Here is a 121,896-nt window from a genome sequence, read left to right on the forward strand (position 1 = left end):
TTACAGCAGATTTCCAGTGTTTTTTTGTGCGGATTTCACCTGCGAATTCCTATTGAGGAACAGGTGTAAAACGCTGCGGAATCCGCACAAAGAATTGACATGCTGTGGAAAATACAACGCAGCGTTTCTGCACGGAATTTTCCGCACCATGGGCACAGCGGATTTGGTTTTCCAAAGGTGTACACGGTACTGTAAACCTGATGGAAAACTGCTACGAATTCGCAGCGGCCAATCCGCTGCGGATCCGCGGCCAATCCGCTGCGGATCCGCGGCCAATCCGCTGCGGATCCGTGGCCAATCCGCTGCGGATCCGCGGCCAATCCGCTGCGGATCCGCAGCCAAATCCGCACATGCCATAACCCTAACCCTACCCCTAACCCTACCCGTAACCCTAACCCTAGTTCTAACCCTAACCCTAGTGGAAAAAAAAAATATATATATTTTCTTTATTTTATTATTATCCCTATCTATGGGGGTGATAAAGGGGGGGGTTTATTTATTATTTTTTTTATTTTGATCGCTGTGGTAGAACCTACCACAGCGATCAAAATGTACTTGAATGGAATCTGCCGGCGGGCGTACTGAGCATGCGCCCGCCATTTTGGAAGATGGCGGCGCCCAGCGAGGAGACGGCCGGACACCGGGAGGATCGGTAAGTATGAAGGGGTGGTGGGGGGGTGGATTGGAGAACAGGGGGGGTGATCGGACCACAGGGGGGAGCGGACAGCAGGACGGGGGAGCGGGCAGGAGCACGGGGCAGCGCAGCACAGGACGGAGGGGACTGGACCCCATAACGGAGGACTGGGGGGGCGATCGGTGGGGGGGGGGGGCTCACATCAGTATTTCCAGCCATGGCCGATGACATGGCTGGATTGTAATATTTCACCTGTTTTTTAGGTGAAATATTACAAATCGCTCTGATTGGCAGTTTCACTTTCAACAGCCAATCAGAGCGATCGTAGCCACGGGGGGGTGTAGCCACCCCCCCTGGGCTGAAGCACCACTCCCCCTGTCTCTGCAGATCGGGTGAGATTGGAGTTAACCCTTTCACCCGATCTGCAGGAGCGCGATCATTCCATGACGCATACGCTGCGTCATAGGTCGCATTGGCACCGACTTTCATGACGCAGCGTATGCGTCAAAGGTCGTGAAGGGGTTAATTACTGTGATATGGGATTGAAATATCTATATATATAATCGTCTAAGGTCCACTTCTGTCTGTTTGTCAGCAGACAGGAACAGTCCAGCCGTGAATTGGCCCCTCCCTACTCCCCTCCAGTCAGTGCCCCCTCCATACTCCCCTCCAGTCAGCGCCCATAGTGTTTTAGCAGTCCGTTAAACGGACTGCATTACACCGCGGAATAACACGGTGTAACGCAGTCCGTTAATGTTGCCATTAACCCTGTGTGACCAACTTTTTACTATTGATGCTGCATATGCAGCATCAATAGTAAAAACATATAATGTTAAAAATAATAATAACAGAAAAAAAATCATTATATTCTCACCTTCCAACACCTTTCCGGCTCCTCGCAATGCTCAGGTCCCAAGAATGCATTGCGGCAATGACCCCAGATGACGTAGCGGTCTTGTGAGACCGCTATATCATTGCGGGTTATTGCCGCAAGGTATTACTGGGAACAGAGCGTCGCGAGGAGCATCGCTAAAGGCTTGGGCTGGATCCAGAAGCTGCCGGAAGGTGAGTATATAACTATTTTTTATTTTAATTCTTTTTTTTAACAGGGATATGGTGCCCACATTGGTATATACTACGTGGGCTGTGTTATATACTATGTGGGCTGCGTTATATACTGCGTGGGCTGTGTTATATACTGCGTGGGCTGTGTTATATACTGCGTGGGCTGTGTTATATACTACATGGGCGGTGCTATATACTACATGGGCTGTGTTATATACTACGTGGCTGTGTAATATATTACGTGGCTGTGCAATATACTACGTCGGCTTTGTTATATACTACGTGGGCTGTGCTATATACTGCGTGGCCTGTGCTATATACTACGTGGGCTGTGTTATATACTGCATGGGCTGTGTTATATACTGCATGGGCTGTGTTATATACTACGTCACTGTGCTATATACTATGTGGGCTGTGCTATATACTATGTGGCTGTGCAATATACTACATGGGCTGTGTTATATACTGTGTGGCTTGTGCTATATACTACGTAGGCTGTGTTATATACTGCTTGTGCTGTGTTATATACTACGTGGGCTGTGCTATATACTACGTGGCTGTGCTATATACTACATGGCTGTGCGATATACTACGTAGCTGGGCAATATACTACGTGGGCTGTGTTATATACTGCGTAGCTGTGCTATATACTACGTGGCTGTGCTATATACTACGTGGGCTGTGTTATATACTGCATGGGCTGTGTGTCATGATCTCTGCAGGCAGAGATCATAGCAAGCCTATAGAGGGACAAGCTCTCGGAAGATGGAACTATACTGACCATGAACTAAGCCTGCCGCGCAACTAGAAATAGCCAGGTAGCATTTCCTATTTATCGCTAGATGCCCAGCTCTGGCCTAAGACCTAAATAGCTAGCAGAGGGAAATATAAGACCTGGCTCACCTCTAGAGAAATATTCCAAAGAAGACAGTAGCCCCCCACATATAATGACGGTGAGTTCAGATGAAACAACAAACGCAGCAGGAAAATAGTCTTAGCAAATTTGAGGTCCGCTTACTAGATAGCAGAAGACAGATAGTATACTTTCATGGTCAGCAGAAAAACACTAACAAAACACCATCCAGAGATTACCTTAAACTCTGGCATTAACTCATAACGCCAGAGTAGCAATCCCTGATCAACGAGAGCTTTCCAGACACAGTAACAAAACTTCAGCTGTGAACTGGAACAAATAGGCAAAACAAAACATGGACAAAAGTCCAACTTATCTAGTAGTAGTCTAGAAGCAGGAACAAGCACTGAGAGGCATCAGATAACATTGTTGACCGGCAAGAAACCACCAGAGAAATGAGCTTAAATAGCGACACCCACTACTGATGGAACCAGGTGAAACAGGAAAGAGGATGACAAGTCCAATTCCACAAGCGGCCACCGGGGGAGCCCAGAATCCAAATTCACAACAGTACCCCCCCCTCAAGGAGGGGGCACCGAACCCTCACCAGATCCACCAGGGCGACCAGGATGAGCCCTATGGAAGGCACGAACAAGATCAGAAGCATGAACATCAGATGCATTGACCCAAGAATTATCCTCCTGGCCGTAACCCTTCCAGTTGACCAGATACTGGAGTCTCCGTCTGGAAACACGAGAGTCCAAAATTTTCTCCACAACGTACTCCAACTCACCCTCAACCAACACCGGAGCAGGAGGCTCAACTGAAGGTACCACAGGTACCTCATACCTGCGCAATAACGACCGATGAAAAACGTTATGAATGGAAAAGGACGCAGGGAGGTCCAAACGGAAAGAAACAGGATTAAGAATCTCCAATATTCTATAAGGGCCGATGAACCGAGGTTTAAACTTAGGAGAAGAGACCCTCATAGGGACAAAACGAGAAGACAACCACACCAAATCTCCAACACAAAGCCGAGAACCAACACGACGATGACGGTTGGCAAAACGCTGAGTCTTCTCCTGGGACAACTTCAAATTGTCCATAACCTGCCCCCAGATGTGATGCAATCTCTCCACCACCGCATCCACTCCAGGACAATCCGAGGATTCCACCTGACCGGAGGAAAATCGAGGGTGAAACCCCGAATTACAGAAAAACGGGGACACCAAGGTGGAAGAGCTGGCCCGATTATTGAGGGCGAACTCTGCCAATGGCAAAAAAGCAACCCAATCATCCTGGTCAGCAGAGACAAAACACCTCAGATATGTCTCCAGGGTCTGATTAGTCCGCTCGGTCTGGCCATTAGTCTGAGGGTGAAAAGCAGATGAAAAAGACAAATCTATGCCCATCCTAGCACAGAATGCCCGCCAAAATCTAGACACAAATTGGGTACCTCTGTCAGAAACAATATTCTCAGGAATACCGTGCAATCGGACAACATTCTGAAAAAACAGAGGAACCAACTCAGAAGAAGAAGGCAACTTGGGCAGAGGAACCAAATGGACCATTTTAGAGAAACGGTCACAGACCACCCAGATGACAGACATCTTCTGGGAAACAGGCAGATCTGAAATAAAATCCATCGAGATGTGTGTCCAAGGCCTCTTAGGAATAGGCAAGGGCAACAGCAGTCCGCTAGCCCGAGAACTACAAGACTTGGCCCGAGCACAAACGTCACATGACTGCACAAAGACTCGCACATCTAGTGACAGGGAAGGCCACCAGAAGGATCTTGCCACCAAATCCCTGGTACCAAAAATTCCGGGATGACCTGCCAATGCAGAAGAATGTACCTCAGAGATGACTCTGCTGGTCCAATCATCCGGAACAAACAGTCTATCAGGCGGACAACGATCCGGTCTATCCGCCTGAAACTCTTGCAAGGACCGCCGCAGATCAGGAGAAACGGCCGACAAAATTACTCCCTCCCTAAGGATACCTGTGGGTTCAGAATTACCAGGAGAGTCCGGTCAAACTGTCATGATCTCTGCAGGCAGAGATCATAGCAAGCCTATAGAGGGACAAGCTCTCGGAAGATGGAACTATACTGACCATGAACTAAGCCTGCCGCGCAACTAGAAATAGCCAGGTAGCATTTCCTATTTATCGCTAGATGCCCAGCTCTGGCCTAAGACCTAAATAGCTAGCAGAGGGAAATATAAGACCTGGCTCACCTCTAGAGAAATATTCCAAAGAAGACAGTAGCCCCCCACATATAATGACGGTGAGTTCAGATGAAACAACAAACGCAGCAGGAAAATAGTCTTAGCAAATTTGAGGTCCGCTTACTAGATAGCAGAAGACAGATAGTATACTTTCATGGTCAGCAGAAAAACACTAACAAAACACCATCCAGAGATTACCTTAAACTCTGGCATTAACTCATAACGCCAGAGTAGCAATCCCTGATCAACGAGAGCTTTCCAGACACAGTAACAAAACTTCAGCTGTGAACTGGAACAAATAGGCAAAACAAAACATGGACAAAAGTCCAACTTATCTAGTAGTAGTCTAGAAGCAGGAACAAGCACTGAGAGGCATCAGATAACATTGTTGACCGGCAAGAAACCACCAGAGAAATGAGCTTAAATAGCGACACCCACTACTGATGGAACCAGGTGAAACAGGAAAGAGGATGACAAGTCCAATTCCACAAGCGGCCACCGGGGGAGCCCAGAATCCAAATTCACAACAGTTGTGCTATATACTACGTGAGCTGTGTTATATGCTACATGGGCTGTGAGACTCTTTCGCCCGGGGTCCTCAAAAACCTGGAGCCGGCCCTGACTGCACTGATTGGTTGCGCCCGGCCGGCCACGAACAATCAGCGACAGATGCAGTCCGGCTGCGTATTGGTGCGGGATTTGAACCACGCTTCGCTAATTGGTCGCGCCCGGCCGGCCGAATCCTGTGTATTCATTGCATTATTCTGAAATCTTCATAAATAAACCACATACATATTCTAGAATACCCGATGCGTTAGAATCCGGCCACCATCTAGTAAAGAAATAAATAAGGAGATACATTTAGCACAAAAGCCTTTTTTAAACCGTATGTCACATTCTGATGATGTCTTCCCTTGTAAGCTGTGCAGAAAATCTCTGACTTAACTGTAACCACAACATGAATGACACATGTAAAACCAGAAACACAGGAATCCTCTGCAGTGAGAGAAACTACATCACATTCTCTGAAGCTGCGACATTATAATTTCTGAGAAGTCTCTAGGATAAACTTCCTGGTCAGTATCACATAGGTCAGCACAGGTATATCCACCGACTGTATTAATATAGTACTAGACCTCTGGGATCATCTCAGAACCTGGTACCGGCCCTGAGAGTATATTGTGAGTATACACTCACCGGCCACTTTATTAGGTACACCATGCTAGTAACGGGTTGGACCCCCTTTTGCCTTCAGAACTGCCTCAATTCTTCGTGGCATAGATTCAACAAGGTGCTGGAAGCATTCCTCAGAGATTTTGGTCCATATTGACATGATGGCATCACACAGTTGCCGCAGATTTGTCGGCTGCACATCCCAAAGATGCTCCATACAAGGCAGGATGGATCCATGCTTTCATGTTGTTTACGCCAAATTCTGACCCTACCATCCGAATGTCGCAGCAGAAATCGAGACTCATCAGACCAAGCAACGTTTTTCCAATCTTCTACTGTCCAATTTTGATGAGCTTGTACAAATTGTAGCCTCAGTTTCCTGTTCTTAGCTGAAAGGAGTGGTACCCGGTGTGGTCTTCTGCTGCTGTAGCCCATCTGCCTCAAAGTTCGACGCACTGTGCGTTCAGAGATGCTCTTAGGCCTACCTTGGTTGTAACGGGTGGCGATTTGAGTCACTGTTGCCTTTCTATCAGCTCGAACCAGTCTGCCCATTCTCCTCTGACCTCTGGCATCAACAAGGCATTTCCGCCCACAGAACTGCCGCTCACTGGATTTTTTTTCTTTTTCGGACCATTCTCTGTAAACCCTAGAGATGGTTGTGCGTGAAAATCCCAGTAGATCAGCAGTTTCTGAAATACTCAGACCAGCCCTTCTGGCACCAACAACCATGCCACGTTCAAAGGCACTCAAATCACCTTTCTTCCCCATACTGATGCTCGGTTTGAACTGCAGGAGATTGTCTTGACCATGTCTACATGCCTAAATGCACTGAGTTGCCGCCATGTGATTGGCTGATTAGAAATTAAGTGTTAACAAGAAGTTGGACAGGTGTACCTAATAAAGTGGCCAGTGAGTGTACAATGAAGCACAAGAATATGAGACATCTATCTATATAATCGTCTAAGGGGTACTCCGTCTGTCTGTAACGGAAATCCTGCGTCACTGATTGGTTGTGGCCGGCAGGCCGCAACTAATCAGCGACAGGCTTAGTCCGGCCGTGAATTGGCCCCTTCCTACTCTCCTCCAGTCAGTGCCCCCTCCCTTCTCCCCTCCAGTCAGTGCCAGTGTGTCGCCCCATCCCGGACCAACTTTTTACTATTGATGCTGCCTATGCAGCATCAATAATAAAAAGATATAAAGTTAAAAATAATTTAAAAAAAATAAAAAATTGTGCTATTCTCACCTTCCGCCATCCACTGAGGCGCGCGATGCTGCCGCCAGCTTCCGTTCCCTGAGATGCATTGCGAAATTACCTAGGTGACTTAGCGGTCTCGCGAGACCGCTAAGTCATCTTGGTAATTTCGCAATGCATCACTGGGAACGGATGCTGGCGGCAGCATCGGGACAGCTTTGCTGGACGCCGGAGGGTGAGTATTAAACTATTCTTTATTTAAATTTTTTTTTTAACAGGGATATGGTGCCCACATTTCTATATACTACGTGGGCTGTGTTATATACTGCGTGGGCTGTGCTATATATTACGTGGGCTGTGTTATATGCTATGTGGCTGCTATATACTACGTGGCTGCAATATACTACGTGGCTGTCTGTGTTACGTGGGCTGTGTTATATACTGCGTGGGCTGCGCTATATACTATGTGGCTGCTATATACTATGTGGCTGCTACTGTATATACTGCGTGGGCTGTGCTATATATTACATGGGCTGTGCTATATTTTACGTGGGCTGTGTTATATACTATGTGGCTGCTATATACTACGTGGCTGTCTGTGTTACGTGGCCTGTGTTATATACTACGTGGCCTGTGTTATATACTGCGTGGGCTGTGCTATATATTACATGGGCTGTGCTATATATTACATGGGCTGTGTTATATACTACGTGGCTGCTATATACTATGTGGCTGTGTTACGTGGGCTGTGTTATATACTGCGTGGGCTGCGCTATATGCTATGTGGCTGCTATATACTATGTGGCTGCTATATACTATGTGGCTGCTATATACTACGTGGCTGTGCTATATACTATGTGGCTGTGCTAAGTGCGATGTACATACATGCATACATATTCTAGAATACCTGATGCGTTAGAATCGGGCCACCATCTAGTAATATATAAGGTCCAAAATCCTGTGCTGGACAACTTCTTCATACATTTTGATAGTGGTCAGGGCTTTTGTTTTTTGCTGATACAGGGGCCCTATATCATTGCCGGATGAAACTCTGTGGAGGCCCATAGGCAGTCGTAATATTCGGGTTCCTCTAGCAAATTTTATGGTGGAGGTGGGTGGAGACTCAGAAGCAGGAGAAAGGAGGGTCACTAAGGAATTGTCAGTCAGTCAAGGTGGGCAGAGACTGAGCAGCAACAAGGAGAAGGGACACTGAGGAACTGTCAATCAGGCAAGGTGGGAAGAGACTGCAGCAGCAGGGAGGAGGGATACTGAGGAACTGTCAATCAGGCAAGGTGGGAAGAGACTGCAGCAGCAGGGAAGAGGGACAGTGAGAAACTGTCAATGAGGCAAGGTGGGAAGAGACTGCAGCAGCAGGCAGGAGGGACAGTGAGGAACTGTCAATCAGGCAAGGTGGGCAGAGACTCAGCAGCAGGGAGGAGGGACACTTAGGAACTGTCAATCAGGCAAGTAAAGCAGAGACTCAGACACAGTAGGGAAGAGGGTTGCTGAGGAATTGTCAATCTGGAAAGGTGAGCAGAGACTCCACAGCAGCAGGGAGGAGGGACATTGAGGAACTGTTCATGAAGATACCGTAGGTAGTCGGAGATTGAGTTTAACTTGTCACAAAGTACTGAGCAGCCATTCTGATCTGGATAATCAAAGTAAGCATTTATTTTCTAGGAGATTTATTTAATATTATATGCCGTTTGTGCAGTGAAATCAGATAACAGATCTTCTTTAGCCCATGTGCACACGTTAAGTATTTTTCGCTATAAAAACGTGATAAAAACGCGAAAAAAACGCTTACATAAGCCTCCCATTATTTTAAGTGTATTCCGCATTTTTTGTGCAAATGTAGCCTTTTTTTCCGCGAAAAAATCGCATCGCGGAAAAAAAAGCAACATGTTCATTAAAATGCGGAATTGCAGGGGATTCCGCACACCTAGGGGTCCATTGATCTGCTTACTTCCCGCACGGGGCTGTGCCCACGATGCGGGAAGTAAGCAGATTATGTGCGGTTGGTACCCAGGGTGGAGGAGAGGAGACTCTCCTCCACGCACTGGGCACCATATAAGTGGTCAAAAAATAAGAATTAAAATAAAAAATAGTCCTATACTCACCCTCGATGTCTTCCCACCTCCACTGCATGCTGTCGCTTCGGTTCCTGTAGCTGATGTGCGGTGAAGGACCTTGCCGATGACGTCACTGTCCTGTGATTGGTCGTGAGCGGTCATGTGACCGCTCACGTGACCGTGACGTCACGGAAGGTCCTGCGCGCACAGACCAGCTATAGGAAGAGGAACGGACGCCGCTGAGATGTCTGGGTGAGTATAAGCATTTTTTTTATTTTTTTTATTATTTTTAAACATTCTATCTTTTACTATAGATGCTGCATAAGCTGCATCTATAGTAAAAAGTTGGTCACACTTGTCAAACGCTATGTTTGACAAGTGTGACCAACCTGTCAGTCAGTTTTCCAAGCGATGCTACAGATCGCTTGGAAAACTTTAGCATTCTGCAAGCTAATTACGCTTGCAGAATGCTAAAAAAAACGTGAAAAAAACGGAAAAAAAACGCAAAAAAAAAAATGCGGATTTCTTGCAGAAAATTTCCGGTTTTCTTCAGGAAATTTCTGCAAGAAATCCGCAACGTGTGCACATACCCTTAAGGACAGTCACTTCTGTATAGCTGGAGTGAGAGGAAAACCCTCCAATTAGCAGCTTCTTTTTAACAGGTTTATCTCAATAAAATCATATCTCCTGCTGGATTCAGCCCCACTGGCAGGTTCGCCTGTTTGTGGCTTCTTCCAGGACATGTCCAGGGTGTACAAACTCATTAGTTTATATGCTCTATACATGTGGTGTGCAGGTATATGGGGAAGGCTCAGGAATGAGAAACCTGGCACCTGCCTCTAACTGCAGCGATCACAGCAACAAAATAAATTATTGCAGTGCATTCTACAAATGATCAAGCAATCACAGGTTCACGTCCCCTATAATAAAATAAAGCATATACTTTGTAGCTCATCTATATGCTGAGGTTCTAAGACTACCGAGATTTACACTATAAATTGCAATGCAATGATATTATAGTATATAGTATATGCAATCAGAAGGGTCCCCTCAGTAAAAATCTGAAAAATGTAAAAGTTTAAATCATCCCTTTTTCCCCCATTGAAAATTAAGAAACAAAATATATAAAACACACATGTTTGATCTATCAAAATATAAAATTAATTAACCCGATCTGTAAACACCAGAACGAGAAAAAAAATCAAAACACCAGGAATGCGGGTTTTTTTTGTCTCTAATCCTCCCAACAATAAAACAAGATCAAAATGTCGTATATAACCAAAAACCGTATCAATAAAACCGTCAGCTCGTCACGGAAAAAACAAGCTCTCACCCAGCTCAGTCGATGGAAAAACAAAAATGTTACAGGTCTCGGAGAACGGCGACACAAACCCAATAATGTTATTTTACAGATTTCTGGATTTAAATAAAAAAAAAATCTATACAATATTGATATCACGGTAATCGTACTGACCCGGAGAATCATGGTCCAGAGTAACTTTTACCATAGACTGTATGCCGTATAAAAAAAAAAAAAAATGGCAGAATTGACTTTTTTCATAATTTCACTGCACTTGGATTTTTTTGTTTCCCCCCATTTATCAGTACAGTGAATGAATGGCGTCATTCAAAACTACAACTACAAAAAAATAGCCGTCATATAGCGATGTAGATGGAAAAATAAATAAGTTACGGCTCTTGGAAGAAGGACAAGAAAAAAGAAAAGGCAAAAACGAAAATTGTGTCATCCAATGTGTTATGTGCTTTAGGTAAGATGTAGAACACGGGCGTCATTGGTGTTGGATTACAGAGATATTCAGGCAGGTTTTGTCAATACCTCCTTGCATTTACGGTAGCAATCACACCGGACACTGGTGATATGATTCTCCAGGTCAGTACGATTACAGCGATACGAGACTTGTATCTCTTTATTTATTTTTTTTAATGTTTATTTTTAATGGGAAGAAGAGAAGTTTAAAAATTTTTACATTTTTTAATATTTTTATTTTTTTGTTCCTTTTTTTTAAATTGTAATTTTTAGTCCCTTTTTCACTTGTGATCGTCTGATCGCTTATACTATGTCTGGCAATATCATAGTAATAATTAAAAATCAGTCTCCTATAATGCATGGCCACAGGCTGACATGTCAGCTCCTCGGCACCCCGCGGTCACGTTGCTACACTCCCGGATTTTGGCTTTTCTCCCGCCTTGTGTCAGTGAATATTAATCCCACACTCACTACTGCGCATTGCTAGTTCGGGATTGCGTTGCTTCTCGTGGTTTGTTTTTACCTTTGTGCTTTCTTCACTTACTGACTATTCCGTCCGTATTTTGGGTGTTTTTACACTCTCTGCTTTTTCCAACCCAAATTCTATTTTTTAAAACATTTTTATGTTTTTTTTTCTTCAAAAGCAGAAAATGTACAGAACACACACAGTACCTGTATATCTTCACATAAGAAAAATAAATATACAAAACCGACACGTTTGCTTTTCTATAAGCTCTTCTTTTTTACTAGCCGTGTCCAGTGGTTGTAATTGTCTTTACGGCTATTTTTTTAGGTATGCTATGTTTAGGCAAAACGAAACATGCAATTATCGCGTGACACTTTTTTTTTTACATATCTTTATTTAACCCTTTTAAGACCCGGCCTAAAAAAATAATTCATAACTGTCCAATTTATTATTTTATTTTTTTTTAACTTTTCCCTCTTTTTATTTCATCAAACATAATCTGGGATTTTTTCCTTTTAAACTGATGTTCTTGGCTTTGCACTGCAGAAACGGTATTATGTTTATTATTTTATATATGTTGTTTTTTTTGAGACATCAATATGGCGAAAAAATTGTTTTGTTTTGTTGTTTTTTTTGCAGTTAACTGTTCTAATAAATACCCTGTCAAACTAATTCAAACTAATGAAAACCCAAAAGTCATTAAATAAATTAACTTTTTGATGATATTCTAAGTTTGTGAGAAGCACCTGTATATATATATATATATATATATATATATATATATATATATATATATATATATCATTTCTAGTCATATATAAAAATATATATAGATAAATATATGTAATTATACATATATACCGGTACTATATATATATGTGTGTGTGTGTGTGTGCGTAAAAAAATGCCATCATGTGAATTCAAATTTATTTATTTCATATGATTTTGGGGACATTTTTTGGGGGGTATTACTGTATTTTGGAAATGTTTATTACATTTCTTTAAAACATAACATTTTTTTTTTTTTTTTAATTGTGCATTTTTTTCATCCATCGGAGCCAAGTTATAGGGGAAAACAGCCCACTACACAAGACACTGGCAGAACTGATCTGGTAGTGCTAGGACCCAGCAGATCTGATATGAGGACCAAAGACCTGGCGATCACGTGATCGAAGGATCCAATAGAATCATGGAGCTTATAAATTGTTTTAATAGCTGCAGAAGACATTTAGAGCTTCTCGTTTGCGACTTATCTCGAATATTTCACATGGTTATACAGGAATAAAAGAAAATATGACATTTATAGAGATATAATCGCGGAGTCAAGGTTGGGGATTTGCCGAATTCCGGGCTCCACCCATTGCTGTTATTCCCTTTGTGTTGGATGAAGAGGATGAAGCAGGGTGCGTCTGGAGGCATCGCTACTGACAGCAGAAGCCACCATGGCCTCGGGGCAGATTTTACAGTCCCGTCCTTCACCCTGTTTACACGTTACACAGAGAGATGAAATATGGAGATATCGCTCTATAAATATCACTCGAAAGGGTAGAAGTCAACCTCGTTCAAGCTGGGTCTTGGGGGCCATGTAGACATCAAAGAAAAGGGATCCTGGGGCAAAAAGCAGCTCGGATCTTGATGCAGAGGCCATGGGCGCCAGGGTTAGTTTGGTGGAGGAGGAGGCTTTAGACATTGAGGGTCCTGGCACATTTATCCCATTGCTCATGCTGTCGGGGACCAGAAAAGGAAGTAATATTGTTCCAAAATGTGAGGTGCTCGGACATTTGCTTGCACAGAATGTCAATCTGGCATTGCCCATTTATCTAAAAGCACCACAGCACTCCACTGGTCATGTATGGTACTGCAACTCCGCGGCATTCACTTTATTAACACTGAACTGTAATACCAGGCACAACCTGTAAACAGGGGTGGCGCTGTTTCTTCGAGAAAGTCATTTTATGGACATATTGGCTTACGGCTGGCAATAATAAATTGCAATAACTGAAGAGAAGATTGTATTTAGGGTCGATGTTCCATTAAAGAGGACGTCACTTTCCATAAACATGTAATTTTTTTTTACCTGGTGTAATTGCTGCTATTCTCCCGAATCCGGCATTGTTTTTCTTTTGTTTCTGCACCTCTCCGTTACCGAGATATGGCCGCTTCTTCACTGTGCCTAAATCCAGTCTCGCTAACTAAGTGGGGGTGGTCCTTAACTCTTTTCTGTGGGTGTTTTCTTGAGAACCACGCCCATTTGGATAAAAAGACTAGATTTATGTAGAGCGAAGAAGGGGCTGTATCTCTGGAACAGAGAGGCGCAGAAACGAAAGAAAAACAACGCCGGATTCAGGAGAACAGTGGCTTTTATATGAAGGGGACAAAAATACATATTTATGGCAGGGGAGAGTCCCCCTTTAAGGACTACCACCCACTTTCTAGAAATATGTAGCAGACTAGCAATAATCACTCCTTGCACTCATTTAGTGTCTTTTGGATAAAATTTTGAGGACTGAGGAGCAGAATTAACCTCCAAACGCCATTGTCCTGTATGAGGGACGGTTCTGTGCGCTGGATTGTCCTGTCCTGTCCCACAATGGAACAAAGAATTCCGAGTATATAATGCCAGGGCGGATCAGAGTGTTTACCTCCCTATTCAGCACAGGGTACAATGCCAGTGAAAAGAAGCTGGGCACATAGCGGGAGGTGGCACCGAATCTGTGATAATAATGACTGTGCATTCTGTGGATGATCCATTGTGTCCCCATTGTCACAGTCCATTCAGCGCCACCATGCCCATAACACAGAGGACTCAGTGCCAGCACCTGGGATCTCGCCATTGTAAACCTCCTGCAAGGAAGTCAATTGCATCTACTTTAATTGTTTAATTTTCAGGGTATTTTCCCATTTTGGTAAAAATTATTATTTGTCCTACGGAGCCCCCCATGTACCAAACTCATCTTTGTGGAATTTCCATACCACATATTCAGCACTGCTACATCTCCACCACTACACCAGGGCTTGTCTGACAATTTTTCTGAATTTTTAGATTTTTCCAATTTTTACTACATACTGCAATACAGAAGTATCAAGTGATCAATCACAGGTTCAAGCTAAAAAAAAAAAAAAAAAAAATAAAACAAAAAAAGTTTTGTTTAAAAAAAAGTTTTTAGCATTTTTCAAAGTTTCTAACAGGAAGCTAAAGAATAAGCTGAAAATAAAAAGTTTAAAAAAATATGAAAAAAAAAACACCCTTTAACCTTGTTAAAAATTAAGAATACAAAAATAAACTTATTTAGTATCGACAATTTTGTAACATTTCAATCTATCAAAAAATCCTGAAAAAATAAAAAAGTTTTAAAAACATAAAAACTTCAAAAAATTGGTAATCACCCTCTTTTCCCTAGTTAAAAAATAAGTATATGTTGTACTGCCAATTTTGTAAAATTCGGATCTATCAAAATATAAAATTATTTATCTCATAAGATAAATGCCATAAAGAAAAGTAAAATCAAAAAGCCAAAATTGACTTTTTTTTATTGTCGAAGCTCCAGCACCCAAAAATGCAATATAAAGAGAACAAAATGTCGTACGCACCCCAAAATGGTATTAATAAAAACTACAGCTCACAAAAATAAAACTTAAATGGTCTTTGAAAATGGCAAAACAAACCCAAATTATTAATTATTTTTTTTGCAAAATTCAAAAAAAAAAAAAAATCACCATTAAAATGCAACAAAAAAAACTAATCAAGCTTGGTACCGTCGTAATCGCACTCTCCCAGAGAATTATATTGTCAGGTCATTTTTTTCCAATTAAGTAATAATTAACCACCCCCCCCCCCAAATGAAGGATTCTTTTTTTTTTTTCACTGTTTCACTCCATCAGGATTTTTTCCCATTTTTTAGTAAATTGTACAATATTACAATAAGGTTGAGATTGTATCAGCGAATAGCACCATCCAGTGGTCAAAACCGGAACTGCATCAAGTATTCAAAAACGAGAGATCCCAATTCTCCAGATTGGGCATCAATACCATATCAGAGGGGATCCGGCACGCGGCGCCCCCACTCATCAGATACTTACAACTCCGGCTAATAACACGCTGGGTGTCGAATCCACATCTATCGGACATTGATAGACTACTCTAAGGATAGAATTCATTCTTTAATTCATAAAGGGGGCTTCAAAGATAGGTAAAAAATGTCTTCATGGAGAGGAGCAGCGAGTACCCGTCCTGCCAGCGGCTCCATGGGGCCCCATCTGCCTTCAGTAGAGCTTTATAGGACATCAGTAAGTTTACAATATGCTGCAATATTGAAGCCTAGCAGTATACAAGCGGTCAAACGAAGAAAAAAAATAAAAAATTAAATTAAAAAATATTTAAAAAAAAATAAAAAAAATATAAAAGTTTGAATCACTCCCCCCCTCCCCAAAAAAATGGCACCAATAGAAACCTAGAAACCACATCTCAGCACGCAAAAAACAAGCCCATCTATGAGAAAAGCGATTGGCAGGTCTGGTTCGGCAGAGGCTTTATCTATCGTCTGTGGAGAAATCAAATGTATGTTAGATAAAGAGCAGACAGCAATGTTGTGTGTGACCTGCAGATTTTGGGTCATTTTGTAAATGATGTGCTGATTGCTCTCAGCCAATCAGGTGCCCTCTCTGTGCTGCGCCTCCTCCCCTCTCACAGCGTGCAGTCTCACACACACAGAAAGAGAAGCTGCAGCTGCATCTCCCCCCTCTCCCTTCTCCCAGTTTTTTTTGTTTTTTTTTACAGTAAAGGGATATTCAGGGGAATGAGGAGGTTTCTGAATATTTACTGAGAACCCCCGACTGCTGGAAGGCAAAGAAGTAATAAGAGTCCAGGCAGTTTCTCTACAGTTTATTTATTCACATATAGTAACGGATTGTAACCATGTGCAGCTTCAATTCATGAGACAGAATCACATCATTTCATAGTAAAAATAGAACTTTACAATTTTTTTTTCCTCTTTTTATGTTATATATTTGTGAAATTTTCAAGGAAAACTCCAATCATCGTCCTCAGACCTGGAAAACAACTGAAAAGTGATGCCCCAAACCCCTTTAACGGTGTCGTCCACCTGTGGGAACATAATTAATTTTTTTTTTTTTTAATTTAACGTATTTGGGGCCAAAAAAATCATTTTTTTTTTTGCAGTTGGATTTAATTACAAATTTGGCTTTTTGAATTCCAGCACATTCATCTTTAATGTGGTCATAAGAGGAGCTCAGAAAAAAAGAGATTAAAAAAAAGAGCGCTCACTGATGGATTCTCAATTCACTCATTCTGCAGCCGGGAATAGACAATACAACACAAGGACTATAGGAGGGAAACTGTGCACAATGTTTAATGATACCCAATTAAAAAAATTGATTTTTGGCCAAAAATGCATACATTTAAGTAAAGAAAAAATGTCTCCCAACATGAACAACCCTTTTAATTTACATAGGACTTACTAAAATGAGAGATATAGAAACTGGTATGGGAGAAAGCGTATAATGGACACTAATGCTACAATGTAGAAGTCACAGGATAGCCTTGTATATGGGGAGCATCATGGGCAGCGGGGGGACACCGGCAAACACGGCTTTATTGGGTCTACTGTTTCCTGAAAACTTAATTTTGGAAGAAATATAATTGACGTACAAATTAGAGGAATCACTGAGCCGCACGTGTTCTATCTTCTCAACCCAGTTTCCATATCACTCCCCATACTCTAAAGCTGCCGCCAACAAGGACTCCAGCTCTCCTGTGTGTTATTACTGCAGTAACTAGATGAATGGTGGCAATAAAGGTTATTATCATCAATCACTGGAGCATTCATTCCTGGACGTCACATTAATCCCTAAGGCAAAATATTGCCCCTTCCCCAACACCTCCTTTTAAAAAAATGTAATACCAGCTATGACCACTAGGGGCAATAGAGTAAATAAGAAATTAACTAAATACATAAATAAAAAAAGCAACATTAGGTATGGATTACCATAAAAAAAAAATTATATATATATATATATATATATATATATATATATATATATATATATATATATATATATATATTATGTTAAGTCGTACCTAATATTGGTCTTTATATTTATTATTATTATTTATTTATTTATATTTATTCATTCCCGTATTTAATCTATTGCTCCTAGTTGTCATAGCTGGCATTGCATTTTTTTATTTTATTTTTCAATCATAATTTTTTCATTACCACTGCTCATCTAATTACTATATTATATTTATAATAGATTTTTAATGGTAATTCATAACAAATATTGGTCTCACATATATATATATATATATATATATATATATATATATATATATATATATATATATATATATATATAAACACACACCATCTATGATCACTAGGGCCCATGAATCAAATAAGAAAATAAAGAAAGACCAACAATATTCATTAATCGAATTGAATGCAATACCGACCATGGCCACTAGGGGCACTAGAGCGGTTATTAAAATAAATAATAGCTAAATAGCTAAAGAGACCAATACTGGATATAAAATAAAATATATATGTATATATATTCAGCAGTGACTACTAGTATTCCTGTATTAAATGCAAAAATAGATGCAATGCCAGCTATGACCACTAGGGACCATGGACTAAATAAAAAGAAAAAAAAAAGCAATAAAATTAATTTAACATTTTAAAAAATATTAAAAGAATTGCAAGTCTAGAACTGCCGACTAGTAGTTATGATTTAAATACAAAAGTAGATGCAGTTCCAGCTATGCCCACTAGTTGTCTCCCATACTATAAAATGTACATATTTCTCTAATATATATTTATATTTAATCTGCATCAATATTAATAAAGCACAATCCCTATACAAACCATGTCAAGTTTGCACTTGCCTAGCACAGACTTTTTGGTTATAACTGCGATGCCAGCAGTGACCACCAGGCTTGTTTAGAGATCTCACAGCAGCACAGAGTATTTCAGGAGAAGAGTATGCTCATCCTGTACGGGGTTAGTGACCTGTCCACTCATGCAATAATATGAATGAGGGTTGTATATAGTGATAGAGGTCACAAACGAAAGCATTAGATCCTAGAAGAAAGCAATTGTAACAAGGTGCAATCCCAGCAATGACCACCAGGCTACAGTACAATATTTTATGTCTATTATTATAGATCACATATTCACCGGTTCCCGATATTCCGCTTATAATGAACTAGGCAAATGTCAGCTTATCAATTTAGCAACTTGTCTAATTAGAAGATATCGTTGTACTGGCGGTTTATGAAGCTGTAATACCAACGATGACCACTAGGCAGGGCAGAGATCTTTCCCTTCCTGATCGTTTCGCCTCTAGTTGGAGAACACTTGGTAGCCAACGTCTTGAGTTTTCATCTTAAAGTTGTAGTTTCCGGATCTTCTTTCATGCCAGCAAATCAAGATAGAAACCACCATTGCAACCAAGAGCAGTACCCCGATGACAATAAGGGCGATGTACCCAGGTCCCAGCATGCCGCTAGGTGGTGAGTCTTGATCATCTGCTTGAAAACCAATCAGAAATAAAGATAAAGTGAATTTTCATATAAAACTGGGACTTATCTAGGAACTATACATTTTTTTTATTTGGGCACTACTATGGCACTAATATATAAGCACTGTGTGGCAGTAATTTGTAAGCACCATATATTGTAGCATTTATGGGCATGTCATAATACTGTTGTCTAGAAGTATACAGCAGTATTATGTGGGCATGTAATGACACTGTTGTCTATAAGTACAAGGCAGTATCATGTGGGCATGTTATAAGGATGGCTCTAAAAGGATACAGCAGAAATATGAGAGAAATGAGCCAGAAGTGAACAGAAGGTACGCCTAACCACTGTTAATAAATGTACTAAATTTCTTTCTCATTCCACCACACTTACTCTCATCATGCTGACATACGTTCTAACAGTTTTGGCTCCATTACTCCTCACTCTTATTCACTATCCCCCTGTCAGTATTTCGGGTTTTCCAAGTCACCTTGTGAATGATCTTGCCCTTTGTTAAGATGGAGTTTGCTGTTTTTGTCTGCCCTATTTCCTGTTCGTTTGTTTAAAACCCGACTCAGGTGTCAGCTTCCTTGCTGGAGTATTCTGCTTCTGTTCCCCTTCAGCTCAGCTGCTTGTTCTACTGTGCTTCTACCCGTGGCTCTGGACATTCTCGGGGTATGTAATCTACTCTCTAAGTTATCTTTAGTCTGTTGACTTTGGAACTTAATCCTTGGTTCACTCCTCCCGGGTAAGAACTCTGTTTCTGAACTGTGTTTTTGAACTATGTTGCTGGACTGTGTTTTGCTACTTAATCCTTCATTTACTCCCTTCGGTGGGAGCTGTTGGAAACAACACCAGTATAATACTTTAATGTGAACTTGTTTATGGACTTACCCGTGTTTATGCTACAACTTAGATCAACTTGTGAACTAATTTCTGGACTTACCCGTGTTCATGCCACACCTGGGATTAACCTGAGGACTTGTTCTGGACTTCCCTGTGTTTACTACATACCTGGATTTGACTCTTTCTGCACCGACAGTGTTTTGGATCTGCACCATGTCATCTGTCACACTCACCTTTTGATCACCTTGTCGAGGACTCTGCCTTAAGAACCCTGCCGATTTGCTGTATATGTTTCAAGGACTTGTTTCATTGCAGGTCACTGCGGGTTATCAGTATATTGTTTTAGGTGTTATTGCTGTTGTACAAATACACTATTTGCACTAAAGAAACCCATCTCTGTCTGTTCATTGCCCCACGCAACCAGAATCCTCGAGTTCCTACAATAGTATTACACCCCCAAACCCCAGCACCCTCTAACCAAGTAATAATCTCTCCTTCCCTCTTGCCTCCACACCTGACCTCCTCTGCTGACCTGCTCCTCAACCTCAGATCTCTCCTAATAAAACACAAAACAAGCCGCCCACTCTCCTTCTCCCACCTGCTCTGTCTCTCTCTGCTTCTCCTCACTGCTGGCGACATATCTCCCAATCCTGGACAAACACAGCTCATACCTCCCATTACTACCCCCTCCTACCACTCCCAACCCAATATAAACACCCGTAATCTTGCCCACCTCAAACCCGTGCCCATGATGCCCACCCCCCTGCACCCTCTATCTGGATCACTATGGAATGCCCGCTCCATCTGCAATATACTCCACATGATTCATGACCTCTTTACCTCTCATAATCTTTCCTTCCTGGGCTTCACTGAAACATGGCTGATACCCTCTGACACAGCCCCTGCTGAGCTATGTTACAGCGGTCTCCACTTCACCCACACTCCTCGCCCCAGCAACAGACATGGTGGAGGAGTGGGCCTTCTCCTTTCTTTAAACTGCACCTTTAACCCAATCCCACCTCTACCCTCTCTTATCCTCCCCTCTTTTGAAGTCCACTCTGTCCGCATCTACTCTCCCTCCAACCTCCATGTTGCCGTCATATACCAACCTCCGGGCCCGGCCACTGCCTTTATTGACCAATTCTCCACCTGGCTTCTTCACTTTCTCTCTGCTGACATTCCCGCCATCATCATGGGTGACTTCAACACCCACCAGTCAGCAGCCTCCAAACTCCTGTCCCTTACTTCATCTTTTGGACTTACTTAGTGGTCCTCCTCAGCCACCCACACAGAAGGACATACACCAGACCTGGTCTTCACCCATCTCTGCTCTCTATCTGACTTCACCACTTCCCCTCTCCCTCTATCTGACCACCATCTACTCCCCTTCTCATCCCTGTCCTCCTCATCTGTCACCCATGTCCGGCAACATGCACACCCTTGCAGAGACCTCGCACACCTTGACACCCACACGCTCTCTGACTCTATCCTATCACTGGCATCCATATCCTCACTTCATGACACAGACACTGCCACTAGTTTCTACAATGCCACTCTGGCTTCAGCCATTGACTCGGTCGCCCCTGTCATGCATAGCAGAGTGCTACGAACCAATAGACAACCCTGGCACAATAACATCACTAAAAAGCTTCGGCAAGTATCCAGAATCGCAGAACGGCGTTGGAAGAAAACGCATTTGCAAGATGATTTCACTGCACTCAAACAAGCAACACTCGCATTAAAATCAGCTCTCACCTCCGCTAAACAGGCATACTTCTTCCTTACATCCCTTGCATCTTCCTTATCCCACAACCCCAAACAGTTGTTCAACACCTTTAACTCCCTCCTCTGCCCCCACACTGCCCCCTCCAACCTCCCTCATCTCTGCTGAGGTCTTTGCCACTTCAAAAATAAGATTGACCAAACAAGGCAAGTCTTTGTTGTCCAACCACCACAACCCCTTTGTACACCAGACCAATGCCCAAACCCCATAACTTCCCTCTCCAACATCACTGAAGGGGAGCTTGCTCATTTTCTCTCCAAATCACACTTCACCACTTGTGCACTTGACTCCATCCCATCCCACCTCCTCCCCAACCTCACCACCGCTCTTATTCCATCCCTAACCCGTCTCTTCAACCTACACTAACTTCTGGTACCTTCCCCTCTGCTTTCAGACATGCCGCAATAACACCTATCCTGAAAAAGCCATCCCTTGACCCAAGCGCTATGTCCAGCTATCGCCCCATATCTTTACTCTCATTTGCTTCCAAACTCCTTGAGCAGCACGTCCACGCTGAACTTTCCTCTCACCTTGCATCTAACTCACTTTTTGACAACCTACAATCTGGCTTCCGTCTGCCCTGACCAAACTTACGAACGACTTACTTACAGCCAAAGCTAACAGACAATTCTCTATACTCCTCCTTCTAGACCTGTCCTCTGCCTTCGACACAGTTGACCACTGCCTCCTACTACAGATCCTCTCTTCCTTTGGGGTCAAAGACCTCGCCCTATCTTGGATCTCCTCGTACCTTACCAGCCACACATTTAGCGTTTCCTACTCCCATACTACCTCTTCATCTCGCCCCCTCTTTGTTGGTGTTCCTCAAGGCTCTGTCTTAGGACTCCTTCTCTTCTCAATCTATACTCTTGGCCTGGGACAACTCAAAGTCCTATGGCTTCCAGAACCATCTATATGCTGATGACACTTAGATCTACCTCTCTGGCCCAGACGTCACCTCTGCTGTCCAGAATCCCAGAGTGTCTATCAGCCATATCCTCCTTCTTCTACTCTCGCTTCCTCAAACTCAATGTGGACAAATCTGAATTAATTATCTTTCCTCCATCTCACATATCTTCCCTACCTGATCTATCTATCACAATAAATGAATTCATACTTTCCCCTGTCCCGGTAATCCGCTGCCTCGGAGTAACTCTTGACTCTGCCCTGTCATTCAAACTGCACATCCAAGCTCTCACCACCTCCTGTCGCCTCCAGCTCAAAAATATTTCCAGAATCCGTCCTTTCCTCAACCCTCACTCTACTAAAATGCTTGTGCATGCCCTAATCATCTCCCGCCTCAACTATTGCAACATCCTCCTCTGTGGCCTCCCTTCTAACACTCTCGCACCTCTCCAGTCCGTCCTTAACTCTGCTGCCCGACTAATTAATCTTTCTCCTCTCTACACTCCTGCTTTCCCTCTTTGCAAATCCCTTCTGTCATGATTCTCAATGGCGAGAGAACATAGCCCAGCATATATGAGAACTAGCTCTTGGAAGATGGAAACTATACTGACCATGAACTAAACCTGCCGCACAACTAGAAGTGGCCGGGTAGCATGCCTACGTTTTTTAACCCTAGATGCCCAGCGCCAGCCGGAGAACTACCTAATCCTAGCAGAGGAAAAGACAGTCCTGGCTCACCTCTAGAGAAATTTTCCCAAAAGGCAGACAGAGGCCCCCACATATATTGGCGGTGATTTTAGATGAAATAACAAACGTAGTATGAAAATAGGTTTAGCAAAATCGAGGTCCGCTTTCTAGATAGCAGGAAGACAGAAAGGACACTTTCATGGTCAGCAGAAAACCCTATCAAAACACCATCCAGAAATTCCTTTAAGACTCTAGCATTAACTCATAACACCAGAGTGGCAATTTCCGATCACAAGAGCTTTCCAGACACAGTAACGAAACAGCAGCTGTGAACAGGAACAAAATGCAAAAACACACAAGGACAAAAGTCCAACTTAGCTGGGAGTTGTCTAGTAGCAGGAACAAGCACAGAAGGCTTCTGATTACATTGTTGACCGGCAAGAAACTGACAGAGGAGCAAGGTTATATAGCGACTCCCACATCCTGATAGGAGCAGGTGAACAGAGGGGATGATGCACACAAGTTCAATTCCACAAGTGGCCACCGGGGGAGCCCAGAATCCAATTTCACAACAGTACCCCCCCTCAAGGAGGGGGCACCGAACCCTCACCAGAACCACCAGGGCGATCAGGATGAGCCCTATGAAAGGCACGGACAAGATCGGAGGCATGAACATCAGAGGCAGTGACCCAAGAATTATCCTCCTGACCGTATCCCTTCCATTTGACCAGATACTGGAGTCTCCGTCTGGAAACACGAGAGTCTAAGATCTTTTCCACAACGTACTCCAACTCACCCTCAACCAACACCGGAGCAGGAGGCTCAACGGAAGGCACAACCGGTATCTCATACCTGCGCAACAATGACCGATGAAAAACATTATGAATCGAAAAGGATGCAGGGAGGTCCAAACGGAAGGACACAGGGTTAAGAATCTCCAATATCTTGTACGGGCCGATGAACCGAGGCTTAAACTTAGGAGAAGAAACCCTCATAGGGACAAAACGAGAAGACAACCACACCAAGTCCCCAACACAAAGCCGAGGACCAACACGACGACGGCGGTTGGCAAAAAGCTGAGTCTTCTCCTGGGACAACTTCAAATTGTCCACCACCTGCCCCCAAATCTGATGCAACCTCTCCACCACAGCATCCACTCCAGGACAATCCGAAGATTCCACTTGACCGGAGGAAAATCGAGGATGAAACCCCAAATTACAGAAAAACGGGGACACCAAGGTGGCAGAGCTGGCCCGATTATTGAGGGCGAACTCCGCCAAAGGCAAAAAAGCAACCCAATCATCCTGATCCGCAGACACAAAACACCTCAAATATGTCTCCAAGGTCTGATTAGTCCGCTCGGTCTGGCCATTAGTCTGAGGATGGAAAGCAGACGAAAAAGACAAATCTATGCCCATCCTAGCACAGAATGCCCGCCAAAATCTAGACACGAATTGGGTCCCTCTGTCAGAAACGATATTCTCAGGAATACCATGCAAACGAACAACATTTTGAAAAAACAGAGGAACCAACTCGGAAGAAGAAGGCAACTTAGGCAAGGGAACCAGATGGACCATCTTAGAGAAACGGTCACACACCACCCAGATGACAGACATCTTCTGAGAAACAGGCAGATCCGAAATAAAATCCATCGAGATGTGCGTCCAAGGCCTCTTCGGGATAGGCAAGGGCAACAACAATCCACTAGCCCGAGAACAACAAGGCTTGGCCCGAGCACAAACGTCACAAGACTGCACAAAGCCTCGCACATCTCGTGACAGGGAAGGCCACCAGAAGGACCTTGCCACCAAATCCCTGGTACCAAAGATTCCAGGATGACCTGCCAACGCAGAAGAATGAACCTCAGAGATGACTCTACTGGTCCAATCATCAGGAACAAACAGTCTACCAGGTGGGCAACGATCAGGTCTATCCGCCTGAAACTCCTGCAAGGCCCGCCGCAGGTCTGGAGAAACGGCAGACAATATCACTCCATCTTTAAGGATACCTGTGGGCTCAGAATTACCAGGGGAGTCAGGCTCAAAACTCCTAGAAAGGGCATCCGCCTTAACATTCTTAGAACCCGGTAGGTACGACACCACAAAATTAAACCGAGAGAAAAACAACGACCAGCGCGCCTGTCTAGGATTCAGGCGCCTGGCAGACTCAAGGTAAATTAAATTTTTGTGGTCAGTCAATACCACCACCTGATGTCTGGCCCCCTCAAGCCAGTGACGCCACTCCTCAAAAGCCCACTTCATGGCCAAAAGCTCCCGATTCCCAATATCATAATTCCGCTCGGCGGGCGAAAATTTACGGGAAAAAAAAGCACAAGGTCTCATCACGGAGCAGTCGGAACTTCTCTGCGACAACACCGCCCCAGCTCCGATTTCAGAAGCGTCGACCTCAACCTGAAAAGGAAGAGCAACATCAGGCTGACGCAACACTGGGGCGGAAGAAAAGCGGCGCTTGAGCTCCCGAAAGGCCTCCACAGCATCAGGGGACCAATCAGCAACATCAGCACCCTTCTTAGTCAAATCAGTCAATGGTTTTACAACATCAGAAAAACCAGCAATAAATCGACGATAAAAGTTAGCAAAGCCCAAAAATTTCTGAAGACTCTTAAGAGAAGAGGGTTGCGTCCAATCACCAATAGCCTGAACCTTGACAGGATCCATCTCGATGGAAGAGGGGGAAAAAATGTATCCCAAGAAAGAAATCTTTTGAACCCCAAAAACACACTTAGAACCCTTCACACACAAGGAATTAGACCGCAAAACCTGAAAAACCCTCCTGACCTGCTGGACATGAGAGTCCCAGTCATCCGAAAAAATCAGAATATCATCCAGATACACAATCATAAATTTATCCAAATAATCGCGGAAAATGTCATGCATAAAGGACTGGAAGACTGAAGGGGCATTTGAAAGACCAAAAGGCATCACCAAATACTCAAAATGGCCCTCGGGCGTATTAAATGCGGTTTTCCACTCATCCCCCTGCTTGATTCGCACCAAATTATACGCCCCATGGAGATCAATCTTAGAGAACCACTTGGCCCCCTTTATACGAGCAAACAAATCAGTAAGCAGTGGTAACGGATATTGATATTTAACCGTGATTTTATTCAAAAGTCGATAATCAATACACGGCCTCAAAGAGCCGTCTTTCTTAGACACAAAGAAAAAACCGGCTCCTAAGGGAGATGACGAAGGACGAATATGTCCCTTTTCCAAGGACTCCTTTATATATTCTCGCATAGCAGCGTGTTCAGGCACAGACAGATTAAATAAACGACCCTTAGGGTATTTACTACCCGGAATCAAGTCTATGGCACAATCGCACTCCCGGTGCGGAGGTAGTGAACCAACCTTGGGTTCTTCAAAAACGTCACGAAAGTCAGACAAGAATTCAGGAATCTCAGAGGGAATAGATGATGAAATGGAAACCAAAGGTACGTCCCCATGAGTTCCTTTACATCCCCAGCTTAACACAGACATAGCTCTCCAGTCGAGGACTGGGTTATGAGATTGCAGCCATGGCAATCCCAGCACCAAAACATCATGTAGATTATACAGCACCAGAAAGCGAATAACCTCCTGGTGATCCGGATTAACACGCATAGTCACTTGTGTCCAGTATTGTGGTTTATTACTAGCCAATGGGGTGGAGTCAATCCCTTTCAGAGGTATCGGAGCCTCCAGTGGCTCCAAATCATACCCACAGCGTTTGGCAAAGGACCAATCCATAAGACTCAAAGCAGCGCCAGAGTCGACATAGGCGTCCGCGGTAATAGATGACAAAGAACAAATCAGGGTCACAGATAGAATAAACTTAGACTGTAAAGTGCTAATTGAAACAGACTTGTCAGGCTTCTTAGTACGCTTAAAGCATGCTGATATAACATGAGTTGAATCACCACAATAGAAGCACAACCCATTTTTTCGTCTAAAATTCTGCCGCTCGCTTCTGGACAGAATTCTATCACATTGCATATTTTCTGGCGTTTTCTCAGTAGACACCGCCAAATGGTGCACAGGTTTGCGCTCCCGCAGACGCCTATCGATCTGAATAGCCATCGTCATGGACTCATTCAGACTCGCAGGCACAGGGAACCCCACCATAACATCCTTAATGGCATCAGAGAGACCTTCTCTGAAAATTGCCGCCAGGGCGCACTCATTCCACTGAGTAAGCACAGACCATTTGCGGAATTTTTGGCAGTATATTTCAGCTTCATCTTGCCCCTGAGACAAGGACATCAAGGCCTTTTCCGCCTGAAGCTCCAAATGAGGTTCCTCATAAAGCAACCCCAAGGCCAGAAAAAACGCATCCACATTGAGCAACGCAGGATCCCCTGGTGCCAATGCAAAAGCCCAGTCTTGAGGGTCGCCCCGGAGCAAGGAAATTACAATCCTGACCTGCTGTGCAGGGTCTCCGGCAGAGCGAGACTTCAGGGACAAAAACAATTTGCAATTATTTTTAAAATTTTGAAAGTGAGATCTATTCCCCGAGAAGAATTCAGGCAAAGGAATTCTAGGCTCAGACATAGGTGCATGAACAACAAAATCTTGCAAATTTTGTACCTTTGTGGCGAGATTATTCAAACCTGTAGCTACACTCTGAAGATCCATTTGAAACAGGTGAACACAGAGCCATTCAAGGATTAGAAGGAGAGAAAGAGAGGAAGGCTGCAGTATAGGCAGACTAGCAAGTGATTCAATTAAGAGCACACTCAGAACTAGAGGAAAAAAAAAAAAAAAAAAAAAAAATTGTAGCAGACTTCTTTTTTCTCTCCTTTCTCAGCCAGTAATTTAACCCTTTTTTGGGCCGGTCAAACTGTCATGATTCTCAATGGCGAGAGAACATAGCCCAGCATATATGAGAACTAGCTCTTGGAAGATGGAAACTATACTGACCATGAACTAAACCTGCCGCACAACTAGAAGTGGCCGGGTAGCATGCCTACGTTTTTTAACCCTAGATGCCCAGCGCCAGCCGGAGAACTACCTAATCCTAGCAGAGGAAAAGACAGTCCTGGCTCACCTCTAGAGAAATTTTCCCAAAAGGCAGACAGGGGCCCCCACATATATTGGCGGTGATTTTAGATGAAATAACAAACGTAGTATGAAAATAGGTTTAGCAAAATCGAGGTCCGCTTTCTAGATAGCAGGAAGACAAAAAGGACACTTTCATGGTCAGCAGAAAACCCTATCAAAACACCATCCAGAAATTCCTTTAAGACTCTAGCATTAACTCATAACACCAGAGTGGCAATTTCCGATCACAAGAGCTTTCCAGACACAGTAACGAAACAGCAGCTGTGAACAGGAACAAAATGCAAAAACACACAAGGACAAAAGTCCAACTTAGCTGGGAGTTGTCTAGTAGCAGGAACAAGCACAGAAGGCTCCTGATTACATTGTTGACCGGCAAGAAACTGACAGAGGAGCAAGGTTATATAGCGACTCCCACATCCTGATAGGAGCAGGTGAACAGAGGGGATGATGCACACAAGTTCAATTCCACAAGTGGCCACCGGGGGAGCCCAGAATCCAATTTCACAACACCCTTCACTGGCTCCCAATTTCCCAGCGAATCCAGTTTAAACTACTAACACTGACCTACAAAGCCATCCATAACCTTTCTCCTCCATACATTTCCGAACTAATCTCCCAATATCTTCGCTCACGTAATCTCCGGTCCTCCCAAGACCTCCTACTCTTCTCCATGCTTATTCGCTCCTCACCCACTCGCCTCCAAGACTTCTCCCAAATATCCCCCATCCTCTGGAATTCAGTGCCCCAGCACATCCGGTTATCCACCACGTTTGGACCCTTCAGAGGGAACCTGAAAACCCACCTCTTCAGGAAAGCCTACAACCTGTAATGACCACATGGCCACCTCAACACCATCGGAGCTACTGCAACCCCCGACCTACTGTCTCCTTCCCCACCATCCTGTAGAATCTAAGCCCGCAAGGGCAGGGTCCTCACCCCTCTTTATCAGTCTGTCATTGTTAGTTTACTGTAAGTGATATTTGTATTTTGATGTAACCCCTTCTCATGTACAGCACCATGGAAATAATGGTGCTATATAAATAATAATAATAATGTTATGATACTGTTGTCTAGAAGTACACGGCAGTATTATGTGGGTATGTTATGATGCTGTATAGAGCAGTGATTTTGTGGGACAGAATAAAGACCAAAGGGAGATCACAGTTTGAAACATTAGACTAATAGATATCTCGGTCCTTACATTGGTCTGACTTTCTCAGGGGTCCCATCCGGGTGACTCCAGTAAAGACATTTTCACCAGTACTCGCCAAACGAAAACCATTACATGTCTATAAAAATAAGAAAGAAACAGTTTTGGCTACAGATCCGTATTTATTGTATTACCAGTTAACTGATAAGATCCCTAGAAATTGGCTTGAGTCAAAAATATATTGACGACATCAAATATAGATACACAAACAAGTTGGGAAAATACTGGAACAAAACAGTCAGCGTATTGATTTTGTGAAATTTCTTGCAGTTAGTAAAACCCGCTGTGGAGTGTAAGGAAGGACACCATAACTTTGGGCAGCACAAAACTTACAGAAGTATACGATAAGCTCCTGAGCTTCCCCTAGTGGTGGCTTCAGGTAGCCAGAATATTAATATTTATCTCTAAGTCTATGCAGGGGATTTTAAGGTCTGTATCTGAAAACCTGAGCTCTGAGGATGGCAAGAAGTTTGATTCAATGCAAAGAATTTATGTTTTAACCTTGTCTCAAACAGCTTAATTTAAAGTAATGCAGATCAGTGGTAACACTGCGTCCGAGCCGAAAGAGAATGAAATAAATATGTTAAGGTCAATCAAGATAAATGTGACAAATTTTTTCAATTTTTTACAACCTAACATTGATGATGCCCAAGGCGTTCAGCATTGACATGGTGCATACTATTTACATACTGGTTTGCAGGTTTTGAGGGGCTCCTCCTTGCACACGTGAAGTCGGCAGTGCAGATAGACAATGGGGTTATCGACGAAAGAAAAGATCTTGGTTTGGAAGGTGGCGTTATTGGAGATGCCATTGGTGTGGATGGTGGTGAAGGTGTTCGTCAAGGCACAGCTGCAATACAGAAAGAGAAGGCATTAAGAAGAAAAGTATATTTTCCTTGTGCGATAATCCAGGTAATAGTGAAGTTCCCAAGTGGCGTGAGATTATAAAGATAGAAGTAAAGAAAGACAAAAGGATAAAATAAAAGACAGAAGAGAAAGAAGGAATAGAAACAAGAATAAAAAAGTATAGAAACAAAACAAAAAAAAGATGAAAAAAGTTAAACAGAGATCATGGCAAAACAAAGAAAAACAGGACAGAAAGGTAAAAGAAGACAAATGAGATAAATAAGAAGAGGCAAATAAGTACAGGATGGAAAATAAAGTAATAGGAGGAGTAAGTGTAGAAGTAAAATAGCAAAGTGGAAATAGGAAAAAAATCAAGGAAAACAGAGGTAGAAGTAAAAGTCAACGAAGCCAAAAAAGTAGTGGAAGAAGTCAAGAAAGGAGATGAAGTCAAGTGCGATCTAAAAGAAGTCAAGGAAAATATAAAAGAAATTCAAGGAAGGCAAATAATAAGTTAGGAAAAAGTCAAGGATGGAAAAGATGAGATGAGAAGTCAAGGTAGACATACATAGACATCAGGAGAAGTCAAAAAGAAATGTAGACGTCAAGAAGGTGCAGAAAAATAAAGAACAAAGTCAAAGAAGACAAAGCAGAGGAAGCCGAAGACATCGGGAAAGAAGTAGAAGATAAAGAAGAAAGATAAACAATAAAGAAGTAAAAGTAATAAATGGAGATAAAAAGAAGACTAAAAAAACAATGAAATAGTAGAAAAACTCAAGACAAAAAATGAACAGAAAAAGAAAGCAAAAGAGAAGATGAAGTAAAAGTCAAACAATGTGAAGAAGTAAAGTAAAAAACAAAGGACAAAAAATAAATCAAACAAGATGTTGAAAAAGTCAAGAAAGATTTAATAAAAGTTCATCACAATAAAGAAGAAAGGAGAACTCAAGAAAGACAAAGAAGCCAGTGACGACAAACAAGCAGAATAAATCAAGATAAACAAAAAAAAATAAAAAGAGATGAAGATATAAGTGAGACAAAAGTGGAAGAGGAAAAAATTGAGAAAGACAAGTACAAGAGATACAAGTAACAATCAAGAAAAGTTGTAACTAAAAGTCAAAGGAGATGAGAAACCTCAAAAGCTTAAGAGAAAAAAGTAAGTGGGAAATGAAAGTCAGTGTTGAGGAAGACAATGAATCCCATCATTTATTTACTTTACAACTAATTTTGGCAAAAGATTTACAAAATAAAAAAGTGAAATTAAATTGTGTCAAATATTGATAAACAATCAGGAACTTTCCTCTTCGTAATATTACGATACAGTTTCCCTTCAAACTCCATTATTCTACCAAATTACCTGTAGCCGCTATGGGAAGGTTTAGAATGATGGAAGACTAATAATAATCAGCAGAATGTCCTCACCTGTCTCTGATGAAGGGGAATGATATGAGGTCATTGGAGTTTTCGGTGGGAGTTGCCCAGCATTCGCTGATGACCACCTTATATTGGCTCTCCTCGGTTTTTATCCGGATATGAACCGTTATGTCATCAGTGGCCGAGAGTGTAAAGTTTTGGGGGATGGGCTGGTCTCCGATAAAAAGCTGGAATTCCGGTATAAACGTTCCGTCGCCTTCAAGTTTTTCTATTATGGTATAAATTCTGAAGAAAAGATACGTGATATATTTTAGGTAAAAGGAGGCGATAATGAGAGGGAATCAGTTATGACGGTTTCTTTTCTTACTTTTCTTATCTTATATCTCCTCCCACCTGATTATTATTTTTTCTTTTTTTATTGACCGTACTGTTCTGAAGATATTGGACTTTTTATTTAGATCTCACTTTTATTGTCTTTATAAGAGGGTGGGACTCAGAGATATTTTCTGGGAGTGTGTCTCTAGCTGCTCTGCATAATTACCCCATGAGTCACACCCACTAAAGACCATAGAAATGAAATGGAGCCAGGGATGGCTTCTCGAGTGTGCCAGCTGTGGTTATACACTGCCAGTGACATGCATGCTGTAGCACAGAGCATAGCCGCATCCTCCCCTGTGCCATTTCCTATGGATCTGTGGCTCTCCTGCCAGGGATGGCTTCTGGAGTGTGCCAGCTGTGGTTATACACTGCCGGTGACATGCATGCTGTAGCACAGAGCATAGCCGCATCCTCCCCTGTGCCATTTCCTATGGTTCTGTGGCTCTCCTGCCAGGGATGGCTTCTGGACTGTGCCAGCTGTGGTTATACACTGCCAGTGACATGCATACTGCGGCACAGAGCATATTCGCATCCTCCCCTGTGCCATTTCCTATGGATCTGTGGCTCTCACACCAGGGATGGCTTCTGGAGTGTGCCAGCTGTGTGGTTATACACTGCCGGTGACATGCATGCTGTAGCATAGAGCATAGCCACATCCTCTCCTGTGCCATTTCCTATGGATCTGTGGCTCTCCTGCCAGGGATGGCTTCTGGAGTGTGCCAGCTGTGTGGTTATACACTGCCAAGGACATGCATGCTGCGGCACAGCCGCATCCTCTCCTGTGCCATTTCCTATGGATCTGTGGCTCTCCTGCCAGAAATGGCTTCTGGACTGTGTCAGCTGTGTGGTTATACACTGCCGGTGACATGCATGCTGTAGCACAGAGCACAGCCGCATCCTCTCCTGTGCCATTTCCTATGGATCTGTGGCTCTCACACCAGGGATGGCTTCTGGAGTGTGCCAGCTGTGTGGTTATACACTGCCGGTGACATGCATGCTGCGGCACAGAGCATAGCCGCATCCTCCCCTGTGCCATTTCCTATGGATCTGTGGCTCTCACACCAGGGATGGCTTCTGGAGTGTGCCAGCTGTGTGGTTATACACTGCCGGTGACATGCATGCTGTAGCATAGAGCATAGCCACATCCTCTCCTGTGCCATTTCCTATGGATCTGTGGCAATCCTGCCAGGGATGGCTTCTGGAGTGTGCCAGCTGTGTGGTTATACACTGCCGGTGACATGCATCCTGTGGCACAGAGCATAGTCGCATCCCCCCTTGTGCTATTTCCTATGGATCTGTGGTTCTCCTGCCAGGGATGGCTTCTGGAGTGTGCCAGCTGTGTGGTTATACACTGCCAGTGACATGCATGCTGCGGCACAGAGCACAGCCGCATCCTCTCCTGTGTCATTTCCTATGGATCTGTGGCTCTCCTGCCAGGGATGGCTTCTGGACTGTGCCAGCTGTGGTTATCCACTGCCAGTGACATGCATGCTGCAGCACAGAGCATAGCCGCATCCTCCCCGTGCCATTTCCTATGGATCTGTGGCTCTCCTGCCAGGGATGGCTTCTGGACTGTGCCAGCTGTGGTTATCCACTGCCAGTGACAAGCATGCTGCAGCACAGAGCATAGCCGCATCCTCCCCTGTGCCATTTCCTATGGATCTGTGGCTCTCACACCAGGGATGGCTTCTGGAGTGTGCCATGTTGTGAACTATACTTTTTGGCTCCCTCTTGTGGTCACTAGCGGTATGGCTCTTGGATTTTCTTTCCCCAGGTTGGTAGTCACCTGGTTCGTTAGACCCTGGGTGTTCCTATTTAAACTTCCTGGATTCTTAGTCCATTGCCTGGCATCAATATAATCAGTCCTTGTCTGGTTGCTCCTGTCTACTGGTCCTGATTTTTGCAAGATAAGCTAAGTCCTGCTTTCTTATTTTTGTTCATTTGCATTGTTCTGTTTTTTGTCCAGCTTGTTCATAATGTGATTCCTGATTTTGCTGGAAGCTCTAAGGGGGCTGATATTCTCCCCCCACACCGTTAGTCGGTGCGGGGGTTCTTGGATATTCAGCGTGGATATTTTTGTAGGGTTTTTCGCTGACCGCATAAGTCCGTTTTCTATATTTCTGCTATTATATAGTGGGCCTCTCTTTGCTGAATCTAGTTCATACTTACGTTTGTCCTTTCTTCTTACCTCACCGTTATTATTTGTTGGGGGCGTGTCTTTACTTTGGGGTACCTTTCTCTTGAGGCAAGTGAGGTCTGATTTTCTCTGAAAGGGTTAGTTAGTTCTCCGGCTGGCGCGAGACGTCTAGAACCAACGTAGGTACGTTCCCCGGCTGCTATTAGTTGTGGGCTAGGATCAGGTATGCGGTCAGCTCAGTTACCACCTCCCTATGAGCTGGTTTTTTATGTTTGCAAACTTTGCTGAAAACCCTGAGATCCTCTACCATTGGGATCATAACAGTGCCAGCTGTGTGGTTATACACTGCCGGTTTCCTATGGATCTGTGGCAATCCTGCCAGGGATGGCTTCTGGAGTGTGCCAGCTGTGTGGTTATACACTGCCAGTGACATGCATGCTGCGGCACAGAGCATAGCCGCATCCTCCCCTGTGCCATTTCCTATGGATCTGTGGCTCTCCTGCTAGGGATGGCTTCTGGACTGTGCCAGCTGTGGTTATCCACTGCCAGTGACATGCATGCTGCAGCACAGAGCATAGCCGCATCCTCCCCGTGCCATTTCCTATGAATCTGTGACTTTTGACCCAGGAATGGTATTTTGGTTCTGCCCGCTGTGTGACTACACGGAGTGCATCAGCTATTATGGAACATGTAGCTTCCAGAGCTACAAGTGATTTGGACATGTAGGACGATGGACAGAAGCCACACCATTGTACAGAGCAAGTTAGAGGTTGTTTGTGGGAAATAGAGGAGCCCATGGTAATAGTGCCGCTTTGGAATGGTTTTCAGCTTTCTGCCTGGGTTTCCCTCTAATAAGACAATCCACAATATGTTACCCTCCTGCAGGATTGTATCCGCTTGACCACAGGATCTCATTGTGGAACACGCAGCGTATTGAGCTGATGACTCTTGGGTTGACATTTTGAAAGGTCGACGAGAGGTCGATGTACAGAGTTGAGTTCACAACTATATGAGTCTGGTTCTGAAAAGAAAGCCGCACTTCAGAGATAAGAATATTTCTCATATACAGCCATATCATACATGAGTATTCATCAGATACAGAGTGCTCCCCCTAGTGGCCGCTGTGAACTGCCAGAATCCAGCTTTCCATTTACTTTTCATTTAGCTTGTTAATAGGGAAAGGAGAATTTAAAGAAAGCCACGGTGATAAATCAAGATAAGAAGATACACGCACGATTAGAGCCTACTCCACACTCGAAACAGGAAACCATGACGTCCCCTGACCCTGCAGCCAAATAGATACAACTAGCACACTCCAATGTGATGACTCCTCTTTGCATCACATTGGAGTGTGCTAGTTGTATCTATTCCACGTATTAAGGTTTGGGAACCTATATCTATGCACCTCCCCTTTTAGGCTGTGCTGAACATTTTCTATATCCTGCAGCCAAATAGTGACAGAAGTGGTCAGTATGTAACTCAGGATCAGTAATGTAATGTATGTACACAGTGACTGCACAAGCAGAATAGTGAGTGCAGCTCTGGGGTATAATACAGGATGTAACTCAGGATCAGTAATGTAATGTATGTACACAGTGACTGCACAAGCAGAATAGTGAGTGCAGCTCTGGGGTATAATACAGGATGTAACTCAGGATCAGTAATGTAATGTATGTACACAGTGACTGCACAAGCAGAATAGTGAGTGCAGCTCTGGGGTATAATACAGGATGTAACTCAGGATCAGTAATGTAATGTATGTACACAGTGACTGCACCAGCAGAATAGTGAGTGCAGCTCTGGAGTATAATACAGGATGTAACTCAGGATCAGTAATGTAATGTATGTACACAGTTACTGCACCAGCAGAATAGTGAGTGCAGCTCTGGAGTATAATGCAGCGCCCCAGAGTCCTGGTCGTTGCAGTACTGTCGCTCCGCCACTAAGGGGAGTGATGGTACGTCTGATGGCACTGAAGGAGTTCACCTGACCAGGTATCACAGACACACATTACACTTCACACTCCGGCCGCCAGGGGGAGCAAAAGGCCCTATCCACTAGGCCACTCCTCACACTTGGGTAAAACTGGGGGTTGGATAGGAAGTTAGGGAGAAAGTAGCTGGGGAGAGCTCAAGAGAGGACCTGTCAGGGGTGGGATCCTGACAGAGGCCTAGAAACGGACAGATCGTTACGGAGCCATGCCTGTGCCTTACAGCGGCAGACTCCTAAGAAAGGACACGAAGCGAAGCATATTGTGGAGAAGTGAGAAACGAGATCACAGCACAAAGGAGATAGAACCAGAAGGAGTCGTGCCTCAAGATCAGTAACATCCTTCTGAGGCGCGTAGCCGGTGGCCGGAACGCCGAGAAAGTAAGAGACTCCACGCATTACTTTAAACTACGGCAGGGCAGTTGATTATAGGTTGGCTGCTAAATCACCTAATGAAGACAACGGAGGCAATTGTGGGAGAGGGGCGTCTCTAGGGTCCCTATAAAATAACTCCAGGCCTACCCCGTCATATGGGTGCGTCCTATCCATATCATCTGGGGGACGGAGAGAAAGAACAGAGACATACACGACAGTTGTGAGGACTATCCCGTGGTGCTCAGCAGGGAAGTACTACAACACACAGGCGCTAGTAGGAAGGACACTGATTTCCACCTGTAAAAGGGAACTCTGGATGTGCCTTCGGACCGGCCGGATTCAGCCAGCCCTGTTAGCAGTGCTCTGGATTGCGGATGCCAAAGCCTTCAGTAAAGAGGTAAAGAGACAGCAACCCTGTGTCCTCGTTATTTACTGCGACCTACACCACCACCGACACCTTTTATTGGGCGCCCCTTAGCAGGACCACGGACCGGGTCGAGCCACCGTGACATCCTCAGAACCGATAGACCCGGTACCGAGTACCCTGCCATCCTGCCTCTGGGGGCCGCTCCAACTTGGCGTCACGAACAGGATCTACTTAAGCCTGAAGAATCAGGTCATGTGTGCCTTGGAACTGTGATTGCATTGTGCTTGGACCGTGATTTATTGCACAGACTGTGTATTGCCATTTGCCGCCAAAATCCGCCATCGCCGCGCACGAGGGAAGGAGCCACAGCTTCGTGGGCGGAGCCGGCAAAAAAGAGCGCGGAACAAGAAGACGCGGTGAAGTGCCGATTCCAGGAGAGGAACCCCGACCCTCAGCAGGTTAGCAGGGGGAAGGAACGGCCATGTCTGATTCGGGAGGAGCAGAGGCGGCGGTTGTAGCCGCAGACCCAGAGGCGCCTCCGGTCCCCGCAGTAGACGCAGCCGCGGGCCTTGTACCACCGCCGGTCGCCGCAGAGCTTGCCGCCCCCATCAGCCAGCCGGATACTGCCGCGGCTACAACAGCCATAATGCCCTTCTCTATGCCGTACCTGCCCGGAGCAGGCTGGCTCCCGCGATACTCTGGAGAGTCACATACATTAACTGACTTTAAAGAGGGGATCTGCAGCCTGCTCGAGTTCTATCCCTTGACGGAGCCTCAGAAAGTCCATATGATAACCGGCCAACTCTTTGGGGCGGCTCTGAGAGAAGTGAAGTCCTTGCCCGCCGCGGATAAGAAAACTGCGCAGCAGATCTTTGCAAAGCTTAAAATCACCTTTGACACCCGTACTGCTACAGAAATTAAACTGACGTTCTATGGGTGTAAGCAGAGACTGCAGGATAGCTTACAGGACTATGCCCTTAATCTCCAGGAGGCACTGCGGGCAATCAAACAGAATGACCCAAACAGCATGCAGGATGAGGATAAACTCCTGAAAGAGCGGTTCATCTAGGGGCTCCTGTGCACCCACCAAAGGGCCCAATTGCACTTCCTGGCCATGCAGAATCCAGACCTGACCTTCGCGCAATTCAAAGATAAAGCCATCTAGGCGCTACAGGAGCGACAGCCCAGCCGTGCTGTACTTCCCAGAGGTCAAGCTCTCACGTACCACCAGGAGGTGGCGCCAGATGCACCAATTGCCGCCGAGGCCGATGCCCAGGTCCTGGAGGACGATTCCCCTGCAGGACTATGCCTCCAGATGCAGGAGCTGACCAAGAGCGTTGCTGCCCTAGCCCGGACCGTACAGTCTTTACAGGAGGCCCCCAAGGAGAAGATCCAGCTGGCTTCCAAACCGGAGGATGTCCCCTGGATGCGACAGAGGAGGATTCCGCCGACCAGAGGCAGGGACGACGATCGCTTTCATCGGGACGGAAGACCTATCTGCCGCCGCTGCCAACAGGTGGGCCACCTTGCAAAGTACTGTCATTTAAACGAGCATCCCCTGGGGCAGAGGGCCAACCCCCAGGAGTAGGACGATCGGGCCCGCAAAACTGGAGAGCCAAATACATTGGCGAGCGACCAGTTCTTCCTATTGTGATCGACGGTATCCCCATGAACGCGTTGCTGGACACCGGTTCTCAGGTGATGACTATGCCTTATGTACTTTATAAACGTTATTGGGAGGACACCGATATTACTCGTGGCCCCGATGATGATTTCACCATAATAGCCAGTAATTGTCAGCCGTTGCCACAAGTGGGGTATAAGGAGGTCACCATCAAAGTGGGGCGGGTAGAATTGAAGGCCCAAGGGATTGTAATTGTTGATATTGGCCGCCGTGAATGTAATCCCATGATGACCATTGGTACTAATGTCATAGAAAATTGTCTTGCAGAAGTTATTGTCCTGTTACAGCAGGTAGCAGAAACAACTGGCTACAGTGAACAACGTGCCCTGCAGAAAGAAATCAGGGCTCAGATGCAGAGACAGCAGGTGGAGCTGACTGGTGGTGAAATTGGTCGTGTCACAGTGAGTGATTCAAACCCCATTGCGATACCCCCCAGGAGTGAAATGTTAATATGGTGTCGGGCAGCCATAGGCCTCAGGGGTAAAGACTACCAGGCCCTGGTAGAACCCGTATACTCAGATAATAGGCCTACCCTCCTGACAGCCAGAGGGGTGGTTGACGTCCGCAAGGGGAGGGTGCCAGTACGTGTTCTTAACTGTGGGGAGGAGGAGGTCCATCTAACCAAATATGTCACACTTGCTAAACTGTTTACTGTTAATAATAGTGTGATACAGGCACCCGGACCCTTGGTCCCGTCCAATCCGGCGGAGAACAACGGTTCCGCAGGGCAACTGAAAGACTGGTGTCGGGAATTGCACGTGGGCACTGACTCTACCCCATCTCACCTGAAACAGGGGGCCTACGGGGAGGATTATGAGTACGAGCGGGTATTTAGCAAGCACCCCCTAGACTTTGGGCAGGTAAAAGGGATTCAACATCATATCCCCACAGGAGATCATCGACCCATAAAAGAGAGATACCGCCCTGTACCCCCAGCTCATTATCAGTGTGTCAAAGACATGTTGCGAGAGATGAAGGAGGCTGGGGTAGTGAGAGACCGTTGTAGCCCCTGGGCAGCTCCATTAGTCCTCGTTAGGGAGAAAGATGGCACAATGAGGATGTGTGTTGATTATAGGCAGCTAAATCGCATTACACATAAGGACGCATACCCACTGCCCAGGATGGAGGAGTCCCTGGCTGCTTTAAAATCTGCTAACTACTTCTCTACCTTGGATCTCACCAGTGGGTACTGGCAGGTACCCGTGGCAGAGGCGGACAAGGAGAAGACGGCCTTCACGACGCCGATGGGATTATGCAAATTCAACTACATGCCCTTCGGATTGTGCAATGCTCCGGGAATGTTCCAGAGGATGATGCAGTGCTGTCTGGGACACAAGAACTTTGAAACCGTGCTGCTGTATCTGGACGATGTCATTGTCTTCTCCAAGACCTATGAAGACCATCTGAAGCACCTGGCCGAGGTGTTTGAAGCCCTGTCCAACTTTGGCTTAAAGGTGAAACCGTCCAAATGCCATCTGCTAAAACCCAAAGTGCAGTACCTGGGCCATGTGGTGAGTGCAGAAGGAGTGGCCCCAGACCCCGACATGGTTACGGTGATCAAGGACTGGCCGAAGCCCAGCAACCTCCATGAAGTCCGGCAGTTCCTCAGGTTGGTAGGCTATTACAGGAGATTAATCAAGGACTTCACCAAGAAGGCCACGCCATTGCAAGACCTGTTGGTGGGCCAATCCAAGAAGACCAAGGGGAAGAATACCCCATTTGATTGGAACGAGGGACTGGAAGCATCATTCACTTGCTTAAAGTCGGCACTGACGGGAGAAGAGGTACTGGCCTACCCTGAATATGACCAACCGTTTGTGCTGTATACGGATTCCAGCAATGTAGGATTGGGAGCCGTGTTGTCCCAGGTCCAGAAAGGCAAGGAGAGGGTAATCGCTTACGCCAGCAGGAAACTTCGCCCCACGGAAAGGAACCCTGACAACTACAGTTCCTTTAAGCTGGAATTCCTCACCATCGTGTGGGCAGTGACGGAGAGGTTCAAGCACTACCTGGCCTCAGCAAAATTCACCATTTTCACGGATAATAATCCACTGACGCACTTGGACACAGCCAAACTCGGGGCCTTGGAACAGCGGTGGATGGCCCGGCTGTCCAACTACGACTTCACCATCAAGTACCGGGCAGGACGCAAGAATGCGAATGCCGATGCCTTGTCCCGGATGCACAATTTGCCAGAAGCGGGGGAGGACCCGGAGGCAATTGAAGAGGTAGAGCTGCCTGCTTTCCATCGCCCCAAAGCCACTCAGTGCTCCCATCACGTGAAGAACAGGCAAAAGAACAAACAGGATGCCAAGCTGAATCCCCTGCCCCACCACGGATGGGCAGAGACGTCGCGGTCCGTCAGGTGAAAGAGCTCCTGACGCAGGCAGGTTTGCATCCCGGCCCGGATGATACACAGGAAACACAACAGCTGTGGAAGGGGAGAGGCAAACTGTTTATTCACACGGTAAGCTGTGCCGGAGAAGCATCGACCCACGCACTCATGAATTGGTATGGCAGATAGTGGTGCCGAGGCGAGATGCACCAATGGTCCTGGGAGCATACCACGATGGGGCCGGACACTTCGGGTGGAGGAAGTTGTAGAGGCTACTCTGAGGGAGGTTCTATTGGATTGGCATGAAGAGAGCCATCGAGAAGTGGTGTCGGGAGTGTGGTCCATGTAGCCTACGCAGGAAGGACCGTGACAGCCAACAGGATCCCTTGCAGCCCATCATCACCAAACGGCCGCTCGAACTGGTCGCGCTGGATCATGTGAAGCTAACACCTAGCCGGTCAGGCTATATCTACGCTCTTACCATCGTGGATCACTACTCCAGATTCCTGGTGGTTGTACCTGTCAAAGATCTAACGGCCAGGACGGCCGCCAAAACCTTCCAGCAGTACTTCTGTAGGCCCCATGGGTACCCGGAGAAGGTACTGACCGATCAGGGACCAGCATTTGAAGCGGAGGTGTTCCAGGAGTTCTGCAATCTGTACGGGTGTAAGAAGATCAGAACCACACCGTACCATCCCCAAACCAACGGGATGTGTGAAAAGATGAACCAAGTGGTGATCGATTTACTGAAGACCTTGCCTGTAGAGGAACGGAACTTGTGGCCAACAAAGTTGCCTGACCTGGTAGACATGTACAACCACATTCCAGTGAATTCCACCAACTGCACTCCAGCGTACCTGATGCGAGGAAGATCTAGCAAGTTACCCGTTGATCTGTACATGAGGGTCCTAACCCCCGAAGATACCTTGCCGGATGCAGATTGGGATACAGAGAGGCAGCAAAGGTACCGCAAAGTACAGGAATGCGTGGAAAGAAGTCTCGCCCAGGCCAGACAGAAACAAGAAAGAGACTACAACCAGCATGCTCCTGCGATTCCCTTGTCACCCGGTGAGCAAGTACTCAAACGGAAGAGGAGGCTACACAAACTTGATGACCAATGGGAAGCGGAACTGTATACCATCCTGCCATCCGATTTCGACAACACGAAGGTCTGTCTCATCAGCAAAGATGGAGGGGAAACCTCAATGGCAATATCCAGAGACCACCTTAAAATATGCCCTGATAAGTTGAGAGAGAGGGAAACAGATCCAGGAACCTCTCCACCTGTAGAAGAGGAGAAGATGATACACACTGTTCTTGGCGATTTTCCCCAGTCTTGGACTCAAATAAATCAGGCCATCGTGGTACCTGTCCTAACGTTTCATCAACCGAACCCACCAGAACTAAATGTGGTGCCAGATCATTCGGGCCTGCAATCTCAGCAGACCCCACCAGAGGATGCCATGCCAACCGTTGAACCGGCAAGTCCTCCCTCTGCTATCGGCGAATCTGCCGTACCCACTATTGGTAGCAGCAGCCCTGAGAGCTCCAGCATGCTAGTGCTACCCAGACTCACTAGAAGCGTAGCTAGAAGACAGTGCACTACACCAGCGGTAGCAAGCATAGCGGGCCCTGTTAGGCTAATAGCAACCCCTGCACTGCGGAGGTCTACACGTAGCACCAAGAATCAAACTCCACTTCGCTACAAAACTTGGAGATATTAACGAAGGTTGCTATTTGGTTGAAAATGTTTGTGTAAATATCTTTGTTACAGGTTTAAAAATGGACAATGGAGTAATGGACAGTGAATTGCTCCAAAACTTTCAGAAGGGACCCCTTTGTTTACCCGGGGTCCCTGCTGTTTCAAAGTTACAACCACCGAACTGAGAGTCATAAACTGTGCATGACCAAACTTTCGCAATGTTCAAGTGTTCTCACCTCCCATAAAGGGAAGCACTGTTAAATTTACTTGTTTACTGCATTTTAAAATTTTGTATGTCTTTTGTTAACATGTATTGTTGTTCTTCTTTTCCCAGTCCGGGAGTACTGGATTTAACCGGGGGGGAGTGCAGCGCCCCAGAGTCCTGGTCATTGCAGTACTGTCGCTCCGCCACTAAGGGGAGTGATGGTATGTCTGATGGCACTAAAGGAGTTCACCTGACCAGGTATCACAGACACACATTACACTTCACACTCCGGCCGCCAAGGGGAGCAAAAGGCCCTATCCACTAGGCCACTCCTCACACTTGGGTAAAACTGGGGGTTGGATAGGAAGTTAGGGAGAAAGTAGCTGGGAAGAGCTTGAGAGAGGATCTGTCAGGGGTGGGATCCTGACAGAGGCCTAGAAAAGGACAGATGGTTACGGAGCCGTGCCTGTGCCTTACAGCGGCAGACTGCTAAGAAAGGACATGAAGCAAAGCATATTGTGGAGAAGTGAGAAACGGGATCACAGCACAAAGGAGATAGAACCAGAAGGAGTTGTGCCTAAAGATCAGCAACATCCTTCTGAGGCACGAAGCCGGCGGCCGGAACGCCGAGAAAGTAAGAGACTCCACGCATTACTTTAAACTACGGCAGGGCAGTTAATTATAGGTTGGCTGTCTCACCTTTACACCTAACAAAGACAACGGAGGCAATTGTGGGAGAGGGGCGCCTCTAGGGTCCCTATAAGATAACTCCAGGCCTACCCCGTCATACGGGTGCGTCCTATCCATATCTGGGGGACGGAGAGAGAGAACAGAAACAGACACAACAGTTGTGAGGACTATCCCATGGTGCTCAGCAGGGAAGTACTACAACACACAGGCGCTGGTAGGAAGGACACTGATTTCCACCTGTAAAAGGGAACTCTGGATGTGACTTCGGACCGGCCGGTCTCAGCCAGCCCTGTTAGCAGTGCTCTGGATTGCGGATGCCGAAGCCTTCAGTAAAAAGGTAAAGAGACTGCAACCCCACCGTGACATCCCCAGAACCGATAGACCCGATACCGAGTACCCCGCCGTCCTGCGTCTGGGGGCCGCTCCAATAATATAGGATGTAACTCAGGATCAGTAATGTAATGTATGTATACAGTGACTGCACCAGCAGAATAGTGAGTGCAGCTCTGGAGTATAATATAGGATGTAACTCAGGATCAGTAATGTAATGTATGTACACAGTGACTGCACCAGCAGAATAGTGAGCGCAGCTCTGGGGTATAATACAGGATGTAACTCAGGATCAGTAATGTAATGTATGTACACAGTGACTGCACCAGCTGAATAGTGAGTGCAGCTCTGGGGTATAATACAGGAGGTAACTCAGGATCAGTAATGTAATGTATGTATACAGTGACTGCACCAGCAGAATAGTGAGTGCAGCTCTGGAGTATAATATAGGATGTAACTCAGGATCAGTAATGTAATGTATGTACACAGTGACTGCACCAGCAGAATAGTGAGTGCAGCTCTGGGGTATAATACAGGATATAACTCAGGATCAGTAATGTATGTACACAGTTACTACACCAGCAGAATAGTGAGTGCAGCTCTGGGATATAATACAGGATGTAACTCAGGATCAGTAATGTAATGTATGTACACAGTGACTGCACCAGCAGAATAGTGAGTGCAGCTCTGGGGTATAATACAGGAGGTAACTCAGGATCAGTAATGTAATGTATGTACACAGTGACTATCTTTTGTGATACATTGCTGCCATTTATGTCATCACTTAGTGGATTAGTTCTTATTCCTACGTGTTGATAACATGGCTGCACTCACGCTCTGTACATCAGTGTTGCAGTTTTTCCATCCGGCTTCTATGTAGATGGCGGTGTCAGTGCTGCAGTTTACGGAACATTCCGGACTCCCGAGAAACAGAGAGTGAGCGGCGATGGACATCATCTTCAGAAAGGCCTTTTCTATAGAGATCCCGATCTTCTCTGTCTTACAGATGACCGTGCTCGCATCTTTCAGCGTGAGGCCGGGGGGCTTCAGAGTGGTGGTCTTTGTGCTCGGGGGTGACGGCGTCATATTGGCGGATCCTAGGATGACGTAACTTTGTAAATTACTGGGAATCAGAGAAGGAGTGAAGCTCATCTCACTGGCTTTGTCCTGCTCTCACAGCTGCAGCTTGTTGCAGTGTTTCAGCCTTATTCAGGATTGTCTACACTGACACACTGCAACAAAACCCTGCTGTGTAAGAAAAAGTAGATATATTTGTTTTCAGCCAATACGTACCGACATTTGCCCCAACTATGGGAAAAGAGCAAGAAATCTCCCGGCTCGTGGTCGGTCCCGTTGACACGGGGGCAGCGGTGATTATTTTTACACTGGCGGTGGGCGGCAGCGCTGATTTCAGCTGGGAGGCTGTGCTGATCCCGGGTGCACTGATTTTTGCAGTGGAGCTTGTAATAGCACTGAAGTTGCCGGCCGCGGTCTTGTGACTTGTAGGGAGCACTGGAGCCGGAGGAGCTGAGTTCACTGCATGCACTGGTGTGCTCTGTACAGACTGCGCCGGACTGGGACCCCCAGAAACATTTGCACTGGGAGTAATGGGAGTTACTGGAGAGGAAAGTTGCTGAAATCCGTAGTTAATTTTGGAGCCATTTTCGGTGGTCGGGTGTCCTGGATGTGGGGTGGTCACAGGATGTGCAGTGTTTACAGGACTCACAGACGGTCCTCCAGTTGTGGGGTCTTCTCCGCTCACAGGGGATAATGAGGGACCGATGTGTCCTGCAAAAGTGGTGGAAACAGAAAACTCGACTTAGGCTCTGATCATACAGAGTTTCCTGGGGCATGTGTAACGCATTCATCTGGTCAAGCTGTTTCAGGAAACAATCCTTCTTTGCAAAGTTTTTGGAGGAGTTTTTTTGTCTCCTGAAGCAGTTATAAAGAGTTTTTCAAGAGTTTTTGCAACGTTTTTTTCCTGAAGCATTTTTTTGCAGCCTTTTGATTGGGCTGGGCTTAGTTTCAAGTGCTTTTAATCAGGCTATGTGAAGACGGAGTCCTGATGCGGAAAAAAAAAATTCAATAGGCTGAACATATAATATGCCCTATAGTAAGAAAATAAAAAATTTGATGGGAGTGGTTCTTTAAGTCCGTCATGTGACAAATACCGTTTGCAGCACAACTGATTGTGGTTCTGGCTCTGTATTGCTGTGCTGATTGTGATTCTTATTACTTCAGTATTCATGTACTGATGGTGATTCTGGTTCTGCATTGCTGTACTGATGGTGATTCTAGTTCTGCATTGCTGTACTGATGGTGATTCTAGTTCTGCGTTGCTGTACTGATGGTGATTCTAGTTCTGTATTGCTGTACTTAGGGTGATTCTGGTTCTGTATTGCTGTACTGATGGTGATTCTAGTTCTGTATTGCTGTACTGATGGTGGTTCTGGTTCTGTATTGCTGTACTGATGGTGATTCTAGCTCTGTATTGCTGTACTGATGGTGGTTCTGGTTCTGTATTGCAGTACTGATTGTGATTCTGATTACTTCAGTATTCATGTACTGAATGTGGTTCTGGTTCTGTATTGCTGTACTGATGGTGATTCTAGTTCTGTATTGCTGTACTGATGGTGATTCTGGTTCTGTATTGCTGTACTGATGGTAATTCTGGTGATTTCACTATTCATGTTCTGATGATGGTTCTTGTGTCTGGTAATGTATTCATGTAGTGATGGTGGTTTTGATGCTGTATTAATTTCGAGTGTTTTCCATCAGGAGCCACTTCTAAGGCTATGTGAAGACGGAGTCATTTTCCAGACCTTTCGTAGTAGAATCTCCAAGTTTTTGAGGAGTTTTAAGATTTTGAGAATTTCTGCTCAGTTTCTGTTTCAGAAACCTCTAAAAAAAACTAGCCAAATAAGTGACAAGCACTTTTGTTTCACCTACCAAGCGTTATTTGTAACCCTGAAGCTTTAAAAAAGTGCAAGAGAAGAGGCTGAACATATGAGTGGATTTACATTATATGCACAGGCAGTTTATAAATTAGATTTTGGAGCAGAAACTGGTTATCTGCATGCAACATCTTTTTCAGGCGGATTCTGTCAGGAATCCATCAGAAAAAGTCCTGCAAAAAATGAACTTAATGCATCGCAATGTAAAAGCAACCTGTTCAGTCTGTTATTTCTTTTAACTCCTTCAGGGTAAAACGAAGTGACAACTTAATTCTTCTTATTCTTTCTTAATAGAAGATATGTGAAAAAAAGATGCCAGTGGCGGACCCTCCTCGAAAACGAGCACAAAATTTCTGGCAGACCCTCTTTAGAAAAAAAGAAAGTTGCCGGTTCTTCCTGAAGGAACCTTGTGAAGAAGACTCCAACGGGGGATTAAAGACACCATGTGCACATAGTCACTGAGCAGAAACTCTCCAAATCCTTCTCCAGATCTCAAAACTCAGCAAAAACTTGGAGTTTCTGCTCAGTGGCTGTGCGCATGCAGAGTTTTTCAAGGAGGTTTTGGAACAGAAACCTAGAGAAAACTGAGAGGAAAGTCTTACTCAAAAGTTCAAAACTCCTCAAAAACTTTGAGGTTCTGCTCAGTTGCCTCTAAATCAACAAAGAGACTCCATTTGCACAAAGCCTATCAATAGAAATTAGTAAGAAGAGTTTTTCAGGGGTTTTTGAGCGATTTTTCAGACGTGTTTTGTAGCTGACTCACTCCAAAAGACTCCTCGAAAAAAAACTCCATGTGCTCAAACACTTGAAACATTTTTATCCTGGAGAGTAATTGAAAAAAACCTTGTGGAAAAAAAAAATAAAAAAATGTGCATATCATTTTTTTAGGGGATCCTGATGAAATATGCTCCAGACTAGTAAGAGCCCAATTAAAAAGCTGCAAAAGACGTTCAAGGAAAAAAAAAAAAAACTCCAGAAAATTAGAAACTTCTCCAAAAAATGAATTTTTCCTGAAGAATTTGCCAAATCAAAAACTCTTCAGTTTTATCTAAAATTCCATAATGAATCTTTCAGGTGTTTCTTTTTCAGCTTCATAGTTATATCTGTAGCATAAAGTATTGACTGACAACCAATATGGCTGCCATTACGGCATCCAGATGGGTTGTCAGAGAGGTTCTTCAGCTTTGCCAGTGTCCTGAATGATACGTTTTCCTAATTTTACCAGGATTATGGAACCGGGAGATGTATCAGAGCGATTAGTCAGTTGGCAAGATTTATGGGAATGGCGGCAATATTGGTTGTAAAGGAAGAGAGTTTATATCTTACCAACGCTGGAGGAATCAGGGCTCGCTGAAGTCGTGGTTACACCTGTAAAATATTACCAGACACTGCACTAATTGTAATCACTTTTAGCTTTTTTTGTATTCCCGCTGCACCCCTGAATATTCCACTTTTTGTATTTTTTAAATCCGCCATACGGTTCCAGAGATATCGGCCTTCTTTCAATTCTTAAAGTTTTAACCAATGGGGGTGTGTCTCACAGGATCCTCAGGGGTGTGTCTTTATGCTGCTCTGCATAATTACCCTGTGAGCAACGCCTTCATGTAAAGATCATAAATATTAGCACCAAACAAAAAGGCTCATATCTCTGGAACAGTATGGCGGATTTAAAAAATACAAAAAGTAGACGATTGAGGGGAACAGCGGGAATAAAATAAGAGCAAAAAATACCCACTTTTGAACCAATGATAGGTCTTCTTTAAAGGGACTATGTCATCAGAAAATGACCTATTTAAATTAGGTTTTTGAGTTGACATTTTTTATTATTATTATTATTTTCATTTTTTTTACATATCACAATCCTTATTAAAAAATAAAAATCAAGAATCTTACTATTCTCACGCAGACAACTGGAGCTATTATAGACTGTAACTTCCTGTGGTTTCAGGAAACGCACATGTACATTAGCCACAGTGTACAGACTCTGACCCTATATTTTCAAGCATCTAATGAGCGTGTGCAAAGATCTTTGTGAAGGGAAACGTAGCAGAGTTAGGTGTGACATCGCCTATTGTGGTGAATGCTGTGTTATCAGCGATCTATAGAGGTGTTACCTGTCTGTGATGATAAGGAACCTGCTGAAAAGTTTCCTGAAAGGACAGGAAGTAGAAGTCTAAAATAACCCTAGTGGCCAGCGTGAAAACAGCAAGATTACTAAAAATAAAGAATCAAAAAGGAGGATTTTTTGCCTGTGAACTTCTGTTTAGATAAGCTATGCAGATAGGACCTGGCAGCTTCTTATCACCATAATCTTACTGAAATTTATTATTAAGGTACCAGAATTGGTAGAACATTAATTCTGAAGATCTACTGCTAATCTATGTCCAATTTAAAGTGGATCGGCACCTTCTAATTCTATTATTCAAGCCCAACATTAGTGCTGATTAATAGGTTATTTCTACATTTGGCAACGCTCAATTTTTATTTACACAGAGCTCCAATTCCCCAGTATAAAGCTAAAATAAAAGTATCACATTCTGGCCACTAGAGGGAGCTTAGGAGCTTACTGATTACATCTCGGCTCCCTCTAGTGGTGACTATAGGAAGGGAAAATTTTATCATTAACCTTTGTTTCTTTTTGAAACTCTGTATGAGAGAAAAATGGAGATCCGGCCACTATAAAAATGTATCAAGAAATGTTTTTCAACACAGAATAATCTACATGTTTAGAAAAAAAAATTGTGATGAAAAGTGGTAATTCTTCCTCATATACCGTAAGCACCTAGGAGAGTTCTCTCACCCTCACAGTTCCTCCCAGGCCTGCTGGGGTCTTTATCTACAAAGGATGGGTGGCATTGGCAGGTGTATGACCCGTCCAGGTTCTTGCAGTTTGCATATAAGTGGCAGTCATTATCCGCAGGTGACAGGCACTCATTTAAATCTGCAAATAAGATAAAAGAATAGAACAAGTTGTTGTGATTTTATTTCCCAGCATGCTTTGCCTTTATGTACAATGATAGATGCTGTGGAGGTAACTACACAAGTCACCACTAGAGGGAGACTGTGCACGGTCCTAGGACTGTCACTATTACGGAGGTGCGTGCAGGTAACATGTCTGTGGGTAATTCCCAAAATTTGCATCTCTGTTCTCGGACAATTTTATGACCAGATCCTACCCTGTAAGTGAACGAGTCTTCACCCATAAGATAAGAGTTTAGGGCTGGGGGCTGGTTGGCTGGGTGAGAGGCGTCTGATGGGGGTCGAGGGGCAATTCTTATCCTTGACTTATAAGTTAGTTACCTCCAGCAGATGGCACTAGAGAGAAAGCTATTCAGCTCTGGAGGAGTCGTAATATTCATGGGTACGTATGTATGTTATGTATGTGTGCTGTGTGTGTAAATTATGTGTGTGTGCTGTGTGTGTATATTATGTGCCTATGTGTATAATATGTATGCTGTGTGTGTGTGTAATGTATATGCTATGTATGTGTGTGTGCGTGTTATGTATGTGTGTATGTGCGCATGTGTAATGTGTATATTATGTATGTGTGGTGTGCTATGTGTGTACATTATGTGTCTATGTGTATAATATATATGTTATGTATGTGTGTATGTGCATGTTATACATGTATGTTATGTATGTGTGTGCATGTGTAATGTATATGCTATGTATGTGTGTGTGCATGTTATGTGTGTGTGTATGTGCGTGTGTGTAATGTGTATATTATGTATGTGTGGTGTGTTATGTGTGTATATTATGTGTGTGTAATATATCATAAAGCACAGAAGGTTAGAGTTGGAAGGGACCTCCAGGGTCATCGTAAACCACCTCAGACAGATGTCTGTCCAGCCTCTGTTTGAAGACTTTCATTGAAGGAGAACTCACCACCTCTCGTGGCCGCCTGTTCCACTCATTGATCACCCTCAGTGTCAAAAAGTTTTTTCTAATATCTAATCTGTGTCTCCTCCCTTTCAGTTTCATCCCTTTGCTTCTCGTGTTTCCATGTGCAAATGAGAATAATGATGATCCCTCTACACTGTGACAGCCCATATATGTTATATGTGCATGTATAATGTGTATGCTCTGTATGTGTGTTCATGTTATGTCTGTTATGTTTGAATGTGTATGTTATGTATGTTTGTACTGTGAGTGTTATGTGTGTGTAACATGTATTTTATGTATTATGTGTGTGCATGTTATCTATGTCTCTGTGTTGAAGGGTTTCTGAAGGATGTTATTCTGGATTATCTCAATGAGAATAACTGTGTAACTCCATACCAGCATGGGTTTATGAGAAATCGCTCCTGTCAAACCATTCTAATCAGTTTTTATGAAGAGGTAAGCTATAGGCTGGACCACGGCGAGTCATTGGACGTGGTATGTCTCGATTTTTCCAAAGCGTTTGATACCGTGCCGCACAAGAGGTTGGTACACAAAATGAGAAGGCTTGGTCTGGGGGAAAATGTGTGTAAATGGGTTAGTAACTGGCTTAGTGATAGAAAGCAGAGGGTGGTTATAAATGGCATAGTCTCTAACTGGATCGCTGTGACCAGTGGGGTACCGCAGGGGTCGGTATTGGGACCTGTTCTCTTCAACATATTCATTAATGATCTGGTAGAAGGTTTACACAGTAAAATATTGATATTTGCAGATGATACAAAACTATGTAAAGCAGTTAATACAAGAGAAGATAGTATTCTGCTACAGATGGATCTGGATAAGTTGGAAACTTGGGCTGAAAGGTGGCAGATGAGGTTTAACAATGATAAATGTAAGGTTATACACATGGGAAGAAGGAATCAATATCACCATTACACACTGAACCGGAAACCACTGGGTAAATCTGACAGGGAGAAGGACTTGGGGATCCTAGTTAATGATAAACTTACCTGGAGCAGCCAGTGCCAGGCAGCAGCTGCCAAGGCAAACAGGATCATGGGGTGCATTAAAAGAGGTCTGGATACACATGATGAGAGCATTATACTGCCTCTGTACAAATCCCTAGTTAGACCGCACATGGAGTACTGTGTCCAGTTTTGGGCACCGGTGCTCAGGAAGGATATAATGGAACTAGAGCGAGTACAAAGGAGGGCAACAAAATTAATAAAGGGGATGGGAGAACTACAATACCCAGATAGATTAGCGAAATTAGGATTATTTACTCTAGAAAAAAGACGAATGAGGGGCGATCTAATAACCATGTATATGTATATAAGGGGACAATACTAATATCTTGCTGAGGATCTGTTTATACCAAGGAAGGTGACGGGCACAAGGGGGCATTCTTTGCGTCTGGAGGAGAGAAGGTTTTTCCACCAAAATAGAAGAGGATTCTTTACTGTTAGGGCAGTGAGAATCTGGAATTGCTTGCCTGAGGAGGTGGTGATGGCGAACTCAGTTGAGGGGTTCAAGAGAGGCCTGGATGTCTTCCTGGAGCAGAACAATATTGTATCATACAATTATTAGGTTCTGTAGAAGGATGTAGATCTGGGGATTTATTATGATGGAATATAGGAATATAGGCTGAACTGGATGGACAAATGTCTTTTTTCGGCCTTACTAACTATGTTACTATGTAATGTCTATGCATGCTTGCATTATATGTATTTGTGATGTGTGCCAGTGTGTGTGTGCATGGTACATATACCGTATATTATGTGTGAGAGTGTGTGTGTTATATGTATTTTTGTTCTGTGTTTCACTGGGTGTTGTGTGCATTTATGTTTCAGTTATGAGTATGTATGGTTTGTGTTAGTGTGTGTGTGTATGTTATGTATTTTGCTTGAGTTATGTGTAAATGTGCTGTGTGTTTCACTGGGTGTTGTGTGTATTTATGCTATTTATGTATATTATTATTATTTATTTATTTATATAGCACCATTAATTCCATGGTGCTGTACATGAGAAGGGGTTACATCAACATAAAAGTATCACTTACAGTAAACAAAACTAACAATGACAGACTGATACAGAGGGGTGAGGACCCTGCCCTTGCGGGCTTATATTCTACAGGATGGGGAGGGAGACAGTAGGTCGGGGGTTGCAGTAGCTCCGATGGTGTTGAGGTGGCCGTGTGGTCATTACAGGTTGTAAGCTTCTTAGAAGAGGAGGGTTTTCAGGTTTCTTTTGAAGGATCCAAATGTGGTGGATAACCGGATGTGTTGGGGCACAGAATTCCAGAGGATGGGGGATATTCGGGAGAAGTCTTGGAGGCGATTGGGTGAGGAGCGGATAAGCGTGGAGAAGAGAAGGAGGTCTTGGGAGGACCGGAGATTACGTGAGGGAAGATATTGAGAGATTAGTGTGGAAATATACAAAGGAGAAAGGTTATGGATGGCTTTGTAGGTCAGTGTTAGTAGTTTAACTTGGATACGCTGTGAAATTGGGAGCCAGTGAAGGGATTTGCAAAGAGGGGAAGCAGGAGTGTAGCGAGGAGAAAGATTAATTAGTCGGGAAGCAGCGTTAAGGACGGACAGGAGGGGTGCGAGCGTGTTAGAAGGTAGGCCACGGAGGACGATGTTGCAGTAGTCATGGCGGGAGATGATTAGGGCATGCACAAGCATTTTGGTAGAGTGTGGGTTGAGGAAAGGACGGATTCTGGAAATATTTTTGAGCTGGAGGCGACAGGAGGTGGCGAGAGCTTGGATGTGCGGTTTGAAGGACAGGACAGAGTCCAGGGTTACTCCGAGGCAGCGGATTTTGGGGACAGGGAGAAGTGTGATTTCATTTATTTTGATAGATAGATCAGGTAGGGAAGATATGCGAGATGGATGAAAGATAATGAGTTCTGATTTGTCCACATTGAGCTTGAGGAAGCAAGAGGAGAAAAAGGAGGATATGGCAGATAGACACTCTGGGATTCTGGACAGCAGAGCGGTGACATCTGGGCCAGAGAGGTAGATCTGAGGTCATCAGCATATAGATGGTACTGGAAGCCATAGAACTTTATGAGTTGTCCCAGACCGAGTGTATAGATTGAGGAGAGTAAGGGCCCAAGGACAGAGCCTTGAGGAACACCAACAGAGAGCGGGCGAGATGAAGAGGTAGTATGGGAGTAGGAAACGATAAATGTGCGGTTGGTAAGGTATGAGGAGATCCAAGATAGGGCAAGGTCTTTGACCCCAAAGGAAGAGAGGATCTGTAGTAGGAAGCAGTGGTCAACTGTGTGGAAGGCAGAGGACAGGTCCAGAAGGAGGAGTGTAGAGAATTGTCTGTTAGCTTTGGCTGTAAGTAAGTCGTTAGTAATTTTGGTCAGGGCAGTCTCAGTGGAATGGTGGGGACAGAAGCCAGATTGTAGATTGTCGAAGAGAGAGTTAGATGCAAAGTGAAAGGAAAGTTCAACATGGATGTGCTGCTCAAGGAGTTTGGATGCAAATGGAAGCAAAGATATGGGGCGATAGCTGGACATAGCCCTTGGGTCAAGGGAAGGCTTTTTGAGGATAGGTGTGATTGTGACATGTTTGAAAGTAGTGGGGAAGGTACCAGAAGTTAGTGATAGGTTGAAGAGATGGGTTAGGGATGGGATTAGTGTGGTGGTGAGGTTGGGGAGGAGGTGGGATGGGATGGGGTCAAGTGCACAAGTGGTGAGGTGTGATTTGGAGAGAAGATGAGCAAGCTCCCATTCAGTGATTTTGGAGAGTGAAGTTATGGGGTTTGTGCATTGGTCTGGTGTACAAAGGGGTTGTGGTGATTTGACGACAAAGATTTGCCTTGTTTGGTCGATCTTATTTTTGAAGTGCGTGGCAAAGTCCTCGGCAACGATTAGGGAACTCGGAGGGGGCAGTGGTGGGCGGAAAAGGGTTTTAAAAGTGTTGAACAACTGTTTGGGGTTGTGGGATAAGGAAGATACGAGGGTTGTGAAGTAGGCCTGTTTAGCAGAGGTGAGAGCTGATTTGAATGCGAGTGTTGCTTGTTTGAGTGCAGTGAAATCATCTTGCGAATGTATTTTCTTCCAATGCCGTTCTGCAAATCTCGATACTTGCCGAAGCTTTTTAGTGATGTTATTGTGCCAGGGTTGTCTATTGATACATCGCACTCTGCTATGCATGACAGGGGCGACCATGTCAATAGCTGATGCAAGAGTGGCATTGTAGAAAGCAGTGGTAGTGTCTGTGTCATGGAGTGAGGATATTGATGCTAGTGGTAGGATAGAGTCAGAGAGTGTGTAGTTGTCTAGGTGTGCGAGGTTCCTGCGAGGGTGCGCATGTTACTGGACATGGGTGACAGGTAAGGAGGACAGGGATGAGAAAGTGAGTAGATGGTCGTCAGATAGAGGGAGAGGGGAGGTTGCGAAGTTAAATAGAGAGCAGAGATGGGTGAAGACCAGGTCTAATGTGTGTCCGTCTGTGTGGGTGGCTGCGGAGGACCACTGAGTAAGTCCAAAGGATGAAGTAAGGGACAGAAGCTTGGAGGCTGTTGACTGAGGGATATCAGTGGGGATGTTGAAGTCACCCATGATGATGGTGGGAATGTCAGCAGAGAGAAAGTGAAGGAGCCAGGTGGAGAATTGTGTTATGACCCCAATGGCGAGGGTCTCAGAGGAACGTGGAAGTCTGCAGAATACAAAAATCCAGCTCATAGGGCAGTGGTAACTGGGTTGACCATATATCTACTCCTAACGCCAACACTAGAAGTAGCCGGGGATCATTCCTACGTTGATTCTAGATGACACGCGCCAGCCGGAGAATCTAGCTACCCCTAGTAGAGGAAAACAAAGACCTTTCTTGCCTCCAGAGAAGGGGACCCCAAAGCTGGATAGAAGCCCCCCACAAATAATGACGGTGAGGTAAGAGGAAATGACAAACACAGAAATGAACCAGGTTTAGCACAGAGAGGCCCGCTTACTGATAGCAGAATAAAGAAAGGTAACTTATATGGTCAACAAAAACCCTATCAAAATCCACACTGGAAATTCAAGAACCCCCGAACCGTCTAACGGTCCGGGGGAAGAACACCAGCCCCCCTAGAGCTTCCAGCAAAGGTCAGGATATAGTTTTGGAACAAACTGGACAAAAATACAAAACCAAAACAAATAGCAAAAAGCAAAAGGCAGACTTAGCTGATATAACTGGAACCAGGATCAGTAGACAAGAGCACAGCAGACTAGCTCTGATAACTACGTTGCCAGGCATTGAACTGAAGGTCCAGGGAGCTTATATAGCAACACCCCTAACTAACGACCCAGGTGCGGATAAAAGGAATGACAGAAAAACCAGAGTCAAAAAACTAGTAACCACTAGAGGGAGCAAAAAGCAAATTCACAACAGTACCCCCCCCTCAGTGAGGGGTCACCGAACCCTCACCACGACCACCAGGGCGATCAGGATGAGCGGCATGAAAGGCACGAACCAAATCGGCCGCATGAACATCAGAGGCGACCACCCAGGAATTATCCTCCTGACCATAGCCCTTCCACTTGACCAGGTACTGAAGCCTCCACCTGGAGAGGCGAGAATCCAAGATCTTCTCCACCACGTACTCCAACTCGCCCTCAACCAACACCGGAGCAGGAGGCTCAGCAGAAGGAACTACAGGCACAATGTACCGCCGCAACAAGGACCTATGAAATACATTGTGAATAGCAAACGACACAGGAAGATCCAGACGAAAAGATACAGGATTAAGGATTTCCAATATCTTGTAAGGCCCAATAAAACGAGGTTTAAATTTGGGAGAGGAGACCTTCATAGGAACAAAGCGGGAAGAAAGCCATACCAAATCCCCAACGCGTAGTCGGGGACCCACACCGCGGCGGCGGTTGGCAAAGCGCTGAGCCTTCTCCTGTGACAACTTCAAGTTGTCCACCACATGATTCCAGATCTGCTGCAACCTATCCACCACAGAATCCACCCCAGGACAGTCAGAAGGCTCCACATGACCCGAAGAAAAGCGAGGATGGAAACCAGAGTTGCAGAAAAAAGGTGAAACCAAGGTGGCGGAACTAGCCCGATTATTAAGGGCAAACTCAGCCAACGGCAAGAATGTCACCCAATCGTCCTGATCAGCAGAGACAAAACACCTCAAATAAGCCTCCAAAGTCTGATTGGTTCGCTCCGTCTGTCCATTAGTCTGAGGATGGAAAGCAGACGAAAACGACAAATCAATGCCCATCCTACTACAAAAGGATCGCCAGAACCTGGAAACGAACTGGGATCCTCTGTCTGACACAATATTCTCAGGGATGCCGTGCAAACGAACCACGTTCTGGAAAAACACAGGAACCAGATCGGAAGAGGAAGGCAGCTTAGGCAAAGGAACCAAATGGACCATCTTGGAGAAGCGATCACATATCACCCAGATAACGGACATGCCCTGAGATAGCGGAAGATCAGAAATGAAATCCATGGAGATATGTGTCCAAGGTCTCTTCGGGACAGGCAAGGGCAAGAGCAAACCGCTGGCACGAGAACAGCAAGGCTTAGCTCGAGCACAAGTCCCACAGGACTGCACAAATGACCGCACATCCCTTGACAAGGAAGGCCACCAAAAGGACCTGGCCACCAGATCTCTGGTGCCAAAAATTCCCGGGTGACCTGCCAACACCGAGGAATGAACCTCGGAAATGACTCTGCTGGTCCACTTATCCGGGACAAACAGTCTGTCAGGTGGACAAGACTCAGGCCTATCAGCCTGAAATCTCTGCAACACACGTCGCAGATCCGGAGAAATAGCTGACAAGATAACTCCATCTTTAAGAATACCAACAGGATCAGCGACTCCAGGAGCATCAGGCACAAAGCTCCTAGAAAGAGCATCGGCCTTCACATTCTTTGAACCAGGTAAATACGAGACAACAAAATCAAAGCGGGAGAAAAACAATGACCAGCGGGCCTGTCTCGGATTAAGGCGTTTAGCAGACTCGAGATACATCAGATTTTTGTGATCAGTCAAGACCACCACACGATGCTTAGCACCCTCGAGCCAATGACGCCACTCCTCAAATGCCCATTTCATGGCCAACAACTCCCGATTGCCCACATCATAATTTCGCTCGGCAGGCGAAAACTTCCTAGAGAAAAAGGCACAAGGTTTCATAACAGAGCAACCAGGGCCTCTCTGCGACAAAACGGCCCCTGCCCCAATCTCCGAAGCATCCACCTCAACCTGAAAGGGAAGTGAGACGTCAGGCTGGCACAAAACAGGCGCCGAAGTAAACCGGCGTTTCAACTCCTGGAAAGCCTCCACGGCAGCAGGAGCCCAGTTAGCTACATCGGAGCCCTTCTTGGTCATATCCGTCAAAGGTTTCACAATGCTAGAAAAATTAGCGATAAAACGACGGTAGAAGTTAGCGAAGCCCAAGAACTTCTGAAGACTCTTAACTGACGAGGGCTGAGTCCAATCAAGAATAGCTCGGACCTTGACTGGGTCCATCTCCACAGCAGAAGGGGAAAAAATGAACCCCAAAAAGGGAACCTTCTGTACACCAAAGAGACACTTTGAGCCCTTGACAAACAAAGAATTTTCACGCAAAATTTTAAAGACCAACCTGACCTGCTCCACATGCGAATCCCAATTATCAGAAAAAACCAAAATATCATCCAGATAAACAATCAAAAATTTATCCAGATACTTCCGGAAAATGTCATGCATAAAGGACTGAAAAACTGAAGGCGCATTGGAGAGCCCAAAAGGCATCACCAAGTACTCAAAATGACCTTCGGGCGTATTGAATGCGGTTTTCCATTCATCACCTTGCTTAATGCGCACAAGGTTGTACGCACCACGAAGGTCTATCTTGGTGAACCACTTGGCACCCTTAATCCGGGCAAACAAGTCAGACAACAGCGGTAAAGGATACTGAAATTTGACAGTGATCTTATTTAAAAGCCGATAATCAATACAAGGTCTCAAAGATCCGTCCTTTTTTGCCACAAAAAAGAATCCCGCACCAAGAGGGGAAGAAGACGGACGAATATGTCCTTTTTCCAGAGACTCCTTGATATATGAACGCATAGCGGTATGTTCAGGTACCGACAGATTAAACAGTCTTCCCTTAGGAAATTTACTGCCTGGGATCAAATCTATAGCACAGTCACAGTCCCTATGAGGAGGCAGTGCACTGGACTCAGACTCACTGAAGACATCCTGATAATCAGACAAATACTCCGGAACTTCCGAAGGCGTAGAAGAAGCAATAGACACAGGCAGGGAATCCCCATGAATACCACGACAGCCCCAACTTGAGACTGACATAGCCTTCCAGTCCAGGACTGGATTATGGGTCTGTAACCATGGCAGCCCTAAAACAACCAAATCATGCATTTTATGTAAAACCAGGAAACGTATCACCTCGCGGTGTTCAGGAGTCATGCACATGGTAACCTGTGTCCAATACTGCGGTTTATTTGCTGCCAATGGTGTAGCATCAATACCCCTAAGAGGAATAGGATTTTCTAATGGTTCAAGAGTAAAACCACAGCGCTTAGCAAATGAGAGATCCATGAGACTCAGGGCAGCACCTGAATCTACAAACGCCATGACAGGATAAGATGACAGTGAGCAAATCAAAGTTACAGACAGAATAAATTTAGGTTGCAAATTACCAACGGTGACAGGACTAACAACCTTAGCTATACGTTTAGAGCATGCTGAGATAACATGTGTAGAATCACCACAGTAGTAGCACAAGCCATTCCGGCGTCTATGAATTTTCCGCTCATTTCTAGTCAGGATTCTATCACATTGCATTAAATCAGGTGTCTGTTCAGACAACACCATGAGGGAATTTGCGGTTTTGCGCTCCCGCAACCGCCGGTCAATTTGAATAGCCAGTGCCATAGTATCATTCAGACCTGTGGGAATGGGAAAACCCACCATAACATTCTTAATGGCTTCAGAAAGGCCATTTCTAAAATTAGCGGCCAGTGCACACTCGTTCCAATGTGTCAGCACGGACCATTTCCGAAATTTTTGGCAATACACTTCAGCCTCGTCCTGCCCCTGAGACATAGCCAGCAAGGCCTTTTCTGCCTGAATCTCAAGATTGGGTTCCTCATAAAGTAAACCGAGCGCCAGAAAAAACGCATCAATATCAGCCAATGCCGGATCTCCTGGTGCCAGCGAAAAAGCCCAATCCTGAGGGTCGCCCCGTAAGAACGAAATAACAATTTTTACTTGCTGAGCAGAATCTCCAGATGAACAGGGTCTCAGGGACAAAAACAATTTACAATTATTCACGAAATTCCTAAACTTAAACCTGTCTCCGGAAAACAGTTCAGGAATCGGTATTTTAGGTTCTGACCTAGGATTTCTGATAACATAGTCTTGTATGCCCTGCACACGAGTAGCCAGCTGGTCCACACTTGTAATCAAGGTCTGGACATTCATGTCTGCAGCAAGCATAGCCACTCTGAGGTAAAGGGGAAGAAGAAAAAAAAAAAAAAACTCAGAATCTTCTTTCTTATAATCCCTCTTCTGCAATGCATTAAACATTTAATACTGGCCTGGCAAACTGTTATGACCCCAATGGCGAGGGTCTCAGAGGAACGTGGAAGTCTGCAGAATACAAAAATCCAGCTCATAGGGCAGTGGTAACTGGGTTGACCATATATCTACTCCTAACGCCAACACTAGAAGTAGCCGGGGATCATTCCTACGTTGATTCTAGATGACACGCGCCAGCCGGAGAATCTAGCTACCCCTAGTAGAGGAAAACAAAGACCTTTCTTGCCTCCAGAGAAGGGGACCCCAAAGCTGGATAGAAGCCCCCCACAAATAATGACGGTGAGGTAAGAGGAAATGACAAACACAGAAATGAACCAGGTTTAGCACAGAGAGGCCCGCTTACTGATAGCAGAATAAAGAAAGGTAACTTATATGGTCAACAAAAACCCTATCAAAATCCACACTGGAAATTCAAGAACCCCCGAACCGTCTAACGGTCCGGGGGAAGAACACCAGCCCCCCTAGAGCTTCCAGCAAAGGTCAGGATATAGTTTTGGAACAAACTGGACAAAAATACAAAACCAAAACAAATAGCAAAAAGCAAAAGGCAGACTTAGCTGATATAACTGGAACCAGGATCAGTAGACAAGAGCACAGCAGACTAGCTCTGATAACTACGTTGCCAGGCATTGAACTGAAGGTCCAGGGAGCTTATATAGCAACACCCCTAACTAACGACCCAGGTGCGGATAAAAGGAATGACAGAAAAACCAGAGTCAAAAAACTAGTAACCACTAGAGGGAGCAAAAAGCAAATTCACAACAGAATTGGTCAATAAAGGCAGTGGTTGGGCCCGGAGTTCGGTATATGACAGCCATTTCGAGGTTGTAGGGGAAGTAGATGCGGATAGAGTGGACTTCAAAAGATGGGAGGATAAGAGAGGGTAGAGGTGGGATTGGGTTAAAGGTGCAGTTGGAAGAAAGGAGAAGGCCTGCTCCTCCACCATGTTTATTGCCAGGGCGAGGAGTGTGGGTGAAGTGGAGGCCGCCGTAACACAGCACAGCAGGGGAGGCTGTGTCAGAGGGTGTCAGCCATGTTTTGGTGATGCCCAGAAAGAAAAGATTACGAGAGGTAAAGAGGTCGTGAATCACAGGGAGTTTATTGCAGATGGAGCGGGCATTCCATAGTGATCCACAGAGAGGGTGCAGGAGGGTGGGCGTCATGGGAACGGATTTGAGGTTGGCAAGATTTCGGGTGTTTATATTGGGTTGGGAGTGATAGGAGGGAGTAGTAATGGGAGGTATGAGCTGTGGGGGTCCAGGATTGGGAGACATGTCTCCAGCAGTGAGGAGAAGCAGAGAGACAGAGCAGGTGGGAGAAGGAGAGTGGGCGGCTTGTTTTGTGTTTTATTATGAGATATCTGAGGTTGAGGAGCAGGTCAGCAGAGGAGGTCAGGTGGGGAGGCAAGAGGAAAGGAGAGATTATTACTTGGTTAGAGGGTGCTGGGGTTTGAGGATAGCCAAGGAGAGTGAGGCGTAATGGAGCCAAAACTGTTAGAGCGTATGTCAGCATGATGAGAGTAAGTGGTGGAAAGCAAAATAAATTTAGTACATTTATTAACGTTAGTCTTACCTTCTGTTCACTTCTGGCTCATTTCTGGCATATTTCTGCTGTCATATTTGCTGTTATCCTTCTAGAGACAGACCAAGGTCCAGACAGACCAAGGTCCAGACAGACCTGTGTCTCTGAATTTATAACAAGCTAAGTAGTGCACATGAAATAGACCAGGTGCGATCAGGAGTGAGGGGCAGCAGGGAGACTGGTCACAGACACAGGAGGGGATTAATTAGAAGTCAGAAGGGAAAATGCAAGGGGAAATATGTATATATGTGACTATGTGTGCTATGTGTATGTGTAAGTAAGCTGTGTGTCAGAGTGTGTATAATGCGTATGTGTTATGTGTACGTATCCTTTGTTAGTGTGTGTATTATGTGTATGTGTAACAACCCTGCCGGCATCACTACATGACCTCCCATTCCCCATCTGCTTTACACACAAACTCACTCACTTCTCTGGGCCATCTTGTGACTTCTCTCTGCTGCCAGATCCATGCTGTGTGCCTCATGTCTGCTGTTTGCTCTGTGCATGCTCTGTCTGTGTGCATAGGGGGCGGCGCTGGCAACTCCTGTTTCTTATTGAGACTATGTGCACCTTGCTAAGGTGTCCCCGGCCAATCACCATGAGGCTTCCTGTACTTAAGACTTCCCACCCATTGGTGGGGGCCTGTGCAACTTACTCCCTCAGTCAGTTCCTAGCTGCTGAAGTGCCAGGTCCTGTCTCTGTGACTCCTGTGTCTGACACGCAAAGGGAATTGTACCAAGGCCTGTGTCTATTGTCTGCCACCCAGTGGGGTGTTGTACCATGGCCTGTGTCTATTGTCTGCCACCCAGTGGGGCATTGTACCCTGGCCTGTGTCCTGTATAGCCACCCAGTGGGGCATTGTACCCTGGCCTGTGTCCTTGTCTGCCACCCAGTGGGGTATTGCACCCTTGCTTGTGTCTTCGTATCTGTGCGTTGTCCTGTTCCTGACTTTGTCTTAGTCTATTCCTGTTCCTGTGTCTGTTTATATCCCTGCCTTGGTTTGCTTTCTCTGCTGTTCGTACTTTGTGTCTTGCTTTGCTCTGTTCCCGGCTTTGCACTCTGTGTCTTGCTTTGCTCTGCTCTCGGCTCTGCACTCTGTGTCTTGCTTTACTCTGCTCTTGGCTCTGCACTCTGTGGCTCTGCTTTATATTCGGTTCTGCACTATGTAGCTTTGCTCTGCACTCTGTGTCTTTGTTCTGCTCTCGGCTCTGCACTCTGTGACCTTGCTCAGCGTTCTGCGGCTCTGCTCAGCTCTTGCTCTGCTGCTCTGCTCCTTGCGGTTCTACCTGGCTCCGCCTCCTGCATTTCTGTTCTTGGCTCCGCCTCCTGCCCTTGGCTCCACCTCCTGTGTTTCTGTTCTTGGCTCCGCCTCCTGCTCTTGGCTCTACCTCCTATGCTTCTGCTTTGTATCTGCTCTTGCGGTCTTTCTCTACCTCCGTTCCTCCTGTCCGAACAGGTTCTTACCTGTTCCCATATACCAGCTGTGCCTGCCTGTATACCGGTCCCTACTGGTCCTGTCAGTGTACCAGTTCAGTCCTGCCTGCCAGTGTCTCAGCTGTGTTCTGTCCCCCGGTGGGATCAGCAGCCACAACCAGGAGTGGTACCTGATAGCTTCCTGCCGCACAAGCCTGACCTCACCATCAGAGGCTCCAGTGAACACCAAGGTAGCTGCTTAGTTACATCCCTTCAAGGGTAGTCTGGTCTGTGGCACAGTGCGGCAGCACCCCCGCACGCCCGCGCCAACCTGTCTGGGTGCGAGTGTGACAGTTTGTGTGTAGTATGCTTATTTTACATGGGTGTTATATGCATTGTATATTGTCTATGTATATATGTGTTATGATTGTATATATTTGTGTGTGTTATATGTATGATTGTCAATTACCTGTTACTACAATAGATCCTGGGTCAACGTGAAACTCATCACTGAAGGCTGAGAAGGACGTGGCTGTGAGATTGACCGAGTCATTGACAATTATTCGAAAATAAACGATGATGCTACCGGCACTCAGCGAATCCACCTCCACCGACACCCGCTCAGGAGGAATCTCGCGGGACAGGGAACGCTTTACCTATGTGAAAAAGATGGGAGCACTTCTAAATTCTGGGCTGCCGGCGGCCTCCACTAGAGGGAGCTAACTAAGCCCATGTTGTAGACACGAAGGAAAGTGTTAAAGGCTCTGTACCTCTGAAATAAACTTCTGAAGAAAATTTGTGTAATCAGGAGAGCTGGGGTCCATCAGAGATTCCGTGAGGTTCCAATTTTCTATCTTCAGTGTTGCATTTAGAGTATGCGCCTCTAGAAGAAAAAAGTAAGATGATCATAAAGTATGTGAAACAAGTTCATAAACTGTGCGCACCAGAGCAGGAGCCGATATTATAGCAGTATAATATTTTCTTGTACTCACAAGCAGTATTATAGTAGTTATATTCTTGTACATAGGAGCAGTATTATAGCAGTTATATTCTTGTACATAGGAGCAGTGTTATAGTAGTTATATTCTTGTACATAGGAGCAGTATTATAGTAGTTATATTCTTGTACATAGGAGCAGTATTATAGTAGTTATATTCTTGTACATAGGAGCAGTATTATAGTAGTTATATTCTTGTACATAGGGGGCAGTATTATAGTAGTTATATTCTTGTACATAGGAGCAGTATTATAGCAGTTATATTCTTGTACATAGGAGCAGTGTTATAGTAGTTATATTCTTGTACATAGGAGTAGTATTATAGTAGTTATATTCTTGTACATAGGAGCAGTATTATAGTAGTTATATTCTTGTACATAGGGGCAGTATTATAGTAGTTATATTCTTGTACATAGGAGCAGTATTATAGTAGTTATATTCTTGTACATAGGGGGCAGTATTATAGTAGTTATATTCTTGTACATAGGAGCAGTATTATAGCAGTTATATTCTTGTACATAGGAGCAGTGTTATAGTAGTTATATTCTTGTACATAGGAGTAGTATTATAGTAGTTATATTCTTGTACATAGGAGCAGTATTATAGTAGTTATATTCTTGTACATAGGGGCAGTATTATAGTAGTTATATTCTTGTACATAGGAGCAGTATTATAGTAGTTATATTCTTGTACATGGGGCAGTATTATAGTAGTTATATTCTTGTACATAGGGGCAGTATTATAGTAGTTATATTCTTGTACATAGGGGCAGTATTATAGTAGTTATATTCTTGTACACAGGGGCAGTATTATAGTAGTTATATTCTTGTACATAGGGAGCAGTATTATAGTAGTTATATTCTTGTACATAGGAGCAGTATTATAGTAGTTATACTCTTGTACATAGGGGCAGTATTATAGTAGTTATATTCTTGTACATAGGAGCAGTATTATAGTAGTTATATTCTTGTACATAGGGAGCAGTATTATAGTAGTTATATTCTTGTACATAGGAGCAGTATTATAGTAGTTATACTCTTGTACATAGGGGCAGTATTATAGTAGTTATATTCTTGTACATAGGAGCAGTATTATAGTAGTTATATTCTTGTACATGGAGTAGTATTATAGTAGGAAAAGCAGAAGTCCAGCGTGGGTGATGTCCATAAAAAATACCTTTTATTCCATTTTCGTTAAAAGCACATAAATCCAAAGTCCATCTTCATATCCATAGACACAAAAACGGGTGATTCCTACCAGTGACAGTCACAGGCTTAAAGTGCACTGTAATCAAACTCGTTTCAACGGTCATGCCACCTTACTCATTGTGTCTATGGATATGAAGATGGACTTTGGATTTATGTGCTTTTAACGAAAATGGAATAAAAGGTATTTTTTATGGACATCACCCACGCTGGACTTCCGCTTTTCCTTCATACTACTTGCAGCACTGCAAGATCCGTGCGCTGGGACTGAGAGGAGGTGAGCTGATCTTCGTTGCTTTTTCTTTTCTAGTATTATAGTAGTTATATTCTTGTACATAGGAGCAGTATTATAGTAGTTATATTCTTGTACATAGGAGCAGTATTATAGTAGTTATATTCTTATACATAGGAGCAGTATTATAGTAGTTATATTCTTGTACATAGGAGCAGTATTATAGTAGTTATATTCCTGTACATAGGGGCAGTATTATAGTAGTTATATTCTTGTACCTAGAGGCAGTATTATAGTAGTTATATTCTTTTACATAGGGGGCAGTAATATATTTTATACATATATGTAGAATTAATAACAGTTTTTTCTGATGTCCACGCTCGAGACAGCTAACAATCGTAAGGCCGATCGTAAGTAGTTGGCCCTTCTCCAGTTACACCTTTGTATAATGGCTGCATATGGTCCAGAGCTAGAGACGGGAGTGGATCTCACTGTGCTCATAACCCTACAAGGCCAATCTTCTGAGGCAGAAAAAAAAGAGTGGTCAAGAGAAATGAGCACTCCAGGATGCAGAGGGGGTCTAGGGAAGAGAGAGACGAGACTGTGTCTCCCCAGAGTCTCGTATTCAGGTGAATGTCGCAAAGAAGCAGTGTGTTCTATTGTCTCCGCATCATAAGTTCTCTGTAGAGCTGGATTATTTGCGCCAGTCATAATCGAGGTAAAACCATAAAGGTACCTGCCTTGTGCCCCCCAAGACCAGACTACCTGTCACAGTGGCTGCAGATTGACTATGGACAGCTCCCCAAGTACGGTGTATATGAGTATCAACCGGTGTGTGCCGACCTTCTCCCCATGAGCCGGTGTGTGCCGACCTTCTCCCCATGAGCCGGTGAGTGCCGACCTTCTCCCCATGAATCAGTGTGTGCAGATCTTCTCCCCATGAACCAGTGTGTGCCGACCTTCTCCCCATGAGCCGGTGTAAGGAGGTTGCTTTCCCTGCTCCTTACCTGGAACCACTTAGTCAGACAGCTGGGTTGTCGGGGGGAAGACTTTCTGCCCTGGACAGAAGGGACCATGTGACTGCTGGGGGCAGAGAGGAAGAGAGGGGGGTGTGGTCAGGAAAGAGCGGGAGAGCAGAACGCGCCAGACAGAGGGGACAGCGCGCCAGAGAGCAGGCTGCTCCCCGAAAGACAGTGCTCCCTGTGAGGGCACTGAGGCTGAGATACCAGCCGTAGTGAAGGCTGGATGTGAGAGTGTGGACTTGGAAGCCTCCATAATCAGAGAAGACGTATCCCCTGACAGTGACCTGAGCGCGTAGCCCAGGTGACCGCAGTGACAAGCCAGGACCCCTGAGTGTGAAAAGTAAACTGCTCGGTGTGTGTAGCATTGCTACTGCAGAAAGACTGCCAGCCTGATATACAGAGACTGGCAGCAGAGTGGCTGAGTTACTTCCTGCTTTCAGCTTCACTGGAAGAAAAGACTTAACCCCGGAGTCTCCAGTTCTCAGGACACAGAGGAGAGACTTCAGGATCTCAAGCGCTGCTGGTGACTGCACCCATGTTGGAATTAGGACCCTCCAGTCAGGACCTCCCTGGACTGATAAGTTACAAGAACACTCATTAACCCTTTTGATTCCGCTTAACTGTTTACTGTTTGATTTATCTCTATTAACCCCCTGTTTACTCCCTGCGAGGAGAATCTTACTCCTGTTAATAAATTCCCCTCAACAGTTGGTCTGTCTGTTCCGTGGTGACATACTCAACCCTGCACTCTATTACACTGGTGTGTGCTGACCTTCTCCCCATGAACCAGTGTGTGCCGACCTTCTCCCCATGAACCAGTGTGTGCCGACCTTCTCCCCATGAACCGGTGTGTGCCGACCTTCTTCCCACGAGCCGGTGTGTGCCGACCTCCCCATGAACCAGTGTGTGCCGACCTTCTCCCCATGAACCGGTGTGTGCCGACCTTCTCCCCATGAACCAGTGTGTGCCGACCTTCTTCCCACGAGCCGGTGTGTGCCAACCTTCTCACCATGAACCAGTGTGTGCCGACCTTCTCCCCATGAACCGGTGTGTGCCGACCTTCTCCCCATGAACCGGTGTGTGCCGACCTTCTCCCCATGAACCGGTGTGTGCCGACCTTCTCCCCATGAACCGGTGTGTGCCGACCTTCTCCCCATGAACCGGTGTGTGCCGACCTCCCCATGAACCGGTGTGTGCCAACCCTTCTCCCCATGAACCGGTGTGTGCCGACCTTCTCCCCATGAACGTGTGTGCCAACCTTCTCCCCATGAACCGGTGTGTGCCGACCTCCCCATGAACCAGTGTGTGCAGATCTTCTCCCCATGAACCGGTGTGTGCCGACCTTCTCCCCATGAACCGGTGTGTGCCAACATTCTCCCCATGAACCAGTGTGTGCCGACCTTCTCCCCATGAACCAGTGTGTGCAGATCTTCTCCCCATGAACCGGTTTGTGCCGACCTTCCCACGAGCCAGTGTGTGCCGACCTTCTCCCCATGCACCGGTGTGTGCCAACCTTCTCCCCATGAACCGGTGTGTGCTAACCTTATCCCCATGAACCGGTGTGTGCCGACCTTCTCCCCATGAACCAGTGTGTGCCAACCTTCTCCCCATGAACGTGTGTGCCGACCTTCTCCCCATGAACCAATGTGTGCCGACCTTCTCCCAATGAGCCGGTGTGTGCCGACCTTCTCCCCATGAACCAGTGTGTGCCAACCTTCTCCCCATGAACCAGTGTGTGCAGATTTTCTCCCCATGAACCGGTGTGTGCCGACCTTCTCCCCATGAACCGGTGTGTGCTGACCTTTTCCCCATGCACCGGTGTGTGCCGACCTTCTCCCCATGAACCGGTGTGTGCCGACCTTCTCCCCATGAACCGGTGTGTGCCAACCTTCTCCCCATGAACCGGTGTGTGCCGACCTTCTCCCCATGAACCGGTGTGTGCTGACCTCCTCCCCATGAACCAGTGTGTGTCGACCTTCTCCCCATGAACCGATGTGTGCCGACCTTCTCCCCACGAACCAGTGTGTGCCGACCTTCTTCCCACGAGCCGGTGTGTGCCGACCTTCTCCCCATGAACCAGTGTGTGCCGACCTTCTCCCCATGAACCGGTGTGTGCCGACCTTCTCCCCATGAACCGGTGTGTGCTGACCTTCTCCCCATGAACCAGTGTGTGCCGACCTTCTTTCCACGAGCCGGTGTGTGCCGACCTTCTCCCCATGAACCAGTGTGTGCCGACCTTCTCCCCATGAACCGGTGTGTGCCAACCTTCTCCCCATGAACCGGTGTGTGCTGACCTTCTCCCCATGAACCGGTGTGTGCTGACCTTCTCCCCATGAACCAGTGTGTGCCGACCTTCTTCCCACGAGCCGGTGTGTGCCGACCTTCTCCCCATGAACCAGTGTGTGCCGACCTTCTCCCCATGAACCGGTGTGTGCCGACCTTCTCCCCATGAACCGGTGTGTGCCGACCTTCTCCCCATGCACCGGTGTGTGCCAACCTTCTCCCCATGAACCGGTGTGTGCCAACCTTCTCCCCATGAACCGGTGTGTGCCAACCTTCTCCCCATGAACCGGTGTGTGCCGACCTTCTCCCCATGAACCGGTGTGTGCCAACCTTCTCCCCATGAACGTGTGTGCGGACCTTCTCCCCATGAACCAATGTGTGCCGACCTTCTCCCAATGAGCCGGTGTGTGCCGACCTTCTCCCCATGAACCAATGTGTGCCAACCTTCTCCCCATGAACCAGTGTGTGCAGATTTTCTCCCCATGAACCGGTGTGTGCCGACCTTCTCCCCATGAACCGGTGTGTGCTGACCTTCTCCCCATGCACCGGTGTGTGCCGACCTTCTCCCCATGCACCGGTGTGTGCCGACCTTCTCCCCATGCACCGGTGTGTGCCGACCTTCTCCCCATGAACCAGTGTGTGCCGACCTTCTCCCCATGAACCGGTGTGTGCCGACCTTCTCCCCATGAACCGTTGTGTGCCGACCTTCTCCCCATGAACCGGTGTGTGCCGACCTTCTCCCCATGAACCGGTGTGTGCCGACCTTCTCCCCATGCACCGGTGTGTGCCGACCTTCTCCCCATGAACCGGTGTGTGCCGACCTTCTCCCCATGCACCGGTGTGTGCCGACCTTCTCCCCATGCACCGGTGTGTGCCGACCTTCTCCCCATGAACCGGTGTGTGCCAACCTTCTCCCCATGAACCGGTGTGTGCCGACCTTCTCCCCATGAACCGGTGTGTGCCAACCTTCTCCCCATGAACGTGTGTGCCGACCTTCTCCCCATGAACCAATGTGTGCCGACCTTCTCCTCATGGATCGGTATGTGCCGACCTTCTCCCCATTTGACTTGTGAATAGTGTGAGCAGAAACCTACGATTCCTTATACAGAGTGTTTGCCCATCGTCCTCTACTCCGTCAGGTCAATGTGGGAGGAATACAGAGAAGGCCCCTCTGCAGTCACAGGATGGTAGAGAAGTGGCCCTCCCCGATGGGGTATGAGGAAATGAAGGGTTTATGTAAAGGCCAGGCAGCAATCATCTCTATTCTCATCTCACGTCTTGTGTAAAATAAATTTATAGTAAAACGAAACTTAGTTCAGGAATGAAGCTACTTTCCTTGAAAATGAAACTTAAGGTGTGGTCCGAAATACAAATTCAATTTCATCCTAAATCCCTATCTATTTAGTGCCATAATCAAATGTCCTATGTTCACTTTTCTACTTTTTTTCCTACTTCCTTCATGATGATGCTTCATTTGAGAATCCTAATGATACCCAAATCAAGCCTCATGAGGGTGGTAGAACCTGCAGTCACTGCCGCAGTCCCCTCTCTCATCAGTGACCTCTGTTTCAGGGGCTGAACTAGAGCCTGAGCTGTCACTGTGCAATTTGCACAATGACAGTGCGCTCTCTCCCCCACTCAGATCAGTATTAATGAGTCTGCAATGGGGCATACTAACGGTGCGCTTTGTCAGAATACCCGGTGTATAGATACCTGCGTCTCTCCATGACTTGCAGGGGCAGCACTGGTTTCTTCACAACAGAAATTCTGACAAAGGACTCCGTCAGTATGCCCCATTATCAGCTCGTTACTACTGATCTGAGCGAGGGAGAGAGCGCACTGTCATTGTGCACATCGTAGAGTGACAGATCAGGATCTAGTCCAACCCCTGAAGACACTGATGATGATTCCTTTCAGAGAGGGGGCTGCAGCAGTGACCACAGCTTCTGACCCCTGGTAACACTTTATTTAAGTATCCCAGCATGCATTGGGATTCTCAAACAAAGCGTAATCAGAAAGGAAGTAGTGAGGGAAGGATAAGGAATTTTTTATTTAAGTATATTAGAAAATAGTTTACATTATGGCCTTGAATAGATAGGGATTTAGAATGAAAATTAATTTGTATTTTGGACCACCCCTTTAAGCAAGGAATTGAAACGTGTGTATCGACTGATTGTATGCTGCCCCATTAATATTGCTATTGCTGCTTTACTGTGACCAATGACTGCTTTATTAACGGGCATCGGTCAATAGGGTCAACTCTCCTAAGCTCTCTATACAGGTATGTAGGTCATAGGAAGCTGAATAAAATGATACCTTGATATCTGTGATACGATGTCTTATCCCAGAGAAATCCATGTTTTTCTTAATACGCATATGAGCTTTTAAGATCTATGGGCCGGACATAGATCTTCCCAAGAATCTGCCTCCAGAGCTTATTTTATATGAAATTGAGAGTTACCAGTGTGAGACATGTAATGACTGACAGTCTGCTCTCCTGATCTACATGTCTCACACTGGTAACACCTCCTCCTTTCATTTAATGACTGGACGCAGATTCCTAGGGAGATCTATCTCCAGCCCATAGATCTTAACAGCTCATTTGCATATTAAGAAAAACATGGATTTCTCTGGGATAAGACATCAGATCGCAGATATCAAGGTGTCATTTTATTCAGCTTCCTATGACCTACATGTCCATATAGACAGACTAGGAGCGTTGATCCTCCTGACAGATGCCCTTTAACTCTGCATACACTGCTTTCCTATGATTCTATTGGATGTTATATATTTTTATTTATAGAAATAAAAAAACTTGCACCCGTCACCAAAAAATCAGAGCAACTTATTATCACACATCTATTGAGAGACATTGCCTATACCAGGCCTGCGGACTATAGAGACTATACTGTACATTAGAGGTCTTAGCCTGCCCTCTAGTGGATAACTAGTTGCACTGCAGTTTCTTGCTTACTCTGGAGGAGTAAATACAAGGTTTATATGATATTTGACAAATCTATGAAATTACCTGTTTTTACTCTTCCATTCCACAGTTGTACCAGTCCATTGCAGTCCATAAATGTCACCTGTGCGGTATACAGCTCCCCGGCCTGCAGTCCTTGCATCTCCATTGTGGTTCCCATGATGGTTTTACTCTGATTAAGTCCTTTTCCAGATACTTGGACATTATATGTGAAATCCTCGGGGCAGTCAGTGATCCAGTGTAGATGGAAACCACCACTGGTGACATTAAAGATGCTGTGATTGTGGAACGTGGAGCAATCTACAAGGACAGGAATTGTTAGTAGAATCCATTTCACATACTGGGAAAAAAAACTTCTTTATGGGAAGAAATGAAAAAAAAAATTGCTGCTTTTTTTTTTTTTTTTAGATTTTATTGATAGGACACATGAACTTTATTCTTTAGGTTGTTGCAATTACGACAATACCAGATTTATGTTGTTTTTAGACTTTATTGCTTTTTCAAAAACTCAGAACTTTTATTTTTTGTTTTGCTAAGACCCATAACTTTTTTATTTTATTTATTTATTTTTCTATAAATTTTTTCAAGCTGTACTATCTTTTGTACGTGTGACTTTTGATCACTTTTTATTCCATTTTTTTCAGGAAGGTGACTAAATAAGGAGGCAATATTAGCAATTTTTCTGTTGTTTTTTTACAGCATTTACTGTATAGGTAATAAACTATTTTATATTTTGACAAATAATACTTTTACAGACGCATAGATACCAAAAATGATTTTTTTTTTAACACTTTACTTGAATGAGAAAGAGGAAAAAAAATGTGAACTTTTAGGATTTTTCATTGGTACGGCTCGGCAGGGGCGAATGTATGTGGCAGGCTCAGGAGTTGAGCCCGATCCATAGATCCAATATTTGCTCCCATTATTCTTATTGAACCAGTTAAACGCTGCTGCCAATCTCTGACAGCGGCAACTAAGTGGTATGGATCTGGTAATGCCAACGTTCTGACCCCATCTAGGCGTGGCAATGGATTGACATTCTAGTCTTTTGCTTACTGGAGGAAATCATCATTTCTTCTATAAACTGCAGTATTGCAGGTTGAGGTCCCCTAAGGGGACTAGAAAATACAGTAAGAACGAAAAATAAAAAAGTTTTCAAAAACAAACAAAAAAAGTCTAAAAGTTTAAATTACCATACCCAATTCAAAAATAAATAAATAAACATTTTATATTGCCCCCTCCAGAAAAATTAGATCTTTGAAACTATAAAATGTATTAATTTACCAGTGGGGACAAAAATTGAAAAGTCAGAACGACAGAATTGCCAACACTAGGAGGAGTGCTCTACATTGGTGAATACTAACAGCAATACATTTGTTTGTAGAAAAATACTAAAATAATAAAGAAAATGGTTAAAAAAAAAGTGGAAAACTTTCAAAAATAAAACCTGATGAGACATACTTACTGCAGGGGGCGGCGGTAGCGCTGTCATAAGTCGCGTCCTGCGTGGTAGGATGGCTGGAGATCGGCAGCTGAGTTGGACGAGAGCCAGGATCTATAGATGAGAAGGTAGGATGGCTGGAGGACGGCGGTGGGTGAGAAGGACCAAGGCCAGGGTCTATAGGAGAGAAGGTAGGATGGCTGGAGGACGGGGGCGGCTGAGATGGATGAGAACCAGGGTCTATAGGAGAGAAGGTAGGATGGCTGGAGGACGGGGGCGGCTGAGATGGATGAGAACCAGGGTCTATAGGAGAGAAGGTAGGATGGCTGGAGGACGGGGGCGGCTGAGGTGGACGAGAACCAGGGTCTATAGGAGAGAAGGTAGGATGGCTGGAGGACGGCAGCAGGTGAGAAGGATGAGAGCTAGGGTCTATAGATGAGAAGGTAGGATGGCTGGAGGTCGGCGGCAGGTGAGAAGAACGAGAACCAGGGTCTATAGATGAGAAGTTAGGATGGCTGGAAGACGGCAGTGGGTGAGAAGGACGTGATCCAGGGTCTATAGGTGAGAAGGTAGGATGGCTGGAGAACGGTGGCAGCTGAGATGGATGAGAGAGAGGGATAGGGCCTGAAAATAAGAGGGAGACAGAGTGCACAATTACTTTCATGGTGGGCTCAATATGGAGGTGGGACATTTAAAGAGGTTTTCCAGGATATAAAATTAATGGCCTAAACTTGCCCATCATCGTGATTGATGGGTCCGACCCCCAGGAGAAAAATGAAGAACCACAATGGACCATGGAATACCCTCTGATCCTTCTGTTTGCTGACTGGGGATGGAGCTGAGGCTCAAAATGATCACACACTGACAATGTGATGATTAATTACATATTCTAGAAACTTCCATTGGATACCCGTATTGTTGTGAATTAGACTTTTTTGGCTCCCTCTTGTGGTCACTAGTGATATGACTCTGGGATTGTCTTTCCTCACTTTGGCACCCACCTGGGTCGTTAGTCCAGGGGTGTTGCTATATAAACTCCCTGGATTCTCAGTCCAGTGCCTGGCATCGTTGTAATCAGATCCTTTCTGTTTGCTCCTGTCTGCTGGTCCTGGATCTTGCAAAATTAAGCTAAATCTTGCTTCCTTGTTTTTTGGTTATTTGCATTGCTATTATTTTTGTCCAGCTTGTACTAAATGTGATTCCTGATTCTGCTGGAAGCTCTAGGGGGGCTGGTGTTCTCCCCCCGGGCCGTTAGACGGTTCGGGGGTTCTTGAATATCCAGCGTGGAAATTTTGATAGGGTTTTTGCTGACCGTATAAGTCATCTTACTATATTCTGCTATTAGTCAGTGGGCCTCTCTTTGCTAAATATCTAGTTCATTCTTACGTTTGTCTTTTCCCCTTACCTCACCGTTATTATTTGTGGGGGGCTTGTATCCAACTTTTGGGGTCTTTTCTCTGGAGGCAAGAAAGGTCTATCTTTTCCCTTCTAGGGTTAGTTAGTTCTCCGGCTGGCGCGAGACGTCTAGAACCAACGTAGGCACGTTCCCCGGCTGCTGCTATTTGTGGTGCTAGGATTAGATATACGGTTAGCCCAGTTACCACTGCCCTATGAGCTGGTTTTTTATGTTTGCAGACTTGGTATGTACTTTTGAGACCCTCTGCCATTGGGGTCATAACACCGTATATCCTGTGATAGAGAGGAGGACAGCCAAAATATCTATCTCATAGTTGCAAATGTTAGCGTTCAACAATACCCCTTCAAAACAGCTTAGCACGTAAATGCCATGCTGATACCAACCTCCGGGCCCGGCCACTGCCTTTATTGACCAATTCTCCACCTGGCTTCTTCACTTTCTCTCTGCTGACATTCCCACCATCATCATGGGTCACTTCAACATCCCCATTGAAACCCACCAGTCAGCAGCCTCAAAACTCCTGTCCCTTACTTCATCTTTTGGACTTACTCAGTGGTCCTCCTCAGCCACCGACACAGACGGACATACATTAGACCTGGTCTTCACCCATCTCTGCTCTCTATCTAACTTCACAACCTCCCTTCTCCCTCTATCTGACCACCATCTACTCACTTTCTCTCCCTGTCCTCCTCACCTGTCATCCATGACCAGTAACATGCGCACCCCGCAGAAACCTCGCACATCTAGACCCTCGCACACACTCTGACTCTATTCAGCCACTGTCCTCCATAGCTTCACTCCATGACACAGACACAGCAATTAGTTTCTACAATGTCACTCTGGCATCAGCTATCGACTCGGTTGCCCTGTCATGCATAGCAGAGTGTGACGAATCAATAGACAACCCTGGCACAATAACATCACTAAAAAGCTTCGGCAAGTATCCAGAGTTGCAGAACAGCGTTGGAAGAAAACACACTCGCAAGATGATTTCACTGCACTCAAAAAAGCAACACTCGCACTCAAATCAGCTCTCACCTCTGCTAAACAGGCCTACTTCACATCCCTCGTATCTTCCTTATCCCACAACCCCAAACTGTTGTTCAACACCTGTAACTCCCTCCTCCGTCCACCACTGCCCCCTCCAACCTCCCTCATCTCTGCTGAGGACTTTGCCACGCACTTCAAAAATAAGATTGACCAAACAAGGCAAGTCTTTGTTGTCCGACCACCACAACCCCTTTGTATGCCAAACCAATGCCCTAACCCCATAACTTCCCTCTCCAAAATCACTGAAGGGGGGCTTGCTCATCTCTCCAAATTGCACCTCTCCACCTGTGCACTTGACCCCATCCCATCCCACCTCCTCCCCAACCTCACCACCACACTAATCCCATCCCTAACCCATATCTTCAATCTATCACTAACTTCTGGCACCTTCCCTTCTGCTTTCAAACATGCCACAATCACACCTATCCTCAAAAAGCCAACCCTCAATCCAACTGCTATGTCCAGCTATCGCCCCATATCTTTGCTCCCATTTGCTTCCAAACTCTTTGAGCAGCACATCCATGCTGAACCTTTCACCTTTCATCTAATTCGCTCTTCAACAACCTACAATCTGGCTTCCATCCCCACCATTCCACTGAGACAGCCCTGACCAAAATTACTAACAACTTACTTACAGCCAAAGCTAACAGACAATTCTCTACACTCCTCCTTCTAGACCTGTCCTCTGCCTTCGACACAGTTGACCACTACCTCCTACTACAGATCCTCTCCTCCTTTGGTGTCAAAGACCTCTCCCTATCCTGGATCTCCTCATACCTTACCAACCACATATTTAGCATTTTCTACTCCCATACTACCTCCTCATCCCACCCTCTCTCTGTTGGTGTCCCTCAAGGCTCTGTCCTAGGACCCCTTCTCTTCTCAATCTATACCCTTGGCCTGGGACAACTCATAGAGTCCTATGGCGTCTAGTACCATCTATATGCCGATGACACTCAGATCTACCTCTCTGGCCCAGATGTCACCTCTCTGCTGTCCAGAATCCCAGAGTGTTTATCAGCCATATCCTCCTTCTTCTCCTCTCGCTTCCTCAAACTCAATGTGGGCAAATCTGAACTAATAATCTTTCCTCCATCTCGCACACCTTCCCTACCTGGTCTATCTATCACAATAAATGAATTCACACTTTCCCCTGTCCCAGTAATCTGCTGGCTCGGAGTAACCCTGGGCTCTGCCCTGTCCTTCAAACCGCATATCCAAGCTCTCGCCACCTCCTGTCACCTCCAGCTCAAAAATATTTCCAGAATCCGTCCTTTCCTCAACCCTCACTCTACCAAAATGCTTGTGCATGCCCTAATCATCTCCCGCCTCGACTATTGCAACATCCTCCTCTGTGGCCTACCTTCTAACACTCTCTCACCCCACCAGTCCGTCCTTAAGGGTACCGTTACACTAAACGATTTACCAACGATCACGACCAGCGATACGACCTGGCCGTGATCCTTGGTAAGTCGTTGTGTGGTCGCTGGGGAGCTGTCACACAGACAGCTCTCCAGCAACCAACTATGCCGAAGTCCCCGTGTAACCAGGGTAAACATCGGGTTACTAAGCGCAGGGCCGCGCTTAGTAACCCGATGTTTACCCTGGTTACCATCGTAAATGTAAAAAAAACCAAACAGTACATACTCACATTCCGGTGTCCGTCAGGTTCCTCGCCGTCTGCTTCCCGCACTGACTGTGAGTGCCGGCCGTAAAGTAAAAGCAGAGCACAGCGGTGACGTCACCGCTGTGCCCTGCTTTCCAGCCGGCTACAGGCAACATCCAGTGAGAGAGGGTGTTGCGGGGAAAGATTCAGGGGGGTCCCTGTCAGGGGTGGGATCCTGACAGTGGCCTAGCAAGAGACAGATCGTTACGGAGCCGCGCCTGCACTTCATTGCGGCGGTATCTTAAGAAAGGACAAGAAGCGAAGTATATTGTGGAGAAGTGAGAAACGAGATCACAGCAAAAAGGAGATAATACCGGGAGGAGTCGTGCCCTAAGATCGTGGCAACATCCTTCTGAGGCGCGTAGCCGGTGGCCGGAACACCGAGGGAGTACTGGCTCTACGCTTTAGTTCAATCACGGCAGGGCAGTTGACTTTAGGTTGGCTGTCTCACCTTTTCACCTAAGCAGACAACGGAGGCAAATTGTGGGAGAGGGGCATCTCTAGGGTCCCTATAAAATAGCTCCAGGCCTACACCCGTCATACGGGTGCGTCCTATCCAAACTGGGGGACGGAGAGAGAGAACATCAGAAACAGATACAAGAGTTGTGAGGACTATCCCGTGGTGCTCAGCAGGGAAGTACTACAACACACAGGCGCTAGAAGGTAGGCACTGATTTCCACCTGCAAAGGGAACTCTGGATGTGCCTTCGGACCGGCCGGTCTCAGCCAGCCCTGTTAGCAGTGCTCTGGATTGTGGATGCCAAAGTCTGCAGTAAAAGGTAAAGAGACTGCAACCTTGTGTCCTCGTTATTTACCGCGACCTAAACCACCACCACCTACACCTTTAATTGGACGCCCCTTAGCAGGGCCACGGACCGGGTCGGGCCACCGTGACATCCCCAGAACCGAGACAGAGGGACCCGGTACCGAGTACCCCATTGCCCTGAGTCTGGGGGCGCTCCAACCTCAACACCATCGGAGCTACTGCAAAACCCAACCTTTTGTCTCCTTCCCCACCATCCTGTAGAATGTAAGCCCACAAGGGCAGTGTCCTCGCCCCTCTGTACCAGTCTGTCATTGTTAGTTTTGTTTACTGTAAGTAATATTTGTATTTTGATGTAACCCCGTCTCATGTACAGCACCATGGAATAAATGGTGCTATAGGAATACTGATAATAATAATGCCGATCACACAGCTGAAATCAGTGGGTGAGGATATAAAAGACAGCCATACTGCTATGCACTAGGGACGTAAAGATCCAGACGGTGCCGGAGGGGGTCTGCTGACAGCAATGCACATTTCAGCTGTAGACTGCAAGTCTTCTATCCATCCCTCTATCTATTGCAGTGCAGCGGTGTTCACACAGTGCTGCACAAAGACAGTGATCCTGGATAGTCCGACTTAAAAGTGTTTCTTTTGGAAACTCACAACAAAAAGGCAAACATTATCTTCCAGATCAAAGCCGGCTCGTCCATAACACTCTGTTGCCGTGGGCGACTACATCACCATATCTCTCATGGGTGTGTCAGTGGCTTTGTTTTCTCTGGCTCTTCCCTGCTTTCAGTCTCACACAGACCTGTGCTGCACACAGCTCCTGCTCTCCAGTTTTGAAACCAAAACACTGTTGTCATGGGTTTACTGCAACAGAGAGGAGTCAGAAGACCACAGCGTCTGATTTCTCCTACTCCTGCACTGATTAGAAGCACTTCATCTTCATATTAAATGGTGCAGGTTTCTGTTAACAGTGCAGGGGTTAATCTGCTCAGTTGAGAGCTCCTGGAAGCTATCCTGCATTAAGGCTCTCAGCTGTTCACTGTTAGCCACTCCCATCTCCTACATAATCTGAGCACTGGCTAGCACTCATTGTCAGAGTAGCTTTTGCTGCATGGCTGGAGGTTGTTGTTGGTTATTATTGAAGAAGACGTTTAGTGGATTTATCTGTGACTGTTGCTAGGTTTTCATTGTTTGATAATTCCCTTTCTTCTCCTACTTTGGTTTATTCCCACCCTCTACTACCTGGTGCATACTTCTGTTATTTGTGTATGCATATTTGTATGTTTGGTATTTTTCATTATCCCTGCTCGTATTACCTTGTTAGTCTGGTTGGTGCATTATGGAACACTACTACTACAGACTGAGGGCGGATTCAGGAGCTAAGGCAAGGTACGTGGCCCCGGCATCTTCACCATCAGAAGTAATCCGGGGAACAGAGAGAGCTAGGGCACCCCTAGCATTAGGGACAGGGAAAGAGCCCCTGGTCCTGGGACACCCGACAACAGAGTCATGACAAATGACATACCCAAACTAAAAGTTTAAATGGCAATCGTGGAAATGGGCCACTTCCAAAACCGGGAGTGGAGGGAGAGACCCACACCACTACCAATCCTATAGTTCACCCCAAAAATAAAAGTCCATGTCAGGTTTCCCTAAATTTTACATGGTCAAATAACTTGACTAAGTTCACACTTACTTTTATTTTGCATTGTAACCACAAATGTAGCTGTAATTATAATGTTCTCCAGCAGATTCAACAAGCTTCTAAGCAAGTTCTAGGGGATACATAACGGCCCTCGCACATAATTCCCCTCACTGTCTCACACATTATATCCATGTCTCTTTCTTTCTATCTATTCACGGTTTCACGGTTCGGAATTACCTGGATGTGTTGTAATTTCCTGCAAAGACTCTGAACGATTCTTGTTTGTGCAGTTGTAGGAACCCTCCACATTAATACATTCCTGATAGGATGAGCAGCTGCCGAGCTCGGGATGAAGGCATTCATTTAAGTCTGGTGAGTCAAAGACAGTACATGTATATATTATCTGCTGTGTGTAATATTGGCCCATCTGCACAAATTATCATCCAGCCCCCCCCCCCCAAAAAAAAAAAAAAAATAAAAATAAAAAAAATCTGTTAATAGAAAATCAAATGCAGTGAAAATGTGGCATAACTTGGATAGTGGTTGAAGCTCCACTGCTCTGACACAAAGCTCCAAATCCCCAGCATTGGTAGACTAAGTTAATGCAATTATGACTGCCTGCAGCCTCCACTAGGGGGAGCTCCGGACCTTCCTGCATACAATTTATTTTTGAATATGTAATGTCTTTAGCTCCCTCTAGTGGTGGCTGCAGGCAGTGAGAATTGGATTATGTAACTCTATGTCTATGGGCCGGCCACCCAAAATCTACAGAAAATTGTTTAAAACTGAATAATAATCATAGTAATTACCATTTATCTCGATACTGATTACTTCTGGTAAACGAATTACAATGTTGTCAAGCATCGCAGCAATATTCATCAGTGTAAGCGACTCATTAATTCCAATGAGGACAGAGGACACAATGGAGAAGGTCCCTGCAGACTTGGTGGAAATGTGGAACACTTCTGCCGCTAGTGGCCAAAATTCCCCAGTTACCTGAAATCATTCACATATTAATATTGGTATTACATGATGACAGTTATTAGTTAGAAATCAAAAAGTGTCTAAAAGTTTCTGGATACTGGATAACTCATAGGAGCAGTATTATAGTAGTTATATTCTTATACATAGGGGCAGTATTATAGTAGTTATATTCTTATACATAGGGCAGTATTATAGTAGTTATATTCTTGTACATAGGGGCAGTATTATAGTAGTTATATTCTTGTACATAGTACAGTATTATAGCAGTTATATTCTTCTACATAGGGGGCAGTATTATAGTAGTTATATTCTTGTACATAGGAGCAGTATTATAGTAGTTATATTATTGTACATAGGAGCAGAATTATAGTAGTTATATTCTTGTACATAGGGAGCAGTATTATAGTAGTTATATTCTGTATATAAGAGCAGTATTATAGTAGTTATATTCTTGTACATAGGACGCAGTATTATAGTAGTTATATTCTTGTACAGAGGGGCAGTATTATAGTAGTTATATTCTTGTACATAGGAGCAGTATTATAGTAGTTATATTCTTGTACATAGGGACAGTATTATAGTAGTTATATTCTTGTACATGGGGACAGTATTATAGTAGTTATATTCTTGTACATAGGGGCAGTATTATAGTAGTTATATTCTTGTACATAGGAGCAGTATTATAGTAGTTATATATTCTTGTACATGGGGAGCAGTATTATAGTAGTTATATTCTTGTACATAGGGGCAGTATTATAGTAGTTATATTCTTGTACATAGGGGGCAGTATTATAGTAGTTATATTCTTGTACATAGGGGGCAGTATTATAGTAGTTATATTCTTGTACATAGGAGCAGTATTATAGTAGTTATATTCGGTATATAAGAGCAGTATTATAGTAGTTATATTCTTGTACATAGGAGCAGTATTATAGTAGTCATATTCTTGTACATAGGGGCAGAATTATAGTAGCTATATTCTTCTACATAGGAGCAGTATTATAGTAGTTATATTCTTGCACATAGGAGCAGTATTATAGTAGTTATATTCTTGTACATAGGAGCAGTATTATAGTAGTTATATTCTTGTACGTAGAGGGCAGTATTATAGTAGTTATATTGTTGTACATAGGGGCAGTATTATAGTAGTTATATTCTTGTACATAGGAGCAGTATTATAGTAGTTATATTCTTGTACATAGGAGCAGTATTATAGTAGTTATATTCTTGTACATAGGGGCAGTATTATAGTAGTTATATTCTTGTACATAGGGGCAGTATTATAGTAGTTATATTCTTGTACATAGGAGCAGTATTATAGTAGTTATATTCTTGTACATAGGGGCAGTATTATAGTAGTTATATTCTGTATATAAGAGCAGTATTATAGTAGTTATATTCTTGTACATAGGGGGCAGTATTATAGTAGTTATATTCTTGTACATAGGGGCAGTATTATAGTAGTTATATTCTTGTACATAGGGGCAGTATTATAGTAGATATATTCTGTATATAAGAGCAGTATTATAGTAGTTATATTCTTGTACATAGGGGGCAGTATTATAGTAGTTATATTCTTGCACATAGGGGGCAGTATTATAGTAGATATATTCTGTATATAAGAGCAGTATTATAGTAGTTATATTCTTGTACATAGGGGCAGTATTATAGTAGTTATATTCTTGTACATAGGGGCAGTATTATAGTAGTTATATTCTGTATATAAGAGCAGTATTATAGTAGTTATATTCTTGTACATAGGAGCAGTATTATAGTAGTTATATTCTGTATATAAGAGCAGTATTATAGTAGTTACATTCTTGTACATAGGAGCAGTATTATAGTAGTTATATTCTTGTACATAGGGGCAGTATTATAGTAGTTATATTCTTCTACATAGGAGCAGTATTATATAGTTATATTCTTGCACATAGGAGCAGTATTATAGTAGTTATATTCTTGTACATAGGAGCAGTATTATAGTAGTTATATTCTTGTACATAGGAGCAGTATTATAGTAGTTATATTCTTGTACATACGGGCAGTATTATAGTAGTTATATTCTTGCACATAGGGGGCAGTATTATAGTAGATATATTCTGTATATAAGAGCAGTATTATAGTAGTTATATTCTTGTACATAGGGGGCAGTATTATAGTAGTTATATTCTTGCACATAGGGGGCAGTATTATAGTAGATATATTCTGTATATAAGAGCAGTATTATAGTAGTTATATTCTTGTACATAGGGGCAGTATTATAGTAGTTATATTCTTGTACATAGGGGCAGTATTATAGTAGTTATATTCTGTATATAAGAGCAGTATTATAGTAGTTATATTCTTGTACATAGGAGCAGTATTATAGTAGTTATATTCTGTATATAAGAGCAGTATTATAGTAGTTACATTCTTGTACATAGGAGCAGTATTATAGTAGTTATATTCTTGTACATAGGGGCAGTATTATAGTAGTTATATTCTTCTACATAGGAGCAGTATTATAGTAGTTATATTCTTGCACATAGGAGCAGTATTATAGTAGTTATATTCTTGTACATAGGGGGCAGTATTATAGTAGTTATATTCTGTATATAAGAGCAGTATTATAGTAGTTATATTCTTGTACATAGGGGGCAGTATTTTAGTAGTTATATTCTGTATATAAGAGCAGTATTATAGTAGTTATATTCTTGTACATAGGAGCAGTATTATAGTAGTTATATTCTTGTACATAGGGGCAGTATTATAGTAGTTATATTCTTGTACATAGGAGCAGTATTATAGTAGTTATATTCTTGCACATAGGAGCAGTATTATAGTAGTTATATTCTTGTACATAGGGGGCAGTATTATAGTAGTTATATTCTGTATATAAGAGCAGTATTATAGTAGTTATATTCTTGTACATAGGGGCAGTATTATAGTAGTTATATTCTTGTACATAGGGGCAGTATTATAGTAGTTATATTCTTGTACATAGGGGCAGTATTATAGTAGTTATATTCTTCTACATAGGAGCAGTATTATAGTAGTTATATTCTTGTACATAGGGGGCAGTATTATAGTAGTTATATTCTTGTACATAGGGGGCAGTATTATAGTAGTTATATTCTTGTACATAGGAGCAGTATTATAGTAGTTATATTCGGTATATAAGAGCAGTATTATAGTAGTTATATTCTTGTACATAGGAGCAGTATTATAGTAGTTATATTCTTGTACATAGGGGCAGTATTATAGTAGTTATATTCTTGTACATAGGGGCAGTATTATAGTAGTTATATTCTTGTACATAGGGGCAGTATTATAGTAGTCATATTCTTGTACATAGGGGCAATATTATAGTAGTTATATTGTTTACATAGGAGCAGTAGTATAGTAGTTGTATTCTTGTACATAGGAGCAGTATTATAGTAGTTATATTCTTGTACATAGGGGCAGTATTATAGTAGTTATATTCTTGTACATAGGGGCAGTATTATAGTAGTTATATTCTTGTACATAGGAGCTGTATTATAGTAGTTATATTCTTGTACATAGGGGCAATATTATAGTAGTTATATTGTTTGCATAGGAGCAGTAGTATAGTAGTTGTATTCTTGTACATAGGAGCAGTATTATAGTAGTTATATTCTTGTACATAGGGAGCAGTATTATAGTAGTTATATTCTTGTACGTAGGGGCAGTATTATAGTAGTTATATTCTTGTACATAGGAGCAGTATTATAGTAGTTATATTCTTGTACATAGGGGGCAGTATTATAGTAGTTATATTCTTGTACATAGGGGGCAGTATTATAGTAGTTATATTCTTGTACATAGGAGCAGTATTATAGCAGTTATATTCTTGTACATAGGAGCAGTATTATAGTAGTTATATTCTTGTACATAGGGGGCAATATTATAGTAGTTATATTCTTGTACATAGGGGCAGTATTATAGTAGTTATATTCTTGTACTTAGGAGCAGTATTATAGTAGTTATATTCTTGTACATAGGAGCAGTATTGTAGTAGTTATATTCTTGTACATAGGAGCAGTATTATAGTAGTTATATTCTTGTACATAGGAGCAGTATTTTAGTAGTTATATTCTTGTACATAGGGGCAGTATTATAGTAGTAATATTCTTGTACATAGGGGCAGTATTATAGTAGTTATATTCTTGTACATAGGAGCAGTATTATAGTAGTTATATTCTTGTACATAGGGGCAGTATTATAGTAGTTATATTCTTGTGCATAGGAGCAGTATTATACTAGTTATATTCTTGTACATAGGGGCAGTATTATAGTAGTTATATTCTTGTACATAGGGGCAGTATTATAGTAGTTATATTCTTGTACATAGGAGCAGTATTATAGTAGTTATATTCTTGTACATAGGAGCAGTATTATAGTAGTTATATTCTGTACATAGGACAGTATTATAATAGTTATATTCTTGTACATAGGGGCAGTATTATAGTAGTTATATTCTTGTACATAGGGGCAGTATTATAGTAGTAATATTCTTGTACATAGGGGCAGTATTATAGTAGTTATATACTTGTACATAGGAGCAGTATTATAGTAGTTATATTCTTGTACATAGGGGCAGTATTATAGTAGTTATATTCTTGTGCATAGGAGCAGTATTATACTAGTTATATTCTTGTACATAGGAGCAGTATTTTAGTAGTTATATTCTTGTACATAGGGGCAGTATTATAGTAGTAATATTCTTGTACATAGAGGCAGTATTAGGCCGGAGACACACTGGTGCGAGAGACGGCCGAGTCTCGCTGGTTAAAAGCAAGCTGTGGCACCTGCACTCCGGAGCTGAGCGTGCGGCTGCATGTATTGCTATGGAGCCGCACGCTCCGCTCCGGAGTGCAGGTGCCACAGCTTGCTTTTAACCAGCGAGACTCGGCCGTCTCTCGCACCAGTGTGTCTCCGGCCTTATAGTAGTTATATTCTTGTACATAGGAGCAGTATTATAGTAGTTATATTCTTGTACATAGGGGCAGTATTATAGTAGTTATATTCTTGTGCATAGGAGCAGTATTATACTAGTTATATTCTTGTACATAGGGGCAGTATTATAGTAGTTATATTCTTGTACATAGGGGCAGTATTATAGTAGTTATATTCTTGTACATAGGAGCAGTATTATAGTAGTTATATTCTTGTACATAGGAGCAGTATTATAGTAGTTATATTCTTGTACATAGGAGCAGTATTATAGTAGTTATATTCTGTACATAGGACAGTATTATAGTAGTTATATTCTTGTACATATGGGGCAGTATTATAGTAGTTATATTCTTGTACATAGGGGCAGTATTATAGTAGTTATATTCTTATACATAGGGGCAGTATTATAGTAGTTATATTCTTGTACATAGGAGCAGTATTATAGCAGTTATATTCTTGTACATAGGAGCAGTATTATAGTAGTTATATTCTTGTACATAGGGGGCAGTATTATAGTAGTTATATTCTTGTACATAGGGGCAGTATTATAGTAGTTATATTCTTGTACTTAGGAGCAGTATTATAGTAGTTATATTCTTGTACATAGGAGCAGTATTGTAGTAGTTATATTCTTGTACATAGGAGCAGTATTATAGTAGTTATATTCTTGTACATAGGAGCAGTATTTTAGTAGTTATATTCTTGTACATAGGGGCAGTATTATAGTAGTAATATTCTTGTACATAGGGGCAGTATTATAGTAGTTATATTCTTGTACATAGGAGCAGTATTATAGTAGTTATATTCTTGTACATAGGGGCAGTATTATAGTAGTTATATTCTTGTACATAGGAGCATTATTATAGTAGTTATATTCTTGTACATAGGAGCAGTATTATAGTAGTTATATTCTGTACATAGGACAGTATTATAATAGTTATATTCTTGTACATAGGGGCAGTATTATAGTAGTTATATTCTTGTACATAGGGGCAGTATTATAGTAGTAATATTCTTGTACATAGGGGCAGTATTATAGTAGTTATATACTTGTACATAGGAGCAGTATTATAGTAGTTATATTCTTGTACATAGGGGCAGTATTATAGTAGTTATATTCTTGTGCATAGGAGCAGTATTATAGTAGTTATATTCTTGTACATAGGGGCAGTATTATAGTAGTAATATTCTTGTACATAGAGGCAGTATTATAGTAGTTATATTCTTGTACATAGGAGCAGTATTATAGTAGTTATATTCTTGTACATAGGGGCAGTATTATAGTAGTTATATTCTTGTGCATAGGAGCAGTATTATAGTAGTTATATTCTTATACATAGGGGCAGTATTATAGTAGTTATATTCTTGTACATAGGAGCAGTATTATAGTAGTTATATTCTGTACATAGGAGCAGTATTATAGTAGTTATATTCTTGTACATAGGAGCAGTATTATAGTAGTTATATTCTTGTACATAGGAGCAGTATTATAGTAGTTATATTCTGTACATAGGACAGTATTATAGTAGTTATATTCTTGTACATATGGGGCAGTATTATAGTAGTTATATTCTTGTACATAGGACCAGTATTATAGTAGTTATATTCTTATACATAGGGGCAGTATTATAGTAGTTATATTCTTGTACATAGGGGCAGTATTATAGTAGTTATATTCTTGTACATAGGGGCAGTATTATAGTAGCTATATTCTTGTACATAGGGGCAGTATTATAGTAGTTATATTCTTGTACAAACCATTGAGTGTAACAATCTGGTGTGATTAACGAGACCTTCATCCAACTGGATCAGCTTATCGTAGCCCATTTTTACGATGATTGTACCATTGTACCAATATTTGATTGTCTTCCTGTCTAGAGCTAGAGTAGAAAAAAAAGAGGTTAGAAATATATAAATGATTGCACTTAGATTACTTTAAGTTTTTACAGGAACATAAAACTGTTTCTCTATCCGTATCACAGACCACCAATATCAGATTGGTAGGCATCCAACTTTCCCCTTTTTTCCTACCACTGGACAACGTAACTGCCTTGCTGTTGACCAGGTATAGCGCCACATTGTTGTAGTGGCTGTGTCTGGTGCTGCAGTTCAGTCCCATCTACTTGAGCTGCAATGTTGGGGCAGGAGGTTATTGCTTTGTCATAGTCGTGAAATTTGGTATTATAGAAGCAGCACTGACCTGGAGGAGCAGGAGAGACACAGAAAGATCCATTGGAAGATAAACAGCATTTCTGCAGTCCTGGACAGTCATAGTCGAATGTACACTTGGAGCTGTTCTTTTTTTCTTCTCTTTCAGGGCAGATCCCTGGTCGTGCAGTACGGGGATCCTTCAGAGCTGTACTTGGAACAAAATATTGTAAAATATTCAAATATTAAAACCTTTGTTTTTGAGCTAATTACAAATAAACCCCAGCGATCAGCTGTAATCTGTGCAGGAACAGGAAGCTTTCAGTTTCCATGCAGCACTCCCGGAGGAGAAATTAGGAATTACAATATTACTATTGCAATCAATCGAATGGGTCCTGAAACCCAGAAGAGGAAGATAACTGAGATACTTCCCCACAGTCAGTAATACAGATATGGTCTTGGCTGATAACAGGGAGCTATAAATTGCATTCAACTGAGTAGATGGAGGAAAAAAATAATATAATAAAAAGTATTACTTACACAGGGCACAGTAGTGTCCTACCGGCTGGTACCCCTCACAGCAGCACCTCACCGTAGAGGTCTCTGCTACATAGACCGTCCGGTACTCGCTTTTATACGTCATTCTGGTACACAGCTTCCACGGGATCCAGGACATGCACCAGGTCGGCTCTTCTCGCGGTTTCTGAAACTCCACCATTTTGGAGACGTTTACCGTCACTGTTTGGTTGCAGACGTGATAACTCCAGGGAGAAATAATGTCGCCTGAAAGGTAAGAAAAAAAGATCAAATGTAAAATTTCCTACAGGAGAGACAACTTTTTCTTGCAATCTGGACCACAAAAGGGGTGAACTTCATGCTCATTTGTATATTACAGTGGGTGTGTCTGCAATTTTGGGGTGGCTTAAAATTCCCTGTGATAGACAATGGTAAGTATACAGTGTCTGTGTATGAGTAATGACACTATTTCTGGTTATTATTTGTATGTTTCCCCTTTTCAGGCTTTATTGCTAATCTTCAGTTGTCTCTGAGCTGCTGGGTGGAGACCAGCTGCCCTGATGTCTCCCATACATAGCACACACAAAGATGAGGCATTCATTCTCCCCTGTCTCTATGTAGCATCTTGTTATGACCTGGTGGTTAAGAGGCCACACTGATATGACCTGGTGGCTAAAACGCAACATGGGACGAGCTCTGAGGAGGTGGTATCTCTACTGACCGCAGTTCCTAATCCTAAGAACAACACTCGTAATAGCCGTGGGATGTTCCTGACTCTCCCTAGACACCTCGTCACAGCCTAAGAGCTAACTACCCCTAAAGTAGGAAATAGAAAGCTATCTTGCCTCAGAGAAAACCCCCAAAGGAAGGACAGCCCCCCACAAATATTGACTGTGAGTGGAGAGGGAAATGACGTACACAGAAATGAAATCAGATTTCAGCAAAGCAGGCCAATACTAAACTTGATAGACAGAGAGAAAAGGATACTGTGCGGTCAGTATTAAAAACTACAAAATCCACGCAGGGTTTACAAAAATGAACTCCACACCGACTCACGGTGTGGAGGGGCAAATCTGCTTCCCCAGAGCTTCCAGCTAGCCTGAATATGACATAGTGACAAGCTGGACAAAAAGAGACATATTTGCAGAGCAATAGAGTCCAAACAAATGGACAAACAAAAACTAGCAAAAACTTATCTTTTGCTGACAAGGACAGGCCATATGAGAAATCCAAGGAGAGAACCAAATCCAACCAAGAACATTGACAGCTGGCATGAACTAAAGCCCAGAGCAGGTTTAAATAACAAACCAGGCAAGGCGATCAGTGGAGGCAGCTGCTACAGCTACCTAAAGGAGCAGCAGTTCCACTCGAAACCACCAGAGGGAGCCCAAGGGCAGAACTCACAAAAATACCATTAGCAACCACAGGAGGGAGCTCCAGAACGGAATTCACAACAGTACCCCCCTTGAGGAGTGGTCACCGAACCCTCAGCAGAGCTCCCAGGCCGATCAGGACGAGCCAAATGGAAAGCACGAACCAAATCGGCAGCATGAACATCAGAGGCAACAACCCAAGAATTATCCTCCTGGCCATAACCCTTCCACTTGACCAGATATTGGAGCTTCCGCCTCGAAAAACGAGAATCCAAAATCTTCTCCACCACATATTCCAATTCCCCCTCAACCAACACTGGAGCAGGAGGATCAACAGAGGGAACCATAGGTACCACATATCTCCACAACAAGGATCTATGGAACACATTATGAATGGAAAAAGAAGCTGGAAGGGCCAAACGAAAAGACACCGGATTGATAATTTCAGAAATCTTATAAGGCCCAATAAAGCGAGGCTTGAACTTAGGGGAAGAAACCTTCATAGGAACATGACGAGAAGACAACCAGACCGAATCCCCAACACGAGGCCGGGGACCAACGCACCGACGACGGTTAGCAAAACGTTGAGCCTTTTCCTGAGACAACGTCAAATTGTCCACCACATGAGTCCAAATTTGCTGCAACCTGTCCACCACAGAATCCACACCACGACAGTCAGAAGGCTCAAGCTGCCCCGAAGAAAAACGAGGATGAAAACCAAAGTTACAAAAAAAAGGTGAAACCAAGGTAGCCGAACTAGCCCGATTATTAAGGGCAAACTCGGCCAACGGCAAAAAGGTCACCCAATCATCCTGATCAGCAGACACGAAGCATCTCAAATAGGTTTCCAAGGTCTGATTGGTTCGCTCCATTTGGCCATTTGTCTGAGGATGGAATGCTGAAGAAAAAGACAAATCAATGCCCATTCTAGCACAAAAGGACTGCCAAAACCTAGAAACGAACTGGGAACCTCTGTCAGACACAATATTCTCCGGAATACCATGTAAACGAACCACATGCTGAAAAAATAATGGAACCAAATCAGAGGAGGAAGGCAACTTAGGCAACGGTACCAAATGGACCATCTTAGAAAAACGGTCACAAACCACCCAGATGACAGACATCTTCTGAGAAACAGGAAGATCAGAAATAAAATCCATGGAAATATGCGTCCAGGGCCTCTCAGGAATAGGCAAAGGCAAAAGCAACCCACTGGCACGGGAACAGCAAGGCTTAGCCCAAGCACAGGTCCCACAGGATTGCACAAACGAACACACATCCCGCGACAAGGAAGGCCACCAAAAGGACCTAGCCACCAAATCTCTGGTACCGAAAATCCCAGGGTGACCAGCCAACACCGAACAATGAACCTCAGAAATTACCCTGCTAGTCCATCTATCAGGAACAAACAGTCTCCCCACTGGACAGCGGTCAGGTTTATCAGCCTGAAACTCCTGAAGTACCCGCCGCAAATCAGGGGAGATGGCAGAAAGAATCACCCCCTCCTTGAGGATCCCAGCCGGCTCAAGAATTCCCGGAGAGTCAGGCAAAAAACTCCTAGAAAGGGCATCAGCCTTGACATTCTTAGATCCTGGAATATACGAGACCACAAAATCAAAACGGGAGAAAAACAGAGACCACCGAGCTTGTCTAGGATTCAACCGCTTAGCAGACTCGAGGTAAATCAGATTCTTATGATCAGTCAAGACCACCACGCGATGCTTGGCTCCCTCAAGCCAATGTCGCCACTCCTCAAATGCCCACTTCATAGCCAACAACTCCCGATTGCCGACATCATAATTACGCTCAGCAGGCGAAAACTTTCTGGAGAAGAAAGCACATGGTTTCATCAAAGAGCCATCAGAATCCCTCTGAGACAAAATGGCCCCTGCCCCAATCTCAGAAGCATCAACCTCAACCTGAAAAGGGAGCGAAACATCTGGCTGACGCAACACAGGGGCAGAAGTAAAACGACGTTTAAGCTCCTGAAAGGCCTCCCTCTGAGCAAAGTTCTGAGTCATTTTTTTTTCCTTTGTAGCTTGTTTTGTCTTTTTTTTCCCCTTAATCTCTGGGTGGTTCAGGATTTTGGTGCTGATATGGAGGTTCAGGGTCTGTCCTTGCGTGTGGATCAACTCGCTGCAAGGGTACAGAGTATCCAAGATTATGTTGTTCAGACTCCGGTATTAGAGCCTAGAATTCCTATTCCTGATTTGTTTTCTGGGGATAGATCTAAATTTTTGAACTTCAAAAATAATTGCAGACTGTTTTTTGCTCTGAGACCCCGTTCCTCTGGTGACCCCATTCAGCAGGTGAAGATTGTTATTTCTTTGCTGCGTGGCGACCCGCAGGACTGGGCATTCTCCCTTGAGCCAAGAAATCCTGCATTGCTCAATTTTGACGCATTTTTTCAAGCGCTCGGATTGCTGTATGACGAGCCTAATTCTGTGCATCAGGCAGAAAAGACTTTGCTGGCTCTGTGTCAGGGTCAGGAAGCAGCAGAAGTATACTGCCAGAAATTTAGAAAGTGGTCTGTGCTCACAAAATGGAATGAGTATGCCCTGGCAGCGATTTTCAGAAAGGGTCTTTCTGAAGCCCTTAAAGATGTTATGGTGGGGTTTCCCATGCCTGCTGGTCTGAATGAGTCAATGTCTTTGGCCATTCAGATCGATCGGCGTCTGCGCGAGCGCAAGGTGGTGCACCATATGGCAGTGTCCTCTGAGCAGAGTTCTGAGCCTATGCAATGTGATAGGATTTTGACTAGAGCAGAAAGGCAGAAATTCAGACATCAGAATGGCCAGCTGTACTGTTATGACCTGGTGGTTAAGAGGCCACACTGATATGACCTGGTGGCTAAAACGCAACATGGGACGAGCTCTGAGGAGGTGGTATCTCTAAGGATACTGTGCGGTCAGTATTAAAAACTACAAAATCCACGCAGAGTTTACAAAAATGAACTCCACACCGACTCACGTGTGGAGGGGCAAATCTGCTTCCCCAGAGCTTCCAGCTAGCCTGAGTATGACATAGTGACAAGCTGGACAAAAAGAGACATATTTGCAGAGCAATAGAGTCCAAACAAATGGACAAACAAAAACTAGCAAAAACTTATCTTTTGCTGACAAGGACAGGCCATATGAGAAATCCAAGGAGAGAACCAAATCCAACCAAGAACATTGACAGCTGGCATGAACTAAAGCCCAGAGCAGGTTTAAATAACAAACCAGGCAAGGCGATCAGTGGAGGCAGCTGCTACAGCTACCTAAAGGAGCAGCAGTTCCACTCGAAACCACCAGAGGGAGCCCAAGGGCAGAACTCACAAAAATACCATTAGCAACCACAGGAGGGAGCTCCAGAACAGAATTCACAACAGCATCTTCAGAAGTAGCAGCGGCATGGAGGACATTATACAGCAGGACTGAGCAGTGTAGCTGTGAATCCAGCACTGGAGTGAGATAAAGCACAAAAAAGAGCACCATGAGCTGTCTGTGTGTCACCCCCTTTCCCTGTCCATATACTGTAATCTGACCCATCAGTGAGCTGGCAATTGTTTTTAGTAAGATTATTTTACCTATTTTTCAGAGAGAGTGAGGAGTTCAGGAATCAGAGAGAGAAGTGTTGTCGCAAAAGCAGAGAAAGAAGTATATTCCCCTAATAAGATGTGCCATCTACATTGGCATCACTGCTAAGCCAAGTGATTGGCTGCAGTGGTCATGTGCGCTGTAGTAGTGATATCACCACTGTAACCTGTCAAGAAGAAATTGCAGCAGTAACAAAGAGGCATCATTGGACCTGGGGAAGGTGAATATTTTTATGTTTATTATTTTCTATGTCTGCAAGTCTATTCGGAAATATAAATCCAAAGGGAACCTGTTAGGTCTTTTTTTGCCCCAATATCTTCCATCAGTATCTCATAGTTCTGCTCCTGTGGCCTCCAAAAGTGACACTAGTAATTCTCTTTTTTGCCCTATACTAGGAGAGTATATATTATTAACCCAAATTCTACCACTGACCACCATGTATTAACCCTTTTTCCTAACCTAGATTACTAGATCACCAGGTATTAACCTTATGTTATACTCTAGACTACCAGGGAATATATTATTAACCCCTAATCTACTCACCAAGAAGAGGACATTACATTACAATCAATTAATAATTCATCATCAGCCTTATTAGACCACCAGGTATTATCTTCTTTCTACCCAAGTCTATCAATGTAAAGTAGATATAAAAAGTTTACACACTCCTGTCAAAATGCCTGCTTTATCCACCTTTAAAGTCACCCATTATCTGCACAAATCCAGTGTGGGGGGATATTATGGAGAGGGGCTGTGTGTGGGGAGTATTATGGAGAGGGGATGTGTGTGGGAAGTATTTTGGTTAGAGGCTGTAAGCGGGGAGCATTATGGAAAGGGGCTCTGTGTGGGGAGCATTATGGAGAGAGGCTGTGTGGGGAGTATTATGGAGAGGAACTGCGTGTGGGGAGTATTATGGAGAGGAACTGCGTGTGGGGAGTATTATGGTGAGGGGCTGTGTGTGGGGAGTATTATGGAGAGGGGCTGTATGTGGGGAGTATTATGGAGAAGAGAGGGGCTGTGTGTGGGGAGTATTATAGAGAGGGGCTGTGTGTGGGGAGTATTATGGAGAGGGGCTGTGTGTGGGGAGTATTATGGAGAGGGGCTGTATGTGGGGAGTATTATGGAGAGGAGAGGGGCTGTGTGTGGGGAGTACTATAGAGAGGGTCTGTGTGTGGGGAGTATTATGGAGAGGGGCTGTGTGTGGGGAGTATTATGGAGAGGGGCTGTGTGGGGAGTATTATGGAGAGGGACTGCGTGTGGGGAGTATTATGGTGAGGGGCTGTGTGTGGGGAGTATTATGGAGAGGGGCTGTATGTGGGGAGTATTATGGAGAGGAGAGGGGCTGTGTGTGGGGAGTATTATAGAGAGGGGCTGTGTGTGGGGAGTATTATGGAGAGGGGCTGTGTGTGGGGAGTATTATGGAGAGGGGCTGTGTGGGGAGTATTATGGAGAGGGGCTGTGTGTGAAGAACATTATGTAGGGGGCTGTGTGGGGGGAGCATTATGGAGAAGGGCTGTGTGTGGGGAGTATTATGCAGAGGGGCTGTGTGTTAGGAGCATTATGGAGAGGGGCTGTGTTTGGGGAGTATAATGGAGAGAGGCTGTGTGTGGGGAGTATTATGGAGGGGGCTGTGTGTGGAGAGCATTATGTAGGGGGCTGTGTGTGGGGAGCATTATGGAGAGGGTCTGTGTGTGGGGAGCATTATGGAGAGGGGCTGTGTGTGGGGAGCATTAAGTAGGGTGGCTGTGTGTGGGGAGCATTATGGAGAGGGGCTCTGTGTGGAGAGCATTATGTAGGTGGGCTGTGTGTGGGGAGTTTTATGGAAAGGGGCTGTGTGTGGGGAGTACTATGGAGAGGGGCTGTGTTTGGGGAGTATAATGGGGAGAGGCTGTGTGTGTGGAGTATTATGGAGAGGGGCTGTGTGTGGAGAGCATTATGGAGAGGGGCTGTGTGTGGGGAGTATTATGGAGAGGGGCTGTGTGTGGGGACTATTATGGGGAGGGGCTGTGTGTGGGAACTATTATGGAGAGGGGCTGTGTGTGTGGAGTATTATGGAGAGGGGCTGTGAGTGGGGACTATTATGGAGAGGGGCTGTGTGTGTGGAGTATTATGGAGAGGGTCTGTGTGTGGGGAGCATTATGGAGAGGGGCTGTGTGTGGGGAGTATTATGGAAAGGGGCCGTTTGTGGAGATATTATAGAGAAGGGCTGTATATGGGGAGTATTATGGAAAGGGGCTGGGTGTAGAAATATTATAGAAAGGGGCTTTGTATGAGAAGTATTATGGAGAAGGGCTGTGTGTGGGGAGTATTATGGAGAGGGGCTGTGTGTGGGGAGCATTATGGAGAGGGGCTGTGTGTGAGGAGCATTATGTAGGGGGGCTGTGTGTAGGGAGCATTATGGAGAGGGGCTGTGTATGGGGAGTATTATGGAAAGGGGCTGGGTGTGGAAATATTATAGAAAGGGGCTGTGTATGGGAAGCTTTTTGGAGAGGGGCTGTGTGTGGGAAGTATTATGGAGAGGGGCTGTGTGTGGGAAGTATTATGGAGAGGGGCTGTGTGTGGGGACTATTATGTAGAGGGGCTGTGTGTGGGGACTATTATGGAGAGGGGCTGTGTGTGGAAAGTATTATGGAGAGGGGCTGTGTGTGGGAAGTATTATGGAGAGGGGCTGTGTGTGGGAAGTATTATGGAGAGGGGCTGTGTGGGGAGTGCCTATGCTGCCTGCAGTAACTCGCTGTCTCTGCGTAATGTCTTCACATGAGATTCCAAGGGCTGAATAGGTCGCACCTCCACTTGTCATCTACAGCTAAACATATTTTTGAGGCGTTAGGACGCATCTCCATCAAGAATTTCAAATGGAATGTTTTTACTTATTCTATTGTTTTTTTGTGACACATTTTACTTTACAATAATTGTAAATTTAAGATGATATATTTTGAGTATATTAAAAAAACTTAACAAAAATAAATTTACAAAGAAACATTTGCAGTGTTCAAACTTTGAATGTCTCTGCCCTTAAAGATACTCATACCAGACAAAAAATAGTTCAGAATTAACATTTACCCTATATCTACTTTATGTTGACAATTTTTTTATCCATTTATTTTTTTGAGACATTTAACAGCTTGCAAGTTTAGCAGTAATGTTTCACACTTCAAAAAAACTTTCAGAAACTTATTTTTTTAGGGAGTGACTTATATTTTAGAAACCTCTGATAAATCGCCCCATTTCAATAAGTGCACCCCTGATAGTATTCACAATAGTAATTATGAAATCTAATGATCCTTAGGTGCTTCAGAGGAATGAAAGCATTGTGGGTGTGTAACATAAACTTTTTTTTTTATTTTGAGGAAAATCAACATTTTTTATTTTTAATTTATTGAGTATTGTAACACAATTAATGCATGTGACCCGCCAAAGGGTGTGCTGCAGCCCACTGAACTTTCTGCGACACGCCACTCCCTCCTTCCTCCCTAACCTGTCACTGCATTCATGTATTTATGGTGGTTCTGGTGCTGCATTCATTTACTGACGGTGGTTATGACACTACATTCATGTGCTGACGGTGTTTCTGGCACTGCATTCAGGTACTTATGGTGGTTCTGTTGCTGGATTCATCTTTTGACATTGGTTCTGGCGCTGCATTCATGTACTAACGGTGGTTCTGGCACTGTATTCATATACTGACAGTAGTCCTGGTGCTGTATTCCTGTATTGACAGTGGTTCTGATGCTGCATTAAGTTACTGATAGTGGTACTAGTGCTGCATTCCCATACTGATGGTGGTTCTGGCACCGCACTCATGTACTGGCAGTGATTCTGATCTTCTACACATGTAGCATTCCATAACGTGCATCATGGCTATATTAAAACTTCATCTCAAATCTAGGTTTTGAGTATTTTTATGGTAAGTTTCTGCTCCAAAAACTCAGTTTAAGTTAGCGTGTGTTCACACTGATTTTTTAGGAGTAGGGACTCTACCAAATCCGTCTATATAATTAAAACTTGGTTCTGGTGATGGATTATATGTACTGATGGTGGTTCTGGTGATGTATTGATAAGAGTAAACCTTTACATTTTTTTTGCGGCCCTTGCGATTGGTTCAGTATGGCAATGTGGCCCTTGTACCACAATATGTTGTGCACCCCTGCCCTAGGTATTTATCTAGGAGTATGGTGAGTACTTTGACCCCATAAATATTTCATACAATTCTTTAAAAATATGTTTAGTTTTTTTTTTTTTTTTTTTCCCTAAACTGTAATAAGAGAAAAAATGTACTGCAATTTATTACAGAATTTCTCCCAAGTACAGAAATACCAATATTTGGTGGTGCAGTACTGTTTAGGCTCAAAAGGGAAGAGGCACCTTTTGACTTTTAGATCACTGATTTTTTTGGAATAACATTTCCAGAGCCCCTGAGGTATAATTAGAGAGCAAGAATGGCGAAACCATATTTATGAAGTTATATTTTGATAGCAGTTGAGAGTTTATTTTTCGGGTGACATGTTAGGATATTAATTGGTACATTTTGCGGGCACATGCACAGTTTTCATCTTTTTATTCAAGATGAACAAACATCAAACATCAAATTCTGATGTTGTTTTATTTGTATCCAACATTCATCAGACAGGGTAAATAACATGATAGCATTACAGTTTGGGTTGTAACAGATACACTGATATTAATTATATATATATTTTTGTGTTACTTAATTCATTTTATTAATATTTTTTGCCATAGTCAAAGAATTATAATATCTTTTTTTTCTTTAAGGGTGTTTATAAAGGCTTGGGGTTTTTGGGGGGACAAGATGTAGTTTGTATTGGAACCATTTTGCGGTATGCGTGGTATTTTTGATCGCTTATTATCCTATTTTTGGGGGAAAGCAGGGCAACAAAAAAAAAGCATCTCTGTCTTCATTTTTTTTAAATTAGGATTTTACTGAGTGAAACAAATAGCATAGAAGATTGTAATACCAAATGTGTATACATTTTTTAAATATTTTATTACTTTATTTTACAAGAGTTGTAACTTTTCTTATTGGACCTGGGTGGGAGCTTGTTTATTTGCGGAATAAACCATAGTTTTTGTTAGTAAAAAAATTTTTGTTTCATTTTTGTATTCAATTTTTCTAAGGTGAGATGCCCATTAGCAGCAATGTTTTTATTTATTTTCTTAAAAGGAACCTGTCAGCAGGTTTTTGCTATGCAACCTGAAAAAAGCATAATGTAGAGGCAGAGACCCCAATTCCAGAGATATGTCACTTACTGGGCTGCAGTTATGATAGAATCCCTATTTTCTTTGCTGTATAAGTAGCAGTGATTGGAATGCTGAGCTCTGTATAACCCCGCCCACATCCCTGATTGGCAGCTTGCTGACAGTGTACACAAAAGCTGCCAATCAGTGGTGGGGGCGGGGTTACACAGATTAGCTGGACTGCCTGGCACAGGACACCTAGTCCTGTAGTGATAATCTTCTGATTGTATTGAAACTAAGGCACACAGCCTAATAAGTGACATATCACTGGAATCAGGGTCTCTGCCTCTACATTATGCAGCTCTTAGATTATATCGCAAAACCTGCTGACAAATTCCCTTTAAGCAGCAGGAAAGATTTATAGCTGCTGTGCCATGTGATATATAGGTAGAACCATAGAGACAGCACCACAACAGACTAAACAACCACAGATCAAACATAAAGAATACATGTTTGAAACAAAGTACATCCTTACCATCCATACCCTATCTCTATAATACCTATAGTCCAAATACTGGAATAAACATTTAACAGATTCAACATTTTCTAAAAAAAAATAAATAAAAATTATTGGATGTATAAACTGAAACAATTTGTCTATGCAGTCTAAATGAAATAAGACGATATTCTCCGAAAAATGGTCCAGTATAGACGCCTACTGAACAAAAAATGTCATGACAAAGACACCAAATATTGCAACAAATTCAACTGCAGAAATAAAAGAAGTGCACAGAAACAACAAACAGACCACCGCTATAATAATGGAGAAATTATTATTATTTTTCTTTTCAAAGATAAAGATTTTAAAAGGAAATATATCAATAGGATCAACTTCTTAGGCCGTCTTTATGGCCATGTAGGTCACAGGAAGCTAAATAAAATGATACAGTAATATCTGTGATACGTGTTATTCCAGACAATACCACATTTTTCTTAATATGTAAATAAGCTGTTAAGATCTATGGGTGGGACGTAGCTATCCCTGAGAATCTGCCTCCAGAGCTTATTTTGAATGAAAGTAAGCGTTACCAGTGTGAGACATGTCATAACTGACTGTCTGCTCTCCTGGTCTACATGTCTCACACTGGTTGCATCCATTTTTATTTATAACTAACTGAAGATCCCGGCGTTGCCTGGGCATAGTAAATATCTGTGGTTAGTTATAGCACCTCACTTCTCTTATTTTCCCATCACGCCTCTCATTTTCCCCCTCACATCTTTCATTCCCCCCCCCACATCTCTCATTTTCCCCCTCACTCCTCTTATTTTCCCCCTCACTCCTCTCATTCCCCCCTCACTCCTCTCATTCCCCCCTAACACTTGTTATTTTGACCTCACATCTGTCATTTTCCGATCACTCCACTATTTTCCCTCACTCCTCTCATTTTGCACTCACACCTTTTCATTTTCACCTCACACCTCTCATTTTCACCTCACACCTCTCATTTTCCCCTCAGTAGATACATGTTTGTCATCTGCCTTATATATAGTATACACATGTATGTCTTCTCCTGTATATATTACATTCCTGTATGTCATCTCCCCTGTATATTGTATATACCTATGTGTCATCTCCTCCTGTATATAGTATATACCTGTATGTCATCTCTTCTGTATATAGTATATACCAGTATGTCATCTCCTACTATATATAGTATATACCTGTATGTCATCTCCTGTATATAGTATATACCTGTGTCATCTCCCCTGTATATAGTATATACCTGCTGTATGTCATCTCCTCCTCTATATACCTATGTGTCATCTCCTCTTTTATATAGTATATACCTGTATGTCATCTTCTCCTGTATATAGAATATACCTGTATGTCATCTCCTCCTGTATATACTGTGTCATCTCCTCCTGTATATAGTATATACCTGTATGTCATCTCCTCCTATATATAGTATATACCTGTATGTCATCTCCTGTATATAGTATATACCTGTATGTCATCTCCTCCTGTATATAGTATATACCTGTAAGTCATCTCCTCCAGTATATAGTATATACCTGTATGTCATCTCCTCCAGCATATAGTATATACCTGTTTGTCATCTCCTCCTGTATATAGTATATACCTGTAAGTCATCTCCTCTTTTATATAGTATATACCTGTGTCATCTCTTCTGTATATAGTTTATACCTGTGTGTCATCTCCCCTGTACATAGTATATACCTGTGTGTCATCTCCTCCTGTATATAGTATATACCTGTATGTCATCTCCCCTGTATATAGTATATACCTGTATGTCATCTCCTCCTATATATAGTATATACCTGTATGTCATCTCCTCCTGTATATAGTATATACCTGTATGTCATCTCCTCCTGTATATAGTGTATACCTGTAAGTCATCTCCTTCTGTATATAGTATGTACCTGTGTGTCATCTCCCCTGTATATAGTATATACCTGTCTGTCATCTGCTCCTGTATATAGTATATACCTGTGTGTCATCCGCTCCTGTATATAGTATATATCTGTGTGTCATCTCCCCTCTATATAGTATATACCTGTATGTCATCTCCCCTGCATATAGTATATACCTGTATGTCATCTCCTCCTGTATATAGTATATGCGTGTGTCGTCTCCTCCTGTATACAGTATATACCTGTATGTCATCTCCCCTGTATATAGTATATACCTGTATGTCATCTATATATAGTATATACCTGTATGTCATCTCCCCTGTATATAGTATATATCTGTGTGTCATCTCCTGTAAATAGTATATACCTGTGTGTCATCTCCTCCTGTATATAGTATATACCTGTGTCATCTCCTCCTGTATATAGTATATACCTGTAAGTCATCTCCTCCTGTATATAGTATATACCTATATACCTGTATGTCATCTCCTCCTGTATATAGTATATACCTGTGTGTCATCTGCTCCTGTATATAGTATATGCCTGTATGTCATCTCCCCTGTATATAGTATATATCTGTGTGTCATCTCCTTCTGTATATAGTATATACCTGTGTGTCATCTCCCCTGTATATAGTATATACCTGTGTGTCATCTGCTCCTGTATATAGTATATACGTGTGTCATCTCCTCCTGTATATAGTATATACCTGTATGCCATCTCCTCCTGTATATAGTATATACTTGTGTCATCTCCCCCTGTATATAGTATATACCTGTATGTCATCTCCTCCTTGAGAAAGGCCACAATCGCCGAAACGCGCGTCGGGGAGGACGCCCACACTGTTTCCCAGCTATACCGGTAAATATCGTCAGCCCTTGTTGCTGTTCTGTGTTACATTTTTTATAAAACTTTTTGGGATGTGCATGCATTGATTTATATGGGCAAGTATGCAATAGACTTTTGCTATATATTTTGTACATACTTATACATTTGCTGCTATTGTTGTGGGCTTCCAGTTCTGGACATGTGTGAGCGGGCGTGTTCTCTCTCCCCCTCCTCCTGTTGTCATTTGTATTTAGTTTAATAAAAATTAATATTATACATCTTTACTATGGGAATTTTTTGTCGTGGTTTTTTCTTCGTTTGAGATGGTTTTTTGCGACAGTTTCCAGTAATGTCCATATATATCGCAGTATTTTGATACTCTATCTAATGTTAGTGTTACTGTGATGTTTCTTCTCATGAGGTGTTCTAAATAGTATATACCTGTGTGTCATCTGCTCCTGTATATAGTATATACCTGTATGTCATCTCCCCTGTATATACTATATATCTGTGTGTCATCTCCTCCTGTATATGGTATATACCTGTGTGTCATCTCCCCTGTATATAGTATATACCTGTGTGTCATCTGCTCCTGTATATAGTATATACCTGTATGTCATCTCCCCTGTATATACTATATATCTGTGTGTCATCTCCTCCTGTATATGGTATATACCTGTGTGTCATCTCCCCTGTATATAGTATATACCTGTGTGTCATTTGCTCCTCTATATAGTATATACCTGTAAAGGTACCTTCACACGAAACGACTTTGTAACGATATCGCTAGCGATCCGTGACGTTGCAGCGTCCTGGCTAGCGATATCGTTTAGTTTGACACGCAGCAGCGATCAGGATCCTGCTGTGATGTCGCTGGTCGCTGAATAAAGTCCAGAACTTTATTTGGTCGTCCGATCGCTGTGTATCGTTGTGTTTGACAGCAAAAGCAACGATACCAGCGATGTTTTACACTGGTAACCAGGGTAAACATCGGGTTACTAAGCGCAGGGCCGCGCTTAGTAACCCGATGTTTACCCTGGTTACCAGCGTAAAAGTAAAAAAACAAACAGTACATACTTACATGCGCGTCCCCCAGCGTCTGCTTCCTGACACTTACTGAGCGCTGGCCCTAAAGTGAAAGTGAAAGCACAGCGGTGACGTCACCGCTGTGCTGTTAGGGCCGGAGCTCAGTCAGTGTCAGGAAGCAGACGCTGGGGGACGTGCAGGTGAGTATGTGCTGTTTGTTTTTTTTACTTTTACGCTGGTAACCAGGGTAAACATCGGGTTACTAAGCGCGGCCCTGCGCTTAGCAACCCGATGTTTACCCTGGTTACCCGGGGACCTCGGCATCGTTGGTCACTGGAGAGCGGTCTGTGTGACAGCTCTCCAGCGACCAAACAGCGACGCTGCAGCGATCGACATCGTTGTCGCTATCGCTGCAGCGTCGCTTCGTGTGAAGGTACCTTAAGTCATCTCCTCCTGTATATAATATATACCTGTGTCATCTCCTCCTGTATATAGTATATACCTGTAAGTCATCTCCTCCTGTATATACTATATACCTGTAAGTCCTCTCCTCCTGTATATAGTATATACCTGTGTCATCTCCTCCTGTATATAGTATATACCTGTGTCATCTCCACCTGTATATAGTATATACCTGTAAGTCATCTCCTCCTGTATATAGTATATACCTGTGTCATCTGCTCCTGTATATAGTATGTATCTTTGTGTCATCTCCTCCTGTATATAGTATATACCTGTGTGTCCTCTACCCTGTATATAGTATATACCTGTGTGTCATCTCCTCCTGTATATAGTATATACCAGTGTGTCATCTCCTCCTGTATATAGTATATCTGTGTGTCATTTGCTCCTGTATATAGTATATACCTGTGTGTCATCTTCTCCTGTATATAGTATATACCAGTGTGTTATCTCCCCTGTATATAGTATATACCTGTGTGTTATCTCCTCCTGTATATAGTGTATACCTGTGTGTCATCTGCTCCTGTATATAGTATATACATGTGTCATCTCCTCCTGTATATAGTATATATCTGTATGTCATCTCCTCTTGTATATAGTATATACCTGTGTGTCATCTCCCTGTATATAGTATATACCTGTGTGTCACCTGCTCCTGTATATAGTATTTATCTGTGTGTCATCTCCCCTGTAAATAGTATATACCTGTATGTCATCTCCTCCTGTATATAGTATGTACCTGTGTATCATCTCCTCCTGTACATAGTATGTACCTGTATGTCATCTCCTCCTGTATATAGTATATACCTGTGTGTCATCTCCTCCTGTATATAGTATATACCTGTGTGTCATCTCCTCCTGTATATAGTATATACCTGTATGTCATCTCTCCTGTATATAGTATATACCTGTGTGTCATCTCCCCTGTATATAGTATATATCTGTGTGTCATCTCCCTGTATATAGTATATACCTGTATGTCATCTCTCCTGTATATAGTATATATCTGTGTGTCATCTCCCCTGTATATACTATATACCTGTAGGTAATCTGCTCCTGTATATAGTATATACCTGTGTGTCATCTCCTCCTGTATATAGTATATACCTGTATGTCATCTCCTCCTGTATGTAGTATGTACCTGTATGTCATCTTCTCCTGTATATAGTATATACCTGTGTGTCATCTCCTCCTGTATATAGTATATACCTGTGTGTCATCTCCCCTGTATATAATATGTACCTGTGTGTCATCTCCCCTGTATATAGTATATGCCTGTGTGTCATCTCTCCTGTATATAGTATATACCTGTCTGTCATCTCTCCTGTATATAGTATATATCTGTGTGTCATCTCCTCCTGTATATAGTATATACCTGTGTGTCATCTCCTCCTGTATATAGTATATATCTGTGTGTCATCTCCTCCTGTATATAGTATATACCTGTGTGTCATCTCCCCTGTAAATAGTATATACCTGTGTGTCATCTCCTCCTGTATATAGTATATATCTGTGTGTCATCTCCTCCTGTATTAGACCTCGTTCACACGTTATTTGGTCAGTACTTTTACCTCAGTACTTGTAAGCTAAATTGGCAGCCTGATAAATCCCCAGCCAACAGTAAGCCCACCCCCTGGCAGTATATATTAGCTCACACATACACATAATAGACAGGTCATGTGACTGACAGCTGCCGGATTCCTATATGGTACATTTGTTGCTCTTGTAGTTTGTCTGCTTATTAATCAGATTTTTATTTTTGAAGGATAATACCAGACTTGTGTGTGTTTTAGGGCGAGTTTCGTGTGTCAAGTTGTGTGTGTTGAGTTGCGTGTGGCGACATGCATGTAGCGACTTTTGTGAGATGAGTTTTCTGTGGCGACATGCGTGTAGCAACTTTTTGTGTGTCGAGTTGCATGTGACAGGTTAGTGTAGCAAGTTGTGTGCAGCAAGATTTGTGCATGGCGAGTTTTGCGCGTGGCGAGTCTTATGTGTGGTGCGTTTTGAGCATGTGCAAGTTTTGTGTGAGGCAACTTTTGCATGTGTTGCAACTTTTGTGCATGTGGCAATTTTTCCGCGTGTGCAAGTTTTGCATGTGGAGAGTTTTCCATGAGGTGTTAAAATTTCGCCTCACAACATAGCCTATGACGCTCTCGGGTTCCAGACGTGTGCAAAATTTTGTGGCTGTAGCTGCGACGGTGCAGATGCCAATCCCGGACATACACACATACACAAACACACACACACACACATTCAGCTTTATATATTAGACTAGCTGAAGAGCCCGACGTTCCAAATATCTAAAGTTTGTTTTATTCTTTTTCAATAATAAAAGAGGAAAACTTTTTTTTTACTTTTTTTCATTTGGTCCCACCATGACACTTGAACAATTAAAGGTCTGATCAATGTAATATAGAAGATTGACACTAATACCTAGCCTTTAAGATCAGACTGCTGTTAGGCCCCTGGGTGCCAAAGCAACCATCTGCACCCCAGAGATGTGTACTGAAGGTGCTACCTCCCTCTGTCAACCACTTAGATGCTGCAGTCACTATAGACCGTAGGGTCCGATCAATGTAATAAAGAAGTTTTACACTAACACCTAGCCTGTTATATCTTGCTGCTGTTAGGTCTCTGGATGCTAAAGCAACCATCTGCACCCCAGAAGTGTGTAGTGAAGGAGCTACCTCCCTCCGTCAACCACTTAGATGCTGCAGTCACTATAGATCGTAGCATGTAGGAGGTAAAGAGGACTGGAACGATACAGGCCTTAACCTTGGGAATCTCAAGCAACAAGCAGTGTACTAGCTGTGTAATATAGCTTAAATCCACTCCTTCACGTGTGAGCGCAACTCTTATGTGAATGCCATTACAGGGGGAGGGATTAATAGATCGGCAGCCTTACTTCTTCATGCAAAATAGTAACAGTTGGCAGCTTTGGTACTTTAGGGAGAAAAACTGAACTTGACAATCCACCAGTTAGATAAATCCCCATCGGATGATGCAAAAACATCAGGACAATACGTTCACATCTTCTGAGCTGCAATGCCAGACACAACCTGTCCACAGGTGTGGTGCTGTTTTCCAGAGAAAAGCAGCCATGTTTTATTAATAATTTAAAATATTTTGCTTTTTTTATCATTTTTGGATTTTTTTTTACAAAGCCTGCCAATCATATGCAAAGCCCTGTCTAGCTGGAGTATTACCTAAAAATATAAATCACTCAATATACAAAAAATATATATATTTCTGCCTTTTTAAGTTCTATAAAACATGAAAAAAAAAACATTCTTTTTTGTAAAAAAAAGTTTACAAAATTAAAGACCGAATTGTCACCAATAATGAACAAAATAAACAAAAAAAAATCTGAAAAATTTCTGTAATAACCTAAAAAATAAAAAAAGTTATAGTTATTGAATTAGTACATAGATCGGGAAAAATTCCAATAGTCATTAAAGGGGTATTCCGGCCTAAACAAGTTATCACCTATCCAATGGATAGCTTTGTTTGATGTGGGTCCTACCTCTGAGAGCCCACTGAGTGCCGGACTGGGGGTCTTCTGTGCATTTTTTTGTCTTCAGCATTTTATGCAAAACCTGAGATTTTGTATAATGCAGCATGTCGCATCTTTCAGTGTTTTTTCAGCGTATTTCATCCATTGAAATCAATGGGTGGTGAAAAAAACGCTGAAAACACACTAAACTTCACCAGCATGCACAAGAGACAAATGCAGCATGACAAAAAAGCAATGAAAAAAGCCACCAAAAACAGCAACAAAACTAAGCAAAACCTGTTTTTTTTGCAGTTTCTTACAGCCTCGAGAGCAGGTTTTTCCCGCGGAAACAAAAAAACGCACCCAAAACACAACGTGTGAACATAGCTTACAAGCTGACGCAGTTTTGAGTCCCCGAGGGGAATAACTAAAAAATAAAATATTTAAAAATAAATACAAATATTTTAAAAATTACATAAAAGTTCAGGAATGAAAATAAAATCTAAAAAGCAAAATATTTATTTGAGGCAGGATTTTTCGGGGAGGGTGCAAATATTGCCATAATTTTTCAATTTTTCACCCTAATTTCCAATATGTTATAATGATAAAAAAGGAGATAGGTGCCGCTGTATGTGCTTAGTAATGATCCTCCCCAATGACTGTTACTCAGAGATACAATGTAACGAGTGGATGAGGACTCACCGAGCATCTGTGCACTGCCCAATCCTGCGGCCATGCCCACGAGGGTCAGGTAGAGGATAGCCTTCTCGTCCATCGGACCCCTCGCACTTCCTCACTGATGGAAATAATGAAATTTAGAAGCTAAATCCTACAGCTCGGTGAAATGGACGAGGATTTGTGCTTCTTGCCTTGTCGATGTGGAAGAATGGAGTCAGCAGGGAGATCCACTGGGCATACCGTGAGGTCTCATTAATTTCATGTACTTGGCCCAACCCCCTCCAAACACCTGAGGCTCTCGCTCTACGCGGCGCCATCATTGTGAGCATGGAAGTGAGATGTCACAGAAAGGAAGAAGAAGTATGACTAGGAGCGTCTGTGACATCTGTAGCAGGGGCCCCATGTCATCACATAAGGTAGAGGAGCCCATGGGCCCCTCGGTGCGACGTCTCTGCAACCTTCTATGCAGATGCACATTCAAGGGGCAATGATGGGCCTGGACCCAAAAAAGGGGGTATGTCAGTAAAAAATAATACATACCCTGATTTCTTGGGGGGCTCTAGACCCTGTGCCCACCCGATCATATACAAATCAAAAAAGGTGCAATGACTTCTGAATATACAGTATTGGCTGCCCTATACACATCAGTATATGGTGGGATACATCATTATTCAGTCCGTCCCAGGGGCTTCTGTTGAATTTTGTTTTCTGCACTTTGTCGTCTACCTCGATGAGTTTATTCTATGAAAAATTAAGAAACCTTACAAGCAGAATTTATTTTAAAAAAATGTCCAAAAGATGTTTTTATATCTTTTATATAGAATGATGCGTCTCCATGGTAACAGACTACAAACAAAGCAAGCGTAGTCGGATCCCGCAGTCGTCATTTGTTCCTGAGAGGAGGCTGGACACTTTATGTTTAGGAGGATGACAGATGTGCTGAGGGTGTGATTTGTGTCACTGACTTGGCCGAGGGTTATGGACAGGTCTGGTCGCACGCTCCTCCATCAGAGACCTCTTTGAAGGGAGAGGTGTGCAGTCTGTGAGCCCCCTTCCATTATCTCACCTACCACCATCGGACCACTGATTCTCTATCTTCGTCTTTTCAGGACTCTTGCGTCACGTGGGTCAACATCACTAACGAGTATGGCGCCCCACATGATGCCGATCGGAGGACCCGCAGCAGGAGAGATTCGGGGAGGATATGAGGAGGAGAGGTAAGTGTAACGTCCTTTTGATTTTAACCACTACTGGCAGGAATTTACAAAAATGGAATCGCCAAAAAATCAGATACTGGCAAATCTGAATATTTTCATTTAATTAATAACAAATTTGATACAATATTATGAAGGTAAAGTGGACAAGAGATGGAAGGGATTGTGACTGCAGCATGGATCAGACTACTCCTGGTTTGTTTGTAGTCTGTTACCGTGGAAACACAATGTAAAGTTGCTTCATATTTAAAGAGTAGTCAAATAGCAACTTTGTAATATATATTATCGGAGATGAAGATATCTTCTTCTTTCTCCTCCTGGACTGATATTTCGCTCTCCATTTATGGATAAGATTTATATTTAATGGAGACAGATTATCCTGTTACTAAAATGACAGTTGGTGCTCATAAAGTGCTATGAAGGGGGAGGAGCTAGAGGAACAGACGGACATTCTATGGAGGGGAGGAGCTAGAGGAACGCACAGACATTCTATGGAGGGGAGGAGCTAGAGGAACACACATATATTCTATGCAGGGGAGGAGCTAGAGGAACACACAGACATTCTATGCAAGCGAGGAGCTAGAGGAACGCACAGACATTCTAAGGAGAGGAGGAGCTAGAGGATCACACAGACATTCTATGGAGGGGAGGAGCTAGAGGAATGCACAGAAATTCTATGGAGGGGAGGAGCTAGAGGCACAGACATTCTATGCAGGGGAGGAGCTAGAGGCACACACAGACATTCTATGGAGGGGAGGAGCTAGAGGAACACAGATATTCTATGGAGGGGAGAGGCTAGTGGAACACAGACATTCTATGGAGGGGAGGGGCTAGAGGATCACAGACATTCTACGGAGGGGAGGAGCTAGTGGAACACACAGACATTCAATGGAGGGGAGGAGCTAGAGGAACACAGATATTCTATGGAGAGGAGGAGCTAGAGGAACGCACAGACATTCTATGAAGGGGAGGAGCTAGAGGATCACACAGACTTTCAGCTGAAAGTTCTGAAATGGCAGTTACACTTTGATGTTGGAACAGTGAATAGAACAATCATCTTTCTAACAAGTTGTAATTTTTTCTGATGACCGCAGTAATTGAAGCTGGCTTGGTTGATAGGGACAAGCTACTTCTTGAAAACAAAATTTGGTCCTTAGGCAGCATCTCCATAGCAACCAGGATAACGTAAAAGACTCCGCTGATCAACTCAAAGCTGCCAGCAGCGTGTCTTATAGGTGTCGGACGTGGACTGCTCGGAGATTGACACTTCTGATGAGCGGCATTGTTGTAGTCAACCTGGTTTCATGGCTCCCTGGAGACTTTCTTAATTAAATTCTCTTTTTTCATGCTTGGTCTTCCCATTGGATTTACAGGTTTATAAGTAGCAGAAGTGACGTTCATCAAAGGCTCCACCAAGATGATCTATTCTCCTCCATCCAGGTTACAGGGCAGAATACTCAAAGTAAGCGTCCGTATGTCAACCTGGAGCTAGATCATGGAAGGAACTGGATCCACAGCAGCACAAAGTATTTCAGGAGAGGAGCATTATGGGAAACTGCAGACCTAGAGTTACAAAAAGGAAAGGAACAGCTCTGTGTGGTATTTAAGGAGAAGAGTAATTAGCTGATCACAGATTGAGTTACATTGTGGAAAAAGCAGGATTCTCAGCAGCACAGAGTATTTCAGGAAAGATGAATACTGTTGTTTTATTGGAAGGAAGTGATCTGTCCTCTCCTGGGATGATATTAGTCAGGATATGGCTGACAACATCATTTTAATGCGAGGAGGGGGATTGAGGCATTTGGGAGTCAGACCTAGGGTCACCAGCAGCACAGAGTATTTCAGGAGACTGTGCCGATCTTGGTGTAGAGGAGCTTTGACAAGACTTTACACGCACCTTATAAAGACAGGTCCCTGGGCTCCCTATTAACTTGTTTTTCCTCCTGCATGCACGACTCGTGTGTAATGACGAGATCCGTTACCTGGGGGAACCAGGCAGTGGCGCGGGTGTAATCACTACCTGTACAGGTCTGAAGGCAACTGCTGAAATAATCAGGGCAAATAGAGAATACAGGGCGAGAACAGCGGGCGCGAGAAAGAGAAAAGGAGAACGGAATTAGAAAACATGAGGAAGCAGCAAAGGGTTAAAAGGACGCGTGACTGTAAAGCAAAACTAATATTACAACTTTGTCATATTGCAAGACTCGTTAAAGGGTTGATTGTGACTTGTGGGATCGCTACTTCCAACAGGGGGCGCTATAGAGTTTAAGTCGTTTATTCTCAGCGAGGAAAGGAAAGCGCAGGACCTGGTATACGAGAGATGCCCTAAAGTGGCTACCAGGTACACCTAAAATTGGCCATTTTTATGCGCTAAACGCTCTCATTTTTCATATTTCTAGTGCAGTAATGCAGTTCAGTTTTCATGTTTCAGCGCTGCAGTGTGCTGCCTTATTTACTTGACTGTATATGAGCTGGTGACTCTAGGTTCAGCACCTGTTCACACTCAGTCTATGTTTGGATGTGACAGTCAGTTTTTTGAAATGTATTCTTTAGCCTTCTGACTGAGCACTCCGCCTCTTAGCCACAGGTGTTTTAATCGCAACAGGTCCATTACCCCTCCACAGAGAGAGAGAATTAGTCTAAGAAGAGGTTTCACAGGTACCCATTCAGATGGAGACGTTTATTCTCAGCAGAAAAGGAAAGCGTAGGACCTGATATACGAGAGATGCCCTAAAGTGGCTACCAGGTACACATAAAATTGGCCATTTTTATGCGCTAAACACTCTCATTTTTCATATTTCCAGTGCAGTATTGCAGTTCACTTTTCATGTTTCATGTTTGCATGTTTCAGCGCTGCAGTGTGCTGCCTTATTTACTTGACTGTATATGAGTTGGTGACTCTAGGTTCAGCACCTGTTCACACTTAGTCTATGTTTGGATGTGACAGTCAGTTTTTTGAAATGTTCTCTTTCTTTGTGTGTGACCCTCATGCTGTGAGAGGGAGATGATGCTGCAGATTCTCTTTCTGTGTGTGACCCTGAGGCTGTGTGCACACGTAGCAGATTTTTCGCGTTTTTTTCGCGGTTTTTCGCTATAAAACCGCGAAAAAAACGCTACCATTAAGCATCCTATGTAATAGAATGCATTCCGCATTTTTTGTGCACATGCTGCATTTTTTTCCTGTGCGGAATCGCATTCCAGAAAAAAACGCAGCATGTTCATTAAAATTGCGGAATCGCGGTGATTCTGCACCCATAGGAGTGCATTGATCTGCTTACTTCCTGCACGGGGCTGTGCACACCATGCGGGAAGTAAGCAGATCATGTGCGGTTGGAACCCAGGGTGGAGGAGAGGAGACTCTCCTCCACGCACTGGGCACCATATAATTGGTAAAAAATAAAAGAATTAAAATAAAAAATAGTCATATACTCACCTTCGATGTCCCCCGCAGTCTTCCGGCCTCTCCGCTGCACGCTGCCGCTTTGGTTCCTATAGCTGCTGGGCGGTGAAAGACCTGCGATGACGTCAGTGTCTTGTGATTGGTCGCGAGACCGCATGTGACCGCTCACGCGACCAATGACGTCATCTCAGGCCCTTCACCGCACAACAGCTATAGGAACGGACGCCGCTGAGGTCTGCAGGTGAGTATAACCATTTTTTTTATTTTTAAACATTCTATCTTTTACTATAGATGCGGCATAGGCAGCATCTATAGTAAAAAGTTGGTCACACTTGTCAAACGCTATGTTTGACAAGTGTGACCAACCTGTCAGTCAGTTTTCCAAGCGATGCTACAGATCGCTTGGAAAACTCTAGCATTCTGCAAGCTAATTATGCTTGCAAAACGCTAGTTTTCTGCGGGTATATGCATGCTAATTCTGCATGCGATATACCCGCGGGAGGAGGCGCAGAATTGCCGCGGAAATTTCCGCGGCAATTCTGCAACGTGTGAACTCAGCCTCATGCTGTGAGAGGGATATTATGCTGGAGATTCTCTTTGTTTATGACCTCATGCTGTGAGAGGGAGATGATACTGCAGATTCTCTTTCTTTGTGTGTGACCCTCATGCTGTGAGAGGGAAATGATGCTAGTGTTTGCCTTAGCTAGTGTGTGAGGGAGGAATAGGGAGAGGTTGGGGGTTACTGATGGAATGCAGATCTCATGTCAGTAATGTCACGTTTTATGGGAGCTCAGAAACTGAACTCTCTCCACACCTGGTAGATGCAGGAAATTATACATATATGCATCTGCATCTGCTAACATGCACCAAAGCTGAACTCTGATCTCTGACATAGACATATTTGGATGCCACTAGCATTCTCTGACACCGACAGTGGTATTTATATGGAGCAGTTGCCGGTGTGCATGTGCACTGACTTTCATTAGCCTCTGCAACGCGATTACCAATGTGACAAAGTAACAGCCTACTGAGGATCACCTGAGAACCTGTCATGATCTCCATGGCCAGAGAACTAGCATAAGCCTCAATAGGAACAAGCTCTTGGAAGATGTAACTGTACTGACCATGAACTAAACCTACCGCATCATCTAGAAGTAGCCAGGTAGCATGTCCTACTTTTTATCCCTATATGCCCAGCGCCGGCCGGAGAACTAAATAATGCTAGCAGAGGGAAATATAAGACCTGACTCACCTCTAGAGAAATGCCCAGAAAGGAGACAGAGGCCCCCCACATATATTGGCGGTGATATGAGATGAAACAACAAACGCAGCAGGAAAATAGTTTTAGCAAATTTGAGGTCCGCTTTCTAGATAGCAGAAGACAGAAAGCATACTTTCATGGTCAGTAGAAAACCCTAACAAAACACATCCAGAAATTACTTTAGGACTCTGGCATTAACTCATAATACCAGAGTGGCAATTCCTGATCAACAAGAGCTTTCCAGACACAGTAACGAAACTGCAGCTGTGAACTGGAACCAAAATACAAAAACAAAACATGGACGAATGTCCAACTTATCTAGTAGATGTCTGGGAGCAGGAACAAGCACAGAGAGGCTTCTGATAACATTGTTGACCGGCAAGCATCTAACAGAGAAGCCAGGTTATATAGCGACACCCAGATCTAATCAGAACAGGTGAACAGGGAAGATGATGTCACAAGTTCAATTCCACCAGTAGCCACCGGGGGAGCCCAGAATCCAAATTCACAACAGTACCCCCCCCTCAAGGAGGGGGCACCGAACCCTCACCAGAACCACCAGGGCGATCAGGATGGGCCCTATGAAAGGCACGAACCAGATCAGAGGCATGAACATCAGATGCAGTGACCCAAGAATTATCCTCCTGGCCGTATCCCTTCCACTTGACCAGATACTGGAGTCTCCGTCTGGAAACACGGGAGTCTAGGATTTTTTCCACAACGTACTCCAACTCACCCTCAACCAACACCGGAGCAGGAGGCTCAACGGAAGGCACAACCGGTGCCTCATACCTGCGCAATAACGACCGATGAAAGACGTTATGAATAGAAAAGGATGCAGGGAGGTCCAAACGGAAGGAAACAGGGTTAAGAATCTCCAATATTTTATACGGACCGATGAACCGAGGCTTAAACTTAGGAGACGAGACCCTCATAGGGACAAAACGAGAAGACAACCACACCAAATCTCCAACACAAAGCCGAGGACCAACACGACGGTGACGGTTGGCAAAAAGCTGAGTCTTCTCCTGGGACAACTCCAAATTGTCCATCACCTGCCCCCAGATATGATGCAATCTCTCCACCACCGCATCCACTCCAGGACAATCCGAGGATTCCATCTGACCGGAGGAAAATCGAGGGTGGAACCCCGAATTACAGAAAAACGGGGACACCAAAGTGGCAGAGCTGGCCCGATTATTGAGGGCGAACTCCGCCAATGGCAAAAAAGCAACCCAATCATCCTGGTCAGCAGACACAAAACACCTCAGATATGTCTCCAGGGTCTGATTAGTCCGCTCGGTCTGGCCATTAGTCTGAGGGTGAAAAGCAGACGAAAAAGACAAATCTATGCCCATCCTAGCACAGAATGCCCGCCAAAATCTAGACACAAATTGGGTTCCTCTGTCAGAAACGATATTCTCAGGAATACCATGCAAACGAACAACATTTTGAAAAAACAGGGGCACCAACTCGGAAGAAGAAGGCAATTTGGGCAGGGGAACCAAATGGACCATCTTAGAAAAACGGTCACACACCACCCAGATGACAGACATCTTCTGAGAAACAGGCAGATCTGAAATAAAATCCATCGAGATGTGTGTCCAAGGCCTCTTAGGAATAGGCAAGGGCAACAATAATCCACTAGCCCGAGAACAACAAGGCTTGGCCCGAGCACAAACGTCACAAGACTGCACAAAGCCTCGCACATCTCGTGACAGGGAAGGCCACCAGAAGGATCTTGCCACCAAATCCCTGGTACCAAAAATTCCAGGATGACCTGCCAATGCAGAAGAATGTACCTCAGAGATGACTCTACTGGTCCAATCATCAGGAACAAACAACCTATCAGGCGGACAACGATCCGGTCTATCCGCCTGAAACTCCTGCAAGGCCCGCCGCAGGTCTGGAGAAACGGCTGACAAGATAACTCCCTCCTTAAGAATACCTGTGGGGTCAGAGTTGCCGGGTGAATCAGGCTCAAAACTCCTAGAAAGGGCATCCGCCTTAACATTCTTAGAACCCGGTAGGTACGATACCACAAAATTAAACCGAGAGAAAAATAATGACCAGCGCGCCTGTCTAGGATTCAGGCGCCTGGCGGTCTCAAGATAGATCAAATTTTTGTGGTCAGTCAATACCACCACCTGATGTCTGGCCCCCTCGAGCCAATGGCGCCACTCCTCAAACGCCCACTTCATGGCCAAAAGCTCCCGATTCCCAACATCATAATTCCGCTCAGCGGGCGAAAATTTACGGGAAAAGAAGGCACAAGGCCCCATCACGGCGCAGTCAGAACTTTTCTGCGACAACACTGCCCCAGCCCCGATCTCAGAAGCGTCGACCTCAACCTGAAAAGGAAGAGTCACATCAGGCTGACGCAACACAGGGGCAGAAGAAAAACAGCGCTTAAGCTCCTGAAAGGCCTCCACAGCATCAGGGGACCAATCAGCAACATCAGCACCCTGTCTAGTCAAATCGGTCAATGGCTTAACGACATCCGAAAAACCAGAAATAAATCGACGATAAAAGTTGGCAAAGCCCAAAAATTTCTGAAGACTTTTAAGAGAAGAGGGCTGCGTCCAATCACAAATAGCTTGAACCTTGACAGGATCCATCTCAATGGAAGAGGGAGAAAAAATATATCCCAAAAAGGAAATTCTCTGAACCCCAAAAACGCACTTAGAACCCTTGACACACAGAGAATTAGACCGCAAAACCTGAAAAACCCTCTTAACTTGCCGGACATGAGAGTCCCAATCATCCGAAAAAATCAGAATATCATCCAGATACACTATCATAAATTTATCCAAAAAATCGCGGAAAATATCATGCATAAAGGACTGGAAGACTGAAGGGGCATTAGAAAGACCAAAAGGCATCACCAAATACTCAAAGTGGCCCTCGGGCGTATTAAATGCGGTTTTCCACTCATCCCCCTGCCTGATCCGCACCAAATTATACGCCCCACGGAGATCAATCTTAGAGAACCACTTGGCCCCCTTTATGCGAGCAAACAAATCAGTCAGCAACGGCAATGGGTATTGATATTTAACCGTGATTTTATTCAAAAGCCGATAATCAATACATGGTCTCAAAGAGCCGTCTTTTTTTGACACAAAGAAAAAACCGGCTCCTAAGGGAGATGACGATGGACGAATATGTCCCTTTTCCAAGGACTCCTTTATATATTCTCGCATAGCAGTATGTTCAGGCACAGACAGATTAAATAAACGACCCTTTGGGTATTTACTACCCGGAATTAAATCTATAGCACAATCGCACTCACGGTGCGGAGGTAGTGAACCCAGCTTGGGTTCTTCAAAGACGTCACGATAATCAGACAGGAACTCAGGGATTTCAGAGGGAATAGATGATGAAATGGACACCAAAGGTACGTCCCCATGAGCCCCCTTACATCCCCAGCTCAACACAGACATAGCTCTCCAGTCAAGGACTGGGTTGTGAGACTGCAGCCATGGCAATCCTAGCACCAAATCATCATGTAGATTATACAGCACCAGAAAACGAATAGTCTCCTGGTGATCCGGATTAATACACATAGTCACTTGTGTCCAGTATTGTGGTTTATTATTAGCCAATGGGGTGGAGTCAATCCCCTTCAGAGGAATAAGAGTCTCCAAAGGCTCTAAATCATACCCACAACGATTGGCAAAGGACCAATCCATAAGACTCAAAGCGGCGCCAGAGTCGATATAGGCGTCCGTGGTAATAGATGACAAAGAGCAAATCAGGGTCACAGATAGAATAAACTTAGACGGTAAGGTGCAAATGGAAACAGATTTACCAAGCTTTTTAGTACGCTTAAAGCATGCTGATATAACATGAGTAGAATCCCCACAATAGAAACACAACCCATTTTTCCGTCTAAAATTCTGCCGCTCGCTTCTGGACAGAATTCTATCACACTGCATGTTTTCTGGCGTCTTCTCAGTGGACACCGCCAGATGGTGCACTGGTTTGCGCTCCCGCAGACGCCTATCGATCTGAATGGCCATTGTCATGGACTCATTCAGACTTGCAGGCACAGGGAACCCCACCATAACATCCTTAATGGCGTCAGAAAGACCCTCTCTGAAAGTAGCCGCCAAGGCACACTCATTCCACTGAGTAAGCACAGACCATTTACGGAATTTTTGGCAGTAAATTTCAGCTTCATCTTGCCCCTGCGATAGGGACATCAAAGTTTTTTCTGCCTGAAGTTCCAAATGAGGTTCCTCATACAGCAAGCCCAAGGCCAGAAAAAACGCATCCACATTGCGCAACGCAGGATCCCCTGGTGCCAATGCAAAAGCCCAATCTTGAGGGTCGCCGCGGAGCAAGGAAATCACAATCCCAACCTGCTGTGCAGGGTCTCCAGCAGAACGAGATTTCAGGGACAAAAATAACTTACAATTATTTCTAAAATTCTGAAAGCTAGATCTATTCCCTGAGAAGAATTCCGGCAAAGGAATTCTCGGCTCTGATACCGGAGCATGAACAACAAAATCTTGCAAACTTTGTACTTTCGTGGCGAGATTATTCAAACCTGCAGTTACACTCTGTAGATCCATTATAGACAGGTGAACATAGAGCCATTCAAAGATTATAAGGAGAGAGAAAAAAAAGAAAGACTGCAGCATAGACAGACTGGCAAGTGATCCAATCAAGAGCACACAAACTACTAGAGAAAAAAAAAAAAAAAAAATTTTCAGCAGACTTCTTATTTCTCTCCTTTCTCAGCCAAGGATTTTAACCCTTTAGTTGGCCGGTCAAACTGTCATGATCTCCATGGCCAGAGAACTAGCATAAGCCTCAATAGGAACAAGCTCTTGGAAGATGTAACTGTACTGACCATGAACTAAACCTACCGCATCATCTAGAAGTAGCCAGGTAGCATGTCCTACTTTTTATCCCTATATGCCCAGCGCCGGCCGGAGAACTAAATAATGCTAGCAGAGGGAAATATAAGACCTGACTCACCTCTAGAGAAATGCCCAGAAAGGAGACAGAGGCCCCCCACATATATTGGCGGTGATATGAGATGAAACAACAAACGCAGCAGGAAAATAGTTTTAGCAAATTTGAGGTCCGCTTTCTAGATAGCAGAAGACAGAAAGCATACTTTCATGGTCAGTAGAAAACCCTAACAAAACACATCCAGAAATTACTTTAGGACTCTGGCATTAACTCATAATACCAGAGTGGCAATTCCTGATCAACAAGAGCTTTCCAGACACAGTAACGAAACTGCAGCTGTGAACTGGAACCAAAATACAAAAACAAAACATGGACGAATGTCCAACTTATCTAGTAGATGTCTGGGAGCAGGAACAAGCACAGAGAGGCTTCTGATAACATTGTTGACCGGCAAGCATCTAACAGAGAAGCCAGGTTATATAGCGACACCCAGATCTAATCAGAACAGGTGAACAGGGAAGATGATGTCACAAGTTCAATTCCACCAGTAGCCACCGGGGGAGCCCAGAATCCAAATTCACAACAAGAACCCCAGTTGAGGACCTACTGAGGACCCCTCTTGAGGACCTACTTAGGACCGTTGTTGGTGGCCTACTGAGAACCCCTGTTGAAAACCTACTGAGGAAATCTGTAAAAAATAAAATAAAATAAAACCAATTCTTCACATGCTGTTGATTTGTTCATTCTGCCTCCCAAAGATCATAGTAAGACTCAGCGCACATTTATCCTGTGCTCTGCACTGAGCTATTACACATGTAAATCTCTGAATTACATGATTCAGTCGGAATGCCCAGAGGAAGTTTCCCTATAATGAGGCAGGTGGAGGCACTGTGGATGCCATCTGGCCTCTGATCCGGCCCGGTAAATATCTTTTTAAGCGTGCATAAAAGTGCCGTCAGCCACAGTTTTGTGCACATCTGAAAAGAAGGTCACCGCTGAACAGAGGCCAGACGGAGTCCAGAGTAACTGCTGCCTCATTATAGTGAATGGATCCTTCAAGGGTTTCATCTGAAGCATGGCTCTCAGATACTTAGATGGAAAACCCAATGTAAGTGCTCAGCGTAGAGCGCAGGATAAATGTGATCCTAAATGTTATATAAAATGTTCTCTACTCAATACACAAAAAAACCTAGTCCCTACTCTGTCTGTCATGTATTAACGTAAACATAGGGGTCTTCCAAGTTGCTGGTAGCACAAAGGCTCTGGAAAAGGAAAATGAAAGGAAAAGCAAATTATGCGCTCCCAAGTCTGAATGCCCCCTCCCTTCTGAGCTCCAGTGTCTAAACCGCGTCCACATGTTTGGCATTTCTGTAGTGATGAGAGACCGCCTAATTTACGGGTGCATGTCTCCAGAAACACGGGCTGGGCATACTGTACTGGTCACTACAGCATACTGGTCACTACAATGTACTGGTCACTACAATGTCAGATTAGCAATTTTCATTCATTACGTTCAGGAGAAATTGTGGGACAAATTTTGGTGCCATTTTTACCTATTTCCCTGTGTAAAAATGTAAAATTTGGATCTAAAACAACATTTTTGTGATAAAAATGTAATTATTTTTTCTTCACTGCACAATAGTATAAAATTATGTGACACACCCGTGGTGTCAAAATAATCACTGCACCCCTAGATGAATTTATAGAGGTGTAGTTTGTAAAATGTGGTCACTTATGGGGGTTTCTGCTATTCTGAAACCTCAGGGGCTCTACTAATGTGACAAGTGTCCGAAGATTTATGTTGGACAGATCACACGGGAACTGAGATGCAGGATCCAGCCAGAAGAGTAGACGCTTTTTACATCATCGTGACAGTAAAAATAAGGGCGTACGTGTTATAGGGATGGAGAGGGTTCGTACAAGTATCCCAGGAAGGGACATCACCCGGGAACTTTTGCATCGAGATGGCCCCAACATGGACTTAATGAAGAACTCACTGGATTTTGTAGGCAATCATGATCTAAGAAGAATAAAATGGATGTTTCCCCCGTTTGGCTTAGGTGGTTCCCTGTTATGACCCCAATGGCGAGGGTCTCAGAGGAACGTGGAAGTCTGCAGAATACAAAAATCCAGCTCATAGGGCAGTGGTAACTGGGTTGACCATATATCTACTCCTAACGCCAACACTAGAAGTAGCCGGGGATCATTCCTACGTTGATTCTAGATGACACGCGCCAGCCGGAGAATCTAGCTACCCCTAGTAGAGGAAAACAAAAGACCTTTCTTGCCTCCAGAGAAGGGGACCCCAAAGCTGGATAGAAGCCCCCCACAAATAATGACGGTGAGGTAAGAGGAAATGACAAACACAGAAATGAACCAGGTTTAGCACAGAGAGGCCCGCTTACTGATAGAAGAATAAAGAAAGGTAACTTATATGGTCAACAAAAACCCTATCAAAATCCACACTGGAAATTCAAGAACCCCCGAACCGTCTAACGGTCCGGGGGGAGAACACCAGCCCCCTAGAGCTTCAGCAAAGGTCAGGATATAGATTTGGAACAAGCTGGACAAAAATACAAAACCAAAACAAATAGCAAAAAGCAAAAGGCAGACTTAGCTGATATAACTGGAACCAGGATCAGTAGACAAGAGCACAGCAGACTAGCTCTGATAACTACGTTGCCAGGCATTGAACTGAAGGTCCAGGGAGCTTATATAGCAACACCCCTAACTAACGACCCAGGTGCGGATAAAAGGAATGACAGAAAAACCAGAGTCAAAAAACTAGTAACCACTAGAGGGAGCAAAAAGCAAATTCACAACAGTTCCCGTTTGCTAATTTTAAGTCATTTGGGTTTTGCCTCTCCTTTAACTCTTTTTCTTCTTTATTTTTTCAGAGGTCACTCATGTGGGCCGGCCTAGTTCTCTGATTTACCTCTCCCGTGACTCATCTTGGTGTCTTCACCCACCATACCCATCTTGTAGCTACGCCTGAATGTTGTACCGGTAGCACAGGGTGTCTCCTTGCTTTTGAGTATTTATAGGATACCCATATCCTCAGTAGTTGTGTTTGTATGTCTCATGTTGGTACCGGTTATTCTCCCTCTTTATTAATTCCCGTATACCAGCGTTGCAGTTTTGATGTGACCTCATCCATCCTGTATTGAGATTCACTATCTATAATTGATCGTATCTTTTTCATATTGGGGTGTTGATTTGTCCTTTTTTTACTTCATGCACATCAATGTTGCAGTTTAGGCAGGCGTAAACCAACTTCAAATGTGTCCACTAAGAGAGCGGGAACACTAAGATACCACATCCTAGATATCACTGAATGAAATATTCCAGTGGCAAATCTTCATTCATTACATTGTGGAAAGCGTGGAAAACAGTCAAATATAAAAATGATCAATGTGAAACAAAATTAA

The 121,896-nt window shown here is 43.9% G+C and overlaps 1 protein-coding gene across 2 annotated transcripts; it reads right to left on the bottom strand.

Annotated features, from left to right (window-relative positions):
• Window positions 1–17,839: 17,839 nt before the first annotated feature.
• UMODL1 (uromodulin like 1) lies at window positions 17,840–107,843 on the bottom strand. 2 transcript variants are annotated; one of them, XM_077293824.1, is made up of 19 exons: window positions 107,698–107,843; window positions 88,631–88,873; window positions 88,143–88,298; window positions 87,701–87,822; window positions 80,812–80,998; window positions 80,240–80,371; window positions 73,474–74,073; window positions 72,054–72,308; window positions 64,057–64,169; window positions 63,756–63,942; window positions 49,650–49,790; window positions 48,176–48,217; window positions 45,189–45,683; window positions 44,730–44,992; window positions 35,094–35,239; window positions 31,752–31,988; window positions 30,177–30,336; window positions 29,478–29,565; window positions 17,840–19,000 (listed from the first exon to the last, which is right to left on the bottom strand). In XM_077293824.1, exons 1-19 carry the CDS (start codon window positions 107,768–107,770, stop codon window positions 18,816–18,818), a joined length of 3,825 nt encoding a protein of 1,274 aa, XP_077149939.1. In that variant the 5' UTR covers window positions 107,771–107,843; the 3' UTR covers window positions 17,840–18,815. The 2 variants fall into 2 exon arrangements, with proteins under 2 accessions (XP_077149939.1, XP_077149938.1); XM_077293823.1 differs by having other exon boundaries at window positions 17,840–19,003.
• Window positions 107,844–121,896: the final 14,053 nt, after the last annotated feature.

The sequence above is a fragment of the Ranitomeya variabilis genome, chromosome 3 (assembly GCF_051348905.1).
Source record: "Ranitomeya variabilis isolate aRanVar5 chromosome 3, aRanVar5.hap1, whole genome shotgun sequence".
NCBI lineage: Eukaryota > Metazoa > Chordata > Amphibia > Anura > Dendrobatidae > Ranitomeya > Ranitomeya variabilis.

Coding starts and splice junctions, on each gene's coding strand:
- UMODL1 (XM_077293823.1), bottom strand. CDS start 107,770: ATGGACGAGAAGGCTATCCTCTACCTGACCCTCGTGGGCATGGCCGCA. Junction 80,999..87,700: donor CCAGATTGTTACACTCAATG/GTTTGTACAAGA, acceptor GAATGATTTCAG/GTAACTGGGGAATTTTGGCC. Junction 64,170..72,053: donor GAATGGAAGAGTAAAAACAG/GTAATTTCATAG, acceptor TTTTTCTTCTAG/AGGCGCATACTCTAAATGCA.